At 45.9% G+C, this 124,549-nt stretch overlaps 3 protein-coding genes across 3 annotated transcripts; 1 reads left to right on the top strand and 2 right to left on the bottom strand.

The window, feature by feature from the left end:
• Nucleotides 1-33,036: 33,036 nt before the first annotated feature.
• Nucleotides 33,037-68,179, bottom strand: LOC144284121 (ubiquitin carboxyl-terminal hydrolase 17-like protein 17). The gene is made up of 5 exons (XM_077848471.1): nucleotides 66,656-68,179; nucleotides 51,508-51,678; nucleotides 35,828-36,133; nucleotides 33,650-33,750; nucleotides 33,037-33,112 (listed from the first exon to the last, which is right to left on the bottom strand). Exons 1-5 carry the CDS (start codon nucleotides 68,177-68,179, stop codon nucleotides 33,037-33,039), a joined length of 2,178 nt encoding a protein of 725 aa, XP_077704597.1.
• A 3,062-nt stretch (nucleotides 68,180-71,241) lies between these two features.
• LOC144284120 (uncharacterized) lies at nucleotides 71,242-81,397 on the top strand. Its single transcript, XM_077848470.1, has 5 exons — nucleotides 71,242-71,295; nucleotides 78,780-78,973; nucleotides 79,546-79,602; nucleotides 80,502-80,695; nucleotides 80,935-81,397. Exons 1-5 carry the CDS (start codon nucleotides 71,242-71,244, stop codon nucleotides 81,255-81,257), a joined length of 822 nt encoding a protein of 273 aa, XP_077704596.1. The 3' UTR covers nucleotides 81,258-81,397.
• A 5,775-nt stretch (nucleotides 81,398-87,172) lies between these two features.
• On the bottom strand, nucleotides 87,173-93,453 carry LOC144284249 (beta-defensin 107A-like). The gene is made up of 3 exons (XM_077848572.1): nucleotides 93,267-93,453; nucleotides 89,532-89,933; nucleotides 87,173-88,957 (listed from the first exon to the last, which is right to left on the bottom strand). The coding sequence occupies exons 1-2, from the start codon at nucleotides 93,334-93,336 to the stop codon at nucleotides 89,791-89,793; spliced, it is 213 nt and encodes a 70-aa protein (XP_077704698.1). The 5' UTR covers nucleotides 93,337-93,453; the 3' UTR covers nucleotides 87,173-88,957; nucleotides 89,532-89,790.
• Nucleotides 93,454-124,549: the final 31,096 nt, after the last annotated feature.

The following is a 124,549-nucleotide window of genomic DNA, read 5'->3' as shown; positions in this document are numbered from 1 at the left end:
ACTTCTTAAACTCAACAGCAAAGAAACAAACAATCCAATCATGAAATGGGCAACAGACTTAAACAGAAATCTAACAGCGGAAGACATAGACATGGCCAACACGCACATGAGAAAATGCTCTGCATCACTTGCCATCAGGGAAATACAAATCAAAACCACCATGAGATACCACCTCACACCAGTGAGAATGGGGGAAATTAACAAGACAGGAAACCACAAATTTGGAGAGGATGTGGAGAAAGGGGAACCCTCCTGCACTGTTGGTGGGAACGTGACCTGGTGCAGCCACTCTGGAAAACTGTGGAGGTTCCTCAAATAGTTAAAAATAGAACTGCCCTAAGACCCAGCAATTGCACTGCTGGGGATTTACCCCAAAGATACAGATGCAGGGAAACGCCGGGACACCTGCACCCCAATGTTTCTAGCAGCAATGTCCACAATAGCCAAACTGTGGAAGGAGGCTCAGTGTCCATTGAAAGATGATGGATAAAGAAGCTGTGGTCTCTGTATACAATGGAATATTCCTCAGCCATTAGAAATGACAAATACCCACCATTTGCTTCAACGTGGATGGAACTGGAGGGTATTATGCTGAGTGAAGTAAGTCAATCAGAGAAGGACAAACAGTGTATGTTCTCATTCATTTGGGGAAAATAAATAATAGTGAAAGGGAATATAAGGGAAGGGAGAAGAAATGTGTGGGAAATATCAGAAAGGGAGACAGAACATAAAGACTCCTAACTCTGGGAAACGAACTGGGGGTGGTGGAAGGGGAGGAGGGCGGGGGGTGAGGGTGAGTGGGTGACGGGCACTGAGGGGGACACTTGACGGGATGAGCACTGGGTGTTATTCTGTATGTTGGTAAATTGAACTCCAATAAAAATGATTTTATTAAAAAAAGAAAGAAAGAAATTAAGGGCTAATAATAAAAAGAAAAAAAAAAAGAACAGGTAAAAGTGCATAAGTAAGCCTAAAGAAAGAAAGCTATACTTATGATGACAGAGACAATAACTAAGTATATAGAAAGAAACATACAATAAGGAAATCTGCAAAGGAATAAATTATTCATTTAAAGGGTTAAATTGGAAACAAACAAAAATATCACACAATACCAGCAGAAACGCATATATTTTTCAGAGCACCATGATTTAGGAATGCCTTAGAATCTTAACCTCTTAGGCCAGACTTATTAGTATGGAGTATTTTCCAGGTATCATTGTTTTTAGGTTGAACTGAATAGATTCTTGTAAGTTTTTTGGCCCTCAATTTTTAAAACATAGTTACTTTGGACTAGGGGTACATTACAAAATAAATATTTTTAAAAATTGCTTAAACACACGCACACGCACACACACACACACAAAACATCAAAAACACAGCAGGATTAATTAAGAATAAATGAAAGGAAACATGCTAATATCAAGAATAAAAATTGGAAATTCACTTTAAGTTCTGTAGACATTTCAAAACTCAGAGTATTTTAGAGCAACTTTTATAATAATAAACTTATAATTAAATTATAGAAGTTGTTTGAAAACCAATCTTAAGTAAAAATAGTAAAAAAAATGAAAACTTTGCTGTATAGTTTTTAAAAATTGAATTTTAAACTAAAATTCTATTCACATATGGCTTGTCTTATTAATTATTCATATTTAAAGAGAATATTTCACCAATTGTATGTAAGCTTTCCTGGAGAAGAAAAAGACAAAAAAAAAAAAAGAGGCTCACTATATTGCTACAGTGAGCCAACATAATTTTAATATTAAAATCTGACAAAACATAATATGGACATAAAATTACAGACTAACGTATTTTATTAGCAAAGAGGGAAAAAATGTTAAAACATTAGCAAACTGAATCCAGCAATATATTTAAATAATGATATGACCACGGAATGAAAGGAACAAAGAATTACTATTATAAAATCAATGGATTTAATTTATTATACAAACAGAAAAAATAAAAAATATGAACATCCTAATAGATTCAGAAAAAGCAAATGATACAGTTGGGCTCCCACCTTAAAACTTTCCAAGCCAAATCGGGGCACCAGGGTGGCTCAGTCAGTTAAGCATCTGCCTTCAGCTCAGGTCATGATCTCAGGGTCATCCTGGGAGGGACCCCTGCATGGGGCACCCTGCTCAGTGAGGCGTCTGCTTCTCCCTCTCCTTCTGCCTTTCCCCCAGCTTGTGCTGGCTCTTGCTCACTCGCTCTCTCCCTCTCTAATACGTAAAATCTTTAAAAAAATCCCAAGCCAAAGGATAGAATGAAACCTTGAAAAATCTGATAAAAATTTTTTTGGCTGAGATACTCGCTAGTTATCAAATACCCATGTGCTCTTGCATATTCCCCATCTTCCAGTGTAGTTAAGTTGACTGAGCCACTTGTTGATACCCAGTCAAAAATCTGTGAGCAAAAGCATGGACTACCTGGAACATCAATCATCCTCCAGTTGTCTTTCTTTCAAAGAAGCAAACATTCCTTGTAAAATGAGAAAAATCACAGATGGAGAAGAACCTTTCAGAGCCATAGTCACAGAACACAAAATTCACTCTGCTTGATTTCTAGAAATGTTTATTGTAGGATACCATAGACTAGAATGAGTTGTATTTCCCACTCCCTCTGACTGTAATAAGGGTAACATTTTATAATGAAATAAAATAGCATTTCATTTTAAGAAATGGGTTAAGTCAGTTAAGTGTATGATTCCTGGTTTTGGCTCAGGTCATGATCTCATGGGTCTTGAGATGGAGCCTGGATTGAGCTCCCAGGTGAGCAGGGAATCTCCTTGAAGATTCTTTCCCTCTGTCCCACCCTCCTGACTCATACATGTATTCTCTCTCTCTCTCTCTCTCAAATAAATAAGTCTTTAAACAAATAAGTAAATTAAGATGTTATTTATTTCTACAAAATTCTAAGCATTACCTTTTTTTTTAATTTATTTTTTATTGGTGTTCAATTTACTAACATACAGAATAACACCCAGTGCCCGTCACCCATTCACTCCCACCCCCCGCCCTCCTCCCCTTCTACCACCCCTAGTTCGTTTCCCAGAGTTCGCAGTCTTTACGTTCTGTCTCCCTTTCTGATATTTCCCACACATTTCTTCTCCCTTCCCTTATATTCCCTTTCACTATTATTTATATTCCCCAAATGAATGAGATCATATAATGTTTGTCCTTACCTTTTTAGTCAGCATAAATGAAGTTTAATGGCATAGGTAGTAAAAACAGATGCTTGGAAAAAATAGCACTAACCAGGTGTAGTCTTCAAAATGATATTCCTCTATACTAAGTATAAAATCATTTGCCATGAATGGATCTCTGTGGGTGCCTGGAGAGTCCTCTGAGTAGTCTATGTGGTCCTTACCCCTGCTATGTACAATTTAATTAAAACACTATTAGCATGATACAATTGTAATTTGCCCTCCAGTCATAATAAAGTAGTAGACTTTTTCCCTACATGTAGTAAAACCTCAAAACTAATAAAGATAATATTTGAGAAAAAATATAATGGAATTTATGTGGAATTATGTAAAAAGGTGAGGGAAAACAAAACCCTGATGCTAAATAAGAAAAGCCAAGATTATGAGGAATATCAGTCATTAACAGAGAGGTAAAGTGGATGATAAATAAAACAACAGAGGATAAACTAAGAAATATCTAAAACAAACAAACCCCAAAACAAAAAAAAAAAATAGCAACTCCAAACAAGCTCTAATATATGGATGTTAAAAAGTAAACGAGGTGGGATCCCTGGGTGGCAGCGGTTTACCGCCTGCTTTGGCCTGGGGCGCGATCCTGGAGACCCGGGATCGAATCCCACGTCGGGCTCCCGGTGCATGGAGCCTGCTTCTCCCTCCGCCTGTGTCTCTGCCTCCCTCTCTCTCTCTCTCTCTGTGTGTGTGACTATCATAAATAAATAAAAATTAAAAAAAAAAGTAAACGAGGTTTCAAAATTCTGTATTGCTGTGAGATTTTTTAAAAATGCAGATTCCTGAACTGAAATAAAATGCAGAGGAAGAAATCATAGAATATGTATTTTTATTGTTTTATTTTTATTTTTTAAGATTTTTTTTATTCATGAGAGACACAGAGAGAGAGAGGCAGAGACACAGGCAGAGGGACAAGCAGGCTCCCTGAGGGGAGCCCATGAGGGACTTGATCCCAGGACCCCAGGATCACAACCTGAATCAAAGGCAGATGTTCAACCACTGAGATACCCAGGTGCTCATAGCACATCTATTTTTAAAGATACTTTCATAACAATAATGATAAAGATTAATTAAATACTTGTGAAATGCCAGATATATAGTTAATTGTTCCAAATCATTATATTATAAAATTGTCCCAGCAACTCAATAAGATATATACTGCTGTTCCAATTTTATCAACAAGTGAAGTTATTGGGGCTAAAAGAATCACTAAGTTCACATACAATAAACAGAAGCTTCAGAATTCAATTTCTATTGAAATTGCATATTCCTGTCTGACCTGTCTGACTCCAATGCATTCGCTCTTAAATACCACATAAAATGCTTTCTGTTATAAGGCACTATGTTGATGAACATATTTTTTAGGAAAGGAGATTTCAGATTTTAGGAGACAGATACAGAGAAGCACAGATGTATTGTCTGAATATTTTACAATAATTAAGTCTTATGCTGTATTTATCAATGATCCTGATGATAAAATAAGTTATCAAAAAAGGGAGGAATTAGAACAGCGATCCCTGACCAACAGGGTTCTACAATGGGAAAATAATTAATACTTTATTATTACAATGTGTTAACCCTACCAGAAATTGTGATGTTAAAACTAAGTAAGGACATCAATTTAATACATAAGACATAAATGAGACATCCTTCTTCCTCCAAATATACATGCTAGCATCTTATCACCTTCTGCTCTGTTCAGGAATCTGGTACAATAACCATTGTTTTCAAGCATGATTAAGAAGAGACAATGAGAGACACAGATTTGAGTATGTTCTAAGAATCACACACCAGGGGGCACTTGGGCGGCTCAGCTGATGAAGGGACTGCCTTTTGCTCAAGTCATGATCTGGGGTCTTGGGATGGAGCCCCATATGTGGCTCCCTGCTCAGCGGGGAGTCCGCTTCTTCCTCTCTCTCTGCCCCTTCTTCTGCTAGTGCTCTTCCTCTCTCTCTCTCTCTCAAATATATAAATAAATTAATTAATTAATCAATTGATTTAAAAAATGAAAAAAAAAATCAGACAATTTACTTGAAAATGTAACCAAAGAGGAGAGAGAGAAACTACATCATGAGTTTCTGTCATATTTATTTATTTATGACCGTCACACACACACACACACACACACACACACACAGACAGAGAGAGAGAGAGAGAGAGGCAGAGACACAGGCAGAGGGAGAAGCAGGCTCCATGCACCGGGAGCCCGACCTGGGACTGGATCCCGGGTCCCCAGGATCGCACCCTGGGCCAAAGGCAGTGCCAAACAGCTGCGCCACCCAGGGATCCCGAGTTTCTGTCTTTTTTTTTTTTAAATCTTTTATTTATTTTTTTTAATTTTTATTTATTTATGATAGTTACAGAGAGAGAGAGAGGCAGAGACACAGGCAGAGGGAGAAGCAGGCTCCATGCACCGGGAGCCCGATGTGGGATTCGATCCCGGGTCTCCAGGATCGCGCCCTGGGCGGAAGGCAGGCGCCAAACCGCTGCGCCACCCAGGGATCCCCGGAGTTTCTGTCTTTTTTTTTTTTTTAATTTATTTTTTATTGGTGTTCAATTTACTAACATACAGAATAACACCCAGTGCCCGTCACCCATTCACTCCCACCCCCCGCCCTCCTCCCCTTCTACCACCCCTAGTTCGTTTCCCAGAGTTAGCAGTCTTTACGTTCTGTCTCCCTTTCTGATATTTCCCACACATTTCTTCTCCCTTCCCTTATATTCCCTTTCACTATTATTTATATTCCCCAAATGAATGAGAACATATAATGTTTGTCCTTCTCCGACTGACTTACTTCACTCAGCATAATACCCTCCAGTTCCATCCACGTTGAAGCAAATGGGGGGTTTATGTATACAATGGAATATTACTCAGCAATTAGAGTTTCTGTCTTTTAACAATGATCCTTCCTGCCAGCAAAATCAAGATGTCTGATTATTTCAAATCCCGGTAGGTAGTTCTTTGTCTTGGGGACTGGGAGAGAGAGCTGGAAAATCCGAAGGGAGAAGACAGGCAAAAGAAATTTTCTGGAAATGAAAAAAAAAAAAAAAGTCTCCTTCTGTATATTGAAAAACACCCTTCACCATTTTGTCACCCTACTCTCTGTGTACACACCAAACCTGGGTGGATATAGCCAAGGACCTTCTCCAGTGTTCCACCAAGCTGCTGAGCTAGTTGGATCAAGACCGCATTGACTCGTATGAATAAACTCACTGCCTACCCCAAGCCATTGAGGCTAGTGTGTTTTAGTACTGAGAAGAGGATGGATTTTTATTTTTATTTAGGATGGATTTTTAAAAACACAACGTGATATATTACTATTAGTCTGTTTTTGCACGGCAAGACAAAGCATGGTCATGGCAAAGCAAAGAACAGCTTATCAACAATATTTATTTCTTATTCATTGTACATGAAAATTGTTGGTAGCTATGGGTTAACGGGGGGTTATTCTGCCTGTTTTTTCTTAATTCGAGGATCTAGGCCAAAAGAATGGGTTCTATCTAACCCATACTGTTCTCTTGCTTACAATGGAAGTGCAAGGGAAGGAGAAAAATGATCCATGCAAATTTGTGTTCAGATTGAAGTTTGTGGTTAGAGATGGGATGTATCTTACCTGCTCACGTCCGAATGGCTGAGCGAGTAACACGGTCAGGCCCTACATCAAGGGAGCAGGCAAGTATACTATCTTCAGAGAGGGGAGATAGAAGAACTACTTGCAAATGAAATGTAACTTCTCACAATGTCTATATTATGAAATGTTTCCTTTAGGGGGGGACACAGAACTTTGTAAACACATTCATTAATATGTCTTATACAATAGGAACCTTCATCGTAGGAAGCATAAGAAGGAATGTAAAGAAAGGTGACTTTAGGTCAGTTAAGGTCAGATTTTCTGCCAAAAGTGTGACAAATATTTGAGCTGAAACCATGATCTAAATTTTTGGTACACTAAGAATTTTGGATTTCAGAGTTTCAGATGCGCACTTGTGGAGTATTTTAACATGCTTAAGGCAAACAAAATTGTGGGGCAACTTGGTCCATTCTTTTACATTCAGCCATTCCATAGCTTTGTATCTAAAGTGCCTTTCTTAGAAAAGGCTAATGACTGTCACTTAATATTCAGAATGATTGAATTGTAATTGTCTTTGTCTTGTAATTGAGGATTTTGCTCCATTTTATGTGTATAATTACTGATATGTTGGTTCAATGTACTGTCTTACTATTTGCTTCCTCTAACAAGTCTCACTTGTTATATTGTCTTTCTCTTTGCCCTTGTTTTTCAACAGATGTAACTTTATGGGGAGTGGAGTATTTATTTTGCTTCTTATTTGCCTTCTTACTTTTTGAACTTGAGGAATACTGTATTTTGTAAGTCCTGGAAAACTCTCACCGTTAACTCTTTGAATATGGCTTCTGCCCTGTTCTTTTCTTTTTTTTGAACCTTAGACCATTTTACTATGCTTCATATAGTCTGTTTGTATATTCATGAGATCTTCTTTCCTGGAAGAAGGAATTTCCTCCTTTCTATGTTTCTGTAGTTCTATCTGGATATTTTCTTCAGGCCTTTCTTCCCTGTGGCTAATTCTCTCTCTCAGTAACATATACCAATAATCCTATTTCTTAGTGAATTTTTTTTCTCCAAGTGAAGTGAATGATTTAACATACACATGCGATTATATATAAATGTAATATGTGTGCTCATGCCACATGACTTTTTAAAAATTTTTATTTATAATAAGTATAATTTCTTTTACCAATGGACTGGACCCAGTAATATGTCTTCAGCCCAGTGTACTGGTCCCATCTTCACATATGGTCTGGTCCTTTGCTTTAAGGAGATTTCTTCCTCTACTTCCAATCCCTACTCACCTACTAACACAAAGGTTTGGGATACCAGCTACTACATGGCTGGAAAGGGGTGAACGAGGGCAGCTAGCTGCAGCAGCATCTCCTCCTACACAACCATCACATGCTGGGGGATGCCAGGGCTCTGGTATAGCAGGCCTCTGATGTAAGCCCTAGTAGGACAGAAATATCCAGGAATTCTGCTCTGAGAACAGCACACTGCCTAAGTTGCAGTGTAGCAGCAGTGATTTATTTCATAGGGAGTTTGTTCAGACTCAATAAGCCAATGTATATAAAACCATAAGAACACTGCCTGGACCACAGGAAGCACACCATAAATGTTACTTGTTAGAACTACTTTTTAATAATTACTAATTACTAGAGAGGAATTTTTGCAAGATCATTCATGAGTTCAGTGTTCAACGCCTAAAATTAAAAAAAATATTAACGGCTATGTTATTATGCTATGTGATTACTATATATCAAAAATGATCTGCAATAAATGAGGATATTTTAGAGTCAGATAGACATTGGTTTGCTGTAACTAACTATAAACACTTTCATGAGTTAACTGTGTAGTTGTTTTATTTTCTGAAACATTGTGTACAAATACCATCTTAATAAATGTCCTCTGAGGAAGATCGCCACAAATATCCCATGTAAAACCTATAATATAGTGCAGATCTGGAATAGGTACTCAATGGCTATTTCCTTTCCTGGGGTGACACTAATCCTTCACCTTTCTACTTCCAAAATATAAACTGGCACAATGTTTGTGTGCAAAGATGTTCATCAATATAAACATATGGTAGACAGTGATAGATGGACAAATAAATAGAGGAATTCAATATCTGATAGAGTAGAGCTTATTAAATACTTCTTTGTTGATATAAAACATATGTTTGGCCTTTTGCCTTCTGGTTTGCTTCTCTGCCTCTTTCAAATCTGTCTTTCAAGATCATTGAGCATCTGAGACGTACTTAATGGAGTAGTGTTTTCCTGTATGTACTCAGAATGAAGTGAGTTGACAAAGCATAATTCACGGAAAGTGTCTTTCTTTTTTTCTTTTTTTTTTTTTTTGTCCTAGAGCAAAAGGACATTTTCTACTCCTCTGTTTCTGAAATCATGGAAATCTCTGTCAGTTACTATATATAAGTATATTTATACTTATATTTATTTATATTTATATTTATATTTATATTTATATTTATATTTATATATATTACTTGTAGGGGCGCCTGGATGGCTCAGTCAGTTATGTGTCTGCATTTACCTCAGGTCATCATCCCAGGACCCTGGAATCCTCGTGGGATCTTCCCTGGGCAGAGACACCACCACCACCACCCCCCGCCCACCTCTGCAGTAGCAGGCTCCCTGCTCAGCGGGGAGTCTGCTTCTCCCCTCACTCCCACCTAGCCTGTACTCTCTGCCACTTTCTCTCTGTCTCTGTCTCTCTTCCTCATCTCTCTCTCTCAGATAAATTTTAAAAATCTTAAAAAAAAATCATTACCTATATGCTTTAGAATTGTAGGAAAAAATAGCCTTCTGCTTTCTTAAATGTTACAAAGTAAATATTATAAACAGTGTTTTATATGGTCCTAAAAAAATCTGAAGAAACATTCTGATTCTAAAAAACATAAGAACCAGAACATTTCTTTCTTTTTTTTTCAAGTTTTTATTTAAATTCCGGTTAGTTAAGATATAGTGTAATACTAGTTTCAGCTGTAGAATTTAGTGATTCAACAATCACATACACCTGGTGCTCATCACCAGTGCCTTCCTTAATAACCACCACCTATTCAAACCGTCTCCCCACCCACCTCCCCTCCACTAACCCTCAGCTCCTCTTTATATTTAGGAGTGGCAAAAAAAAGGAAGGAGGGAAGGTAGGAAGGAAGGAAGGAAGGAAGGAAGGGAAAAAAAGAAAAGAAAGAAAAGAAAAGAAAAGAAAAGAAAAGAAAAGAAAAGAAAAGAAAAGAGAAAAGAAGAAAAGAAAAGAAACGAAAAGAAAAGAAAAGAAAGAAAAGAAAAGAAGAAAAGAAAAGAAAAGAAAAGAGAAAGAAGAAAAGAAAGAGAAGAAAAGAAAAGAAAAGAAAGAAAAGAAAAGAAAGAAAAGAAAAGAAAAGAAAAGAAAAAAAGAAAAGAAAAGAAAGAAAAGAAAAAAAGAAAAGAAAAGAAAAGAAAAGAAAAGAAAAGAAAAGAAAAAGAAAGAAAAGTGGCAAACTAGGCCCAGAACATTTCTTTTGGAGGAAAGATATTCAAGATCCTGGTTGAGCTTCTTTATTTGTCAGGAAAAAAAGAAGAAGGAGAAGGGGAAGGAGTAGAAACAACTGAAAAAAAAAACTAATCTAAAATCGATTAACTTTTAATACACAATAAAATGATAGCAACTGGTTTGTGAAAGCAAACCTTTCCCTACTCATTATTCTGGTTCTTCCAGGATTTAAGAGAGCTTCCATATGTAAATAATTCACTTATGGTTACAGCATCCACTCTTCAGCAGTTATGGAGCTCTGTTCTAACCCGACCATACACTAACCAATTATTTTAAAATGTTAGCAGTTAGACTGTTGTTAGCACATCTTATTCTCGAGAAAAGAGGAGGAGAGTTAGTCTGTACCAATGAGAAATCATGACATCAGTTTATTTTTTTTTAATTTATTTTTTATTGGTGTTCAATTTACTAACATACAGAATAACCCCCAGTGCCTGTCACCCATTCACTCCCACCCCCCGCCCTCCTCCCCTTCTACCACCCCTAGTTCGTTTCCCAGAGTTAGCAGTCTTTACGTTTTGTCTCCCTTTCTGATATTTCCCACACATTTCTTCTCCCTTCCCTTATATTCCCTTTCACTATTATTTATATTCCCCAAATGAATGAGAACATATAATGTTTTTCTTCATAGGAAAGTTGGGCTTTTTTAACCAGAAAAAAAGAAAAAAAAAAGAGGAATGGATATGGGGCAAGAAAGACAGTTCAAGTCACGAATAAAATATTTCTATTATTGTAGTGCCTACATGCATTATATTGTCTTATTCATGAGAAATACTATTATTTAAATTTGTCAGCAGCTTCTCTGAGTAGGCAAAACAGAAAGTTACTTCAGAATCTCCTTCTGTATGTTCTAGTTAACTAATAACTAGCTACTTTGAGTAATTAGTAGGGAGTTATTGACTTAGGTAAATGTGAATGTGGTTCTTTACATTGCTTAGAATGCTAGTCTTTTCCTGGGGAATGGGTGGATAAACCCACATACAAAACAAAGAATCCTTTGGGTAGAAAATATGTTCTATTCTGACCCTTCCAGTTGAAACTTTAACTGCATTTGAGTTTCTAGATGGATTAAAATAGTGCAGCTTAAAAGGAGGAATGCCAATTTGCCTCAAAGTAAGGATGGAGGAAGGTAGGACTGGTGATGCATGCTTGAAACCTGCACCTCAGTGGTCAATTATAGAGAAAGGCCACTGGCTGGCAAGGAATGCCAGGTAGACTGCACATCTGGCAAGTTGACTTTTGACCATTTTAAATTTAAATACTAGAATAGATCTGTGTTTACTTGTTCTTCCATTGGAATTAAGGAGGTCATCAGGAGTCAGGATGCCCTCAAGCTACTGAAGATCCCAGTTATCTGTATTTGGAGAATGATTTCACCACTGAGACTAACAGTAATAACAGTGATATCAACATGTGTAATATAGTCCTTCTAACTTTTTTGTGACTCCTGGGTTTCATTCAATCCTAGGAAGGATGTAGGATGGTCCTCTTTTAACTCCATGTGAGAGATGAAGAAATGGAGGCAAGAGGTAATGACTCACTTGCCCGGGGCCATAGATAATTAGTGACAGAATTAGGCAGAGCCACCAGATTTCCTGATTAGCATCTCATTGATCTCTCTACTGGCCCATTTAGTTAAGAACTCAGAATATTTCATCTGACAGCTCTGACAATCCTTATTTTGCCACTTAGTCATTGCTTGACCTTGGGCAAAATGTTTAATTTCTCTGAACCTCAAAGTCTTCCAAGGCTGTATGAATGAATGAAGTTAATTGTCCATTTTTCCTTTAATAGAATCCATTAGCTTCTTGTCAAGACAGTCTCTTCATCATCTCAATACACATTCCAAGCATCCTACTTCTAAGCAAACCTTCCTGCTGCAAGTCTTGCTTCGAATATGCTCTCTTTTTATTACTTCCAGTAGTGCAACCTCTGTCCATTTGTCATCTCATTCAAAAAGTATTTATTAGGCACCAACTGTATGTCATGTGTATTACTAGAGACATTTGATGCATTAGGAGGCATAACCAGGTACCCATCCTGCTTTCACAGAATTGATAATCCAGACAGGGAAAAAGAGTTAGAGTATATGCTTGTATTATCCAAAGCACCGGTGGTAGCTGTTGGGAGACTACTTCAGAACACCAGTCTTTTTTCCCTTATTCAACAGTGTAATTGATATAAAGTAAAGCTATTTTTTCCTGTATAGAATTATTATACTATTCACATGTCCAGAATAAACAACTGGCACTAAAGGGGTAATTTTCAACCAGGTAATGATTACTTTGCAGAATAAGGGATTTGTATTATATCGTTTTTAGTTGATGATCAGAGTATTCCTTTTATTAGAGGCAATGGAACTATAAGTAACAAGGCTGGTTTTTTTTAATGGTAAAAAAAGAAAGTTAAAAGCAAGCAAGCAAAATATAATGTAATTCAAAACTTAAAAATGAACAAATTGGGTCTACATTTTCATGAGTATTTAAAATATTCATAATAATTCATCTCTTCCAATAATTATATGATTCCTAATGGTTTTTTGCAAATCATTGCTAAGCACATCACCAACAGATTTATATCTCGTGCCTTGCTGTCATTTCAAATTTAATTTTTATTGCACAGGATTGTTTGAAATTAATAAAAATAATTGCAACAGTGTTTTCATTTTAATTTCAGTTATATACTCAAAGGGCATATAAGTCTCAAACTTATGTCTAGTGATTGAAATTTATAAATGAATAAAATAGTCACCAGAGTTGTCTGTATTTAGTGATGTCAGCTACTTACTCTATTGACTTCTTAACCATAAATTTGATTTCATCTTCACTTAAGCACAATTCTATCCTAAAATGTTAAGTATATTTTGAAAAGGCAAATTTTTCAGGTTCTAAGAACTAATTAAGAAGTGTTTGAATTGACTGTTTCATCTCTCTCAGTAAATCTGAAAGTAGCCAAAAAGAAAAATAAAAAGTCATCCACTGATTTAACTCTGTACCGACTGCAATGTGGAGTGAGCCAGATAGTTTTTGTTCATTCTATACCCTATAATCAGCAGACTAGATTTTCCTCATAAGAGATGAACAGAAAAGTTTGACTTTGCCCAATATATGAGATAAATTAAAAGTAATCTATAATGCCACATATTGGATACACTCAGTAAGTGTCCATTGATTTTCCTTCGGTATTTATATTGCTGCATTCAGGGAGAAACCGTGATCAAGTTGTCAGCAGTACATGTGAATAAAGACAGGACGCCTGCCTCCCTTCAGTACTACCTCTTTACCTATTTTACCTCGAGTTTGGATAAACCAAAGTTACTTCTAGAATAATGAAGATTTTCATACCTTAGATGATCTGAGACTTTTCTTAAAAATCTATAAAGCAAATCTAACCATTTCAAATTTAAATAATTATTACAAATACTTACCATTAGGTAAATTAATTACTCTATTGGTAGGGTCCTCAGTTCCCCCATTTCAGTGGACTCTCATCCTCACCAGAATTCTCAAACCTTACCCCCAGATGTGAGCACTGTTGGAAATCATTACACAACTCAGAAATTGGTGCCACTGTGAATTTATGTTTGCCAGCTTCAACTGAGCCCTTGATGTTGTTTCTGTTACTTTTATTTCCCTAGCCTCCACAGTGTCTGTTCCAAAATATTCTTCACCCTTCTCAAAACCATGGATTTTCACTCTTTGATGACAATCCTGCCACCTCTTCTTGGAGGAAATGAATCATCATTTGGGAGTTCCCTGGATTTACAAAAGTATGATTGCTGTACACGTGGATCTCCTGTTACAAAGGACATACTGCCTTTTATACCATTTTTTCCCATTCTAAATATTCTTTTATGTCCCTTCAAGGATCTCTTCCTGAACTGTCTCTTCTGTTTCTCTGATTCCTCCCTCTACCATCTCTCTGGTCCTTAGATGTATAATTGTAATAGACATATTTGGTAGTTGGTGCAAACTCCGAAGGGGGGATTCTTGGCCTCCAGGGTAAGGTATATCATAGTGAGGATGGCCAAGTGGAAGCCTCTGAATCTATACTCCTCCTCCAGACAAGGTATTAAGTCAAGAAAAATATGCCATTCTGGGAAGAGGAACAGACTAATATTGTAATTGATGTTCCTAAAGGTTGTAAGGATGATGGTTCCCATCATATCTGTATTTAATTCACTGCATGGCACCTGGAGGAACTACATAGATCTTCGAAGATGATAGTAGACCACTGCAGCTGCTGCGTCAGATGTGGCATCTCTGCTCGAGCTGATTACCTCAAACTCAGGTACCTGGTGAATGATGATAGCTTTGGTGAATGTGTTCTTTTATATTCTGACCAGGAAGGAAAATCTGAAACAGTTCACATTCACCAAGCATGAATAAATGTGCACATTTATAGTTCTTGGCTGGGGCTATATGAATTCTCCCATTCTCTGTCATAATATAGTCCAAAGAGATATGGACCATCTGGACATCCTACACGGCATCATATTAATGCACCATAGCAAAGACATCATGCACATTGGACCAGATGATCAAGAAGAATCTATCACATTAGATGCATTGCTAAGAACACGCACTCCAGAGGGTGAAAGAGATATCTTAGGACATTTCAGAAGTGCAGTGGTTAGGAGAGTGAACATGCCATCTAGAGCAAAGGAAAAAGAATCTTACTACATCTTGCATTTCTGAATGTGAAGAAGGAAGTATAATGCCTCGTACACTTCAGCAGATGCTGGAAGCTGTATATCCTATGCCTAGAAATACTCTTCTGACCCAAGTACCAGAAACAAAAGCCTACTGACTTTTGCTGTGGAGCATAAGATCCTGCAGATCTAGGCTGATGTGCAAACACAATATGTGCACAGCCTGCACATATTGCTGATGTGCAATAGCACTTGCGCCATTTTACTCAGAAAACACTTTGGGCTTAGAGGAATCAGTGGTGGGGCAAGGAGTAGTATGGAATGTAAAACAAGCCTCAAGAGAGAACACAGGTTCCTAGTGGTCTGGAGCAAGATGATGACCTCTGCAAGGGCAGGTCACATAGCTTTTGCAAATAGCACCTGGTATTGTGCCAGGCCACTGTAGAGGCAGTGTCTGACCACAGGGCACCAGTTCATCGGGTCCCCAGAAGTACTTGTCACGAGTGAGAACTGCAAACTATCTTCGTACAGACATTCCATTCAAACCTATGTGCTGAGAGACCGACCAAACCATAGCAAGACTCTTTGCCCCCTGAGGATGCATCTCTGGGAAAACTCTGCTCCCTTCTGAATTCCTGTCTGGATAAGAAATTAAGGATGTCAAAAGAATTTAGTGTTTGTTCTAGCCAACACCTGACAACAGACCCCAGACCTTATTTTCTTAGAGCTTTTACTAAAAAGGGCTTACAATTGTGAACTCCTTCTCTGCTCGCTGAGATGTATATGTATGTCTTACGATGCAGCAGTATCTTTCTCTAGGACCTAAAATGTAATCAGGGAGGAGAGGGCCTCTGTATGCCAGTCTCTGTGGGAAGATAGAATCCTAACTTCCAGAGTGGCCATGAAATAGACACACCCCTAGCCTAATCCCATGTATACTGACCAACCCTTTGAAAGTTTTCCTTTGAATCTCTCGTCCCCCTCTATCCTTCATCCTCTCTTTATCCTGCCTGGTAATCTTAGCACAAATCAGAATAGAGCTCAGGGTTTTTTCTCTTACTGTCAGTAGTTACAGAATCAAATGTTTTCACCACTTAAGGTCTGACATATCTTTGACATGAATCTGTCAAACCTACCTTTCTATGAAGTAAGGTAGGCTGGCCAGTAGGGGCACCTGGGTGGCTCAGCGGTTGAGCATCTGCCTTTGGGTCAGGTCACGATCCTGGGGTCCTGGGATCGAGTCCCACATCGGGTTCCCTGCAGGGAGTCTGCTTCTCCCTCTGCCTGTGTCTCTGCCTCTCTCTGCATCTCTCATGAATAAATGGATAAAATCTTTAAAAAAAGAACTGGGCCATATCACATAAAAGGAAAGATTTACATTCAGGATCAAGCATAAGAATAATCAGAAGACCCTTGAAAACTGCATGACTATCTTTTAAACCCTCATGTTAGCCACCAGATTTTGGCCAGTGCCTCTTCCACAGCTTATACCTGAGACCATCGGAGGGAGAGGGGCTCTCTTATATCCCTTGTCATCTTAGCGTGTAGCTATAAGTAGAAAATGGATGTGTTTGCACCACAGCCAAGCAAGGATGATGAGGGAAAATCCTCCTATCAGAGCTTCATGCCAGGCACATGGTTATCCAATTTGTATAAATAGAAAAGCCTCATAGGATTAGGATATTCATGGACTCCTGGAGATTTGCAAACAAACAGGCTTTCTGGTCAGAGGTCTTCTAGAAGGAGTAACATTGGACGATCTGGGACAAAGTGATTTGGGTGTAAAGGCAGATTTTAAATGGAATGGAATGGGCAAGGATGACAATCTTTACATCACATGTTAATGTCCAGGAAAGAGCATCCATTATAGAAATGGTCCTAAGCAACAATTAGGTAAAATGACTCAGCCCGCTGTCAGTTGGCCTCCATTTCAGCAACCCCAACGCTGTACAGACGTCATAAGCACACGAACGAAAGGGCCGTGGTAGCAAAGATAGAGACTGAACATGTCTCCTACAGGGTGTGCTTTTCAGACTGGATATAAGGCTGAATGTCCAGCCTACCAGAAACAGAGACCAGGGCTGAGCCCCAAGCCCCGTGTTTGGCTGAATCCGTCTGTGAGACATTCAATCACACTGTGGGTGGCAAGTTGACTACCTTGATTCCTTCCACCGTAGAAGGGCCAGAAATTCATTTCCATAGGGGTAAATACACACTCTGGGTAGAGGTTTTTGTTTTTCCTGCCATGAGGCTGTAGCCACCACCACTATCTGAAAGTTGACCAAGCGTTTGATATACTCAACAGAGTCTCCATGTAACATTTTATCAGACCTAGAGAAATATCTTAAAACAACAAATGATATGTGGGTATGGGGCCATGGCCCTGAGGTTACAAGCCTAACAGAGTTTTGGAATGCCTGCTAAAAGAACAACTAAAGCATGGCCTTGAAGGAGATACTTTATGAGGTTGCACATCGTACAAAAGATTTGATAGGTACTTGAAATACTAGATTTCGGGTGGTGTTCCGTCCTCCATAGGAAAAATAGGTGGACTTAGGAAGCAAAGGGAAGCCAAGAGCGGCTCTGTTTACCGTCAGTCTCATCACATGCTAGGGGAGTTTATACTGAATCATCTCCACAATCCTGGCCTCTGCATAGTGAGATGAATCAGTTTCAGAAGAGACTCGCTGTCCTCCAGGGAACGTCGCATGAGCCCCCATTCAACTGTAAACCATAGCTGCTTCCTGGGTACTGGGTCCAGAACCAGAAGGCAAGACAGTGAGTCACCACCTTTGTAGGCACAGGACTGCTGTCACATAATTATAGCAGGAGAGAATATATGGGAGTCTATGTGAGCAACACTTGGTACTCCTTTATCTATTTTTTTTTTAATTAGGACATTTTTTTAGAGCAGTTTAAGGTTCGCATCAAAATTGAAGGGATGGTAGAGAGATTTCCCACTTATTCCCTGGCCCCACATAAGCCCAGCTTCTCCCATTATTAACATTTGGGACATTTGTGACAAGTCATGAACCGACATGAATACATTATAATCATCGGAAGTTTATAGTTTATATTACAGTTTGCTGTAAGCATTGGACATTCTGTGGGTTTGGAGAAATATGTAATGAAGTGAATCCATCATAATGGTATCATATAGAATATTTTCATGGCTCTAAAAATCCTTTTTAATCCATTGATATCCACTTAAACATCTCTCCGGGCCCCGCACCTCCTGGCAATACCTGATCTCTTTTTATCCCTCAATAACTTTGCCTTTTCCAGAGTTTCATAGAGGTGGAATCATACAGTATGTAGAGTTTTCATATTGATTTTTTTTCACTTACTGATAGGCATATAAGGTCCTCCATGTCTTCGCATCCCTTAAGCATATTTCTTTTTAGCCTTGAAAAAGTAGTCCATTCTCTGGATATACCACAGTTTTTGTTTTGTTTTGTTTTGTTTTTATACCACAGTTTTTTATCCACTTACCAATTGAAGGATGTCTTGGTTGCTTCCAAGTTTTGGGAGTTATGAATAAAGCTGCTATAAATATTGTGTGGACAAAAGTTTTCTATTTTGGGGAGTGAAACTACTTTTCACTCCCAAAGAGACTACATCATTCTTCACATCCAGCAGCAATGAGTAAGAGTTGCTGTTGCTTCACATCCTTGTCAGCATTTGGTGGTGAGGTTAGTTTTCCAGGTTTTGGCCATTCTAACGGGTGGATAGTGGTATCTTATTGTTGTTTTACTTTGTGTTTTATAATGACATTTTTCCTGCTTCAGCTCCCTGGGTGGGTGTTATGGTATCTGATTAATTAATTATGGATCTTATTAATATGGGGAAATCCTCAGTCATTATTTCAAACATATGCTCTTCCTTTCTCTCTTCTCCTGATATTCCTATTAAAAGTATGTTATAGGGCAACCCCCGTGGCGCAGTGGTTTAGCGCCGCCTGCAGCCCAGGGCGTGATCCTGGAGACCCTGGATCGAGTCCCACATCAGGCTCTCTGCATGAAGCCTGCTTCTCCCTCTGCCTGTGTCTCTGCCTCTCTCTCTGTGTCTCTATGAATAAATAAATAAAATCTTTAAAAAAATAAATAAAAGTATGTTATATATTTTCTAGTTTCCAGGGTCCTTCAATGCCCTATCCTGCTTTTTCCTCAGTCTTTGGTTACTTTATTTTTGGTTTTCAGGCATTCTAACAATATATCTTCTAGCTCAGAGATCCCATCATCAACCATCTCCAGTCAATTATTAACACCATCAGAGGCAGTCTTCATTTAAGTTACAATGTTTGTGAACTCTAGCATTTTCTACTGTTTTGCTCTTTCTTAGGATTTCTGTGTCTCTCCTTACATTGCTTAACTGTTCCTGATGCCATCTACTGTAGCCATTAGAGCCCTGAGCATGTTTATCACAGCTCTTTTAAATTCTCACTCTGATCATTTCAACATCCCTGCCATGTCTGCTTCTAACGCTTGTTTAGTCTCTTCAAACTGTGTTGTATGACTTCTACTAGGCTGTGACGTTTTTTTCTTGAGAGTCAGACATGTTGTATCGGGTAAAAGGAACTGCTGCACGTAGGTTTTCAGTACTGTGCTGGTGAGCTGTGGTGGAGGGGGAGGCATTCTACAGGCCTGTGACCAGCTCTCAGGCCTATAGTGAGCCTGCACCTCTGGACTGTGACTTTCACAAGAGCTTCTTAGAGCTTTTCTCCCTCCTGAGGTGGGTCAAGATGGCTCCAGAGTGGGCTAGACGTGTACATTTCCCTTCTTCTATGTGGAAGGCCAGAACTGACCAGAGTTGGTATCTCCCTCCCTCTGGGCCACTTAGGCTCTGACAACACCCCAGCAGGTCAGGCTCTGGTTAACAAGTTTCTCCTGAAGATTTGCCTTGTTCAGAAGAACAGAGTGCTCTGGCCTATTTCAAAATGGTTCCTTTTCCTCTCCCCCTGCCAGAAGTAGGAAGGGAGTTTTTCTCTGATATTTACTGTGGGGGACCTGTCAAGATCCTGGAAGTAACCCTTACCATATTGTGCCTTATCCCCCCACCTCCGTGAATGAATCCCCTAGAGTATATAACTCTTAGGCTTGTTCACACGGAGCCCTCAGTAATTTGTCAACTACAACTCAGGTTTTCCTACTGTGGGCCTGGTTGCTGTAGTGGTTTCCTCTCATAAGCCTCGACTCTCTATAGTTGCCTGTGTCTCCAGTCATTGGGGGCATCTGTTTGCCCTATGTCCTCGCCTCACGTCCAGATCCAAGAGGAGTATTTGTTTTTCAGTCTCTTTACCTTTTTATTTGTTGTGTGGAGTTGTGACTTCCAAGACCCTTACATGACTTAGAAACCAGATGTCTCTCCCACCCAGTTTTGATCATCAATGCATAAACAACACAATTCTGACCTGAGAAGGCCATGGAGGCCAAGGTATTAGACTGTAAGAAGCTGTGTCACATCTCCAGGTAAAATCCCTACTATTGTGGTGGTAATAGCTGATGGCTAGAAGAGTATGGGATGATAATAGAGATAGGAATTTTAGATGTAGTCTCAAAATAGGCTATTTTTGCTCCAGAGCTTCCTGGATTCAGCTGAAGAGGTGGTCAGTATTAAATCATAGGTCTACTTCCCAATTCTGTTCCCCTTACCCTTCTTTCCAAAGATGTTCATACCAAGGACATTCCCTAATAAAAACCCTGATAACCCCTCCTTAATGTTTGCTTCCTAGGAAATTCTACCTGTAACACATGTGTCATATTAAATTCTTATTATGTTTTTACCATTTCTACTTCTTCAGCTCAAACAGTCTGTAACTATCTGCAAGGTCTCCTTGACATTCACCACTCGCTTAAAAACTCTCCCAAGAAAATCATCCATGACTCTTTTATTATTAATATCCAGGAAATTTCAGACCTTATATAGATCTTTTAAGATACTCAAAAGTTATCTCCTTTCTTCTTAAAATACACTAATGGTAGTCATTACAACATACTACCTTGGCTCTCTTTCTGGCTTGGGATAAGTCCCTCAGATATTCTTTTTTTTATTTATTTTTATTTTTATTTTTTTATTGGTGTTCAATTTACCAACATACAGAATAACCCCCACTGCCCGTCACCTAATCACTCCCACCCCCCGCCCTCCTCCCCTTCTACCACCCCTAGTTCGTTTCCCAGAGTTAGCAGTCTTTACGTTATGTCTCCCTTTCTGATATTTCCCACACATTTCTTCTCCCTTCCCTTATATTCCCTTTCACTATTATTTATATTCCCCACATGAATGAGAACATATAATGTTTGTCCTTCTCCGACTGACTTACTTCACTCAGCATAATACCCTCCAGTACCATCCACATTGAAGCAAATGGTGGGTATTTGTCATTTCTAAAAGCTGAGTAATATTCCATTGTATACATAAACCACATCTTCTTTATCCACTCATCTTTTGATGGACACCGAGGGTCCTTCCACAGTTTGGCTATTGTGGCCATTGCTGTTATAAACATCGGGGTGCAGGTGTCCCGGCGTTTCATTGCATCTGTATCTTTGGGGTAAATCCCCAACAGTACAATTGCTGGGTCTTAGGGCAGGTCTATTTTTAACTCTTTGAGGAACCTCCATACAGTTTTCCAGAGTGGCTGCACCAGTTCACATTCCCACCAACAGAGGAAGAGGGTTCCCTTTTCACCGCATCCTCTCCAACGTTTGTTGTTTCCTGCCTTGTTAATTCGCCCCATTCTCACTGGTGTGAGGTGGTATCTCATTGTGGTTTTGATTTGTATTTCCCTGATGGCAAGTGATGCAGAGCATTTTCTCATATGCATGTTGGCCATGTCTATGTCTTCCTCTGTGAAATTTCTGTTCATGTCTTTTGCCCATTTCATGATTGGATTGTTGGTTTCTTTGGTGTTGAGTTTAATAAGTTCTTTATAGATTTTGGAAACTAGCCCTTTATCTGATAGGTCATTTGCAAATATCTTCTCCCATTCTGTAGGTTGTCTTTTAGTTTTGTTGACTGTATCCTTTGCTGTGCAAAAGCTTCTTATCTTGATGAAGTCCCAATAGTTCATTTTTGCTTTTGTTTCTTTTGCCTTCGTGGATGTATCATGCAAGAAGTTATTGTGGCCGAGTTCAAAAAGGGTGTTGCCTGTGTTCTTCTCTAGGATTTTGATGGAATCTTGTCTCACATTTAGATCTTTCATCCATTTTGAGTTTATCTTTGTGTATGGTGCAAGAGAGTGGTCTAGTTTCATTCTTCTGCATGTGGATGTCCAATTTTCCCAGCACCATTTATTGAAGAGACTGTCTTTCTTCCAATGGATAGTCTTTCCTCCTTTATCAAATATTAGTTGACCATAAAGTTCAGGGTCCACTTCTGGGTTCTCTATTCTGTTCCATTGATCTATGTGTCTGTTTTTGTGTCAGTACCACACTGTCTTGATGACCACAGCTTTGTAGTACAACCTGAAATCTGGCATTGTGATGCCCCCAGATACGGTTTTCTTTTTTAAAATTCCCCTGGCTATTCAGGGTCTTTTCTGATTCTACACAAATCTTAAAATAATTTGTTCTAACTCTCTGAAGAAAGTCCATGGTATTTTGATAGGGATTGAATTAAACGTGTATATTGCCCTGGGTAACATTGACATTTTCACAATATTAATTCTGCCAATCCATGAGCATGGAATATTTTTCCATCTCTTTGTGTCTTCCTCAATTTCTTTCAGAAGTGTTCTATAGTTTTGAGGGTATAGATCCTTTACCTCTTTGGTTAGGTTTATTCCTAGGTATCTTATGCTTATGGGTGCAATTGTAAATGGGACTGACTCCTTAATTTCTCTTTCTTCAGTCTCATTGTTAGTGTATAGAAATGCCACTGAATTCTGGGCATTGATTTTGTATCCTGCCACAATACCGAATTGCTGTATGAGTTCTAGCAATCTTGGGGTGGAGATTTTTGGGTTTTCTTTGTAGAGTATCATGTCATCGGCAAAGAGGGAGAGTTTGACGTCTTCTTTGCCAATTTGAGTGCCTTTAATGTCTTTTTGTTGTCTGATTGCTGAGGCTAGGACTTCCAGTACTATGTTGAATAGCAGTGGTGAGAGTGGACATCTCTGTCTTGTTCCTGATCTTAGGGGAAAGGCTCCCAGTGCTTCCCCATTGAGAATGATATTTGCTGTGGGCTTTTCGTAGATGGCTTTTAAGATGTTGAGGAATGTTCCCTCTATACCTACACTCTGAAGAGTTTTGATCAGGAATGGATGCTGTATTTTGTCAAATGCTTTCTCTGCATCTAATGAGAGGATCATATGGTTCTTGGTTTTTCTCTTGCTGATATGATGAATCACATTGATTGTTTTACGGGTGTTGAACCAGCCTTGTGTCCCGGGGATAAATCCTACTTGGTCATGGAGAATAATTTTCTTACTGTACTGTTGGATCCGATTGGCCAGTATCTTGTTGAAAATTTTTGCATCCATGTTCATCAGGGATATTAGTCTGTAATTCTCCTTTTTGGTGGGGTCTTTCTCTGGTTTTGGAATTAAGGTGATGCTGGTCTCATAGAACGAATTTGGAAGTACTCCATGTCTTTCTATCTTTCCAAACAGCTTTAGGAGAATAGGTATGGTTTCTTCTTTAGACGTTTGATAGAATTCCCCTGGGAAGCCATCTGGCCCTGGACTCTTGTGTCTTGGGAGGTTTTTGATGACTGCTTCAATTTCCTCCCTGGTTATTGGCCTGTTCAGGTTTTCTATTTCTTCCTGTTCCAGTTTTGGTAGTTTGTGGCTTTCCAGGAATGCGTCCATTTCTTCTAGATTGCCTAATTTATTCGCGTATAGCTCTTCATAATATGTTTTTAAAATCGTTTGTATTTCCTTGGTGTTGGTGCTGATCTCTCCTTTCTCATTCATGATTTTATTAATTTGAGTAATTTCTGTCTTCTTTTTAATAAGGCTGGCTAATGGTTTATCTAGCTTATTAATTCTTTCAAAGAACCAACTCCCGGTTCTGTTGATCTGTCCCACAGTTCTTCTGGTCTCGATTTCGTTGAGTTCTGCTCGAATCTTTATTAACTCTCTTCTTCTCCTGGGTGTAGGATCCATTTGCTGTTTTTTTCCCTAGCTCCTTTATGTGTAAGGATAGCTTTTGTATTTGAGTTCTTCCAGTTTTTGAATAGATGCTTGTATTGTGATGTATTTCCCCCTTAGGACTGCTTTTGCTGCATCCCAAAGATTTTGAACACTTGTATCTTCATTCTCATTAGTTTCCATGGATCTTTTCAATTCTTCCTTAATTTCCTGGCTGACCCTTTCATCTTTTAGCAGGATGGTCCTTAACCTCCACGTGTTTGAGGTCCTTCCAAACTTCTTGTTGTGATTTAGTTCTAATTTCAAGGCATTATGGTCTGAGAATATGCAGGGGACAATCCCAATCTTTTGGTATCGGTTCAGACCCTATTTGTGACCCAGTATGTGGTCTATTCTGGAGAAAGTTCCAAGTGCACCTGAGAAGAATGTGTATTCAGTTGAGTTTGGATGTAAAGTTCTATAGATATCTGTGAAATCCATCTGGTCCAGTGTATCATTTAAAGCTCTCGTTTCTTTGGAGATGTTGTGCTTAGAAGACCTATCGAGTATAGAAAGAGCTAGATTGAAGTCACCAAGTATAAGTGTATTATTATCTAAGTGTTTCTTCACTTTGGTTAATAATTGATTTATATATTTGGCAGCTCCCACATTTGGGGCATATATATTGAGGATTGTTAAGTCCTCTTGTTGGATAGGTCCTTTAAGTATGATATAGTGTCCCTCTTCATCTCTCACTACAGTCTTTGGGGTAAATTTTAGTTTATCTGATATAAGGATGGCTACCCCTGCTTTCTTTTGAGGACCATTCGAATGGTAAATGGTTCTCCAACCTTTTATTTTCAGGCTGTAGGTATCCTTCTGTCTAAAATGAGTCTCTTGTAGACAGCAAATAGATGGGTCCTGCTTTTTTATCCAGTCTGAAACCCTGCATCTTTTGATGGGGTCATTAAGCCCGTTCACGTTCAGAGTTACTATTGAGAGATAGGAGTTTAGTGTCATCATGATATCTATTCATTCCTTGTTTTTGTGGATTGTTCCACTGAACTTCTTCTTAAAGGGGAATTTTAAGAGTCCCCCTTAAAATTTCTTGCAGAGCTGGTTTGGAGGTCACATATTCTTTCTTTCAGTTCCTGCCTGTCTTGGAAGCTCTTTATGTCTCCTTCCATTTTGAATGAGAGCCTTGATGGATAAAGGATTCTTGTTTGCATGTTCTTCTCATTTAGGACCCTGAATATATCCTGCCAGCCCTTTCTGGCCTGCCAGGTCTCTGTGGAGAGGTCTGCTGTTACCCTAATACTCCTCCCCATAAAAGTCAGGGATTTCTTGTCTCTTGCTGCTTTAAGGATCTTCTCTTTATCTTTGGAATTTGCAAGCTTCACTCTTAAATGTCAAGGTGTGAACGGTTTTTATTGATTTTAGGGGGGGATCTCTCTATTTCCTGGATCTGAATGCCTGTTTCCCTTCCCAGATTAGGAAAGTTTTCAGCTATGATTTGTTCAAATACATATTCTGGCCCTCTGTCCCTTTCGGTGCCCTCGGGAACACCAATTAAACGTAAATTTTTCTTCCTCAGGCTGTCATTTATTTCCCTTAATCTATCTTCATGGTCTTTTAATTGTTTGTCTCTTTTTTCCTCAGTTTCCCTCTTTGCTATCAACTTGTCTTCTATGTCACTCATTCATTCTTCCACCTCGTTAACCCTTGTTGTTAGGACTTCTAGTTTGGATTGCATCTCATTCAATTGATTTTTAATTTCTGGCTGATTAGCTCTAAATTCTGCAGTCATGAAGTCTCTCGAGTCCTTTGTGCTTTTTTCTAGAGCCACCAGTAGCTGTATAATAGTGCTTCTGAATTGGCTTTCTGACATTGAATTGTAATCCAGATTTTGTAACTCTGTGGGAGAGAGGATTGTTTCTGATTCTTTCTTTTGAGGTGAGGTTTTCCTTCTAGTCATTTTGCTCAGTGCAGAGTGGCCAAAAGCAAGTTGTATTGGGAAAACGAGAAAAAGAGAGGAGAGAAAGAAGGAAAGAAAAGAGAAAGAGGAAAAAAAAAGGAAGAAAAAAACGAAAAAAAGAAGAAAAAAAGAAAAAGAAAGAAAGGAAAAAAGGGGGTGGGGGAAGGAAACAAATCAAAAAGCAAAACAAATCAACAAAAAAAAAAAAGAAAAAGAAAAAGAAAAAAGAACCACGGGGGAGTATCTTCTGATTCTGTGTACTTTAAGTCCCTTGGCTTCCTCTGGAAGTTGTCAGTCAGTCTAGCTGGTGTTCTGGGGGAGGGGCCTGCTGTGCTGATTCTCAGGTGTTAGCAGTTGGGGGAGCTGCTGTGCCCCTGCCTGGTGCAAGGCTCAGTGGGGGTTGTTTACCCCGTGAGGCCCCAGGAGCAACAGCCCCAGTGGCGTGGCCAGCTCTGGAAACCTGGATTCAGCTCCGGCAGGAACTAAGGAGCTCTCCGTCTGCAGGGCCTGGAGGCTCCGGGGCGGGGCCGCTGATCTGCACAGCTCGGGGCAGGAGCGTCCTCGCTGTCCTGGGCCCTCCCGGCCTCTGCCTGTCCCGGGGGGACGCTGGATCCTGGTCTGTGTCCCGGGGCCCTGTGCTCCGGAGCCTGCGCTGTTGGATTCGCGCTCCCGCCCTGCAGCCCCCTCCGCGGAGCCGCCCCCGAGCCCCCCGAGCTGCTCCGGGTCCCGCCGTGCGCGCTGCAGCCCTTAGGGAGCTCGGCGCACTCTCCTGGGGCGCAGGTGCCTGTTAGTGTCCCCGGGAGCCCGAGGCCATCCTCGCCCTCCTGGTTCCTGCTCCCACTCCCCACGAGCCCCTTTCCGCCCGGGAAGGTCGGTGCAGCTCCTGCTCCTCCGGGACGGGGCTCTCCTTTCCTGGGGACACTCGCCCCGGCCTCAGCCCGGCTCCTCGCGGGCCCCTCCCCCTTGGAGGCCTTTGTTCCTTTATTTCTTTTTCCCCGTCTTCCTACCTTGATAGAAGCGCAAACTCTTCTCACTGTAGCATTCCAGCTGGTCTCTCTTTAAATCTCAGGCTGAATTCATAGATTTTCAGGATAATTTGAAGGTTTTCTGGGTAATTTGGTGGAGACAGGTGATTTGGAGACCCTACTCTTCCGACATCTTGCCCCTCCTCCCCCTCAGTCTTTCTTTTAGGAGAACTTCTTATATTTTTCTCTTCCTGTAAGCCTTAGCCTTCTTTAATATTACTTCTAGATCCTATTCTATTCTCAATCATACATTTGCTCTGAAGGATTGTATTCATTCCCAGGCATTCAAATAGCAGTTGTATTTTGATGACTTCTGGGTCTTAACTCTTTTCTTAAATTGCTGTCTACCCTTAGGTGTCCTACAAGTAGTTCAACGTTTCGTGACCACAACTGAGTTCACCAGTCTCTAATACTAGCTGCTCCCCCTTTTTTCTTTGTCAGTTGTACAAAACATACTTCTTTGCTCTTAGCTATTCAGCCAGTGAAATGATCTCAGCATTGGTTTACCCTCTCTGTTTTTTTTTTTTTTAATTTAAAAAAAATTTTTTTTTAAATTTTTTAAAGTTTTAAATATTTTTTACCCTCTCTGTTTTTGTACTTATTCCATACATTTAGTCTCCAGTGCTGTCATTTCTCCCTCTTTAATATTACTTATTGAAAATGAAAAATTCTCTTCTTTCCCATTTCCTATTTCCAATCTAGTTAACAATAGTCTCTAAGCAACTGGTCTCTTCATTGATGAGGATGGACTCCCTCATTACATTCTGTAAACTATAACCAGTGTAATTCTTCTAAAACACAAATGAGGAGATGCTACACCATGCTTAAAGCTGGCTAGTGACCTCTTACTATATTGATGCATAAACATTCCTTGATGTGGTTTATGAGGTCCTTCAAAATTTAGCCCCACCCAGATTTCCAGGTCCAGCTTATTTCCTTACTCTCCACTTACAGTATCTGCTGTGGCCATGTTGAAAGTCTTTTGGATTTTGGTTCTTCTAGTACTATGTTTTTTGTCACTACTACTGGATCTTACCAAATGCAGTTTGCTCTTACTGGAAATTTACCTTAATCTGGAAATTCCCTTTTCTGGCTCCTATTCATTCAAACATGTAGTATTACTCTAGTTGTCCCTGCCTCTGAGAAGCCCATCCTTACCAAATGCAGATTTCCTTGACTAGTGCTCCCATGATGATTCATTAACATAACATTCAAACTTTCTTGAGATTTCTTGTTTGTCTTTCTTCTCTGTCAGATGAAGAGGGATGCATCTAACATGGTCTTCGCAGCATATTCTGTACCTAGCAAACTACATTTGTTGCGATAATGAATTAATGATGTATGCATTATTCTATTCTCCTTTCTCATTTTGGCACACCCACTTCTCAATTAAATTGCTTCTAACTTCTCTATATTATTTCTTTATCTTTTAATCAGACTTTTAAAGACCATAAGATGTTTAAAATATCAGCTGTTAATACCTGCGGCATTTTCTTTCCAGTAGTATTTAAGATTGTTTAAAGTGACAGCCAAAAACAACCAAATACTCTGAGGTTGTGATTTCTTAGGTTAGGACAACAGAAGTAAAAACTAGATATACACTTATTAAAGGTGGGCAGCAGAAGCATTTTAGAATCAACATTAATTTCTCCTGCACATATTTTATTTAGTAGATTCACACTGAATCTACTATTTTGCCAGTCACACATGTATATTGTCAGTTTCTCTAAGCAAATGTAGATGACTCAAACTTCAGATGTAATCAAAATGTTAGGTGAATTGGGGATTTTTATCCTTAAAAATAAAATGTGGTTATAGTTATCATGAATTCTCATTTTGCTGTTTTGTAAGAAAATTGTACTGCCTCTTCTAGTGCTTTCACAGAGAGCCACAGATGTCAGTGCCTGACAGCAAACCTGGCTCAGTGGTGGCCTAACTGTCTGTAAGTTACCCCTCCCAACTGACCTAGTTTATCACACCTTCAGAGAAGACAAGCTATTCTTAGGGCACCCAGGTGCACAGATTGAGCAGGTTTTGCAGAGGCATTTCTGTCACAAGTTAACCTGTGTTTAATATGAAATATTGAGTTATTTCATCAAATTTAATTCATGAGATTTAATGGTTTATTTTAGTTCTTTTTTTATGCACTTGTATCTGGGCCATGTTTCCTTATGAATACAAAAATTTTTAAAGTAAACTTAAGAGTGTTATTTACTGTTATATATTAAGCATTAAGCATTGACATGCTTAGTGTCAAGAAAATATATTATGACTTGACTGGGATAGTTAGAAGTAGGCTGGGACCAGCAGCACTCACGATATTAAAATACAGAGAATTTGATAGCCTCATCTTTGACACAGTACAAGAGAGAATCTAGCAAAGCTATTTAGAAGACACGATGTTATGGTGAATTATGAAACCTCCAGTTAACGGGTTGCCCGAGATACTGTGTGTATATATGTATGTGTTTGACTTGTATTTGACTTGAATGGGGTACTCTATTATGTGAGACATTATCCCATGGGCAATTGTGTATATGAACAGCCTATAACTCAAATCATTAGAAGACCTGAAACTATCTTTATATAATAATACAGCTTCTCTTTTCTCCCTGTACTTCATAATAGAGAAATTCTAGAAAAAGCCAGAAGGAAAAAAATTTTTTCCCCTGGCACATTCCTATCTTCTGATCCGAAGTCCTCAAATAAAACGGCCAATTCTTATTGTCACATTCTAGCCATCTTTCTCTTATGAAATAAATATTTTTAAAGGAATTAAAAGGAGAGTCAAAAATAATGTATAAGCGTATAATTAGAAAGAAAATATTTGGATACCTGGGTGGCTCAGTGGTTGAGCATCTGCCTGGTTGTACAATCCATCAGCATGGTGAGATCTATGAAGTATCCCAATAGGAGGTCATGGTCTCAGAAGATGAAATTGTTTCAAGATCTAGAGTGCTGAGATGGTCCAAAAATATGACACTGAAAAGTCATTGAACATGCCCTGTTCTCTCTGCCAAGAAAGGCTGTTTTTATTATTCTCTCTCTCTCTCTGATACAGGCAAAAATAAAAGTTTCTTCCTCCTCCAAAATAAATCAACTGCAAGAATCTATGCTAATTTGCTCCAGCATATGGAAATCCAATTGCATTTAGAGTTCCAGATTTTAAAGTATTTTATCAGGTTTGTCATGATGTACCATCATCTATTATGTCCTGAATTATTTGTGCACAGGCCAATCATGTCTGAAAATGAGAACAAGGTAGAAAAGACCACCCTGCATCATTTTTTAATTTAGAATTTCTTCTAAAATTCTTTTAGAAATACAGTGTTGATTTTGGTTTACTGTTTTGGTGAAAGTTCATTCACAGACATTTACACTTGATGCATGACACTATAATATACCTCATTCCAAAGGTCAGAGAGCAAATGTGCAATTCTTCCAGTTACCAGGAAGTTTTAATGTAGCTATACATTCAAGAATTAGAAAATTTCCCACAGAGTATATTCTTACTACAACCTCTGGTTTACAGAATTAGTTGAGAACACAATTTATCACCTATCATTTCACATTCTCACCATTGAACCACTGTCATGTTTTGGGTCATAGTTAATATTAGCCCATACACAATGTCATGTAATCCCTGAAAATCTTTGCTTATTTGTCCCCAGAAAATCATTTCCTTGCCATATTAGTATAGATCCATTTATTGAAAGTCAAGAGGAAAATTCATAGTAATTTTGCTTATGGCAGCATCTAAGCATCCCATTTGTTTGCAGACTCTTCCTTTTTTGCAGTGTCCTGATTCTGTATATTTTCAAAGTTGAGAATTCAGTAAAGAAGTGACTCTCAAAAAAAAAAAAAAAAAGAAGTGACTCTCTATCTCTCCATTATGGTAACTGAAGTCAGATTTCTCTTTTCAGACCTGGAAGTTTTTAAAATTTTTTCCTTATTTCTATCTTACAAATAGGCTACAAGAGCCGGACATGGGATTCGATCCCGGGTATCCAAGATCGCGCCCCAGGCCAAAGGCAGGCGCTAAACCACTGCGCCACCCAGGGATCCCTACAGCGAAGATTTGAGCAAGATCTTCTCACGACCTTGGCAAGTGAAAGGGGAGAGTAATCCTTGTGAATATGACCAGAGCTGTCTCCATCAACAAAGACCTCCCATCCAAGGAAAAAGACTTTCCCAGAGCATTATTCAAGCTGGGTAAAGGTTGTGCAAAAAAAACTGTTTTACACTGATTTATAGTAAATAAGGTGTTAGGAAATAATCACACTGGGCATATGTATAGGATTTAGAGCAAATGGTTCATTTGCTCGTTTCTAATGGCTGAGGAATATCCCACTGTACACAGAGACCACAGCTTCTCTATCCATCATCTGTCGATGGACACCGAGGCTCCTTCCACAGTTTGGCTATTGTGGACATTGCTGCTAGAATCATCGGGGTGCAGGGGTCCCAGCATTTCACTGCATCTGTATCTTTGGGGTAAATCCCCAGCAGTGCAATTGCTGGGTCATTGGGTAGATCTATTTTTAACTCTTTGAGGAACCTCCACACAGTTTTCCAGAGTGGCCGCACCAGGTCACATTCCCACCCACAGTGCAGGAGGGTTCCCCTTTCTCCACATCCTCGCCAACATTTGTGGTGTCCTGCCTTGTCAATTTTCCCCATTCTCACTGGGGTGAGGTGGGATCTCATTGTGGTTTTGATTTGTATTTCCCTGATGGCAAGTGATGTGGAGCATTTTCTCATGTGTGTGTTGGCCACGTCTATGTCTTCCTCTGTGAGATTTCTGTTCATGTCTTTTGTCCATTTCCTGAATGGGTTGTTTGTTTCTTTGCTTTTGAGTTTAATAAGTTCTTTCTAGATCTTGGGAAGGCAAAAAAACATTTTTTTTTTGACAGTAAGTTTATCACCCCGTGGACACAGGCAGCGTAGTGCATGGACAGATGCGCACGCCACTGGGGACGGCTCCCACCCGGCCAGGCTGCTCACAGCATCACCTCGGAGAAAACTCGTTTGTGCGTAAGGCACGTCACACACAGTTGGGGTCTTTGGAGACTTTGCTGTGCTTTGTCTATCGTAGTGAGACTGGATTCCGGCTCATGTTGAAGTGATTTTGGTATTCACAGAATAAAAAAAATTGATAGAAATGAAAAACTGTTAATAAAAATGGGAGACTATGAGATCTCCCCCTAACCCTGACAGATCTCCCCTACAGCCCCGTGGTGGCAGTCGGCGCCCGGTGCCTGGTGAGTCTCCGCAGGGACCAAGAACCGGAGGCGGTCCCCACCCGGGCCGTGCAGGGAGCGGGGGTGCGGATCACGTTCCTTTGGGCATCGTCGACCCAGAGGAGTTTGGTGGCACGACACACACAGAGGTTTAGCAAACAGATGATGGGGTCAAAGCCCCGGACAAGTGTCCTCGGAGGAGCTGGGGTCCCGGGTGGTGCGTGAGGCGGGGACAGGTGCTCCCGCGCCCTGAGGCGATGCTGAGCAAGCAGCGGGCAGCGCGGCCTCGTGTCCCAGGGAAGGAGGAGGGGTCGTGGGGGCCGCGGGCCTGGAGCCGGGCCCCTCTGGGCCTGTGGAGGGGATTGCTCCAGAGGACACACCTCCTGGCTCTAGGGTCTTTCTGCAACCAAGCGATGTTTCATTTTCTCCAGACAACACCACCTGCTGATTAGTCCGTTCACCCAGCGGGTAAAGGGCACGGTATCGCGGCCGTGACCGTGCTACATTCGCACACCCACATGCACGCGCGTGTGACTTGGACACACACACACTTAGAGACACGTACAAACCATAGAAAGTGTCACCATTATGCACCAAGAATTTATTCAGTTGAAAACGATATTGCTCCAGGTTCCTTTTCAGCTTTGCTAAACTTAGGTAAAGGGGGCCTGGTGGGCAGAAGCAGAAGTTTAAGAAACAATTCCAGAAATAAAAGAATCAGGAGCTGCTGCTTGCACCGGTCAGCAGCGCAGGGAGGAAGAGATCGGAGCTGAGTTCGTGTTCAAGGGCACGATGGTGCGGCCCCCTCCGGGCTGCCTGTCAGAGTGCGGGGCTGGCAGGGGACAGGCTGCCCAAGCTGCCGCAGCCAGGGGTTGGGGGCCCCGCAGGGACTAGGCTGAGGAACGGCCTCCGGGGACGTGGAGGCGGGTCCCCTGGGGCTCACAGGACACAGATGCTCCCGAGAGGACCCAGGAACCTCGTGCTGCCTCCATGCCAGGGCCGAGAAGCATCGTGCTGGGTGCGGGACACCTATCGCGGCCCTGAGAGCAGCAGCTGCCCCTTCCCCAGCCTCCCCTGAGCGCCCTCTTGCTTGGGGCGCCCACCTGCCATCTCAGTGTCCTTGTCCCACCAGGGGGCTGGGCCTGCACACGCAGGGGCCCCTCCTCGGGTGACCAGCAGGCCCGGGGCCACAAGCAGGTCTCGCGCGGGGGCAGATGCTGTCAGGAAAGCCATGGGTGGTGGGGTTCAGGCAGAGGGGTGTCCTCTGAGTGGGAGCAGCTGCACACAGGCCACCGGGTGTCCGGGGAGGACGGCAGCCCATGGGCACTGGATCCTCAGTCCCCCAGTGCTCACCCCGCAGTCACGGCATCTGGGTGATGCTCCGCCCTCCTGCACTGGGGCCCGTCCTCCTGCACCTGCTGCCTGTCCTTGGCTCCCGTCCCCACACGCAGGAGCTGGGGGATGGACACAGCCAGGCCGTAACTTGGGAATGGGGACAGCCCCAGGGGCCAAGGGACAACCTGCCCAAAGGGTTCAGCCTCACCCAAACCCAGACAGCCTGCTGGTCCCTGCGCCCCGTGCCCCCGAGAGAGGCCCAGGGACCTCGCAGGCCTTTCGGGCCAGCCGGGCCCTCTCCCTGGCAGGCGCGGAAGTGGCCCCACCACAGCCCGAGAAGGGATCTCTCAAAGGTCCAATGTCCATCAAATTATCTGTAGCGATTCGCTCTAGATTGAAATATTTTACATGAGTTCTTTGCATTTTTACTTCTTTGCCGATGTTCTGTCCTATGCTTCTTTCCTATAAGTTGCACCGTGTGATACACAGTTGAAAAAGAGCAAGAAACAAACCAGAAGGGGAGAGAGGACAGGCTCGGCATTTCTGCAAACACCTGTTTCGTTGGTATGAAAGAGAGCGTCTTGGACGGCGCCAAACAAAAGATGCGCGAGAGGAGGCACTGCCCTTCCGGCTGCCCGGACTCTGGCTGCAAGAGGCACAGAAGCAAGGTGGCCCCTGGTGGTTCCCACAGATCCTGCAGCACCTTCCATCTCTCCTGGTCCTCGGCGATGTGGCCTTGATGCTCCTCAACCAAGAAGTGAGGGCTGTGCCTCCGGCAGCGGAGCTGGGAGAGACGGTTCATGAATCTCTAAAAAAGAAATGTTATGAGATGCTGTCTGACTCCTGGGCCTACGACAGAGACGGCGATGTGGGGGGCACCTGGTCCCTGGGATCCTAGCACTTGGCCTGAAAGCCAGAGAAAAGATGTCCCAGTGTCCCGAGGCCCGCCCGTGTGACTATAGGCTTCTATAAAGGCAGGAAGGCCATTCTTGAGTCGCTCCAGCCCATGTGCCTCTGGAGGGGTCCGGGACCCCAACTTCTGGGCTTTCTTTGGGCCCGAGACCCTAGGCATTGTGGGTTTGAAGCAAGCCACCCTGCTGCAGCCCCCTGGCTTCCTGACTCGGAGTCTGTGAGCACGACTAGTGTTGCTGTTTCACTGTCCGGACTCTGGGGTGGTGCGTCACACAGAAATACAACCCGAGCACGTAAATCAAGCTGGATTAAGAAAAAAGGAATTCATTGATTGATATCAGTCACTTATCCTGAAGCTTCCTTCCAGTGCACCCTCTCCACAGCCAAATGCCTCATCTTCCCTCCCAACTCGGGTCCTCTTGAGGGCTTTCTGTTTTATTGAGTCACTTCTGTACCTCAGATGTGAAGAACCGTCCTCCCTCGTGCCCACTGCAGCATCCGGTTCATTACAAAGGACTTTCCATTTTGCATTCTGACTTTCCACCGGATTTTATTCTCTCCGTTTCGACACACCAGTCAACAGACTCTTAACGACGTTCATCTCTGGATGCGTCTACTGTGCGACCCCTGCCTTGGCTTCCTGGCCACGCTTGCCAGAGTCCACATCAGGATGAAGACCTCATCATCTTGCATTTCTGCGTACTCCTCAGTCGCCCTGCTCCATCCCTGAATGGGTACTGATGTCCTCCGCAGGACTCACATGCCCTAAATGGAATTGAGCCATCTGTTCAGCCTTGTCTCAGCCTCCTCTTGGTGCTGGCTTTGCTCTCATGGGACAGTCCCGTGGCCCTTCTATTTCTTGAATGAGTTACACCGTTTCCTACCATGGGGTCTGCGTGCATGCTGCTCCCTCGGGAGCGCACCCTCGCCCCTTCCCATAATGGGCTCTTTGACCTAGTTACCTAGAAGTAATCTTTCAAGTCTCAGCTTCTGCTGTTTGCTTGGAGAGTTCCCCACAACCATCTCACTGAGTTTAAAGGAGAACAAAGTAATATGTTATTCACCGAAGACAAAACTTACTGAATTTATGGTATATTGAATAGGGAGGACAATAGGAAAACTCTTCAACCGCAGAAAACCTTAACTGCAAACAATTCTGCACATGTGGAAAGAGTATTGGGGGGCACTAATTAGGGATGGGAAGATGGAATTCAACAAATACTTAGAAAGGAAGTCATGAATTCAGAGGGGGCCTGTGAGCCATCTGAGCCCCGTGACACTGACTTCCACGTAGATCCCAGAGAGCAGGGAGCGGGCTGCGCTGGGCGGGTGCAGCCGGGAAGCTGGTGGGGTCGCAGGCCGGAGCATCCCGTGCTGCAGCCGGGCCAGGTGCGGGCACCTGTGCAGCAGGCGGGGCAGGGACAGGTGCAGGTGGCGGCCGCCTGGGAAGGGCCGGCTGGCGGGTGTGGGCCGCCGGGCCCGGATGGTGTGGGCCGCCGGGCCCGGAGGAGGACATGGCCCGGGATGCGGGTGGTGGACACGCAGGTTCCCAGGAGGCCGAGGACGGGAGTTGAACCCGCAGTCAGCAGACTGGAGAGGGAATCGGGGAGACCCCGGGCGATGAGCCGAAGTCGACCTGGGACGGGCCGGCAGTCCGCGGGCATCAGCGTGGGCACCGTGTGCAGGCCAGGCTGCGTGGAGTCCTGACCTGAAGTCAGGACGGTCCTCGCTCGGCCCGGCAGGCCTTGGTGGCACAGCACATGCTTGCCGAGAGCTTTGCAAGCGAGAAGCAGGATCTGAAGCATTTTGGAAGGCTTTTCGCATTGATTCCTCCCACAGACGTAGGGAACAGGTGCTGTCCTTATTCTCAGTTTTCGTTTGTGGACATTAAGACTGAGAGCTTAAATAAAATGATTTTCCAAAAACATGCAGTGTATTGGGCAAGGGCTATGTCTGCTTTCCCGATGACAGACATTTTCGTTGGGAGGGACACCGGGGTGCCACTGTGATACAATTTAAAATGTGTCTAGATTGGGATTGTTAATGTTTCTAGGGCATTATTTCCCAACCATGACTAAGAGCCAGACACCATGTATCTAAGCGAGTATTTATCACATGTAATTTTGATCAAACATATTTTGATTGAAAAATCAAATCTTAAAAAAGAAATCAAATCTTACCACGAAAAGCATTTTATAAATCTATTACATAAAAAGAAAATCAGATGCATAAGTATGTTGGATATTAAGAACGTATTTGGGTGCCTGAGTGACTCAGTCGCCTAAGCGTCTGCCTTTGGCTCAGATCACAATCTCAGGGTCCTGGGATCGAGCCCGACACCTGCTCAGCGAGGAGCCTGCTTCTCCCTCTCCCTCTCTCCTTCCATCTACTTGTGCTCTGTCTCTCTCTCTGTCTCTCAAATAAATAAAACAAAAATCTCTCAATTTTTTTTAAATAAAAGGCAAAAGCAAGAACAAGCAAATGAAGGAGAAATATAAATATGTAATAATAGAGATTGATGGTTGGCAAAAAGTGAGGCGTGATTGGCAATACCCGCTGCTGATGACAGTGAGAGTAAAGGCGCTCATCATATTCCTAGTGGGAGTTTAAATTGCTCCTGGGAAGAGACAGCACTTTTTTTAAATTAAGCTCTCTATTTTGAGAGCATTACAGAAGCACATACGGTTGTAAGAAACACTACGTGGAGGCTCCGTGTGCTCACTCCCCATCTCCCCGCCCGTGACCTCCTGCGGCTCTCCTGCACAACACCTCCACGAGGCTGTAGGCACTGACGCAGTCCAGAAGCAGGACATTATCACCACGCACCTGTCTTCCTCCCCTCCCTGCTCCTTGACCCCCTGGGGCCGCGGAATCCTGGCTCCTTTCCCATGGTCTCCTCACTCAGGAGCCTTAATGGGATGGGAAGACCTGCGGCATTTGGGGGTTGGATTTTTCCCCTTTCCTTCCTTCCTTCCCTTCTTCCTTCCCTCCTTCCTTCCCTCCTTCCTTCCTTCTTCCCTCCCTTCCTCCCTCTTCCTTCCTTCCTTCCTTCCTTCCTTCCTTCCTTCCTTCCCTCAGAGCAAGTCTCTAAAGGTCCATCCACGTCATGGCGTGCATTACTGGCTTAGTCCTACGTGCTGCTAAGCCTTGCCCCTCGGAGCTGATGTACGACCTTCTGTTTACCTGCTCATCATTGAAAGGCAGCTGGGCTGTTCCCAGTTAGGGCTGCTGTGAACAAAGCTGTCGTAAATACTTGCATAGAGTTCTGCTGGTCTATGTCTTGGTTTCTTGAGGAACAAGAGCCCTGGTTGGATGGACTTGGTCCTAGGGTAGGGGCATGCCTTGTGCTTTAAATTGCCTGGCTGTTTTGCAGAGCGGCTGTACCACTTCTGATAAACAGCGTTTCTGGGATCCCGTTTCTCTGCATACCCACCGGCATTTGGAACCATCACTATTTGTCACGTTAGCCATTCTCATTGGTGCACTGGGGTGGCTCCTGATTATTTTAATCTGCATTTCCCTGAAGGCTGATGGTGTCGAACATTTTTTCTTTTTCTTTTTTATTTTAAAGATTTTATTTATTTATTCATAGAGATGCAGAGAGAGAGAGAGAGAGGCAGATACACAGGCAGAGGGAGAAGCAGGCCCCATGCAGAGAGCCCGACGCGGGACTCGATCCAGGGTCTCCAGATCACGCCCCAGGCTGCAGGCGGCGCTAAACCGCTGCGCCACCAGGGCTGCCCAACATTTTTTCGTGTCATTTGCCTTCCATGTACCCTTTGGGTGAAATACCTCTTACCCATTTTCTACTTGGAATTTGTTTTACTGTTGAGCTTTGAGATTCTTCACATGCTTTAGATACTAATCCTTTGCCAGGTATATGGTTCACAAGGATTTCCTTTACTCTGTAGCTGTTTTTCTATCCTATCAACAGTCACTTGAAGCATAAAAGTGTTTACTTTTGATGAAGTGTAGTGAATTGATGTTGTCTCTTTGTCTCTTACAGGTCAAGACCTGAGCTGAGATCAAGAACCAGATGCTTACCCGCCTGAGCCACCCAGGTGCCCCATAGTCAATGTATTTTTGAACTGACCGTGAGACTTCCTCTTTGACTCATGGAATATTTAGATTCTGATCAGGACTCTATGGTCATTTTTTTAAATAATTTTTATTTATTTATGATAGTCACACACAGAGAGAGAGAGAGAGGCAGAGACACAGACAGAGGGAGAAGCAGGCTCCATGCACTGGGAGCCTGATGTGGGATTCGATCCCGGGTCTCCAGGATCGCGCCCTGGGCCAAAGGCAGGCGCCAAACCGCTGCGCCACCCAGGGATCCCTATTCTGCGTTTTAGCATATAAGTAAGCAATTAATCTCGGTTTGAGTTTATATGACTGTTTAGTAGTAATGCCTTCCTTTCCATTTATGCATTTAACTCAACATGCATTCCGTAATTTTTATTTCCTTTTTTTGTTGTTGTTAGAAATTTAGCCCTTGGGCAAAATAAAGGAAGTAATTACTTTTTTGTCAAAAGGTTGCAAGACCGTAGCTCACGGATTATAAAGGAGACTTCATCAAGCCTGTATGTCTTCTATGCCTACTGTTATTTTACTTATCCTGACAGCCCTCAGAAGACAAAGCTCTTCATTAATGGACTCAACTATTACACTTCTAATTTTAACAGAAGGTTTTGGATATGTGGTGGTGTAAATGGGATATTATTCGAAAAAAAAAGTGTGAGTGAAATCCTTTATAATGTTCTCCTTTGATATATTTCCATTTAAATGGCCAATTTTATTAAAGTGCAAAGGGACCCTAGGCATGCACATTTGGTCATGAGTAGCCATGTCTCTTAACTCAACACAAGAGAAATCTTAGATCTAATGGGAAAACAGCCTTTTAAGGACAGCTCTTCAGAAAGCGGCTGAGAGTCTACTCATGCATTTAGATTTATTTGTGGGTATAAACATGCATATTATAGAGCATCTGGTTTTTACCTTTTCATAGTTTATCATCATTTAAAACTGCTGAATATGTTACTCCTTGGACAAGTGATTTTGTCATGATTTTTCATGGAATGACTTAGCATAGAAGAGCGAAAATTACCTCGTTCTCATACAAGTGATTCGGAACACGAATGAATGATGATGCTTTTATTTTAAGAAGGATGTGACCATTTAAAATAATAGATTATCACTTTTAATATCGATAAACTCAGGATCTACCTTGGTAAAGATCTTGCACGAACCTACTTGGAGCAAGAATGGATTGGAATAGGCCAAAATGTGGAATTAAGAAAAAGATATTAAACTATTTTTTTTCTTTTTCTACTAGACTCTTTCTACTTTATTTTGGTACTTATCATTTACTCTAGGTATTAAAGAGCAAACCAAACAACAAACAAACAAACAAAACCCATACATTAAAAAAAAGACAATTGGAGTTTGAAGTCGTAGCCTCTGATGTAGGGACTACTGTACAAACATTTCCTACTGTGCATTCAGGTCAGTACATGTGGAGGCAGAGACGGTGCAAGAGCTGGGCCAGCAGAGGTCGGGGCTGTGGAGGGCTGACAATGCCCTAGGGGTCTGGACAGCACCCCTTCAGTGGCGGCCCAGGCTGGGTCATCTCAGCCAGTTTCTTCAGATCCCTGCTGGTCATTCCTGGACGTAGCTGCTTCAGGTGGGGGCACGGTCTGGGACAGGTGGTGGTTTCGGGTGAGGTGATACCTGCAGGGCCATCTGCTAGAAAGCACTGCCAGTAATGGGAGATACATCTTTATCCTCAAGGGTATGAGTGGCACATATGACAAGGTTTGTTCCCCTGGAAGAAAGTCCTTCCTGTCCTGAGAGAAGCCCCACTAAGATCCCAGTGAAAGGCCCTGTCTAAGAGGAACATGGCGGGGGGCGTTCTAGGGTACAGGAGCAGCCCCCCAACTCCAGAGAGAGGCTGATTTGGCAGCCACTCTGGGTATCTCCCACTCCCACCGTCCACTGTAGGCTCCTCATCTTCAACTGGCACCTGTTGGCTCGTTAGCATGAGCCAGACTCTCATCCCTGAGTGTATGTGCTGCTGAGGCCGAGGCTGCTGTGCGTGTTCATTCACCATCCAGTGTTGGCAATGGGCACCTAGACACATCCAAGTGTGTCACCTGCATGCCACTTGGTGACAACATCCCCCTATCTTCCCCTTGGTCTCAGGCCATTATTATACCTGCTAGAAGAGAGATTCTTCTTGTCCGCAGCTCCATTGGCACAGAATCTAAGGTGAACTTTCTTCTCATGAGCCCCTGCGTGAAGTGTTCTCTCTTAATGAAGACCTCCAAACCTACAAAGCCCAGAGTTTCAGGGACAGGAGGTCAGACTCCCTAAGTGGGTCCCTGGGGGTGACAGCGAGGAACCCCTCCATTTGCACCTTGGCCAAGACTCTTATCATGTTCTTGTTGGAGACATGGCACCAAAATGTGCACTTCGTCCTGGAGCCTGGTGTCCCATCTTTGTACAGTGTAGGCTCCTGGTGGATGGTATCACCTGTCACATTACCAGCTCCTCCTGATGCTTCCACAGGCCAGCTGTTTCTGGGATGGTATGGCTTGTTATCAGAACAGTGGATGTACTGGGCAGGACCCATTCCCCTCTCTTGCTGTAAAATGGGTCCTCCCTGAGTTAATGTTACTGAGTTAATTGAATTAATGTTAGTCCATTCTTGTAATGGAGGAACAAATATTCCAAAGCCCCTCACAGAGTGGAGATGGCTAAGCCCCTGAAGGTGAGAAAGGTAAATTCACATGCACAATACATATCATTTCTAATCAGGATGGACTGCTTTTCCCTTCTGATGTAAAAGGGGATTGATTTAATCAGTTTACCACCAGCGGGTGGGTGGTCTCCTAAAGAAATGCTTCTTAGGATCGACTCTGTCACTGGCAAGCTGGGAATTCCATAGTTTCAGCAGCTACGTGCCCTTTGCTAGGTGAGTCTCACACACAGTGTCCTTTCTTGCCAGCAGGCTCACCTCATGTGACCCTCATGCCAGCACTTGTGTGGCCAGTGATAAAGGCCAGATGTTGTCATAAATAATTTTGTCCACCTTGTTGCCTAGTGCTTCTGCTGGGGTGGATGCTTTCTGGGGGGCATGCCGTGCAATGCAAAGATCTCTACCTTCTAGGTTTATCCCATATGACCGCCACCATGTCGACACCAAGATTTCCTGTTCCCACCCTCCTGACCGTTCTCCTTCTCATCCCAGGATATGTTAGCCAAGCCCTTCAACGCAGATCACATCTCTCTATACAGTCCAACCTGAGGCTACTTCTATTTCCACATGTGTGACCCACCAGGTGCCCTGCTTGAAGCAAGGTAGCCTTACCACTCTCTGGTAGTACCTTCTCTGGGCTGGGCTGTCATTCATTTGTGAACTGACATTCATTTCTAACTCACACCCAAATACTGAGCTGGCCCATCTCAAGCTTTTTCCTCCCATGTCAGCTCGTCACAAAGGATCACCCATATGTGTGTATGCTGACTGGCAGGCCGAGTGCAGTTAGTGATGGGTGACATGGGGCCACTCGTTACCTATGTGTGAGACTTAACCTATGATTTGCTTAATGCTCACCTTCCATCTTGCAATAGATTGTTTCTGGACCACCCACACTGATGGTTGAATGGGTACATGATAGCCTAGTTCACAGAGAGTAGCAGTGGCCATATGGTTACTTTTTGCCTGTGGGACAGGTGCTCTATCCCTATCAAGACTCAGTAGCACATCGGGAGTTGTTCTACAAAAGACGTACATGCTCATAGAGGACAGCATGCGCTTGATCCACAGCTCGAAGCATCCACGTTGTGGGCTCCTCAATGGGGCTCACACTAATTCATCACTGATATCTCCAGAACTAGAACGTGCCAGGTCCTATGGCCCACGTGTCACTGTAGCTCAAACCTTCACCTGGGACCACAGCAGGATCCTTCCTGTTTGGAGCTCCCTTAGAGCAACCACCTTGGGAGTCAACTGCTGTCTGAACTGAAGCGGTATTCTCAGGTGTAGAGCACACTGTGGCCACAGCCTGGCCTACGAGGCACCGTATGAGTCAGGATTCTTTAGAAGGATGGAAATTGGGACAGAATTCCTGCTACTTTGGGAAATCCAAAAAGATCTTACTCGTAAGACCTTAGACTGATTGGGCGGAGCTCACCCATAGTATGAAAGGTCCTCAAAGTTGACTGAACATTTGAGTTCAAATGTTTCTGAACATTAATCTTATCTGAAATATACCCTCGTCAGAGCATCTGGCCTGGGGTTTGACCGGTCAGCTGGTCACTCTAGCCTACCCAGGTTGGCACATGGGATTGACCGTCCCAGGCAGTGTTGAGCCTTCTTTGTGATGGGAGCTGTGTGATCAGTGATTTCTCCCTTAATTTTGATAATGTGTTTCAGCATCCCCCCCCCCCGAGCTACATCTAAATATTTCACATAACATGGTGGGACTCTGAACGTGCACGGAGGACATCCCCATCACACGGAACACATCTGTCTCTGCGCGGGTACATGATACATTAGCACGATGCCACCGATTTAGTGGATTAACGTGGTATCAGCAGGATGTTCAGATAATTCAGGCCTCTCTGGAGGATATTATGGCAGAGGGTAGGATATTTAACCCAGCCTTGGGGCCAAGCTCTAAATGTACCCTGTTTTTTCTGTGTGTGTGTGTGGGGGGGGGTTTAATCCATGTGGATATGAACTTGTTCTGATCCCTTTTCTGATTGTCACCAGCTAACCAGTGTTTACCCACTCTGCTAAGGCCACAGCCTCAGGCATGGACACTGATGTCTGATTAAGTGGTGAGAAGCCTCTTTTCACCCTCCATGGCCAACATGGGCTTCGCAGGACACTGACTGGCAACTGAAATGCTGAGATGACGGGCACCACCTCCAGACCCTTTATGTTTGTAAGGGTGGCTCCTAATCCCCAAGAGATGGGGTATTGCCACTGATGTGAGGTCTTGGCCACATGGGGACGGGGGCAGTTTCAGAGGCTTCCATGTGACCATGTGTATACGACAGCTTCTCAGCCACTAGGTGAGGCCCCGGTATGGGACCGGTGACACATTCAGACATGCCCACTCTACTTACTCATTTAAGAACTGAAGACAGGGGATCCCTGGGTGGCGCAGCGGTTTGGCGCCTGCCTTTGGCCCAGGGCGTGATCCTGGAGACCCGGGATCGACTCCCACATCGGGCTCCCGGTGCATGGAGCCTGCTTCTCCCTCTGCCTGTGTCTCTGCGCCTCTCTCTCTCTGTGACTATCATAAATAAATAAAAAATTAAAAAAAAAAGAATAAGACAAGGGTGTTTGTTTAAAAAAAAAAAGAACTGAAGACATAGCCATGGGGTGGGTCTGTGGACTGAGTGGGCCCGTTACAGACAGATTTAGTCAGGAATTCATTTGTCACCTGGTCCCCGTGTGCTCCCAAGTTAGTCAGGGAGCATGAAGATGCTTCGAGTCTCTGAACATGGATGCTGGCACAGACCAATGTACTGCCCTAACCAGACACCAAATATTGGACACCCCCTCCCTAGTGTCAGTAACTTTGTCTATACAAATTCTAGACTGTGTTTGTACTGTGAGCGAATTATGAAAATTTGCAGTATACCCAAGCCCCAGTCTCATCATTAAGTAAAAGAAAATATTAGAGCAAGAAAATGGGCAGATTTCTTATGAATCTAACCCTAAGCAATCCGATGATTATTGTCTCCTTTCTTGTAGCTAGATTAATATAAATCGCAGAGAATGCATGTGATAAAGTGTGATATCCCAAGAATTAAGTTGTTATGAGTTGCATTTAACTGGGTGATCCCCCAAAAGACACCGATATCCCTGAAAATATATAAAATGGATGCTTCACATCATCATGGAATGTTGAAGTATTTAAGATCACAGCATTCATGTAAGACAAGATCTGTTCTTGATAGAAAAAAAAGTGAAGCCTCAGTTCTCTGAATTTCCCAAAGATATGGGACGAATAATACCTCAGATATGCAATTCATTGGCATCAAGTTCTCCAGGTAATTTCTCTGGGATGAAGAGCAAGCATTGTGATAGATGACAGGGGGTCTGTTCACAAACATTTGTGTATCATTTTTTCCCCAGAAACTAGCAGTTATGTCCCCTAACAAAGAAAAGAACAGAGATGTAAAATATATTCCTATTGGATAGGCACTGTGTGTGTGTTGGGAAGATGGGAGCGTAGAATGCTGTTCCAGAAAAGATTCCTTCAAACTACATTACAAAAATCAAAATGAGCTTGTAAAGCTTGAAAACCTTTGTCTCCTACGTTTGTGGGTAGAGAATTTACGAGTTTTAACACAAAACCTCACAACCCGCCGTAAGTGTGCTGTCCTTCCAAAGTGCCTTATTTAACGGCAGATTCCAGGGAGCACTGGCATTTACTCTAGAAAGCACTTCCTGCTCTTTTTCTCCCTCGGATAGATCCAGAAACAAAACTACTTTAAGAAATGAAGTCACAATTCCGTGATATTTAGGAAAAATGGCTTACATAAAAGCATCCAAAATAATACTCCTTTTGTTCAAAATTTAGGAGGTAAATCATCAAGAATTAATATTAAAATAGTGTTATGTATGTTGTGAAATGTAAGGTTTTCTGGGAAATGACACCTGCCATTTTGCCAGGCACCCCCAAGTATTTCACTGGAAACAGATGAGGAATGGTTGGGTCATCCAGCTCCTTAGTGTGATGTGTGACTTACAAACAGAAAAACACAGCATAGAGTTTTAGATGTGTGCCTCGGGGCTTTCTTACAAGAACCCCTGAGCCAATGACAAGCATTAAGAACATTATAGATCTACCTTTGGATATAGAGTGAAAGGCAGGCAGCATTGTACAGGGGACTTGAGGCAATATTTTTAAACCTAGGATTTTCTAGTTTTTCTTGAATATGGCTCCCAAAGGAAAATGTACATGTCAAAACAAAGCAGGTGCAAGCAAAAGAATTCTCACAGAGAGAGATGCAATTGCAAGGGGATTCGACATCGCCTCCAGGCATGTTTGCAATAAGAGTATTAATGACCGGGTAAGAAACATGGCAAGAAATATTTGAAGCTGCTCAAGGGACAATAAAAGACCTGGAAACTTGCCTTCATTCAGTGGAGGGGAGTGAAAAGTGGGCACATGTCTACTTGCTTCTATAAATCTTCATACAGTGTTACGTAAATATTACACAATCCCAGAAAGAATACAGGTGGGCCATGTGGGAACATGCGTTCCCAGGGCCTGGGAAGGGGCCAAGGTCCAGAAGCCCGCCGGTGCTGATGGTCATGCGACGGGGACTGTCAAGCAGCCAAGTCTTTAGTACTGATACACACGCCCAATTGTTCGGAATTGTATTTTCCAGATTTAAACCTTGAGAAATACATTCACAGAAAAGTGCTATATATGAAGAAGTCAGGGAATATATATATATATATTTTATATATATATATATATATATATATATATATATATATATTTTTTTTTTTTTTTGTCAGTAGATCATGTAGTTCTGCACAACATTCCCTGGGTTCAACAAATACCAACTCATGAAACACACTACCATATTTTTAAAAGAACACACTAAAGTTGATAATTCGTGCTCACATGGGATACAGATACCAATCCCAGATGTGATATGCCCAAGAAAAAAAAAGGGATATAGAGAGGGAGCATGAATTTCTGCCTCAAGCGCCCCAAGCCACATCACTTACTAGCAACACAGTCTTGAGAAAGCCATGTAGACTCTTTCTCTTCAACTATTAAATTGAGATATTACCACTTGCTTTACAGCGTTGTTGCAAGATTTCATGCAATCATGCCTGTAAATTGCACAGTGCTGGGCGCATGTGGGGAGATGGGCACAAAAATACATTTGTATTCTTCCTGTGTCAGGTTCTGTGGCCAACGTCAGGGTACCCAACCCCTGGTTTGCTTAAAGTAAAATTCTTTGCAGTGCCTAAGTCTTTTAATTTCTTCAAAAAACCATGATCAAATTCAAATGTGGATTTTTAGGCTACGAGTAGATTATGAATCCAATGCCTGAGAGAATGTAATTATTTCAGAAGAATAAGACACTGCTTTATGAAAGCATTCTAAAAAGTGCTCCAGACATGGAAGAAATTGCACTTAAAATGGATTCTTGTCCTTGTTATTTAATGCACTGGTGATGACAGGTGTGCTTTGGGAGTTAGATGTTTAATTGGGTCACTAATTCACACCATGGTAATAAAAAAAAAAGTAGTTCTTTTTAGTTTCATACTGAGAATAATGATTTCCTTATCTTACCCAGTTAGATTAAACATATTGTGCAGTCAGCTTGTCAATTATAATGATTGTGTGTATTGGAAAATGAGAGACCCTTCAGGGCATTTTTTTATGGTGTAAAAATTGAACTTTATTTTATTTGCTTATTATCTGACTCTCTGACTAGTATGTGAGATCCATGAGGCTGTGACCCTTATCTGTTTTCTTTGCTTAAACGGTGCCTGGTACATAATAAATATGCAATCAATTTATTTTGAAAGATTTGAATGAATGAAGGCTTTCACCTGGAAAGTGAATGGAATATTTGATCTTCGAGAGTGACTATCCTTGAGGCATGCATTAGACAAAGGTTATAAAAAAGAGGGGAGAAAAGACCCATCCATGAGTGTTCCCCCAAACGTTCCTGACTTACCATTTGAGAATTTATTTTCCTCTGTGCATAGATTTGTTCTAGGCCATTCTGGGGCTACTATTTTGCTTATGTGATAAAGATCCTCTTCTTTGGTGACGGGTTAACAGTAGCATTTCCCTCGAGGCTGCTACACTTCCCTTTCTTTTTATAATAGGAGAAGCAACTGTTTGCAGAAGGAACCCATCTCTAGTGAATTTAGGTAAAGATACAAATATGAAAGCTGTGAATGCAGATTCTAGTTTTACCAAAAAGTCTGAACAGAATAGAGAATCCAGAAGTGGACCCTCAACTTTATGGTAAACTAATATTCGACAAAGCAGGGAAGACTATCCACTGGAAAAAAGACAGTCTCTTCAATAAATGGTGCTGGGAAAATTGGACATCCACATGCAGAAGAATGAAACTAGACCACTCTCTTGCACCATACACAAGGATAAACTCAAAATGGATGAAAGATCTAAATGTGAGACAAGATTCCATCAAAAATCCTAGAGGAGAACACAGGCAACACCCTTTTTGAACTTGGCCAAAGCAAGTTCTTGCAAGATACATCCATGAAGGCAAGAGAAACAAAAGCAAAAATGAACTATTGGGACTTCATGGAGATAAGAAGCTTCTGCACAGCAAAGGAAACAGTCGACAAAACTAAAAGACAACCTACAGAATGGGAGAAGATATTTGCAAATGACGTATCAGACAAAGGGCTAGTTTCCAAGATCTATAAAGAACTTATTAAACTCAACAGCAAAGAAACAAACAATCCAATCATGAAATGGGCAAAAGACATGAACAGAAATCTCACAGAGGAAGACATAGACATGGCCAACACGCACATGAGACAATGCTCCGCATCACTTGCCATCAGGGAAATACAAATCAAAACCACCATGAGATCCCACCTCACACCAGTGAGAATGGGGAAAATTAACAAGGCAGGAAACCACAAATCTTGATTCTATATACTGTAAATCCCTCCACTTCCCCTGGAACTTTCCAGTGCTGCTTGGTCAATAACTGGCTTTTCCCCTTACCTTCTAGCAATTCTTCTGGGGGAGGGTCCTGCTGTGCTGATTCTCAGGTGTGTGTACCTGGGGAGCTGCCCCGCCTTCTGCCAGGTGTACGGATCAGTGGGAGTTTATCCTGTGAGCCCCCTGCTCAGTCCCAGGTACAGGGTGACACCAGGAGGGACAACAACAGTGCAGGCAGCCAGCTGTGCAGCCCTGGAGTCAGCTCCCGCAGTAACTACAACAGCCCCCAGTGTGCAGGGCCTGGGTGCTCCAGGGCGGGGCTGCTGACCTGCACAGCTCTGGGCCTGGCAGCAGGAGTGACCTGGCTGTCCTGGGTCCTCCCGGCCTCTGCCTGTCCCGGGGGAGCAACGGATCCTCGGCTGTGTCCCTCGGCGCCCTGGGCCAGGGGGCTTGCGACACTGTGAATGGACCTAAAGTACCACGATGTGAAATTCAGAAGCATCAGAGTAAATTTTGTACCAGGTTAACTTATCCCTTATTACAAATAAAATATATAAGCCCTTACAAAAGGTTTACGAAAATCATAAAATAGAGTAACAATGCAATGACAGGGAGGGGAAGGCTCCATTGGGCTATAGCCACCACGAGCCCCGTGGCAGGAGCTGGGGCGGGCTCCCGAGGTGACCAGGGGGCTGCTCAGGGGTCGAAGCAGGTTGTTCCGGAGGCAGGTGGTGGCTCTGACACTCTGGGGACCCCAATTGCAGGCTCCTGGGCCTACTCCTCTGGGGTGGCCGCGGGTGCAGGTGGCTCTTCCTCATCGGGGCAGGGAATCATAGGTTCGACCAGCATCTGCACTACCTTAAACTCAGGAGCCAGCGTCTCGGCTTTGACCAAGTCCTCAGCTCCAGCAGCCAGGACCAGCTCCATCACCCTGAAGCTTCAGCAGGCCCCACAGTCGGAGCTGGGGCGGGCTCCCGAGGTGGTTCACAGGGTTGCTTCGGTCCTATGGCTGGTTGCTCCATCGAGTTAGGAGTCTGCTCGGGCACATCCATGACCTCGAGAGCAGGGGTGGCACCTGCTCCTCCTCCAGGCTCGCAGGGGTGCAGGGGGCTCCTGCAGGGCGGAGCAGTGAACTAGACCAGTGACGACTTTGCCTCCCCAGTGGGTGCCTCAGCGCAGGCCAAGCCCTCAGCCCCAGCAGCCAGGATGGCCTCGATCCCTTCAGGCCCCGACGGGGCAGTAGGCCCCACGGTCAGAGCTGGGGCACACTCCAGAGCGGGTTCAGGGTGTTTTGCTCGGTCCAAAGCTGTAGCTCCAAGAAGACAAAGTATCACCATCAGGGCAGACTGTCCACGTTGCTCCCAAATCAAGGCCACTCTTCCCACTGCTCCACATGTGTGGGGGCAAGAGCCCTGGGAGGTGTCCCCAGCCCACAGCCCGTGGGGTGGGGTGTGAGCCCACCCCCTGCTCCCGGCCCAGCTGCATAGAGGCTGGATCTGCCGGGCACGCCCTGTCCCTGCTCAGCCACCCCCTCTGGCTCCGCTGCTGGAGGCGTCTGAATTGCTGGAGGTAACGCAGGGCATGGAGTTCCACGTCCGAGCCTGGCATGCGCTGCCTCATGAATTCCAGAATCATCCTCAGGGAGGGAAATTCTGGGAGCTGACAAAATTCATCCCGAAAATAATCCAGCCATATTTCCAGCATGCAGGAGATGGCCCTGGGGAGGGACAGGAGGGCACAGGTGTCAGAAGACAGGGCACCATCACTCACAGGTGTCCTGAGGAAGCCCTGCAGGACCCAGGGACCTGGCATCCCTTGCAGGATGTTGGAGGCAAGTCCTGATCCTCGTCCCCTTGCCACCTGGCGGACCTGCCTGCCACAGGCCTGCTCCCCGAGGAGGGGCTGGCACGCAGCCTCTGTGCTGGGGAGCCCACGGCCAGTGGAGTGACCATCACCATCTCTCCTGGGGAAGCGGGGGTCCCTCCTCAGCCTGGTCCCTGCCCAACTGCCCCTTGAGTCCACCGGCAGGCGTACGGGGACAGGGGGCATCTGGCCTGTCATTGCCCTCACTGCACACACTGTCTTCTGGGTAGGTCCAAGCCAGGAGGGCTCGGGCTCTGTGTCCTGCCAGGGCTTGCCAGGAACTGCCCAGGACCGCCAACTTCCCTCCTGTGGCTCTGGGCTGCCTCACTCCCGAGGGGGCCCTGGGGGTGTCCTTCCACTGACTCTAATCTCCCATCTCCCACGGGGCGGGGGCCGCCTGGTCCGGGAGCCCCCACCAGCCCTCCTGAGCACCTGCTGTGCCCCCGGGTCCAGGTGCTACCAGATTGGGGAGTGCAATGCTTCCCACCCCCTCTGCTCTGGCCCCAGGTGTGGGGCAGAGAGAGGGTTGCGGGGCATGGAGAAGGACTCCTTAGGGGTCCCAATGCCTCCCACCAAGCCCGCATCCCATCCACTGCTCTCCTGTGCTCTTTTCCAGAAGGGGCCTTAGACCTTTACCCTGTCACAGGAATTGCAGATGTGTGGGGTGAGGGTGCAGCCTCCCCACCCCACAGGCCCCTCACTGCCCTCCTGGAGAGGGAAGGCCCTCCTGCAGGAGCCGGAGTCACTCACATTTTCCAGCGCTGCAGGACCATGTCATTGTTACCCCACGCATCTACGATGCACCCATATCTAGAGGAGGGCGGGGGCATCCCATGAATTGTGCTGGGGACGTGACTTCTCATCATGGGGGCTGTCACCCTCTGACCCCGACTAGGCTGGAGCCCCGGGAGCCGTCACCTCTGTTCGTGGGGCCACGGGCAGCTCCCAGAGAATCGCCCGCACCTGCTGGGGACTCCTGAAGGCTTGAGCATGAAAGGGCTCCAGCCAGGCCCATGGCCCATATCCTAGTGGGCCTGAGGCACCCCGGGGTCCCCCGGTCTGGTTGCCCCAGGACACAGACCCCCGATGGACTCTCAAACCTCCCTTTCAATGGGGAAACAGGCCAGCTCAGACCCCTGGTGATGGGTGGAGGAGGCACAAGTCTCCTCACAAGTGAGGAGGATGGCTGCTGAGCACAGGCACAGCCCCTCTGGCCGACCCGCCACAGGCCAGGCCCCGGGGCTGCCCTCCAGGACCTGCTAGGCCCTGGGTTACCCTGCTCCAGGTGGGGGAGCAGCCCGAGGCCGGGAAGCTCACACCATCCCCAGCCTCCCCACCAGCAGGTGGCCCAGCCCTGGGCTGCGGAGGGGCAGGTGCTCACTCGGTGGACAGCAGGTCCAGCACCTCGTCCGTGGTGGCGAATCCACGATAGTCGTCTAAGAAGCTGCAAATGGAGATGACATCTCTGCGCTGCAAGGCGAGCAGCAGTTGTCGGACTTTGTGCTCCAGCAACTCCGTCCGGCTGGACTTCATCAGGGCGATCAGATGCCCATTCCCGGCCAAGGCCCCTGCACCCTGAGGTGGGAAGAGGGGACATGCATCCTGCAGGGAGCCGCCGTGAGGCCTGAGAATCTATTTGCAGAAGATAAAATTGACATTCTACATGGAAGAGTAGCCTTTGTCATAGTGCATGGATTTCCCTAAGGAAAGTACAAGGTGTGTTTTGGGGGTGGGTGCATGGCTCCAGGAGCATGAGAGGCAGCACACTGTAGACCCGGGAATTTCCACACAATGCAGCTGAGCAATGGCTGATTCCCCACATGAGTCCAGGAGGGGCCACGTCCTGAGGTCTTCAGTCACCCCGTCAGGTGGCAGTGGGGTGGAGGACAATGTCTGAGGCCAGGAGCTGCCTCATTCACTATCAGTGTCTTCTGAGGATGAGGACACCTGTAGGTCACTGTGGAGGACACTCCAGGGGCCACAGACACAGGCTCCGTCCAACAGGTGGGTGGCAGGAGGGCCCTGAGCAGGTCCTGGCTTCTCAGGAGGAAGGATGAGGGAGCTGCGAGGAACCGGGAGCTCCAGCAGCTTCTGTCCAATCTGGTGAAGACCATTCTCAGGGGCTGAGTGGGGGCCCGCGCAGAGGGCGGCCGAGGGGGCTCGGTGCATGGCTGCAGCATCTCCAGGTGACGTGTGGCAGGTGTGGGCTGGGGGCTCTTGCTTGGCCAGAGGGCAGGTGTCTTCCTGGGCTGCGGGGGCCCAGCTGTGCATCCACAGGCATGACTGCTTCCTGGAGGACACAGATTCCCTGAATTCCCCACAGGGGCTCCCTGGATGCTCCTGCGGGTGTGCTAGCTGGGGCTCCACCGCGCTTTCTTTTGGGGGTTCTGGGTCCTGTCTAGGGGCATCTGGACACATTTCTTGCCTGGAGTATGGAGGGGCATTTGGGAATTGTCTGCCAATTCGTTCCTGACAGCGGGACGGGTGTTCTCCTCAGGATACTTGGGTGGTGCCTGGGTGTGTCCTAACCCATGGCCCTGGGAGCCAGCCTGGAGCCCCTCGAGGGAGACTCTGCTGCACACCCAGGCTGTCAGCCCTGACACAGGGTTGGCGCGCTGGCTGTGGGGTGTCAGCGATCAGCACTTCCTGGGCACCGGGAGGTCCACCAGGTGGGCTGAGGCTAACTTTAGGGCTACTCAGAGGAGATGTGGAATGGGACTGGACAGTCTCATCAGGGGACTCAGTATGTGTCTTCATTGGCAGGTTAGGCTCAGGGATTAAAACTTTCAGGTAAAAATGGAGATATCATATAGAACATCCTACACAAGCTTTTATTGAACTCCATGGGTACAGAATCAATATCCTAAAACATGGTGGCTTCAGAGATGACACTTTTATTCTCTTAGTGTCCAGGGATGACAAGTGAACATCAAGAATTCACCAGGGCCCCAGGGCTTGTGAAGCCCAGTCACTGACCAAGGCCTGTCAAAATGTTCCTGTTTCTCTTGGCCTCTGGTCAGTAAAGAAGACAAATAGACTTAGGTTTCAACCTTTCCTAGACTTATACAATTTCCTATACTTCATTATTCTTCACTATTCTATCCTGCACAAAGATGCCTCCTTTCCCAATGCAAAGGATCATGGTCACAAGTAGGAATGAATTGTCGTGACGACTCAAAAATGTTTCAGCAGAGACTACCAATTCTGTGGGCGGAAGAAGCCATAATGACACTTTCAAACCACAAGCTAACCAGGTGCCCTCCTACCTGCATCTACACCTGCCAAGCCCACAATGTGGAAAAAGGCACAAGCCTACAACATATTCCAACTGAATCAAGAGAATATAAAGGATATTGGGGTGGAATTCCCTGAGGAACAGTTAAAATGAGGCATATAAACACTGGATTGAGGATAGAGACTCTTGTAGGAAAGGGAGTTTCAAAGGAATGTTTCCCAAAAGCATAAAACCAGCCAGAGAATTTTTCTTGTGGTGGACCCGGGCCACACCTAGACAGAAACTGGTATTCATCAAAACCTTCACAATCTTTGTAGATTGGGATAATAGTCCAGAGAGATGGAAGTGTAGAAGCCAAGCAATGGATGCCATATTCCCAAATGATTGGTTACAGCTACAAACATTCTGGCTGGTGAGGAGAACGAGTTCCTATGTGATACCTGCGCTCCTTTGGGAGAGTGATCTTCCGTGTCCTAGAGCACTGACGTCTAACACTCCTTGGCTCACTTGAGGTTACTGAGGAAGAAAAAGGACACTCATAGAGATATCCATTGAACATAGAAACTGATCAAATTCGGTTCAGAAATGAGCAGGGGCAGTTAGGGAGGTTGTGAAAGACCTGAAGGTGCTGTCTGATGAGAGAGTCAAGATTAGGACCTGGGCTGGCCTGAAAGGTCTCTATGAGAAAGGGACCACACCCAAATCCCTTAATCCAATCAAGCAATTATAGCCGATTGGAAGATCTTGCTCTTTATGATATTTCAGTTTTTAACTGAAAGTTAGTTGACAAAATGGATATAACATCTTGAATAACCTCAAACCCTGACCCCATTTTTAATACCATTAGGTCTAAATTCAGCAGAAGTGTTGGTAAAATACCAATAGTTCAGGAAACATGAGTCCTGAGGCTAATTCCCATGCTAAAATGTACCAATATAATTTCACTTGCAGAAATTCCAATCTCCACCAAATCCACATGGACTCACACCTCCATTCACAGAGACACACACACAGGCACACACACGGAGTCATAGAAATCGCTCTCATGAGGACATCATTAGCCTGTTGAAGCTGCTGATTGGCTCAATCCCTGCAGCAGCTAAGAGGATTAGGTGGATGTCTTTCAAGTGGCTGAAATGTCACGTGACCTTGGGGCAGTATAAAAGTCCGGGAGCAACGGAAGTGGCCATTCCTGACCATCCCTCTCTCCCACGGGACACCCAGTCTCCTGCAGCGGAGTCTGTCCAGGACCTTTCTCAGCCTCTCCTGATGGGCGTGAGGACCACAAGTGCACTTCAGGTGAGTTTTCGGGCCACTGGTCCGACCTTCCCTGACAGAGCAATGGGACAGTGAGGAAATGATGGAGGGATTGGCCCTTCCTCCACGGGTTAAGGACTCTTTCTGGTCTAACATGTTCAGAGGACAGAGACTGAACCAAGGCATGGCTGTGAATGCCCTGGACACCCGGAGGTTCCAATGCCAGTGGAATGGGGCCTCAGGTGTCACATTGGTGTGGGGTGGTGGACAAGCAGGGACAGAAGGCCTGTAAATGTCTCACTGGGCCCTGAAGACCTAGAGAAGACACAGGATCAGGGCGCCTGGGCAGCTCCGTTTTTTCAGGGACTGACTTGGGTCGGGTTGTGATCTCAGGCTCTGGAGATGGATCCAGGCCCTCACTGGGTTTCTGATAACTGAGTGTCTGCTTCTCCCTCTGTCCTTCCTACAGCTCAGGTGATCACTCTCCCTCATACACACACACACACACACTCACTGTCCCATAAATAATTGACCTTTTTTTCAATAGAAGAATTACCTGGTTCCCAAGGTGAAAAGAAATTCACCTCCCAAACCTTCAATGGCAGTTAATTGGGGGCACTGCCACGAACACATGGAATGGAAGTGTTCAGATGGGCAGCTTCCCATCGAGTAGAGAAGAATGTGTTTTCCCAATGAATTTGGACTTAACTATGGCTTCCTCTGGAGTCACAAGGGGCATTCAGATATGAGAGAGGGAAGCCCACTTTCCTGACGCTTTTGCCCTTTGCGTGTTCCATGGTGCATCCCACTGGACCTCAATCGGGAGAGGTCCCGTCCCTGGTTTTGTTCCCACAGGGGATTTGGAGAGACTTAATGATAGTGTCAACAAGAGTCCTTCCTTAAGGGCGGCCTTCCTCAGAGCGGGGATGTGGCTTGGCCAGGAGAGCGTAGGCAGGAAGGAGGAAAGAGAAGTGACAGGGGGAAATGTGTTTGGCACCACTGTCCTGAAGCTCACTAAGGCCTCTTGGGAAGATGGTACAGTGAGGACGCCTAGGTCAGGTGAATAGGACTCTCTTGTTTCTTTTCCCTCAGGCTACCCGAAACCCATCCCTGAAGCAGACTGACTTGTCCCTCCAGAAGGTGGGACTGATGGCGGCTGGTCATGCCCACCTTGGGCCCGACAGTCCCTTGAGACCCCAGAAAGGCAAGAGGCCACAGATAGCAGGACTGGCCCTCAGAGTTCCCAGTCCAGAGGAGGAGGATCGCAGGGTGAGTGGGGAGGCTGGCATGGGTTTTGAAGCAGGAGCTCTGCCAGGAGTCTTGAGACAGGCTAGGCTCCCAGAAGATCGTGGCCCGGACTCAGTTGTCCATCGTGACATGGGCAGGAAATCCCCCAGGCTACACACTGGGACACTCAGAGGCTCTGAGCATCAGCCCCAGGGCACCATAAGATCAGATCGAGCCTTGTGTTATGATGTTTCCACCTGTCCTCAACCTGACACCTCCAATCCCTCTTCCCCTTTCCTTCCTTCCACGGGATGGGGAGTAAGCATCCAGAGGTCTTCACTATACTGACACCTCACTAGCAGATACGATGTCCCCTGTCCTCATCCCATGTGCCACTCCATGAGGATGGCCTCCCATTCGTGTGCTGGACAGATTCACTGGCATTTGAGTGGATGCACTGACCGTTGCCCCTTCCTCCCACAGGTGAAGTGCAGGGACTGTGGCGCCATTGGACACAAGGCATCAAGCACCAGATGCCCCATAAAACACTGAGCACGACCCTCGTTCCCGTGGCCTTGGGCTCCAGGAGGCTGAAGGAGAATGTGGAGCCGGGGAGTCATCGGGACCCAAGACACCAGGCTGGGCTGTTGAACCAGGCTGAGAGGGAGAAGGCAGGGAGACGAAGGTGAGGAATGGGGCTTGTGACCCGATGCCAGGGCTGATACGACAGACCCCGAGTCCGTGTGCATGCACAGTGTGCAGGGCGGCTGCGGGCAGAGCCAGCCTGGGCGAGGCAGGCAGAGGAGCTCCCAGACTAACAGGGTCCACATTTGGGTGATGGAGCTGTCCCTGCTGATTTGGTGTGGGGTTTGCGGCTGGACAAATGTCCCTGCACCAGTGAATGTATGGAGCTTGGCACATGCCAAGGCAGACCCTTTCAGACTCTGAATGTAAGAAACTGCCTGGACGACCTGTTCAGCTCCCGATAGTTAGGATGAGGGGCAGAGGTGGGCGTAGAGTGGCTGCGGAGGGAAAGGACCAGGTTGGCCCAAGCCCCGAGCAGGTGTCCGGCTGGAATCCAGGGAAGGGAGTTCCTTCTCCTTTCTATGCCTTCATTTCTGGTGCAGGCAGGAAGCCGAGCAGAGGAAGGCCCTGCTCCACAGGTTCCCCAGGAGACCCCAGGAGGGGCAGAAGCGCACCTGGAAGGAAGACACGGAATCTTGTGACTATGTGAGGGTGAGTGTGCACTGCGTCCCGGGCTGTGCCCTTCTGGACTCGCTGGGCTCCATGGGCCTCCTGGGGGAGGCGGGGCTCCACTTCCTCTCTGACCAATGGCAGTTGAGCAGCGTGGATTTGCACACTTTTTTCCCTTGGTGCCCATGATGTTGCCTTATGCCTGGTATTTGGGTGAACACTGGCTGTTTGACGTGTGAAGGTCATTGGCGGGCACTCCTGGAGCACATACCAACCTCAGAGAAGAACAGGCCGCTGTCCTTTGTGACACATCATCCCACACTGCCCATCCCCACTCAGGAGCTCCCACCATGACTCTCCAGCAGCAGGACTCCTATCTCCTCATGAGCAGAGAGGATGGAAGCGCTGGTCCAATGGAGGAAGCATCGCTGTGAGGCAGGACTTTGCGTGTCCCCCCCATGTCTCAAGGGCATCAACAGCATCCTGTCAGGCCTTTGTTTGGACGAGCCCTGCAGCCAGATTCCCTACTCCTAGGTCAACAGATCCCAACTCTTTCTTTCCCTGTTCCGGGGGAGGGGGTGGTTACTAAGGTCGTGGGCGTTTGTTGGTTTCTTTCCTGAATGTTCATTTTGCCTTGGTGTCGGGGCCAAACTCATGGAGTCCCGTGTGTTTTCTTTTCCCACAGTGTCCACACATGCCGATGCTCGTCTACACCAAGAGGAGGCCTTCTATCCCTGAGCCTGCCCTGCCGATGGAACCACGTACTCAGCCCCCTGACATAAGACTCCGGTCCCATTCCACCTCTCGTCTCAGAAGCCCTCAAGTTAGCCTCAGCCCACCTGGTGGACGTCCTAGTGCCCAGGAAGTGCCGATCGCTGACACCCCTCTGCCGGGTCGCCAACCCTGTGTCAGGGCTGACAGCCTGGTTGTGTAGCAGAGAACCAAGAGGCCCTGCAGAGTCTCCCTTGAGGGTCCCCAGGCTGGCTCCCAGGGCCATGGGCTGGGACACACCCAGGCACCACCCAAGTATCCTGAGGAGAACACCCGTCCCGCTGTCAGCAACGCATTGGCAGACAATTCCCAAATGCCCCTCCAGACTCCAGGCAAGAAATGTGCCCAGATGCCCCTAGACAGGTCCCAGAACCCCTGAAAGAAACCGTGATGGAGCCCCAGCCAGCACACCTCCGGGATCATAAAGGAAGTCCCTTTGGGGATTTCCGGGAGTCTGTGTCCTCCAGGAAGCAGACGTGCCCGTGGATGCACAGCCGGGCCCCGGCAGCCCAGGAAGACACCTGCCCTCCATCCAAGCAAGGTCCCCCAGCCCACACCTGCCACACCTCACCTGGAGATGCTGCAGCCGTGCACCGAGCCCCCACGGCCGCCCTCTGCGTGGGCCCCCACTCAGCCCCTGAGAATGGTCTTCACCAGATGGACAGAAGTTGCTGGAGCTCCCGGTTCCTCGCAGCTCCCTCATTCCTTCCTCCCGAGAAGCCAGGCCCTGCTCAGGGCCCCCCTGCCCCCCACATGTCGGACGGAGCCTGTGTCTGTGGCCCCTGGAGTGTCCTCCACGGTGACCTACAGGTGTCCTCATCCTCAGAAGACACTGAGAGCGAATGAGCCAGCTCCTAGCCTCGGACATTGTCCTCCACCCCACTGCACCCTGACGGGGTGACTGCAGACCTGAGGACGTGGCCCCTCCTGGACTCATGTGGGGAATCAACACTTGCTCAGCTGCTTTGCATGGGAATTTCCGGGTCCACAGCCTGCTTCCTCTCATGCTCCTGGGGCCGTGCACAGACACTGAACCCCAAAGGCACACAATGCCCTTTTTTTAGGGAAATCCGTGTGCTGTGGAGAAGGCTACTCTTCCCTCTGGAATGTCAATTTTCTCTTCAGCAAATAGATTCTCCAAGAAGTGGAGGGAATTTCGAATGAGCACTTGTCACTCCAATGGAAATAGAAACTCAGACTTTAAGCTCTCATTGGCATACACATGTCTGCATTTGGGTTTTCAGCTGCGAACAGCCCCTGTGGGCTCTGCAAATGGACACTGTGTTTTCTCCTGAGATGAGTTTTCTAGACTGTGGTGGTAGCTTTGTGGGCACTGTGATGGGCAATATTTCATCTGCGCATTTCGATTATTCTCAGCCATAATTTAGAATCGTGTGTAGTGTTTTATTTCCCTTAATAAAATGTTACCACTGATGAATAGCGTGCATGTGTTTCATTTGATTTGGTTTCTGGGTTTTTTTAATCTCAGCAATTCTGAAACTCTCTATAGTTAATTTAATTCCTCCAGCCTTAATTAACTGAGAGGAGACAACAGCGTGATAGTTTTGGGGGATCTGTAGACTTTGAGGGTCTCCTGCACACCCAGTCTCCTTGGTGAAGTACTGCATAGGGAACATTGACCCTGTGCACCCTGTGAGGGAGCCCTGTGTACTGTATGGGCCCTGGGTCACAGGTTGGTCTTTAATGGGATGAGTGGGTGGTTTCCCTCTATACATATTCTGGATCCATCTTTAATGTTGGATCATGATGCCTCCTTTCTGAGACCTGGGCAAGGAGATTTTTTACCCTCCTGATGATTTCCTAAGGAGGCAATGGTTGACAAGTCGTCCAAATAGCACGAGACCAAGGCCACATTCTCTATCTATCTATCTATCTATCTATCTATCTATCTATCATCTATCTATCTATCTATCTATCTCATTCTCTCTCTGTCTCTCTTTCTCAGGGTTATCTCTGATATGGGCCCATGGGAAAAAACAATACAACACCATGCCAAATGAAACCAAACCACACCAAGCACCTCCATACTTGTATTTAGAGAATTTCTTTTTTTTGGAAAAACAACTGACTGCTCTTTTCTCACTCCAAAGCATCTGTTTAAGGGTGTTCCCTCTGTCTGTGCAGATGCCTGTAGGTGGAGGTAGAAGAGCTCCTCTATGAGCACACTAGGGTTTAAAAAGTCAGAATGCAGTAGAAAAGCCACAGTGTGCGATCCTTCTCCCACCCCCAACCCCTAAGTAACTCCCATTCAGGCAATCATTATGTGACCCAGGTCAGAGTCTGGCCCCTTGAGCCTCAAGCCCATGTCTCATCCCATGGATGCCGCCCTATTGCTATCTCATGGCTTCTGAGGAAAATGCAGCTTCCTGGGCACTCATGGGATGTGTGCAGTAATAGAAATGTTCCCTACTTTCTGGAAGCCTCAGAAGATCCCAGAGGTCCAAGGGTGCGAAGGCCTATCATCATGAGGGGATGCTGGGATTGGAACTAGCAAAGTAGCCTAAGAATTCTTGGACGTGCAGGAATATAGGGCGCAAGGGTGAGGATGCAGGCAGGCTTGAGCATAGGGCTTTAATGCTGGGCTCTCCAGCAGAATTGGGACTTCATGTGCAATTGAGAGGATTCCTTCCATGTGCACAGGGAGTCCAGAGAGAAAGGCTAGCGGAAGAAGGTCTGAGCAGGCCTGTTCTCCCCCTCTAGTCACCTTACATGTCTTTTGCTTCCCTGCCATCAAAACACCAAACCAAACCAAAACAAACCCAACCAAACAGAGCCAAACCTATCTTCCCAAAGCAAAATCCACTCTCATCCAGATATGGAAGACGACAGAGTTATCTGAGCAAGCTGGTATAGGTTATGGATATTAGTAATAGATGGATTTAGCACAGTTGGAAGCACATTGGGTGAATCCTCCCTTCCTTCAGCCTTGGGGAAAAATGGGGCCACTTGAAGGTGGCAGGATTAGAAGCAGTGAGCAGCCAGCTTTGAGTGTGGAAATGATGCTGAGGACCTGGGGTCAGTGTGAGCATGTCTGACAGTGTCCTCATGCATCCCTCATCCCATTGCTTATCTTCTCTTTATATTGAAAGACCATTTGTCCAAACCAGCGTGGGTGGAGTGTTGGCAGCAATGTTTTTGGTCATATACAACCAGCACCGATTTGAAAACCCAGAGCACCTACACAAAGAAATGACAAACTACCGTGTAAGTCAATGACCTACAGCCTTGTATGGCGACAGACTTCTTTTCAGGAAATTATGGGCACAAAATATATATTGAGAAGTTAACCTATAAACCCGGCGTTTGATAATATTTGGAAATGCAAAGAGGCAATGAAATGCTTATATTTCAGGAGTTAAATGCATCCTGCCTGATTAGATCATGTTGATTGAATCACAGCCCCTTCACAATCCACCCCCACCTTTGACTGAAGAGAAGGTGCCTGGCAAGGACCCATCTCCCGCAGGGAATTGCTCCATATCCCAGCAACTCTAACCTGTCCAGAACACTTGACAGTCATCCGTCTGTGTAACAATCTCCTGACAAGGAAGAGGTGGGCACAGGATTTCAGATCACTTCCACTCCAATTTTGGTCCTTGGGTGACACCTCAGAAAGACATTCTCCACTGAATGAATGTGGGTTTTGAGGTTAACTAATGGGTGCTATGTAACAATTATATTTCTTAGGGGCAAGATTGACTAATGCATTGTTGAAAGGTAATTAATGCGTGATTATACAGATTCTTATGATTTGGGAGGCCATTCTCATGCTGTTTTAAACTTTGGTGACATATACATGCATTTAATGTTTCCATTATTTCCTTTAAGAATGAATTATAACATTCACGAATCACAGTTATTAGAAAAATAATGTGACAGTTTGAATTTTGTAGAGAAAATATCAGGGTTTTTAAAATTTTTATTTATTCATCAGACAGATTGAGATAGAGAGCTAAGCGGATAGATCTGTGCCAGTTGGAGAGTGAGATGGAGCCTCTCACTGAGCAGGGATCCAGACTGTGCACGGCAGACCCCAAAACCAAACCACATTGTTGGAAAAATCTTGAAAATGTCTCTGAGTTGGGAGGTGGATCGGACACGAGAGAGGAGGTCAGTGTAGCAAAGTGCAAAGGACTCAGTGCTTCCCACACCCTGAAATACTGAGTAACACCGGGCTCCCTGGATCTAATCGACTTGGATGTGGGGACATAGATGCCAAGACATGAACACGTTTCATTGTTTGTTTCTGTTTAAGATTTATTTGTTTATTTGTTTGAGACAGGGAGAGACCACAGAGTAGCGGGAGAGAGGGGGCCCGACAAAGAGAGGGAGAGAGATTCTCAAGGAGACTCCCCAGTGGCCGTGCTGCTGGATTCGGGGCTCCCTCCCACATTCCTGAGACCCACATGTCTGGCGTTATTTTTCATTTCCAGGTAAGAAGCATGAGACAGCAAGGCCCTCAACCAGACATTATCTAGGACACTCCAAGGGCAAAAGCAGCCACATTGGAAGGAATTGGCAGCATCGGATTCCCTCCTGACGGCGGGGCTCTTCCTTATCCACCACCGTCTCCCGTCTGTGCACCCAGAGTGTCTTCACTCCATGCTCTTCCTCCGTGAGGGATTTCTTAAAATTCCATTCTCTCCCCGAGTTCCCTCCCTTGCTTATGGAGTCTTCAGGTTCCATGTGTCCTTCAATTCTTTGCTTCTGTGTGATCGCTGACATGTGAGCCCCAACATGCTAGAGCCACCACGTGGAACTGATTTACTGAGATGTCTCCAAATGGAAAAATCCCTAATGCAACAAAATGTATTGATTCCATATATATTCCAAATCGTGTATCACACACAGTATCACTAAAAATTTTAAAGACAGCTATGGTTTTCTTTTTAATATTCCCCTGGCTATTCAGGGTCTTTTCTATTTCCACACAAATCTTAAGATCATTTGTTCCAAATCTCTAAAGAAAGTCCTCAGTGTTTTGATAGGGATTGCATTAAATGTGTGAATCGCCCTGGGTACCCTTGACATTTTCATAATATTACTTCTTCCAATCCTTGAGCTTGGAATATTTTTCCATCTCTTTGTGTCTCCCTCCATTTCCTTAAAAGTGTTCTGTAGTTTTTAGGGTATAGATCCTTTACCTCTTTGGGTAGGTTGATTCCTAGGTATCTTATGTTGAATAGCAGGGGTGAGAGTGGCCATCCCTGCCTTGTTCCTGATCTTAGGGGAAAGGCTCCCAGTGTTTCCCCATTGAGAATGATGTTTGCTGAGCTGTTTCCGTAGATAGCTTTTAAGATGCTGAGGAATGTTCCTCTATCCCTACACTCTGAAGACAGGATTAGCTCGGTCCACTGCCAGAAGAGTGAATGCAATGGCTTCTTCTAAGGAAACTAAAACACTGTATTGAAACCTTCTCATCTGACCCTCTGGTAACAGGAGGCTAATGTATTTTATGTCCCCTTATCACCACAGGGGTGGGGTTCTTTTCCCATTAAAATGAGCACTTTTAATAATATCACCGTGGAATGGATTGTTCTCATCTCCATGCCTTTACTGTGCTTGATTTCTATGAAGTGGAGAGGCAGAGCTAAGATGTGGTCCATCTGTGGTGTCTTCTATTGGAGCAGCTGGTAATGGGATGATGCACACCTCACAGGAGGAGACAATCTCCCTAGAAGCTGTTTCCTGTCTCCTGCCTGAGCTCAAACCTGCCACGAGACACATGCCCTAGGATATCTCCTGTGAAAAGTCCTGACTTTGTTTTCTCCTGCTGGACAACAGAAAAGCTCAGGAAGGGGAGTCAGGTAATCCTTCTGCTTACATTCACCCACCATGGCCAGGAACCTACCCTCCTTGTCAAGCTCACAGATCATTAATTGGATGTGGCCTCCCAGATTAAACCTCCATATACTGCCATGGAATCTAGCCTTGGGGCTGTCCCCAAAACCCAGTTTCAGCCCAGATTTCTATTGTGAAAACAATTCCAGCCTGAAATCTTGCCGCAGGTTGATGGAGCCAGGACTCAACACATTGTAGCCTGGAAACAGGTATGAGGTCCACCTAGAACTCCATCCAGGATTGGCAATTCCAGTTTCCCAGGTAAGAACTCATGAATCTGGGGATCTCTGGGTGGCTCAGCGGTTTGGCGCCTGCCTTTGGCCCAGGGCATGATCCTGGAAACCCGGGATCGAGTCCCACGTCAGGCTCCGGGCACGGAGCCTGCTTCTCCCTCCTCCAGTGTCTCTGCCCCCCTCTCTGTCTATCATAAATAAATGAATGAATGAATGAATGAATAAATAAATCTTTAAAAAAAAAAGAACTCGTGAATCTGTTCTGTGGGTCGCTCTGCAGATTCTTTGGTCTGTCCTCATGACTAATAGATCTTGATATAGAGAGACACCCCTCGATTGACTAATGGATACCTGGACAGGATGAGCATTGACGTCCAGACACCTAACCAGAGAATCCATCTGCTGACTGCCCAGCCTCCACCGTCCCCACAGTGTGCTATCCAACCATCTCCCGTCATCCCTCCTAGGGGTCTCAGCTAGCCTTGGACAGAGATGGTGTACTTCTGGTTCAATCTACTCCCTCCCCCTTAATTTATCATACAAGCATCTTCCTGGTCAGAGCTCTCATAATTGAAGAGACCCTGAAGAATAATGTCCCTATGTCCCATTGCATTTCTTCTTAAATGGCTGCTGGCGCTTCCCCTATATTGAGCCAGTGAGTAGGAGTGAGAAATTCCCATGGGGGGAGGATATGAATTTGAGCTGCAGGTGACCTAGAGGTGGCTGTGGAATTCCACTCAGGGGAAGCAGGCAAAGAAGCCTCTGTGAGGAGCCAGCCTGGAAATAAAACAACTGTTTCAAGGTTCTGAAATACTGGGGAGAAAAAGCCTGCACACCAAATCATATGTGGGAATTTTTTATTAAGAATAAAAAACCACACAACTTCGTAATAACATTTTAGAGCAAAAACAAACAAAGCAGATGCAATATTCTGAATAACAATTTCAGAGAAATAATATCAACAAGTACAGAAAATGTCTTCTAGGAGAAAACATGGTGTAATTTGCAGAACTCTGGATGGGATCTTTTTCTAAATCAGAAATTCAGACATTTATAAAACAATTTCAGATTAACTTGTTAATTTCTGTTTACAACCAAGTTACAAATTGCCAGGATGATTTCCCTACATTTGTTAGAAAATGGATTTCACTAAGACAAACTTGACATTCCGGATTGGGAAGCACGCTTTGACAGTCCTATAGATTTACCTAACGAAAAACTGTAGCATCTGTGTAGTGGGGGGAGTGTATGTGTAGGCGCACAAAAGCAGGACACCCAGCACGTTGTGGACTTGACCGTTTCCATCCAGTTCAGCGGAGGAATTGCTGGTTCACCACAACAGTCCAGGTGGAGACATATCCTCATTCCCACAGACACCTCCTCAGGGTCCTCTGCTGTGGAGGACAAGTCCCCGAGTCCATGAGCTGTCTCATTCCCTATGACAGTCTTCAGAGGACGGGGTACCTGCAGGTCCTCTTACGGAACTCTTGGCAAGACATGCACACAGGTTCCCTCACTTTTTATGACACAGTAAACTGTAATGGTCAAAAGAAACACAATTTCCAGACATGAAAGAAACCCTGACACTTTATATCTCTAATCTGTTTTTGTTACATGAAAATCTAAAAAAAAGCGTGATTTCTTGTGCACAGATCCTATTGTCCCTTACTCTCCAGTAAGGGTGCATGTCCAAGTTTGGATACAGAGTGAAAATAACATTATGATGTGATGTTACAACTGCACATCGACGGTCACACTCAGAGGCGTTTGCTGGTCATGCAATAATTTCCATTCTACAAAGAACTTGTCAAACTCCTCTGTAAGAAATGAAATGATAACACAGAACACCTATAACCTGACCTCAAAAAGCTTTTGCTAGATTCATGAACTTGGCACTGTTTTCCAGAGGTATCAACCCAGGTCCAAATTTGAATTTGAACTGGTCTGAAATCCAGAGTCCACTGCTTCTGGGTCAGGAGGTGCCACAGAGCAGATGGTAGCAAAATAGTCATAAAAAGTTATGTTCAGTGGGAGGCTGGGCATTTCCCTTTGGAATAAGAGTCCTTGTTAGTTTGCTTCTCTTCAGTCTTAATGTGGGAGAGAGTGAAGGGAACATAATAAAATCACTGTGGTTCAATCAGGTCTGGATGCAGTTATTGCCCCAAAAGTAAGTACTTAATTTCCTTCCTACAATTTCCAAGCATTGACCAAGACACATCGCTAGCAAGACCCAATACATACTTATGTGTTCAGACAAAATTCTTTCAATATAAATAGAAGAAAAGCATTGGGAAGTGGGGAGCATGATGAGAGGGTCAAACATACTGACTTCAACCCCAGGTCCTCAGCATCATATCCACTCTCAACCCTGACTGCTCACTGCCTCTCACCTGCAAGTGGCCCCCACTCTCCACAAGGCTGAAGGAGAGGCAGGTTCCTGGATTGACCCCATATGAAATCCACACTATCCCAATATAAGATCATGACAAAGACCCAGGTTTAAATATCAGTGTCTCCTAGTTTCAGTTGAAGGCCATATCCCATGAACACACCAGATAGATGGTTCTTCCATACATACAGAACACACACTTCACACAACACAAAATATTTCCAGTATGGGTCTGTGTTCGGGTTTGGAGTGTGTGAGTGACGCTGTGTGTGTGGGTGTGTGTGCCCATGTGCACCAAAGTTAGGAGACACATCCCTGGACTGCTTCCCCAGAACTCTGTCCCTTCTTGCTCGTCCTCTTGGTAGGTCGGGCTCTCCCTGGCACACGCGGGACTTTGGCCACGTCCCCGACCACCTGAGGTGGGAGCATCCCAGCCGCAGTGGTGAGCAGGTCGACGGTCGGCTGAGGATGATTCTTCGGCATCTCAGGTCTGTATTTGGAGTGGTGAAGGATGACTGCGTTCGCAGGAAGAGCAATTTCTCTTCTCCTGACATTAAGTTCAGGCTTAGGGCGGTTGCATTCTTGGAGGCATCTCCACTGGTCTAATGTCATTTGTTGCCTTGAGGTCTCTTCCCCACGCTCCTCCAACTCAGGAAGGTTCACGGAGGGATCCGTTGCCGGCTCTCCTGAGGCCTCACCCACCACCATGGGGTCTGCCTCGGGAGATGCGAGTCCTCCCTCTTTGACTGACTCCCTCCCAAGGTCTCTCTCCAGATCAGTCTTCTGCATATAAAAGAGGACATAGGCAGGTTGGCGCAGCGCGCAAGTCACATCACAGGCGCTGACCTTAGCATCATCCATTTTATACCACTGGCCATTTCCTGCCTTTACGAAACAGAAGTAATGTCCGCTGTGGCAACTCCTCCCAGCGTGCACCAGCACGGCATAGAGCACATAAACCAAGGGTCCTGCCCTCTGCTCAGACAGGCAGTGTTGCATGTCAAGGCGCTCAGGATATTGCACCTCCTTAGTCATTTTGTTGCCTGTCAAGTCTGAGAATCGTCTCAAGACCAGGATGAGGACCTTCGGGGAAGTGTGCAAAGTCAACACCTTGGACGCAGGCACCTTCTCCAGACACTTACTACAATGGTAGGCATTTTCAGCTTCCAGCAGTTCGGGCTTCACCAACTGCTCCAAAGCTTGGCTGACGCTGTGAGCATCCCCGATGTCCAGGCTGATGTCCAGGTAAGGTTCCAGAGTGCTCGAAATGCCTTGGCAGTGGAGACACTGGATTTGAGACCTCCAGTACCCCCCAAAGAGTTGCTGGATGAGGGTGCTGTCCTGAGGACACTCAGGGTCTGAGAGCTTGTCCTCAGGCAAGCATGCTTGCTGCATTGCATCCAGAATGAACATGAGATACTCATGGGCATCTTCCTGCTTGTGTCTGTGGAAGGCGGCGAGCAGGAGTGGCAGGGGCCGGAGCACACGTCCAGGATGGCAGAGAACCCGCGTCAGGTGAGCCTGCAGGGTACACAGCATGCAGGATGTCTGCTTCCTACAGGTGGTCCCGTGCTGCTGGGACAGCATGTAGCTGGCGAGGGGCTCTGTGTAGGTCAGACACTGTAGGGTCGCATTCACATAGCAAGTGTTGCCCATGTTCTGAAGCCCGGCTCCCACCTGGGAAAGGCTCTTCCAACTCAGAGGCGTCTTGGTGGGAGGCAGCCCTGCTGATGCGGGAGCCAACGGGTCAGTCGGGGAGGAGAGAGTCTTTGATGCAGGAGATGTCCTCTCGGGCACAGAGGGTCCTCCGTGGACTTCAGCACCGCCTCTCCTTGACCAGTATGACTGGGGTTTGGGAGAGGCGCTGAACTGAGGCTCCTCTGAGGGGTGGAGGTGGGCAGCCTCCATGTCTGCAGAAACAGTGTCCACAAGATACATTCAACCAGGAGCTTCAGGTCGCAAAGGGATGCTCCTCTCACTGAGCCGTTTTCAAATGGCAGATAGTGAACCTCACCTCCACCTTTATGGCTTTTGGGCCCTGGGATAAGGCACAAAGTCCTCTAATCCACTCTAATTGCTTGATTGGATTATGGGATTTGGGTGTGGTCCCTCCCTGACGGAGACCATTCAGGTCAGCCCAGCTCCTATTCTTGCCTCCCACAACAGGCAACTTTCAGATTATTCTCAACCACATCAACTGTCCCTGCACCTTTCTCAACAGAATTTGTTCAGAGTTTCTATGTTCAGAGGAAACCTTTTTGAATGTCCTTTCCTTTGAGTAACCCCAAGGGAGCCAAGGAGTGTTAGACGTTAGTGCTCTAGGACAGGGAAGATCACTCTCCCAAAGGAGCTCAGGTATCACATAGGAAATCGTTCTCCTCACCAGCAGAATGTTTGTAGCTGAAACCAATTATTTGGGAATATGGCATCCATTGCTTGGCTTCTCCACTTCTATCTCTCTGGACTATGATTCCAATCTACAAAGATTGTGAATGTTTTGATGAATACCAGTTTCTGCCTTGGTGTGGCCCGGGTCCACCACAACAGGAATTCTCTCACTGGTTTAATGTTTTTGGGAAACATTCCTTTGAAACTCCCTTTCCTACAAGAGTCTATATCCTAAATCCAGTGTTTATATGCCTCATTTTACCTGTACAAGACCGCGGGACCTTGAACACAAGGCACCAAGCACCAGATGCCCCATAAAACACTGGGGCACAACCCTCATTCCCATGGCCTTGGGCTCCAGGAGGCTGAAGGAGAATGTGGAGCCGGGGAGTCAGCGGGACCAGCGGCACCAGGCTGGGCTGTTGAACCAGGCTGAGAGGGAGAAGGCAGGGAGACGAAGGTGAGGAATGGGGCTTGTGACCCAAACGCCAGGGCTGATACGACTGACCCCGAGTCCGTGTGCATGCACAGTGTGCAGGGCGGCTGCGGGCAGAGCCAGGCAGGGCGAGGCAGCCAGAGGAGCTCCCAGGCTAAGAGGGGCCACATTTGGGTGATGGAGCTGTCCCTGCTGATTTGGTGTGGGGTTTGTGGCTGGAGCAGTGTCCCTGCACCAGTGAATGTATGGAGCTTGGCACATGCCAAGGCAGACCCTTTCAGACTCTGTATGTAAGAAACTGCCTGGACGACCTGTTCAGCTCCCTGTAGTTAGGACGAGGGGCAGAGGTGGGCGTAGATTGGCTGAGGACGGAAAGGACCAGGTTGGCCCAAGCCCCAAGCAGGTGTCCGGCTGGAAGCCAGGGAAGGGAGTTCCTACTCCTTTCCCTGCTTTGATTTCTCGTGCAGGCAAGAAGCCGAACAGAGGAAGGCCCTGCTAAACAGGTTCCCCAGGAGACCCCAGGAGGGGCAGAAGCGCACCTGGAAGGAAGACACGGAATCTGGTGACTATGTGAGGGTGAGTGTGCGCTGCTTCCCGGGCTGTGCCCTTGGGGACTCCCTGGGCTCCATGGGCCTCCTGGTGGAAGCGGGGCTCCACTTCCTCTCTGACCAGTGGCAGTTGAGTAGGGTGGATTTTCACCCAGTTTTCCCTTGGTACCCATGATGTTGCCTCCCACCTTCTATGTGTGTGAACACTGGCTGTTTGACGTGTGAAGGTCATTGGCGGGCACTCCTGGAGCACATACCAACCTCAGAGAAGAACAGGTCGCTGTCCTTTGTGACACATCATCCCACACTGCCCATCCCCACTCAGGAGCTCCCACCATGACTCTCCAGCAGCAGGACTCCTATCTCCTCATGAGCAGAGAGGATGGAAGCGCTGGTCCAATGGAGGAAGCATCGCTGTGAGGCAGGACTTTGCGTGTCCCCCCCATGTCTCAAGGGCATCAACAGCATCCTGTCAGGCCTTTGTTTGGACGAGCCCTGCAGCCAGATTCCCTACTCCTAGGTCAACAGATCCCAACTCTTTCTTTCCCTGTTCCGGGGGAGGGGGTGGTTACTAAGGTCGTGGGCGTTTGTTGGTTTCTTTCCTGAATGTTCATTTTGCCTTGGTGCCGGGGCCAAACTCATGGAGTCCTGTGTGTTCTCTTTTCCCACAGTGTCCACACATGCCGATGCCCATCTACACCACCAGGAGGCCTTCTATCCCTGAGCCTGCCCTGCTGATGGAACCACGTACTCAGCCCCCTGACATAAGACTCCCGTCCCATTCCACCTCTCATCTCAGAAGCCCTAAAGTTAGCCTCAGCCCACAAGGTGGACCTCGAGGTGCCCAGCAAGTGCCGATCACTGACACCCCTCTGCCGGCTCGCCAACCCTGTGTCAGGGCTGACAGCCTGGTTGTGCAGCAGAGAGCCAAGAGGCCCTGCAGAGTCTCCCTTGAGGGTCCCCAGGCTGGCTCCAAGGCCATGGGCTGGGACACACCCAGGCACCACCCAAGTATCCTGAGGAGAAAACCCGTCCCGCTGTCAGCAACGCATTGGCAGACAATTCCCAAATGCCCCTCCAGACTCCAGGCAAGAAATGTGCCCAGATGCCCCTAGACAGGTCCTAGAACTCCCGAAAAAAACCGGGATGGAGGCCCTCCCAGCACACCTGCAGGATCATTGAGGAAGCCCCTCTAGGGATATTGGGGAGTCTGTGTCCTCCAGGAAGCAGACGTGCCCATGGATGCACAGCCCGGCCCCTGCAGACCAGGAAGACACCTGCCCTCCATCCAAGCAAGGGCCCCCAGCCCACACCTGCCACACCTCACCTGGGAACGCTGCAGCCGTGCACCGAGCCCCCACGGCCGCCCTCTGCGCCGGCCCCCACTCAGCCCCTGAGAATGGTCTTCACCTGATTGAACAGAAGCTGCTGGAGCTCCCGGTTCCTCGCAGCTCCCTCATTCCTTCCTCCCGAGAAGCCAGGCCCTGCTCAGGGCCCTCCTGCCCCCACCTGTCGGACGGAGCCTGTGTCTGTGGCCCCTGGAGTGTCCTCCACGGTGACCTACAGGTGTCCTCATCCTCAGAAGACACTGAGAGCGAATGAGCCAGCTCCTGGCCTCGGACATTATCCTCCACCCCAAGCACCCTGAGGGGGTGACTGCGGACCTGAGGACGTGGCCCCTCCTGGACTGATATGGGGAATCAGCACTTGCTCAGCTCCTTTGCATGGGAATCCTGGGTCCACAGCCTGCTGCCTCTCATGCTCCTTGATAGGTTCAGGGGATACGTAGACATTGAGGGTCTCCTGCACACCCAGTGTTCTGCGTGAAGTACTAGCCAGGCAATGTGGATCCCTGAGCATCCAGTATGGGTGCCATGTGCTCCACATGGGGCCGCGGTCGCACATGGTCTGTAATGGGATGAGTTGACAGTTTCATTCTTTATATATCCTGAAACCCACTTCAATGTTGGGTAATGATGCTTCCTTTCAGAGGCCTGAGCATGGAGATTTATCTCTCTCCAGATGATTTCCTAAGAAGGCAAAGTTTGACTAGTGGGCATGTAATGGTCCAAATAGCACAGGACCCAGGACTGGGTAGTTCCCTCTGACTGTCTGTCTTTCTCTCTCTGTCCCTCGTTCTCAGGCATATCTCTGAAGTGGGCCAATGGAAACAATACAACACCATGTGATACCAAACCAAATGAAACTCAGCAAAACCAAACCAACCCAAACGAAACCAAACCAAAGCACATCCATAGTTGTGTCGTGAGGATTTCTTTTTTAGGAAAAACATTGACTGCTCTTTCCTCACTCCAGAGCTCCTGTTCAAGGGTGTTCTCTCTCTCTGTGCATATGGAGGGTAGAGGAGCTCCTCGATGTGCACACTAGGCTTTTAAAAGTCAGAGGGCAGTAGAGAAGCCACGGTGTGGGATCCTTCTCCCACCCTCAAGCCCTAAGTAACTCCCATTCATGCAATCATTATGTGACCCGGGTCAGATTCTGGTCCCTGGAGCCTCAGGCCCCTGTCTCATTCCATGAAAGCTGCCCTATTGCTGCCTCATGGCTTCAGAGGAAAATGCAGCTTCCTGGGCACTCAAGGGATGCATGCCACAACAGAAATATTCCCTACTTTCTGGAAGCCTATGAGGATCCCAGGGGTCCAAGGGTAGGAAGGCCTATCCTCACAGGGGATGTCGGGATTGGAGCTAGTGAAGTAGCCTAAGGATCCTTGGACCTGCAGGTGTATAGGGCACAGGGGTGAGGATGCAGGCAGGCTTGAGCAAAGGGCCTTCAGGCTGGGCTCTCCAGCAGAACTGGCACTTCATGTGCTTGAAGGGGATTTGGTCCATGTGCCCAGGGAGACCAGGGAGAAAGGCTAGCGGAAGAAGGTCTGAGCAGGCCTGTGCTCTCCCCTCTAGTCACCTCACGTGTCTTTTCTTCCCTGCCATCAAAACACCAAACCAAAGCAAACCAGACCAAATCTATCTTCCCAATGGAAAATCCACTCTCATCCAGATATGGAGGAAGACAGAGTTATCTGGACAAGGTGGCATAGGTTATGGATATACCATGAGCCTGAGACACTAAATCTCAAATTGTCAAGAAGCAAAACTTATATATGGAGAACAATAAAATTCATTCCAGTGACAAGAACCAAACATAAAGAATGTATCTATAAAATATGAGTGTAAAAAATTGAAGTTACCAAATGTCTTAAAATCAAAGAGTTGAGAAAACACGAAACCAGTGGAAAAGGGGAAAAAGACAAAAAAGCATCACGGAATTTTAAACTGCAGATATAGGAATCATTAGATGAACAGTCACATTCTCTATACTGTGTTGTCCCACACCTGGAATACGCAGCCCTTTGATGTCCATACACATGGTGTTCATGGCATCTTGGGAGCTGATCTCCCGGGGGAGGGGCCTGCTGCACTGATGCTCAGGGTCTGTTCCTGGTCCGGCTTACACGTCCCCTTGCCTCGGGGCTGGGCTCACTGTGAGCTCTTTCTGGTTTTCCTGCGTGGCTTTGTTCCCTGAAAGCCCCCTGTGCCTCTTTAGGAGACCAACACGAAATGGCTGGAATCTGATCTCCAGCCTGAGAGCAGAAAGATCAGGGTCCCGCTCTTCAGTAAGCACTCAGGGCCAAGCAGGAGTCACTGGGGTGTGCCAGATGCTGCAGATGCCTGTGGTGGGCGCCCAGACCAGTCTGCCAGGAGAAGAGAGAGGGTTGCCCTGTTACTGTTCCTTCCAGGGTCTCTGCACTGAGACCTGTCCCCCGGGGGTGCACCTACACTCTCTGCCTATCCCAGGGGAAGGGGCAGGGTCCCCACTTCCCTGTCCTTTGCAGGATTCCCATGTGGAGAGTGGTCAGCCGATTAGGCAAAGTGGTTCCAGTTTTAGGGCCAACTGAGCTGTGAGGCACCTTGCACTCTTGTTGGCCATGACCAGTGTCCACACCCCAAGGCTTGGGAACCCCACCCCCGTGGGCACCCCCATTCTTTCTGGGACTCTGAGAATTCTGAGACACTGTGTCCAGAGTAGTGTCTGCCCATTTCACCACCTGAGCTCATTTCAGGCAAGGTTGTGTCTCACCGGATCAGATTGCTAAGGCAGATTGAAATGTGGGCTCTGTGGCCCTTCCCTTTCCCGATTCTGGGGTGCGTAAACTGCCCGCCCTGCCATTCACCTTCTGATATATCACTTTGGATTCACGTCTCGCATCTCCCACCTTGCAGAGGGTGGTCGCTTTTCTACTGAAGAGTTCCAGCAATTCTTTTATTAAACGTCAGGTGGGATTCCTACCTTTTCACAACGATCGGATAGCATCTACCTACCATCAAGGATCCAGCTGAGCGGAGGTCTCCAGTTTTCGACAATCTTGCCCCTTCACTATCTTATTTCTTTGCAATTGTAATTTTGCCAGTGTTTTACACAGTTGAGCTCACTGAATTTTTAAATATATTTATTCTTGCGATAACAATAATCAATTATCTCAGGTTCCTCGGGGAGTTGGTACATACACAAAGCCTAATATATTCAGTAAGTAATTATGAAAATACAAGTATTGTGATGAATCAATTTTGAGTTTATGATGTGCAGAGGAACAGGGTTAGAGGATGACAATACCTTAGTTCAAATCCAACAGTAGATACGGATGCATTTATCGGAAGCCGGAACGCCCACTGTCCTCCTAATTTCTGTTAAATGCACCGAATCCTATTTGGGAATTTTCAAATCGGATATAGAATACGCTTCTTGCTCAACTGTTGTTTAACTGATGTAGCAGGATCTGATGACTCTACCTTTGCTTATTTAATAGAGGATGCTCAGGCATAGCTGGTGGTTTCCCTATCCTGAGGAATCCACACACATGTAGAGAAAGTATCCTCTTCTCTTTTATAACGTAAAATAAATATGTGTCACTTGCTTCAAAAAGTTAAAATACATTGACACCAGACCTAATGAGGTATGAATACATGTGGAAAACCATTTGACTTTCTAATACAGCATTTATAATCATTCCTTTATGTAAGAATGTGTGTATTCTTTGAGTATCTGTGTGTGTTGGGGGTTTGTTTCAGGAAAGAGGGTCTACCTGGAGGAAGAGCAGACCTTGCCCATCCCACACCCCTGTCCTCCAAAGCCCCAACTACCCTGAAAATTCTAGTGATGAGTGACCTGTCACTCTTCCTGAAATTTTCTCTCTCCGACAACAATCATGTCTAAGTCGAGTTGTGACTCTGAGCCTGGGCTGTGGATCTCCTCCTAAATAGTTCCCTCTGTGCCCTGAAATCCTGTGTCAGTCATTCTGGCCGGAGCCGCTTTGGAAAACCAACCATCCTCTAAAGCCCTGGATCCAGGAATTCTAGATGAATGAAGACTGACAAGTATTTTTGGAATTAAAGGGTTTAAATTCACAAAGTGGAGTTAGATTTTGAATGACTACATCCAATGAAGTGTCTTTTATTGTTGATTTGATCTGAACTGACAGGAATCTTAAGTGAAATGGCAATAGGGCAGGACACATGAATGATGAAGGAAAAAGCCACAGAAAAATCCACATATGCAAGTCAATGTGTATAAATTTCTGTATCCAAACCTCTGCTGGATTAACATCTGCATTCAGACACACACACACACACACACACGCTCACACACCCACACTATGAAAACCCACAGAATCATCCATTCAGCTCCCTGCACGCTGTGGCCAGCACCTCCCGGATGACCTTCTCCCACCTGTGCTATCCACACCTGAGCAAGTCCACCCACCTATTCCCATTGCATAGGGGAGGTCACAGGAAGGAGCCTTGCACCGTGAGCTCAGACCAGCAGAGGGCGACGCTGGCCAGCCCAAGTTGTTCCTAGGCTTCCAAAGGACCCCACTTTGTGCAGCTGCTCAGGCTGGCAGGTGTGCAGCTCCACACTTTGGGCTGCAGCGTGTGCATTTGCTAGAGCTGCAGAGGCACGATGAGTATTGACAGAAGGTCTGGGGACGTGGTTCCCACCTTGCAACTCTAATGTTGCCACAGCTGGACACTGCCTGCTGAGGAAAGGAGAAAAATCTTTCCTGTGCTGTGCTTCCAATGCTCCGCAGTCCTTGCTCATCCCCTGTGCAGCCTCTGCACCTGGGGAAACCATGGCTTTCATTGGAAGCCTGGAGGCCCTACTGGGAGGTCAATATTGGTTTGGAAAAGAGTATATCAGGTTGTGACCCTGTAAGTGCCAGGAAGTTTCTGATAATATTGCCCTGCGAGTAATGGGTCCTCCTGCTTCACCGCCGGCCAGGACCTTCCAAGCAGGGAAGGAGGGCTGAGGAATAGCTCTCAAGAGCAATGTTACTCCCTATCCATTTCTCCATCGACTGTGTGTCCATCTATCGCTGACGAGCCTCCCTGTCATCCATCTCTCCTCCATCATCTCTCCATCATACACCTAGAAATTTCTCATTCCTCACAATGCACATATTGACTTTCACATAATAGGAGATGAGATGACTTTCCTGCCGCTCTGCACCTGATTTCACAGAAACTACTAAGGCAGGACTGTCTTGGCCCAGTACATGGTAGTTTTTAAACGTAACTGTCTCATGTTTTCAAATGACTTAGCCTGTGAATAAATCCATTGAAAATGACATTGGCACAGGCATGTTGACTCCTCTCTTTCCTAGAAAGTCCTGCCTGCAAGGCTGCTGCTTCCTGGTGAATAGCTCCATGTCCAAGAGAAGAGAAAAAGGAAACACAGGAGCCCCCGTTTGGACAAACACCACAATGTCCTCCATTAACCTGGTCATGAACATGTCTGCACGTGGCCTGGCCCAGAGCCTGATCCTTTGTCCTCCTGAGCGCTTGCCCCATGGCCCATAGCCTTCCCCATCGCTGTGACACAGTCAGCACACGAGCTGCACTGGAGCTTCAGTTCTGTGAAAGCAAGCGTTCCAGAAGACATAGGACAACCACCCCCTTCTGGACTCTTCTAAATAGCACATGAGATAGTGAACATGCGTGTCAGCATAGATATCATTAAATTCGGAATAATTTGTGTGGAGTCAGTCTTCTTGGATGTGTAACTCATGAATCGAAAGTTGAGGAATAGATCGGTTTTCTGAAATAGCTGCAGTTTTGAACACCTGACCCAGGGTCACAGGGCACAGAGGGTCCCATTCGGGAGCAAATCCACAACCCGAGACTCAGAATCACAACAGGAGACCAGACGACACCTTCTGCAGGGTTTGCCTTGGATTCAGGAGCCTAGGATCCTGGGAAGCTGTTGCCCATCCCTGCCCAAGGGGACTGTCACCTTCTGGGCCTCCAGAATGAGGGTACCGGTGCCCACGTGTGTGCACAGAGGACCTCGTGGACCTGGACGCATGTACACACCAAGGAAGAACGTGTGGGTGGAGGTATGTCCTGCAGGTGACACCCGCCTCCAAGGTCATAGACATGAGGCCACAGTGGCCTGGGGACATCTGGGGGAAGCACCCGCTAGGATACTCCCTGTCCCACAGTCAAGACGCCGACCATCCCCATGGGCACAACGGCTTGTTGGTGTCAAACCGGGGAAGACTGGACAGTCATGTCTGAACCCAGGCGTGTGTCCAGGCTGGGGTCCTGGGTGCACACAGTCCTTCCCTGGGGCCTGTGGACAGGGCTGCGGTCGTGTCCCTGTGTGCACAGGCCATCGCCTGCAGGGAGGGGGGAAGCATTGGCAGCACGAGCACTGCCCCTGCAGCTTCCTCCAGGAGTGGGTCAGGAAGGGGGTCCCAGGGAGTGAGGTCACTTCCGTGTCACAGAGCCCAACAGAACTTGGAACCCCCGTAACCAGGCACCTGCATCCAGTGCAGCCCCAGCTCAGGCTCACTTGGCTGGAGACATCTGCTACTGGAGGATGTTCTCTTGCTGCCGGCCCACCTCTCGGGGCTCTGGCTCCCAGGAACCCCGGGGGAGCCGCTTGTTCCAATGCTGTAGGCATTGGCTCCAGGATAGATACCAAGGCGTCAGGGCGGTGATCCGGAGGCGCCGTCAGGTAACACAGCGCAGGCCAGCGCAGGCCAGGCCAGGCCCTGTGCCACCATCCTGGGAGCCTCATCCCCTCCTCCTCAGTTTCAGGGTACCAGGAATGTGTGGGCAGGTCCCATGCAGGCTGGGGGACGCTGCAGGGCGGCACATTCCCCGGGGATCCCTTCAGGGTCACCCTGATGTCACAGTGGGCAGGGGGGAAACAGGGTTCCTGAGGTCCTCTACCCCCCCCGGAGTCACCCCGAGGCCCTGCAGCCACATCCCTTTCCTCTCTCCAGGGGCGGTGGGTGCCGCCTGCACTGTGGGGTGTCTCGGTGGAGGCAGCTGGGGGTGCGGCCCAGGCGAGGGGGCCAGACCAGGCGCTGAGGCCTCCTGCCTGACTGCCGGGCACTGTCTCCACAGAGCACCACCCGGGACGTGGGGCGCGAGCGGGAGGAAGGGGTCGTCTGCCCCACCGCCTCCAGGAGCAGGGAGGTGCCCTGCGCAGCTAACAGAGGCCAGCGCGGGCTCAGGGTGAGTGCAGGGGCTGGGACCCCCGACACCCGGGCCCTGATGCGGCAGGAAGGGCACCGGGTCCCAGAAGCCAGCCTGCTACCCCCTGGGCCCCCCGACACTCCTGCTCCCACATGAGTCTGGATCCCCTCCTCCCCACACCTGCCCCCATGGCCCTGCCCCTGCCTGGGCCAGATGCAGAGTCCCTGCACACAGATGTGTGGGAACATCAGAATAGAGCCCTCAGGGGAGGCCTGGTCCCCCGGGGGTTAGCGCCTGCCTTCCGCCAGGCCTGATCTCCGAGGCCCGGGATCGAGCCCCGCCTGGGCTCCCTGCACGGGCTGCTTCTCCCTCCGTCTGTGTGGCTGCCTCTCTTGGTCTCTCTCTCTGTGTCTCTTGAGGTCCTCGTATTGATCCAAATATTTTGAACATTTATCCTCTGAGATTGTTTCTTTATTGCATAGTTGGTCCTGTTTGTGTAAGAGACAGGCAGGGAGCTTGAGCGGGAGAGGGAGCCCCAGCTCCTCAAGCCCACAGGGCCCCAGCGCAGGGCCTGCCGGGGCGGGATCCCAGGTCTCCTGGCGGCTCCCTGCAGGCTGCACGTCCCCTCTGTCCCACCTCAGGGTGCTGGGGCCGCGGCCGGGAAGGGGCACCAGATTGTCCCGAAGAAGCTCAGCCGGACGGAGCTGCTGGGGCACGAAGACCGACAACTGCTGCTCGCCTTGCAGCGCAGGGACGTCATCTCCATTTGCAGCTTCTTAGACGACTATCGTGGATTCGCCACCACGGAGGAGGTGCTGGACCTGCTGTTCACCGAGTGAGCACCTGCCCCTCCGCAGTCCAGGGCTGGGCCACCTGCTGCTGGGGAGGCTGGGGATGGTGTGAGCTTCCCGGCCTCGGGCTGCTCCCCCGCCTGGAGCAGGGTCCCCCAGGGCCTAGCGGGGTCCTGGAGGGCAGCCCCGGGGCCTGGCCTGTGGCGGGTCAGCCAGAGGGTCTGTGCCTGTGCTCAGCAGCTGTCTTCCTCCCCCATCATGAGGCCTGGGCCTCCTCCACCCCGTCACCAGGGTCCTGAGCGGCCTGTTTCCCATTTGAAAGGGAGGTTTGAGAGTCTATCGGGGGTCTGTGTCCTCGGGCAACCAGACCGGGGGACCCCGGGGCACCCCGGGCCCACTCGGTTATGGGCCATGGGCCTCGCCGAGCCCTTTCATGCTCAAGCCTTCAGGAGGCCCCAGCAGGTGCGGGCGCTTCTCCGGGAGCTGCCCGTGGCCCCACGCACAGAGCTGACGGCCCCCGGGGCTCCGGCCTAGTCAGGGGTCAGAGGGTGACAGCCCCCATTATGAGAGGTCACGTCCACAGGACGATTCATGGGATGCCCCCGCCCTCCTCTAGATATGGGTACATCGTAGCTGCATGTGGTGACGACGACACGGTCCAGCGTTGGAAACTGTGAGTGACTCCGGCTCCTGCAGGAGGGCCTTCCCTCTCCAGGAGGGCAGCGAAGGGGCTGTGGGGCGGGGGGGCGGCTGCACCCTCACCTCACACATCTGCAATTCCTGTGACAGAGTAAAGGTCTAAGGCCCCTTCTGGAAAAGAGGGCAGGAGAGCCAGGATGGGGTGCGGTCTTGGTGGGAGACACTGGGATCCCTAAGGAGAACTTCTCCATGCCCCCCAACCCTCTCTCTGCCCCACACCTGGGGCCCAGAGCAGAGGGGGTGGGGAGCATCGCACTCCCCAATCTGGTGGCACCTGGACCAGGGGGCACAGCAGGTGCTCAGGAGGGCTGGTGAGGCCTCCAGACCAGGCGGCCCCCACCCTGTGGGAGATGAGAGATTAGAGTCAGTGGAAGGACACCCCCGGGGGCCCCTCTGGAGGGAGGCAGGCCAGAGCCACAGGAGGGAAGGTGGCGGTCCTGGGCGGCTCCTGGCAAGGCCTGGCAGGACACAGAGCCCGAGCCCTCCTGCCTTGGAGCTTCCCAGAGCGACAGTGTGTGCAGTGAGGGCAATGACAGGCCAGACGCCCCCAGTCCCCGGACGCCTGCCGGTGGACTCAAGGGGCAGGTGGGCAGGGACCAGGCTGAGGAGGGAGTCCCGCTTCCCCAGGAGAGACGGTGATGGTCACCCCGCTGGGCGTGGGCTCCCCAGAACAGAGGCTGCATATCAGCCCCTCCTCAGGGAGCAGGCCTGTGGCAGGCAGGACCGCCAGGTGGCAGGGGCACAAGGAGCAGGACTGGCCTCTGACACCCCGCACGGGAGGCCGGGTCCCCGGGTCCTGCACGGCTTCCCCGGGACACCTGCATGTGACAGAGCCCTGTCTTCTGACACCTGTGCCCGCCTGTCCCTCCACAGGGCCATCTCCTGCATGCTGGAAATATGGCTGGATTATTATGGGGACGACTTTTGTCAGCTCCCCGAATTTCCCTCCCTTATGAAAATTCTGCAATTCGTAAGACAGCACATGCCAGGTTCAGACGTGGAACTCCGTGCCCGGCGTAACCTCCAGCAATTCAGACGCCTCCATACAGTGGAGCCAGAGGCTGGGGGTGAGGAGGCCTGGGGGTGACTGAGCTGGGGACAGGGTGGGCCCCGCCGATCCAGCCTCCATGCAGCTGGGCTGGGAGCAGGGGGTGGGCTCACACTTCACCCCACGGGCTGCAGCCTGGGGACACCTCCCAGGGCTCATGCCCTCACGCACGTGGAGCAGTGGGAAGAGTGGTCTTGACTTGGGAGGCACGTGGAACGTCCGTCCTAATGGGGATACTTTGCCTTCCTGGAGCTACAGCTTCAGCCCAAGGAAAACACCCTGAAGCAGCTCAGGAGCAAGTCCCAGCTCTGACCGTGGGGACTGCTGCCCCTTCGGGGCCTGCGGGGATCCAGGCCATCCCGGCCGCTGGGGCTGAGGGCTCGGCCCGCGCTGAAGCGCCCGCTGGGGAGGTGAAGCCCCTGCAGATAGTGGTCACTGCTCTAGTTCACTGCTCAGCCCTGGAGGAGCCCCCAGCACCCGCGGCCACCCCAGAGGAGGAGCAAGCCCCGGCACCTGCAATCGGGGTCCCCAGAGTGCCAGAGCCGCCACCTGCATCTGGAACAACTGGCTTCGACCCCTGAGCTCGCCCCAGCTCCCAACGCAGGGCTCGTGGTGGCTGCAGCCCAACGGAGGCTTGCCCTCCCCTGGCATTTCACTGTTTCTATATTTTCCATTTTTCTTTAACCTTTAACCTGTATAATGACTTATGAGTTTTATTGTAATAAAGGATAAGTTAACTTCACACAAAATTGACTCTGATGGTTTTAAATGCTACATTGTACTTAGGTCAATCACAGTGTGGCAGGCTCGGAGCCCAGGGCACCGGGGGACACAGCCCAGGATCCGGTGCTCCCCTGGGAAAGGCAGAGGACGGGAGGACACAGGACTTCAGGTCACTCCTGCTGCCGGGCCGCGGCAAAATTTTGAGGGTACTCAGGCCCCTGCTAATTTGTTTTCCAGTATTTTTGGATTGCAAGAGCAGTTGCAGGGCACCCAAATGACATTAGAAATTTTATGCGGGCTCTAGTGAGGCAAGGAGGGTTGTGTGACTCTCCCAGGTCTACAGGGAATGGTGCTGATCTCTGGACGGAACGTGTACATTTTTCTAGGATCTGCCAACCTGGGGACATTATCCACTTGGCTTCCCTGCCCTCATGGAGGGTATATGCCTCAGGAGAGGAATGTGGAACATGCTGAGAGGGTTTCCGCATGAAAGGAAACCAAGCAGTGGAGTGGGAGAACTGTAGCCTCGTTGTGTAAAAGTCTTCTGGGGAACAATCAGAAATGGTCTCCAAATATCAGACCCTCCTCTTGAATAGAAAATGTAGTCAGTGTTTTATAACAACCACCCATGAACAATCCATAATAAGAGACATAATAGTAAAAGTAATAATCAAGAGCAATGTAATGATTGGAGGACGATCACAGTGACTTTAACGCTATTAAAGCAATTAATACTGCCAAGTCTCCTACAACAAACCTAAGAAGTTGGGAGATTCCGGTACATATTTCTCAAATTCCTTGTCAAATCACAAGATATCAGGACCTTCTTCCTGGGGTATCTCAGGCTCTGAGCCCCATGTTCTGATCAAGAAAATTATTTCATAAGGCCAAAACAGGTAGCCTGTGGCATAGAAAGTCAAACCAACTAGGTCCAGGTAATGGGGGATCTTGGGAACTTGTGTGCACATACCAGTGGGGGAACTTTAAAGAATGGAGGTGGAAGGGGGTCTGTCTGGGTCTGACCAGCCACATGATACCCATCAGATTTCAAGTATTTGGCCAGCCCAGGGTGCATGCAGAGAAGGCAGGAGCCAGACTCACAGCCAGGGTCCATGAACCATGCTATGACTCCCACTAAACCCCAGCATTTTCTTAGCCTTAGCATCCCATTGCCCTTCTTCCACCTCTTCCATCCAACCACTGGAGGTCCAGGTAACCATATTTGCATATAGAGGCTCTGGGCTGTTGGAGTGTGAGCCTCTGTCAACCAGACCAGCAGGGGTGACAAAGGCAAGCATCTGAGTTTCATATTGCCTTTGGGTGAACCCAGGAAGTGCTGAAGTTGCTGGAGTAGGTGGGCAGTCACCACCCGGTGCCTTCAAAAGGCAAGTTCCCCTTTTTTGGAACAACGAGAGGACTTTAAACATATCCAGGGACTCAGGCTGGCTGAGATTGTCCAATGGTGGTTCCCTGACGCTGAGCTGAAGTACAAAATTCTAAGGATATTTGGGCAGGTGTCAGCTGAAACCTCTCCAGGAAGACAAGAGCTGCTCCTTGGTTCCCAAGTAGACTCGAAAACATTTGACGACTCTGGCCATCCAAGAACAAAATCCCTATGTCTTCCCGCTCATCACAGGAGGTATCTGGACCTACAGGAGCTCTCATAAAGTTTTATTAGAGATTCAGTTAGGTCATGGGAAGCCTGGTTGGATTTCAAGTTTTGACACTATCAGTTCTCAGGGTCTGAGCTGAAGCAGATAATTCTGAGGATGCTTCAGTTCAGGATAACTTTCTCCATCATCTTCACAGAGGCGAGTGATCCCTGGGCCCCCAAGTGTTCTTTAAAAACTTTGTGGAGGTTCTGGTGGACCAAGGATGCCCGGAAATGGCTGCAGCTTGCTATGTGGAGAGGGTTTCTAGGAGGCGTTCAGAGGGAAAACCAGGCATAGCTCAGTTAACTCCCTGAAATGAGGATGGAGTAGAGATGGAGCAGATAAAAGGAGAAGGGAGAGCTACTTGGGGAGGGAACCTGAGCTCCATGAATAGGGACCACCAACCCCAACTGTCAGAGTAGACAAGCACATCTCCCCACCCCTCACCCCTGCCCCCAGCCTTATCCCCTGGGTGTTCAGGCACAGCCGTGGTCAGTGCTTGCTTTGGAAGTGGTGCTGTTTAGAGAGCGCTACAGAGTTCCTGTCCTGCTCGACGTGACATTCTCCCCAGGGCTCATTCTTTTCTCTTTTTTAATATATCTGATTTTGTTTCCCCCTTTTCTGTGTTTCAATCCTAAGCTCTCTGCCTTTTGTTCGACGCTCTTAAAAAGTTCAGTCTGATCAGGTATGTCCATCAATCTCATCATCTTGTAGAACTCTGTCTCAGAGATTTCTGAGGTGTCACAACCAATATTGTTGCCAGCTGTGCATGTTGCTCCCTGTCGCATGGAGATGTCTCTTGGCTCTCATCCTGGGATTCCCACCAGAGTGTTCTCTTGAGTTTTCCACTAGTTTCCTATTGTCACTGTAATGAATTACCATACACTTAGTAACTAAAAACAACAGAAAATATTTCTTTCTTTCTTTTTTTTTTTTTACAGGTTTGGAGGCCTAAAACCTACAATGAGTCATTTTAATAGTCGTATGGCGGTATCTCACTGGAGAAACCCCTATGGATTCTCTATGTTTCTTACATACTTCATTGTCTCATTTGATGAAAATACTTTGCTGCAGTTTTCACAATTGGCCTTGGTTCTTTAAAAGCAAATAACTTTGCTTAGTAAAATTATATATGGAGAAAATATAGAAGTGAAGTATACATAATTGTTTCATTGAAGATCTAGTAGGTTCCTTGAGACTGGAGAGTGTGCCCCATTTGTCCATAAGTCTGCAATGTGTGTTAATAAAAAACTCCAGGACCACCGTCATCATTACTCTTCCCCCATTTTGAGTTACTACCATTGGAAATTAAGCACTGTTGTCACCTCTGTGTCTACTTCATACATTTCAGCAAACCCTAGGTTTCTGTTCATCAAAACAAATGAATAAATATCCTACCTCAAGTGTAATAATATCGCCTATTCCTCCTTGAATATACTTGGCCAGGACTTTTAGATACTGGCTGTTCTCTTTTATACTTCCAGTTCTTTCCTTGGTCAAAAGCAGGGAGTCTGATGCAGGCTATGGTAAGGCATGGTTGGACAGGATGGTTAAGACCTCTAGTTCCTGTTTCTACCCTAAATGTAGAAGGGCACATTCGGTTTGGGAGTCAGCTGGAATCTCAGGAGGAATCCATTTGAGAAGACCAGAGTTGAAAGGTAACAGGGGGAGCCAAGGGTGGAATAAAAACATAAAAAATGACTTAAGCCCCAAAGATCAGTTGTATGGAGCTAATGTTCTTAGACTCAGTTTTCCTATAAGTAGATCCTTATCATTTCCCATTGCCTGGGCCCCCGAGCTGTATCATGGCTCTGTCATGCTATTATCTGAAAGTCACTAACTCTTGGAGAATATAAGCAGAGGAGGTTTGGAGACAAAAAACACTGTTAGGAAAATGCCCCATTTTCTGTTACCCATCTCCTGTTCTGTTTCACTGATGGAGTACAGATGGTTCTAAACACCTGGAAAGCCCCTGACTGCAGTTCATCCAAGTCCATCTTACCAGACCTAGGATGTGATGCACACAATCAGGAGGGAGCATTCAGGTACCAGGGAACTATGGTCTCTCAAACACTGACTATCCCATAGGACGTAGTGGGAAGTAGGTAGTGTAGGTCGTGGAGTCTTTGGCCTATGTGTAGGATTCTCTCAAGTGCTCAGTTTCTCAAACTGAATAAGTCTTTTATAAACTTGTTTTGTTACCTGAGGAGACTTGGTTCAAAAAAGAATAGATTTGCACGAAGATAGTAATGGTTCTTATGGGTGATGGTGTCCATACAGACAGGTGGAAAATGACTTCATTTCAGTCCGCACTCACCAGGACTAGTAGAATATCCCTGCATCATGAGGACATTTCAATACCTCCCTACAGGTATCTGAGGACAGGGGTGTCCTATGATAGCAGAACGGCCTTCAAGGGAGGACAGAGAGTCCTTGTTATTTTGGATGCTCATGGAAGTGGGCAGTTTTGAATGGAAGTAATTGTCAAATGGGAACATAAGCTACGGACACTTTGGCAATAAAATGGAACAGCAATCTTTCAGGTCAGTTAAAGTGATTTTGACTAGATTGACAAGAAGTTGGTTTGAACGAGGACAGGGTATTTTGTCTGAGAACTTGTTTCAGACTCTGCTAACTAAAGTGAAACTCAGTCATTCTGTTCTGAGCTCCCACAGGCTTCCCATCAGGCTGTGGAAACTGCCATGTTCTATGTTACTTTGCTGGACATGTATTTTCCAATGAAAGTCTGAGGTTCTAGGGCACCTGGGTGGCTCAAACGGTTAAGCATCTGCGTTTGGCTCAGGTCATGATCCTGGAGTCCAGGGATCCAGCCCCGTTTTGCTCAGCAGGGAGTCTGCTTCTCCCTCTGCCCCTGCCTTCCCACTTGTGTATACCAGCTCTCTCTCAATTGAAAAACAAACAAACAAACAAACAAACAAATAAGTAAATCTATCTATAAAGTCTGAACTTCTCTTTCCCGAGCAAGGAGGTGAGCCATTTGTTATGTTCCTCTCAATATCTCCTTTTCAAAAAGTGCAGGACAGTGAAATACCACTGGGCTGAAAGACAGAACTTCTAGATTTGAGTTCTGAAGCTCCACTCTGGCTTCTAACTGGAAGTGTGGGACACAGAACCAGGGCACTTTCAAATCTCAGATGCTCCTCTGGTCGGTGATCTATAGTTGCCAAACATCACTATGCAGGAGATTTGATCGGACATGTGGTTTTAAAAATTCAGATTCTTAACTTAAGAATTCCGAATATGAAAGTGTGAGAGTCAGGAACAGACCTCTGATTTTCAAAATTATTCTAGGTGACTAGAATCAACTTTCTAAAAAATATTTTTTTTATTTATTCATGATAGACACCGAGAGAGATGCAGAGACACAGGCAGAGGGGGAAGCAGGCTTCCTCTGGGGAGCCCGATGTGGAACTCGATCCCAGGACCCCGGGATCATGATCTGAGTCAAAGGCAGATGCTCAACCATTGAACCACCGAAGCATCCCTAGGTGACTGGATTCAATTTGGCTCTAGAAACACTGATTTATATTACCTCCAAGGCCACTTCTAGCTCTAACATTTTAATATTCTAAGAATTCTTGTAAATCTGAGTGTGACACTTATCCTTAGTTTTTATGATTGAACAAGAAACCCGGTCTGTGGGTGTGTATGCGTGTGTGCATATATGCATAATATGTAGCATGAAATGTAGAACCATATCCAATCCCTAATTCTTGGTAAATGAGAACAATGTTAGTGAGGAGAGAGAAGGGAGGAAAAGGTATGGCACAATTTGCACATACTGGGGAATAATCTATGTACATTTATGCTGTGAGGGAATTGTGTGATTTGTAAGGGACAAGAAGCCTGAGGAAGTCATTTTTAACTTGAGTGCCTGAGTAAGTGGTAACAATATTTACTAAGATCTAGAACAGTAAATGAAGATCAGTTTTGGAAAGGAAGGGATAAAGTGCAATAAAAACTAGTTATTTGTGGGTGCCCATCAGAGATCCAGTTAGGGAAGACCAATGCCCTGTAAAACTTTAGCATGAAGTTGAAGTTGGAAATACAGTGTAGGATTTTTATCAGACAAAGCTCATTTAGGTCAACAAAAATCATGCTGGGTATTCAGAACACGAAATTTAATGCAAAGGATTGCTTACACAGGTAGCAGATGGTCAAATGTCCACAGAGATTAATAACTACGGGCCCAGAGGAGGAAATGGGAAAGGCGCTATCAGCGGCAGGGGTCCGAAATCCTGGTGTTAGCTACCTACAGCTGGAGGCTGGATGTGTGAGTATGGGACACAGCACAGCTGGTGCTCAGACCTCTAAGTCAAGAACAGCTCATGAATGATGCTTAAGACTTTAAGGAAGGAGTGCTCCATGGCTGGGGCCCAGACAAGTGGGGTGGAGACATCCTGCAGCCAATGTTCAGACTTTTGAGGAGAAGATACGGCCAAACAGGGGCCATGGAGAACCAGGGTACACAGCAAAACAGGTTGTGGCCCAGCCATGCCTTTATGGGTGCTGGGTGCTGTTAGTTCCTTCAAGGGTTATTGCAAGGCTGCTGAGAAAGCCAAAAGGAGTTGGAGCCTGGAGCCAACCATCTGTTGCTGTTGGGGTGCTGCTGGCCAGAGCTGGAAATGAAAGGGACTGTCTTCACCCTTCATCTTATTTTCCTGTCTACTGCCAATGTCTTGCATTAAAGGGGCTAATGGGAAGCAACTGGCCTCAAGGTCTGGAAGATGCAGTGTGCAGGGCATCCATGCACTGCCGTGGAGTGGAGTAGAGAATGGAGGCTTGGAGCCTGGAAAGGCTGGTGAGGAGATAATGCCACATCAACAGGAGAGGCTGAAACCACAGGAGCTCCTGGAATTGCTTAGAGACATGTGTAATATGAAGATGGATGAATCCAGGGTGTGTGCAATCGCAGGAAAGGGAGAACATAGGACAACAGGGAAGAAGAGAAAGAAAGTAGCTGGAAGACTTCTATCTTCAAGGGCAGAGGAGACAGGAATGAAGGAGGAGACAGACCACATTGTGAAATGCTTGCGATGTATCGAGGTAACAAGAGATACCAACCATAGATTGCTGAGGGTGCCCCTGGAGTCTTTACAAAGAGCATGGTGACCAACACATGTCTAAGAGGTCATGGTCTCCTCATTAAGAGAAATCCCAGCAGGCTGAAGGTGGTAGAGGATGTTTCTGTAAGTCGAGAAGCAGAGGAAGACACTATACACACCACTGTTAATTTTGCAAGGAAACAGGAGAAAAAAAAAAAAACAGAAAGAACAGGGTATGAGGCCTAAATACATTTAGATTCTCAAAGGCAGTTAGTTTTATCTGAGGCCTGGGTAAGCAACTTCTGGGAAGACCCCAGGACCTGTGATACTTGCAAAAAGAGAGCTTCTTCCACCCACTCGTCTCTTGTGTAGTTTTCAGAATAAAAAAATCAGCCCATTAGCCATGAAGATATGTAGCAGCACCAGAACATTTTTTAGAAAAAATGTTTTGATTTCTTATTTTACAGCCTTTATAAATTGGCTCATCCTTGGAAGTAAGTTGTGTTTTATTCTGCTCTCCTTTATTTACATCTCTACAGAAAGCAGGCTTAGTCAAATAGGTAAGGACATTCTCCAGACTGAGCCAAGGGGCTGTCTTTCTTCTGTTCTGGAGCAGTGTGCTGTCAGTCTAGGATGACAGTGGCCTATGACATATATATTGCTAGCCCTGAAAGCTGGGAGTCTGAATTTTGGCAAATAAGGGCAAAAGCAAACCTGTGTGCTGTTACCATCAGCCCAGACAAGCAAGGATCACAAGGTCACAGGAGGGATCTTGGAAAGTGTCCAACTCTTCTGCAGCTGTTTCCACTTCTTCTTCCACCCAGCTGCTCACCGGAGCTGCTATAAATAATCCCTGTTCAGGCTTCTGCTCTCAGCCAGGACCCCATTTTGTGGACAGGCTAAGAACATAAGACCAAAAGCCAAAGTGTTGCTGTGACTAAGCCGGCAACAGTGGCATCTTCTGGGGTCTCTATCTCCTCCGCTGTAATGAAGGTGTTGAATTAGACTATCTCTAGGAACCCTGCTCTTGAAGAGGCCATGACTGCTACATTCTCACTACTAGAGACCAGCATGAAGACGCTACCCAATCTTTGGCCAGCTTAAACTTTGACACAGGCCCTTTTCATTATGGCACTTGATGTTCCAGATTGAAGAGGGAGGGGAAGCCATGCTAACAGCTATCTGTGAAGGAGCCGGAGAAGCATGAGCCAGCAGGACTGCTAAGGCGGCCACAATTTGTGTCCATCACATGGGCATGTACTATGTGGTTGAGTCGTCTCATATTACAGAGACCGGAGTCTGAACGACAAAGACCCAGGGTCACAGCTCTGTCTGAAGCCAGGGTTTTAGAACATTTCAACCATGGTCCCACCTTTCCATTCTACCTGTTTAATCTGTTAATCTGCTCACTCACTTTATCAATCCATAAAATAATTAAGGGGGCCTCTGCCAGCAAGTGAGGATTCCGAAGGTCAACATAACACAGTGCCTTCCCCCAGGCCCCTCACGGCCTACAGATCGTATTTCTCTGCAGTGTCAGAAGCTGGATTGACAGCTTCATTCAAAGAATGCCCATGTTGGAGGTCAAGAGAATAAATCCAGAGATGTTTGCCGCATGGAGCTCACAGCCAGAGGATCTTTGCTTCTCACTTCCTGTAGCTCCTGCTTGGCTTTTAATTATTCTTCCTTTTTTTGCAGCAAAGTGGTGTCAGTTCAGCTCTACAGCCCCCAATCTTATCTTCAAAGGAAAGGCACTCAACCTCACAGCGACCATCCATCTTCTGACACTGCATCCTTCTGTGTATAGCTCCATGGGCTGTGTGGAGAAAGCAAGGCCTCAGTTATCCAGTACTTGGTGACCAGAAAGCAACATAACATCACCCAGGCCAAAATCACAATTCCCTATTACCGAGTCTCCTGCGGACACCGAGTACACGCCTAGCGATCAAAAAAGCACATGTCACCTGAGCAGCTGTATGGGAGCTCAGATTCCCTGCACAACTTACACAGTGTCCCTACTGGGTATTCAATTCCTTTTGCCATATTCATTTCTAGGATATCTAGAAGCAGAGTATGTCTTCCTGGGATGGAGGCAGTCTACTTTCTATTTTCAATAACATTCCTTCCCAATGTGTGATTGTTTTCATGTCTCCAAATTAATAGTCTCAGATATATGACAAAAGGTAAAGATGGTGCTGTTTATACTGTAGGCAGGTCAACGATAGCCCACATGCAACGATAGACCACAGCCATGTGGCTGTGGAGTTTCAAAAGTTTAGGTGCAAAGATAAAAGAAACCTGAGGCTGATCTGTTCTGTAAGAAATATCAATGAATAATGGGTTTAATTCTGGAATTCAGGGTGATGTGGACAACAAGTTTTTCTTCAGAATAAAGATTAAGCTGAAAAGAGTAAAGGTATTTTGAGATAAATGATTGAAAAAAGTTTTTGGTGATAGATGTTCTCAGGAGAAATAATACAAAGAACTGGCAGTCACTCCCAAAGGGAGTTCTTGGAAAATACAGGTTTGAGGAGGAGAAAGAACACATATTGCTGTCATATACCTGAGATAATGCCATGCTGAAGAAACACTGAGCCTGTTCGTACCCCAGTTAGGACTCAGACCAACAGAAAGGAATTGCACAGCCTTAGATTTCTGCTCAAAGTAAGAGGAAATTTTTAATAGAGTCCAAAGTTGAACTGGGGATATTGTAATAGACTACTGAAGTTCATCAGGCATCTAGCTAATCAACTGACATGGAATACTCATAAGGTGTTTAAATACTTAATTGAGGCAGATAATAAGAATGAGAATGATGATTTAAAAACAATGATAAGCAGACAATAATAATATTGTACTTTCTCAGGGCACAGAGGATGTGCCTGCCTTTGTTTAAGCAGAGTATAAAAACAGAGGGATTGTTAAACCTTCCCAAACAGTTATTTCTCACTTCAAACAATGAGTAATGGAATCTCTGGATAACACAAGGAGACTCAGCAAAACACATCAGTCCCAGGTCCCATGTCTCTGTATGGTTGCATTGATAAGTTTGGACCAATGAAACAGGAATCAAATGATGCAGATGCTTCTGTGCAATATTTTTGATCAAGCGCTTTACTTACTTTTCAGCCCTTCCTGTCAGAGCATCTTTAGAACCAGATGGAAGACACATGTTTAGGACACAAAGTTGACCTTCCTCCCTAGACTCAAAGTAACTTGGTGGAGAAGAGTCTTCTTTCTAACCATAATAGTCAACTTACTTGTTTTTTGGATTTTTCCCTAAAAGAAAAATAAACTATTTTTTCATTTACTCTCTTTTTAAATGTCTTTGTTAAAAAAAGTTTGCCTCTAATTAACATAACAAGTATCTTAATCTTTCAAACAATCCTATTATTATTATTACCACTTCTAGAAAGGAAACTGAAGCACAATGGTTTACACAACTTAGAAGGATTAGACCTGAGATCCAACTTCAGGTGTTTTGGTGTAAAAAAATCTGTATTCATTTCCTCTTCTCAGTTCCAGCTCTGAGATTCTGTGTGGTTGTTGTGATTGTGGCGCTCCTACTTTGAGCCCACACTAGGCTTGTTGTTAGGATTCAAATGTACCTGAGCTGAGTTTGGGAACAAAGGACCCTTAATGAATCAGAGACTTGTTGAATGGGAATGGAGAAGATGGCTTAAAATGTGCTTCTCTACCTGGATCCATTGTCTGACCTCCAGGAAAAGACAGGAGCAGAAACCAAGTAAGTGACCTGATAAATGAGACTTTGAAATGTAAGGGCATGTTTTTATACCTGTTTTCAAAAGTGCAAGGTGAAGAACACTTCCCAAGAAGGCCCTTTGGATCCCACAGTTAGAACCACGGTTCTACTCCCATGGCTTTCCTTTATAGTCTGCATCATTTATGGCACTTCTGAGAACTGTTTTTGTGTTATAGTTTTTATGAATCTTCTCATATCACCCATTCACTTATTTGTACATTTGAATTTTATCAAATACTTATTTAGTATTCCAGGGAACCTATTTTTTACCAACACACAAATAATAAAATAGTAAACTTCAAGTAAATTAAGCATGAAGATCATACTCTAATTACATTTTTTATCTCCATTTTACCTGCTTTTTCTATAGTGCCCAAACAATTGCTTATTAAGTGCTATATGTATTGGTCTGGTAGGCCTATTAAGGCCCGATTGTGTAATAAGTAAGTGCAGAAATCCGGAAATCATGAAGTAGTAAAGTGCTTCATAATACATGAGGAACCCCCATTAGTCATGACTTAATAACAGAAGTATAGTTGAGAAGGGATGGATATAAAAGTTTCTTGGTGGGGGGGCGATGGCACCTGACTGTCTCAGTTGGGCATCAGACTCTTAATTTTGGCCCAGGCCATGATCTCAGGTCATGGGATTAAGCACCACATCAGGCTCTGCGTTCACTGGAGAGTCTGCTTGAGATTCTCTCTTTCCCTCTGCCCCTCTTCCAGCTCTCCCTCTCTCTCTAAAATAAATAAATAAATCTTTCTAAAATGTCTTAGGGATAGAGTCTTGGCAGTACTGAGCAAAAAGAGATCATTTCAAAGCTCTCAAACATGTAAAAGCAAACCAATCAAGATGTTAGTTGTTTAAATGACATAATTTTCTATTCGTATGTGAGAACTAGAAAGAAATTCTAAGTAATCTAAGATTAGGAGATTTAGACCAACTAATAAAACATAAAAATAGGAAAAAAACACAAAAAAAGAGACTAAGAATCTCTTATCATAAGTTTTTTTTTTTTTTTCATTTAGGCTACAAAAGCTACGTGTGCTTGAAATTTGCCTCTGAAATTTTCTCTCATTTTAGAGCTATCACTTTGGCACACACTGAAGCTGTGTGGATGATTACAGAAGATGGAAAGAGAGCTAACTGTGAAGAGAAGTCTGAATCCCTTGGTGGAGCTTTGAGGGAAATTAACCAGATACCCTTCTGGGTGGAGATAGTTCAGCTCAGTAATTTTGTATTTAAGCTCAAGAAAAGATTTCTAGTAACTGCTTTGTGCTGGGACATTTTTAGAATACAGGGATTAGTCATGCACTTTTCTAAAGCCTGAACTTTCTCTCAAAAGACAGATTGCCACCCTTACATCTATTAGGATTTCCCTCTTACCTGAGAAAATGTGAGCAAGGAGAATGAGAGCAGCAGAAACTAAGAAAAAAATTCTCATGGCTCCAGACATCAGTAGAGAGAGGATAAAGGAGGTATAGTTGCTAGAATCCAGCTCTTTTATCAAGGGAAGTTGATTAAAACAAGTTCTACAGCTCTGAAAGGGCTGGAAGTCAACTTCAGTTTGAAATGTCCATTAAAAGGAAGCTATTCTTCATGCTCCACTGAGTAACGTGTGGGCTGCTGGATCAGGTGTTACCTCAATGATGTCTCTCGGAGAGTAAGGCACACAGCTAGTCCCCCTGCCTGCATTCCTACATTCTATGTCTCTGCCTAGGCATCTATTCTCTGAAGCCCCATCTCAGGTGCCTACACTTCCAGAAGATCTATAACCCCCACTCCTTTTCTTCTTCAAGATGTTACTTGCAACTTGGTCTCTTATAAGATTATCTTGGCAGTTACTAATGGGTACCTGTAATAATTGCTTTTCAAAAATTATAGTATGTGAAGAATTTTTATCCATCCAGTTTGACTATCAACTCAACGGAAGAAACCAATTCTCCTTCCATCCTTCTCTTTCCATTGATTCCTCATAAAGTGCTTTGCAGCAATAGCCGTTCAAAATATACAGGTTCTTTGACTTAATTGATAGCTGTCTAACTAGGGAAACTCCTGAATAGTCAAACAGTTAATTCACAAATCTTACTGAACTTTTAAAGATTTTACATTTGTAAATATTATTATTAAGGATAATGGTATTATGACAAAATATGACCATACCTCATATGTTATGGGAATAGCTTTCATTCAACAAATATGGGTTGGAGAACTATGTATATGTTTATTTCATTTTACTAAGAAATTTGAATTTTATCCTAAAATCAAGGGGAAACTATTGAAGGATTTTTAAGCAGGGGGGTTATTTGAAATATTAAAACTCAAATGAGGAGTTCCATTTCAAATAAAGCAAAGTGAGCTCCTGACAAGAAGACCCTCCCACTAATAACAAGTGAAACTGTGGGAAAAAAAATTACCTGAAGAATATGAAAGTTAAAATAAATACAGGCGTATTTAACTTTTTGGAAAAAAAGTTAGAACTTGGAAAAATTAAACAGCAAAGAGTACATTCTTTCTGATTGCAATGTGGCATGGAGAGGCTAACTCAAAACAAACAAAATTATCTATCCTCTTTCTGAACTTATAAAGGCAGAGTCAAGGAAGACCATGGCTGCTGGAAATGAAGACTCAGAGAAGGGAGCTTAGGTTCTTTGTATGAACTCTCCCCATGACTTTTGTTGACTCCCAAACCATGCATGCATCTAATTAAGGTAAAACAAAACAAGATAAACACACAAATACCTCTGAGATTTGAGCTGCTGCTCATTACACACTAGGCAATACCTGTCAATTGAGTTTATTTATTTATTTTTTTTTTTATTTTTTTTTATTTTTTATTTTTTTATTGGTGTTCAATTTACTAACATACAGAATAACACCCAGTGCCCGTCACCCATTCACTCCCACCCCCCGCCCTCCTCCCCTTCTACCACCCCTAGTTCGTTTCCCAGAGTTAGCAGTCTTTACGTTCTGTCTCCCTTTCTGATATTTCCCACACATTTCTTCCCCCTTCCCTTCTTTTCCCTTTCACTATTATTTATATTCCCCAAATGAATGAGAACATATAATGTTTGTCCTTCTCCGACTGACTTACTTCACTCAGCATAATACCCTCCAGTTCCATCCACGTTGAAGCAAATGGTGGGTATTTGTCATTTCTAATAGCTGAGTAATATTCCATTGTATACATAAACCACATCTTCTTTATCCATTCATCTTTCGTTGGACACCGAGGCTCCTTCCACAGTTTGGCTATCGTGGCCATTGCTGCTAGAAACATCGGGGTGCAGGTGTCCCGGCGTTTCATTGCATTTGTATCTTTGGGGTATATCCCCAACAGTGCAATTGCTGGGTCGTAGGGCAGGTATATTTTTAACTGTTTGAGGAACCTCCACACAGTTTTCCAGAGTGGCTGCACCAGTTCACATTCCCACCAACAGTGTAAGAGGGTTCCCTTTTCTCCGCATCCTCTCCAACATTTGTTGTTTCCTGCCTTGTTAATTTTCCCCATTCTCACTGGTGTGAGGTGGTATCTCATTGTAGTTTTGATTTGTATTTCCCTGATGGCAAGTGATGCAGAGCATTTTCTCATATGCATGTTGGCCATGTCTATGTCTTCCTCTGTCAATTGAGTTTAATAGAGATACTTTCCTGTTAAAACAAAATGTCAGCCTTCTTCAGAGGGTATAGGAGTATTCATATCCTCTTTCACACAACATTCTCTGTGTCCAGGACTTCAATGATGTTGAAATAATCAGACAAATGACTTTAATATATTCACTTTAATCTGCTCCAATAGTAAAGAAAATACACTTGCAATGAGTATTAAACATGGGAAATGTCATTAGAGAACAGAAAATATAAAGAAATGTTGATACTGAAAGATATAATACCTGAAAAAGATTAACTGAATAAATTTGATAGCATAGCAAATATGACAGGATCAAGAGTCACTGAATCAATAAAAATTATGCAACCTATAGATCAGAGAGAAAAAAGATTGAGAAAAATAGACCTTTGAGGGTCTGAGGGATAATATCAAAAGCTAGAGCAGACAGGTCATTGGAGTCTGAGAATGAGGAGAGAAACCGAATGCATTAAAAAGTAGTTCGAGGAAATAATGGCTGAAAACTCTCAAATTTGGTGAGAAGCACAAACTGACAAAACCAGGAAGCTCCTTGAATCACAAAGAATATAAATACTATGCTCAGGCACATCACAGTCAAACTTCTAAAGTCTAGAAAAGGGAGAAAATTGTGAAAGTACACAAAGAAAAAAAAAAACACGTCCAGTTCAGGGAAATAGCAATTGGCTTCTCCTCAGAATTGAAAGAGGTCAGGTGACTGTGCACACATCTTGCAGCAGCTGAAGGAAGACAAGCACAACACTGCCACAGCCCCAAACTCCATCTGCAGGAAAGATTCCTTTAAAAAGGGAAGATAGAATAAACATATATTCAGGGCAAAGAAAATTGAAAGTATTTTTCTCTAGGAGAGATTCCCTACAGTAACTATAAAAGGAAATTCTTCAGGCTGAAGGGAAATACCAGAAGGAAATGTGGTTTTCAAGGAAAATGAAAAACATCAGAAAAGATAAATATCAGTGTAAGTACTTAAAAAATACATTGTCTTTTAATTTATTTGAAATTTATGTGACTTCTTAAAGCAAAATCTGTAACATTGCCTTGTGGGTTTATACTGTATGTGGATGTGATACATACAAAAAATATAGCAAAAGACTATGAGAATAGGAAGAAATAGGTCTACCTATATGATTACAAGCCTTCCAAATTTTAAGAACAATGGATTAACATCAACCCTAAGTTGGATGTGTATTGATAATACCAGTGAAGCCATTAATTATAATACATATATTTAATGCAAATTTTGACACAAATATCACAGTAATCTGAAGAAGATAAGAGAGAGAACAGAGGAACAAAATCAAGTAGAACAAAGATGTCAAAAATAGTCAATTGATAGACCAACATCCTACTAATCTATCATTAATTACGTAAAAATGTTAAGGGACTGAATATTCTCCTTAAACAGCAGAGATAATCATATGGATTAAATAGGAAGACAAAACTACATGTTATCCATAAAGGAATCTTCTCTCCAAACATTTTTTTCCTTTGAGATAATTATAGACTCACAATAAGTTCCAAAAATGGTACAGAGAGGTCTTAGGCACCCATCACCCAGCCTACTGCAATGGGGACATTGTCCATAATTGTGAATTGTCAAAGCTAGGAAATAAAGTGGCAGAGTAACCTCAGATCACAAATTATACGGAAAGCATTAAATATAAAAAGACAAAGAAAGGCTGAAAACACATGAATGGAAAAACATAAACTATGAAAATATCTAGAATAAGGAGGCTGGAGTGCCAATATTCATTTCAGATAAAAAAGAATATTATCAAATGGAGAGTGGGATGCTGTGTAACACTTTTACACAATAACTGGATGGATTAAAATGGGGAAACACAGTTCTACAATGAGAGCAGAAGATTTTGATGTCATTCTTTCCAGCAAAGGCTAGAACCAAAATTAACAAACACGGGTTTGATGTAAACAACACTACCACCACGTTGAGTGAATTGGTATTTATGGAATACAACCCAAAATGACTGCAAAACACACATACACACCTTTTTCAAGTACATATGACACATTCATCAACACAGATCGCATGCTGGGCTATAAAACACATATACTTTTGTTGAACTATTGATTTCTCTCTTTGGTGTGTCAGTTCCCACTTCATGTGTTTCGTGGCTCTTGTTAGGTTTGTACATGCTTATAATGGTCATGTGTTCTTAAGGGGTTGACGTGTCTACCACTATATGGGGTTCTCTTGTCTCTCGCTCCATCTTTTTCCATCCTTCTACTTTTGACCTCTTCATTTCATTGAATCCAGCGTGTCCCTTTCACACAGGCACACAGCATATAGTTGGATCTTTAAAAACTTTTTTTAAAAACCATTCTGCTAGACTCTACCTGGAGTATTTAATTCATTTGCATTTAATAACATAATTGATGAGGTAGGATTTACATCTGCCATTTGCTATTATAGTTTTCTTTTTTATTATTATGCATTTATTTATCTATGGGGGGGCGGGAGAGAGAGAGAGAGCTTAAGTGGAGGGTGGGGAGGGACAGTGGGAGAGAGAGAATTCCAATAAGGCTCTGTGTTGGGCTCAGATTCACAATCCTGAGATCATGACCTGAGCCAAAATCAAGAGTCAGAAGCTTAACCAGCTAAGCCACCAGGTGCCCCTGCTATTTGTTTCCTAAATTTCTCCTCCACCCACCTTTCCTGCATTACTGACTTCTTTTGTGTTAAACAGATATTTCCTGAGGTACCATTTGAATTTCCTTGTCAAATATCAGTGACTCTTGATCCTGTCATATTTTCTATACTCTCACATCTATTCAGTGAATCTTTTTCAGGTATAACTTTCAATATCAATATTTCTTTCTATTTTCTGTTATCTACTGATATTTCCCTTGTTTAATTAATTATGGCACTATGTATGTTTATGTTGTAAAAGAATTTGCAATTAATTTTAAACAACTAGATTCCAATGGTGAACAAAAGCATTATTCTGTATAGCTTGGTTTTCTCCTCTTTCTTTTGTGCTGTTAGACAGAAGTAGGAGTTTTGAAGTACAAGAGACACTCTGGGTGACCTTGAAGGAGAAATCTGCCATTTTATGGAAAGAGCCACAGGTCAGGGAATGCCAGGCAGCTTCTGTGTGCTCAGCATAATACCTGGCCGACATCTTGCAAGAAGACAGCAACCCAGTGCAGGCCAACAACCACAAGGGACACAATTTTTCCCCGACAGCCCCAGGGGGATGCAAGGGGATCTCTTGCCTCAGATTAGATCAAAGTCCCAGCTGACCCCATGCTGTCAGTCTCCTGACACCCTGAGCAGGGAGGCCAGATACACCATGCCTGGACTTTGGACCCACAGAATTGTGAGAGAGGGTGTGCTGCTTTAAGCAGGTAACTTTTGTGGTACCTTGTGACACAGTGAAATAAATGAGTCCAGCAGTCTTCCAAGGTAGATCTCTTTGGGGGAGCACATTTATGTGTTCTTGCAAGGTTTCTGTTGGTTCGTGGCATTGCACAGTTTCGTGAATGGTTGATGTTCTTTCTAGTTGATCTTATGAATTTCCCTCCACCCAAGCAATGTATCCAAAAATGACTTACTTCTGAGTCTCTTTGATTGAGCAGGTCACATTATTTGGGAATACTCCCTTTAGGATGGTTTCAGCCCTGCGGTCTTTTTTTTTTTTTTAATTTTTTGTTTTCAATCATGAGAGACAGAGAGAGAGAGAGGCAGAGAAATAGGCAGAGGCTGAAGCAGGCTCCATGCAGGGAGCCCGATGTGGGACTCGATTCCAAATCTCTAGGATCATGCCCTGGGCCGAAGGCTGCACCAAACCGCTAAGCCACCTGGGCCACCCAGCCCAGTGATCTTGTGTGGTATTCACCTGGTCCATGGGAGCCATGCCCCTTTTGCCCTACCTCATATCATAAGTTATAAGTGACCCCATGGCTGATCTTTCTGTCCTGCCACCGTGGACAACTCCAGCCAGAGTTCTTCACCTGTCAACACGTTCAGGTATAGAACCACAGGGTGGCAAGTTGAATTTCCCACGTAGCCTCTTGAAGCTCCCCTCAATACAGTGTGGATTGTGTGGATTGTGTATAAAAGTGCTGTCTTCCTCACCCGTCCCCCTTGAGAGCCACAGTGAGGTCCCAATCCCAGCCCACTAACACATTTTTCCAGAGGAATTTTGTCCTCTGCCTTCTCTAGCTTTCTTTTATACTCTCAAGGCATAGACACAAGGCTAAGTGTTTCAGAGCACATTTTGTGGTCAACTTCTTTGCTATTCCTATCCCTGGGGTTCAGTACTTCAGTTGGGAATATGAGAGAAGATGATTCTTAATGTTTTGTCCTCTGACATTTGGGAATTCAGAACAAACTGATCAATCTTGTTCTACAGACTCTGCCATTCCCTTTCCATTATTGTGAGGGGGTTTTGAAATGGACCCCGCATCAAGAAGGGACAATACATGGTGAGCATAGTAAGACCAGAGCCACAATTTCAAACTTAATGGAGGTAAAGTCATGCTAAGCAGGAGCATTATGTAGACTAGAGTGGAGATACTTCAGGGGAAAACCAGTGTCTCTTCCTGACCATTTCCCTCTGACCCATCCACCATATAGAAGACTTTCTTCTTCAGAAAATGCAGAAGACTGACATCCAGAGATCTCCACGAATTACTATGGAAATTAACAGAAATTTATCTGAGGAAGCCACGGGCAGCCACTTGACCCCAGAAAGTGCTGATTTTAATAAGAAATTGCTATGGGTTGAGATTTTATTATTTTATAAGGAGGATTGCTTGTCTCAGGAAGAAGGGGGATGGATAAAAAAAAAGTCCTAGAAAGAAGCCAAGTGAAGAAAAGAGGGGAGAGCAAGAGAAATAGAGAGGGGTGATTGATGAGTAGGCGAGCATCGATGGGATGCTATACATAGATGCTGTACATCTATGGGATGTTATTAGTAAGGAAATATCAGGGCCCAGCCCCTGGTCCACCTCTCTGTATGACTGAGACATACGCATGAATCCTTCCATAAAAGAGACACCAGTTAGAGTCCAAAGTGTTTTCAATTTGGGTGATCAAGGAGTGTAGTGTTTGGAATGAGTAGGGAATATCTGGTCTCATGGTCCTCTCTAAACCATCCACAGTGCTCTTGCTGTGAAGAGCTGGGGAGGAGTACCCACCGACAGAGGATCATTCAACTGTAGATTCTTATGTTGCCCCATTGCCCACTTCCCTGAGTTAATTCCTGCAAAAATGAGGGAAGCAGTCGGGGTTGGCAGAGGTGATCACTCAGATCCTTTTGGAGAACAATTGAGCAAATGTAAATAGATCTGACAGTAAGACCAAGGGAAAAGCCCTATCAGTCAGACTCCAAGCATGAAAACGGCTCCCACACCAGGTAGTTTGATGGAGAAGATTTAAATGCAGAGGAAGTGATAAAGTGTTGGCAAAGCTGAACATGCAAAAAGGGAGCAGTGAGGCGGCCCCCATGTTAGTCCTAGCTGGAGGTCCCCACTGCCCGATGGCAGGGGGAAAAGCAGGAGTCTGTAGTGTGAGCCCAGAGACTAGGACTGGCTGGCAGGAGCTGTGCCTGCAGCATCAAGGCTGAGGGAGAAGCAAGGACATAGAAGCAGGGGCTTTGCTATGGGAGATAAGCCACTGCTGGAGCAGAGAGCGTGGGAGAGAAATCTGCGGCTCTCCCTTCTTCCCATCTACCCTTTTGCCACCACACACTTGCATCAACTGAAATCAACCATAAGCCAAGAGGCTTGAAGAACATAGTTTGCAAAAAAAGAAAAAAAAGGAACATAATTTGCCGATAATTGTGCCAGTTACACAGAGCAAAGCAGAGAAAGGACAGGGAATGTATCTGTGCAAAATGGTACAATGGTAGCTCAAATGTAAAGCAAAATCATTATGTGAAATTAAAATCATATGTGAAAACTGAGTGATCAAATTTCAGTAGCTGCTGTAAGATGAATAATTTTCACTCTTGTTATATGAAGCTACAAATTTTATTTCATAAACAAAAGCTATGGATAGTCAATCATACATGCACAATCCATGCTGAGCATTTTAATTCGACCTCTAACATCTTAATTTATTGGCAAGAAGAGAAGTACAAAGTTGGGGTCATGGGCATTAACTGAGTAGGTATGAGTTGCTTAAAAACACAGTGTAAATATTAGAATCAATGACTGATCGCTTATTGATATACCCAGAAATAACATGAATAATTTATTGTATGCTATAGAATTGTAATTCCATTAACAGAGATGCAGATGTCATTTCCTTTTATCTATTTGGTTTAAATTATTATACAAAGATAGATACACAGAACAGGACAGGGGTGTGCACATCCATTTCCAGCTTCCAGGCTATGACCTTGAAGAAATGAAAGCTTCTCTGGGTCTCAGTTTCTTCAAATATAAATGGAGATAATGAAATCATAAGTCGATCTTGAGTCATATGAGGAAAATATGGAGGAAAGATTTATAAATTACAAGAGACTCTACAAATACATAGTAGTAGTATCCGATTAGGCTACTCGATGCCCACTTGGACCTAGATTTTTTTAAGGATTATCTTAAAAAATAAGCAAAGAAACAAAACCAAGGGAGAAAGACAGGAGAATGATTCTGAGACTCACTCACAGTGTGACCTGGGTAAGGCACACGACTTCTCTTGTCCTCCCTTGAATACCAAGTCCCACTTTGAAGGCCAGGGGAGGGCTGGTCTGGTTCACCTGATCCTCCGTCGGCAACAGAAAAAGTTCATCTTGCAATTTCCAACAACCTTCTCATCCTCGGTGCATATCCTCCTGCATTTGCCCCGGCCAAGCCAGCACGGCTCACAAACAGCAAACTCACCTAGTTCAAGAAATAGTAGCTTATACACCTTTCCAGGGACTCCCTGAAAATGAGGAGAAGTTTAACAGCCACAAAAGAATGAGGGTGGGGGTGGTTTGTACAATTGTAAAGAGTGTTTTTAAGAACCAGCCCCAGATTTTCAAAGAGCTTTGCTTTTTTCAGGATGGAGTTGGGGAAGAGGTATCGTTGAAGGAGGGATAAGCCCCATCTCTGTTCTCCACGTGGTTAAGGCCCTTGCATGAGTCAAAGTAAGCACAGGGGGATGAGGTGTCATGTATACGACAGAACCATAAAAATACACACCTGATAGTTCTGCAAATGTTACATGATGAAGGTGGAAGGGCTACCTTTTGGTTTTAAAAGATCCTTGAAAGTAGAGGTGAAGTTAGGTTTAGTTCTGGTTTGGGCCTGGCAGTGGTGGTGTGTCCTCAGTAAACTGCTTGTTTTCCGCTTTCTCATTTCTCATATAGACATTCTAGAAATGCTTGTCTACACTGTAAGCTATTCTAGTGGTCACATGGAGTAATTTAGGTGAGTCTATTTCACCAAACAGTATGTAGCCCATTAGTTATTTTTGTAGTTGTTAATGTTCTTCCTGTAGAAGATGAGAGCACAGAGAGAGATTGGGGGGCTCTTCATCGTGGACAGATCTTCCATAATGGTAATGAGATCTCCCTTTATTTGATCCTTCTTAGACCAATAGCAGAGATTGGGATGCATTTTATTGGGTTTGGGAGCAGAGCCGGTAGGAGATGGATGAGCATGTTCCCCAAACATTGCTCATTAGCTGGTATAAGCTTGATCCTCTAAACCTGCTTTAGTTAGCACCCTGAGCTAATGAGACCAGCTCCAAATCTCTATGGACAAAATTCTATTCCAGTAACAAAGAGATTTCTCTATAAAATGGCAAAGCAGGTATGATGCTGGCTACAAGAGGAAGAGAAGGCAGAGGCAGAAATCTGGGATTTCAGGCAACTCTATTCTCACTGTCATTTCCATCCCTCCTTGTCTCTGGAGGTCAGAGGAAGCTGACCAGCTAGGGGTCCTAAAGGTAGAAAGTATAGGTGAGGGATTCAAGTTACCTCCTGGAAGTGGCTGGGAATATTCAAGTTCTGCTTGGCACCCAAAATTTAAATCTTCACATTTTGGATATTAAAATTAGTGCAGGAAATAACACTGTGTAAAACAGTATTCCCAGCTCCCCCCATCTGCTGTCGAGGGACAGCAGAGCACAGAGGCTGCTTCTTTATCCTATTTCTGAAGGCCAGCACTCCCAGGAACCAGGAGGGAGGTTTACAAAAGAGGGAAGGGGGAGGGAATAGCAGTTTGCTTAGAAAATGCCACCGCAGATTCAAGAAAATCCCATGAGAAGCTCAATGGGGAGCCGACCATTCCTGTCAGTCTTAGGATGGTCCACAGAAGAGCCGGCGGCTTGACCATCTGCCTCTTCACCATTCCATCCATTTGCAATTACCTGATAGAAATTGAGCCAAAACGAAGAGAAAGGCAAAGATGAAACAAGACATCTTTCTGCTCAGGATCATCTCTGAGAGAAGCCTCTTCAGAGCAGAGGTTTGGGGTCTCTGAGAGGACAGAAGGCTCACTTATATTTGCGAGAAATGGGGAATGTTCTTGGTCAGTGAAGTGAATCAGTAAAGAAAGCACATTTATATGCTCCATTTCCCAGGATCAAGGCCCCATGTGATGGTATCCATAAAGCCTTATCTTCGGAGAGTTCTGGCTGGGGGAGTGCAAGGAACACGAGGCAGGAGCTAGAAAAGCAGGCGCCTCCCACTGATCCTCCTGGCCCAGCAAGTAGGAGCCTGCTACTCCCCTTCTCTCTCACAATTCAGTTTTCTCTCCCAAAGAATAAGGAGCAACTATGGTTACTGAGAGACAACACAGTTCCTTCTGTCAGCCTAAGGTTTGTGTCCAGTTCGAGTGATGATGATTGGGACATGCTTGGAACACAGGGATTGCCCTGTAAGAAGAGCCCAGAAGCAGGCACTTTCCTTCTCTGGCTTTCCTTTGTGCTCCCTGTGAATGTCCCCAGGAGCAAAGGGAAAGGGGTGGCAGTCATTTCACCAAAGGAGCTCTGCATCCCTGAGCCTGTACCACTGTCACCTGGCAGCACGAAGGCATTATTACCACATCCTTTTCATTCATCAAGAACCTGGGTATCAAAATTAACATTCATATCCCGGTACCCTCAAATGAATCCCATCCTATTGCCTCTGCTTATTCAAGCATCTGCTCTTCATTTTGGGAAGGCAAGATGGGGGCACTGAGCCACATAGACTAAAGTCAGATTGGTTTAGCAAGTATGTGACCTCGGTTGTTTAGTTTGTTGAACTTGTTTCTAAATCTTTAAATGGGGATGTAATAAAGGTATGTACTTTATAGGATATCTAAAAGGTCTCACTGAAATGAATATAAAGTGGCTACCAGACTGCTCGCTTGGACTCAGTGCAGATGTACCTAGAGATGGGGTTGGGGTGTCTCAGGGCCTAGCATACCATTAACCCCTCCCTGGGATAAGCGTGCCATGGTGTAGGTGGGCAACTTGGTAGGAACAGGCTCCGAGTCGTGGGGTCCCTGGTGCGATGCTGGCAGATGTCCTCACAGGGGAACTGGGAGGCTAGAGCCCAGGGAGGAGAGGCAACAAGGGGCCGTGGATAGCGCATCACAGATGGAGGCCTCGTAGGATCTCCTGCACTAACAGGAATGAGGACGATTCCCTACCGACATGCAGGCCTGTGCCCCGTAGTGTTGAGCGGGTGGCGGGACACTCCCCTGTGTGCCCGCTCAGGTGAGGGCCCAAGCGCTCCTGCACCTATCAGCCCGGAGGCCGAGCAGCCTCCTCTGCTGCAGTGAGTGTGCTCAGAGGTTTGGTTTATCATGTTCCCCAATAAAAAATGTAACTGTCACCCCCTCCTGCCCCCAGACACATGCAACCCCCTGGTTCATCACTGATCCACTCCCACCCTGGACGGTCCAATCAGCACTAGGGCTGTACAGGGTCAGGAACCTGACTCCAGGGGACCGCTGTCAACTTCGCCATCCTCTTAGAGGACTAGGAGCCACGGGGATCCCTTCTCCCAAAGAAACCCAAACCGAAGTCCTACATCTGGCATCCCAAACCTCCCTTCTCCCTCCAGCCTCCATGCAAGTTTAATGGAAGTGCTTGCCTCATTTTGGGGGGTGGCTCACCCTTGACTATGTATGGAGCGTCTTCCTTTTTTTTGTTTTGTTTTGTTTTGTTTTTTTTAAGAATGTACTCCTTCACATGTGTGCCCCTTATTAAAGGAATCATAAGGAAAGAGGGACTGGTCATCGGGGTGTTCGGATGGAGGGGCCAAGGGGACCTGGGATCTCCAAGTTCAACTTGAAAAGTCTTTTGGATGACCCAGGGTGAGAATGGGGGTGGCAGGATACACCAGGCCTCAGTGGTTTCTCAGACAACAGGGGTTGCTCCTACCTGGTCTAGGGCTGATGACCCACCTCCTTCCTGACGCCCCATCAGAGACCCACTGGGATTGAGGCAGGGGTGTTTCCCGTTGTGGTGATTATGAGACTTGGGTATTGTTCAGGTGAGTCATGTGCAGGCATGTTTGGATGCCTCAGTTCAGGATTTAAGAGATTGTACTTTGGAGCCTGGGGCTGTTATTTGGCACCTGAATTGGTTCCTCCTTGCCGTGGATGGTGCTTCCAGTCTGGTATGGGGCTACACGAGAAGGCGGGAGCAGAAGTTTTCTGATTCTGGAGCATATCCAGAAATACCGCAAAGGCTCCAGAAGGTGAGAACCTCCTCTCTGGCGTCCTGTGCTTGCTCCATCTACTCCTGGGTCCTTAGGGTCTTAGAACAATTTTTATTGAGCCTGGTGGGCCATGGATGCCTTCCCTGGGTCTTGCAGGCAGTAACAAAGGGTTGCTGGAACCAGAGGTGACTCATAATATTTCCCAGAAGCTCAGGCATGCCAGCGTTAACCAGAGTAAAACTCCTACTTAATCGAAGGGGACAAAAAAGAGACAGTGTCTTGCACTGCAGGTAGGAGCATGAGGGTGCTATGTTGGGTTTTGCAACCAGCGAAACCTATTCACGTTGAAAATACAAGCAAGCCCACCGTTTAGAAACACCGTCTGTAGACTCTCCCTCAAAGTAACAAACCTCTTATTAAGTAAAGGAACATATTCATGTTGACATCACTGCAGGAGGCAGAGAAAGGGTACAAGCATGTTAGCCAAGCAGAGCAGGTGGTGTAACAATTTGAGGGTCATTTTGCATGGCGACAATCAATTCAGTGAGTTAGGTCTCAGCTCCTAACTCTGGGAAATGAACAAGGGGTAGTGGAAGGACAGGTGGGCGGGCGTGGGGATGACTGGGTGACGGGCACTGAGGGGGGCACTTGACGGGATGAGCACTGAGTGTTATACATTGGCAAATCATAGTCCAATAAAAAATATACAAAAATTTTTAAAAACAACAACATAAAAGAAAACCCTATCACTGATGCTAAAAAAAAAAAAAATTATGTCACAGGCAGAGGACCCAAAGAGCATTTCAGCCTATGATTCTTTTCATTATTTTCATAAGATTATGTATCATGAAATTAGGAATCTTAACGATTTGGGGGTGTAGAGTTCAGTGGTATTAAGTACATTCATCCTGTTGTGCAAGCATCACCACCATCCAACTCCTGAACTCTTTTCATTTGCTAAACTAGAACTCTCCCCATTGAACACACCCCATTTCCTCTCTCCACCCCATCCCCTGATGACCACCGTACATCATTCTGTCACTGTGAATCTGACTTGTATAAGAATAATCACACAGTATTTTTCTTTTTCTGAACAGCTTATTACACTTATCATAATGTCCTTCAGGTTCATCGATGTTCTAGAATCTGTACATCATAATCTCCTTCCTTTGTAAGCCTGAGTAATACTCTATTATATGGATATATCTCATTTTGCTTATCAATTTATCTGTAGCCTATGGTTTTAACTTAAAAACATAATATGAAAAAAAAAACATAATATGAATGGATGCTTCTAAAAGTGTGGAGGTTTCCTGAATGAGTTGGTTCTACCCCTGTGAGTGATGACAAATTGTTAACCTTGGTGAGATGGAGAGGGGTCAGGAGAGGCGAGGAGGATATAAGTCTACCATCTCTATGGAAATATATCACTTTGTAAAACCAAAACCAAAACAAAGCAAAAAAACATAATCAGATATTTTTTTAGAGGATCAGGCTGGCAAAGGAAATCTTCCTCAGGGTTCCCCTATCATCACAGACCCCGTCACTGTCTCTAGAGGGGGACATGCAATATTTAAGGGGTTCATCAGAGTAATACACTCAAACTCATACACTGGGGACTTGAAGCAGCATGTAAATTATGAATTGTAGGTCTGTTGGAGAACCCTCCATAATCATTTTCCAAAAAATCTGACCTGTTTCATGAAAAGAGAGGCTACACAATGTTATATGGCATCAACAACAAAAATAATCCATGATAAAAATTTATTGATAAAAATAATGAATTACAATTGTCATCATGAATAATATTAATTCCACTACTATTAATATGGGACATAATGATAAATCAGGAGGTTGGGTATAGAATCCTCTAAGTGAATGATAAAGGGACTGTGCTGGGCCTTACAGGGTGGAGAGTTTAAAGCTCTGCGTGTGCACATGACATCTGTAACAGGAGGCAGAGATGAATAACAGGATGGAAAAAGCCAGCCAGAAGGAGGGTCTAGGCCAACTTGGGAAATTGCATGCAGACCCCTTGAGGGAGAGCCCGTGGGGCAGAGGGGGTGCAGCAGGACAGCCACCCGATTTCAGGAGCTTGGTCCGTCTGCAGGCCAGGCAGGACTCCACGTCCACACCTGCACAGAAGAGCCCAGCGTCAAGTGGACATTCAAGCTGCCATTTCTATTCCCACCCTCTCTGCCCAACATCCCTTCTGTTTCTTTTCCACTTAGACCCTGGAGCTCCAGACTTCTCAGTTCACATCTCCAAGGTCACTTAAAATATTTGCAGAGGGTCAGATGGGCCTGGGCTGTAGGAGGGTGTCACCCACGATACTCCCATACTAGCAGGGAGGACATTGCCTTCCGAGTGGTTGCCAGGCTCCCTTGGAAGACGGAGAAAAGTCGTGGGATGTGCAGGATGGGCGTTCACAATCTCTGTGCCTTCTGGTACTGCACCAGCAGCCTCTCCTGTGTACCTGAGGGGACTTAGATCTCCAGAGTTTCAGGCTGGCCTAGGGAGCCTTTTCTGTACCTCCATTGTTAGCTACAGTGGCTCTAGGATTCCAGATCAGATCAACTCATGTGGATGTTCATATGGACAGAGACACCAGCTCCCACCTTTCCAAGAAGGCAAGAGTGACTATGGGGGCCCCTGATGTGACTTATGTTGTGGCAGTTCTGTTCATCCAAGGACAACTTTCCGGGACTTCCAGGCTGGCACAAGCAGCCAGTGGGCCTAGAGGGAATTTTGAATTTTAACAGAGGCATATGTGTAAAGGATGTCCTTCAGGAGGCTCCTGTGGTATCGAGGGCTGGTCCTGCTTCTGGAGGCTGACTTGGAATATTTCAAGGTGCTCCTGAGCAAAATAAATATCATGTAGTACAGAAGGGATTGCTTTCCTGTGGACAAACTCTACTGAAGGTTGTATATCAAACAACTGCAGAAACAATTCATGGCAAGAAAATAATGAAAATAATGATGAATAACAAGAACAATCACAAAAATGATCATAGTTAGGGAACTGTAATTGCTAATGATAATCATAACCTAAGGAGATGGGAGATCAGAAGACAGGTTTCCCTAAGTGAGGGGCACAAGAATATCATTTTTCTTTTATTATTATTATTTTTTATTTTTTTAACATTTTTTTTTATTTATTATTTATGATAGTCACAGAGAGAGAGAGGCAGAGACATAGGCAGAGGGAGAAGCAGGCTCCATGCACCGGGAGCCTGACGTGGGATTCGATCCTGGGTCTCCAGGATCGCGCCCTGGGCCAAAGGCAGGCGCCAAACTGCTGCGCCACCCAGGGATCCCTATTTTTTATTTTTTAAAGGAATTTATTTATTCACAGAGACCCAGAGAGAGAGAGAGAGAGAGAGAGAGAGAGAGGCAGAGACACAGGCAGAGGGAGAAACAGGCTCCATGCAGGGAGCCCGACGTGGGACTCAATCCCGGGACTCCAGGATCAGGCCCTGGGCTGCAGGCGGCGCTAAACAGCTGCACCACCGGGGCTACCCAGGTATATCATTTTTCATGGGGTAGTTGGGGTCACTGTTCTAGATTCAACAGTGAAATATGTTCCATGAGGGCAAAGCCTGTTAGCAAGAAAAAAAAGAAGCCCAACCCAGTGGTGGGCATTAGTTCTAGTGTGCCAACTATGGAAGAAGGGCCTTGTGGGCAAAGGTAGAAGGACCTTGGTCCGGGGCCCTGAAAGAGCCCTCCCACCTTCTAGGAGCAAGGACAGCTGGTTGACAGGGTGTGGCTCCATGTAAGGAAAGACAGGGCACTGAGGGGGACACTTGACGGGATGAGCACTGGGTGTTATTCTGTATGTTGGTAAATTGAACACCAATAAAAAATTAACTTATTAAAAAAAAAGGAAAGACAGGGGACCCAATCCACACCCAGTATACAGAAGCCCCACTAGAACCAACATTGAGCGCCTAGTGTTCTGTTATCCTTTGTATGCTAGCTGCCTCTCTGCCACCTGTTTTTTCTTTGCCAGGCCCATCAGCTTCAGACATCTCGATGTCCCTGTATGGGCCAATTATTACCGAACTTATTCCTCTCTGACCTGCAGGGTGGGACATGAAATGGTAGGATCCATGCATAAGCTTCCTGGAGGACTTTGTCAACAGAGGCAGAGTTTGACTCAGCTGCAAAGAGCCACCTGCCTCAAGGCAACTGCTCCCCAGAGTGACCGACAGGCAATGATTATTCACAGAGGCCACTCGGCTTCAATTTAGGACAAGGGTATGGGTCCTGCGAGTTCTCCAGCACCCTGTGTGGTGGGCTGATGCCGTGAGGGTGCACAGTGGTCAGACATCTCCCTCTGCCTGTGTTTCTTCCTCCCCACCCTTTCCAACCATGTTCGCCTTGAGATCACTGCCTAGGAAACACCCAGCACCCTGAACTCCATCTCCTCTGCAGTCGGGGACAACAGAGGAAAGATGCCAGGGAAGAGAGGGCTTGCACACAAGAGGAATCAAAGTCTACTGAGGCTGAAACTAACATAAAGACTGATGACGCTCCGTGTGACAGTGTTTTGTTGATTCGAGCATTTGAATTGTGAGCAAGAAAGAGGTCCATGAATTAATGGGGACCAAAAAATCAGATGGGTGTGGGCTGAGGAGAAAAGTTGATTAGGGGACCTTACCTCTTCTTGGATTGCAAAGAAAATAAGAGAGAAGTAGGCGGAAATATATGGAGATTGAAGCCTTTTTGTTTTTCAATGAAAATTTCAGTCTGGGTGATGCCATCACGTGTTGTAATATTAGGAGGCAGAATCAGATTAGGGAGGAGTTCTTTCAAATAAAGTGTATATGTTTTAAATTATACAGATATATATATAATTATACAGAAAATATATCTAAAATTCATGATACAGAAAGAAGAGGAACCCAACACAAATGTAGAAATAAATTGCCTGAGATGAAAGGTCATTCCTTTCCTGTTCTGAGGGAGATGATTGAAAGTGTGAAAAATGTCAAATCTAGTGGTTGAAACCATCTACATCCCAAATTATCTACTTCATTTATGAAATAATTTATACACCATCTGATGAAGGTGAAAGTAGCGTCCACGGGGACTGCATGACAATGGCAAAGGTCTGAAGTACTCCTTGAGGAGCATAGAAGGAACTGCAATGCGTGCCTTACTAGGGCTGCCAAGCATTTTTGGAGAAAGACATAAAATGACATCACATACAATGGAATACTTACTACATCCTCTGGTGTAATTATTTCCTCTTGGAAATTTTAAGGAATTTTAAGCCAGAGGAGCTTATCTCTACAGGTGTTAAGAATTCCACTCAAATGTGTATATTGACTGTGAATGGCCTGGAAACAAAGTTATTGACCATATTTTATCATCTGATCCTGTTTTCATTTCTCCACTAACCAAGAAATAAAATATAAGATTGTTTTCTCCATTTTCTTTGGATTATTAATAAATTCTTTTTTTAATTCATTTTTATTGGTGTTGAATTTACTAACATATAGAATAACACCCAGTGCTCATCCCATCAAGTGCCCCCCTCAGTACCCGTCACCCATTCACCCCCACCCCCACCCTACTCCCCTTCCAACACCCTTAGTTTGTTTCCCAGAGTTAAGGGTCTCTCATGTTCTGTCTCCCTTTCTGATATTTCTCACTCATTTTTTCTCATTTCCCCTTTATTGCCTTTCACTATTTTTTTATTCCCCAAATGAATGAGACCATATAATGTTTGTCCTTCCCCGATTGACTTATTTCACTCAGCATAATACCCTCCAGTTTCATCCATGTCAAAGTAAATGGTGGGTGTTTGTCGTTTCTAATGGCTGAGGAATATCCCACTGTACACAGAGACCACAGCTTCTTTATCCATCATCTGTCAATGGACACCGAGGCTCCTTCCACAGTGTGGCTACTGTGGACATTGCTGCTAGAAACATCGGGGTGCAGGTGTCTCACCGTTTCCCTGCACCTGTATCTTTGGGGTAAATCCCCAGCAGTGCAATTGCTGGGTCGTAGGGAAGGCCTATTTTTAACTATTTGAGGAACCTCCACACAGTTTTCCAGAGTGGCTGCACCAGGTCACATTCCCACCCACAGTGCAGGAGGGTTCCCCTTTCTCCACATCTTTGCTTACATTTGTGGTTTCCTGCCTTGTCAATTTTCCCCATTCTCACTGGTGTGAGGTGGCATCTCATCATGGTTTTGATTTGTATTTCCCTGATGGCAAGTGATGCAGAGCATGATTTCATGTGCATGTTGGCCATGTCTATGTCTTCCTCTGTGAGATTTCTGTTCATGTCTTTTGCCCATTTCATGATTGGATGGTTTGTTTCTTTGCTTTTGAGTTTAATAAGTTCTTTCTAGATCTTGGGAAGGCTAAAAAAAAACATTTTTTTTGGACAGTAAGTTTATCAGCCCGTGGACACAGGCAGCGCAGTGCATGGACAGATGCGCACACCGCTGGGGACGGCTCCCACCCGGCCAGGCTGCTCACAGCATCACCTCGGAAAAAACTCAGAAACCGTGTAATGCAGTGCGTGATTCAGGGAGTCTTCTATGAACCAAAAGAAATGTGCACTTCAATAGGCAAATGTAAAACACAAAAAAGGCGAGTAGACCTGGAACCTGTGTCGGGTAGAATCTAAAACAATCCAGAAGTTGAACTTGTTTCCTCACTTTAATATTTCATCACAGGCTCAGACCTTGACACGAAGTCCCTCCGGTCCCGGTCGCAGGCCTGCATCTGGGGGGCCAGGCCGTCCCGAGGTGCTGGTCCCCTGAGCTCCTGCCGATGGCATCGATGATGTCCTCCTCCACTTTGTGCAGCTCTCGGACTTCCTCCTCGAGTATCTCCTGTTCCATCTGATCCAAGCCCAAGGCACCCCAGGCCCCGTCACCCCCGCTCCCCCGGCCTCCTCCCAGGATGAGGCTGCTGCTGCAGGGCTCCTGGCTGTGGGCTCCTGGCCACAGATGGAGCCTGGACAGCAGCGAGGACATGGTCTGCTCCACGAGGGGCTCTGCTCCGGGGCTCCCGCCTCCCTGAGCAGGTAGGTGGGTGCTGGTTGCTCGGCCCTCCGCAGGGCTGTCGTCCTCCTTGCCACCAGCCAGCTCGTCTGCATGGGAGGCTGCTTTTCCCTTCTCGGCCAGCAGCTTGTTCATTTCTTCCATGAGGCCCCTCCTGTACCCCACAACTCCTCAGTCGGCGTCAGACTTGGAGGTCTCGCCAGGGCTGGAGATTCCAGAGGCATCTTCTGACACAATCAATCAGACCACCAGAAATCAGTGGGTTCAGAGAACACTCCTCGGGCGGGACGGGAATTAAAACGGGGTCTTGTAGAAACATCACCTCTCTTTCCTGAAGACTTCCCAGCCGAGCCCTTGCTGCCCTCCTGTTCACTGTTCTCCCATCACCGAGGCTCCCGTGGGAGGGGGCTTCCTCTTGCCCTGCAGTCCTCTTGGGAACAGATGTACCGAACGCCAAGATGCCTACAGCTAAAGACACGACTGTCCATTTGTCATCCCCGTCCGTCCACCGCCGGAAATGGAACCCCTCATCAAGCTCCATGAATGCTCAGAGGGCAAAACTCACGACCCGGCTGTGGTCCCACAGTCGTGGAAAATGTACACTGAGCTGTGAGAATTGCCAGAAGTCTTGTGTTTCTGTTTTCTTTCATTGTGTTTTTTGTTTTGCTCTTCTCTGAACCCAGCCATTGGGGACATTGTGGCATTTTATCAAACGTGCTATCACTAAATCTAACATTTCAACATTCTTATATTCTCTAACCTTCCAACAAGATGGGGAAAGAGCTCTCAAAGTATGGATTTTCAGGTGGTAAATACACGGAATCTCTGAGACCCAAAGAAATGCATGTTTACAATTTGCGGTTTTGACAGGAAGTGGTGTTTTCTCACCTGGTTCTCATCATGTCGTCGCATTGCAAATGACATAATGATACTGAATCACAGCACCGGCGCTTGTAATGATAGGATGCGATGGAATCATAGAAAGACGGTCCCCTGTTGCAAGGAAGTGTCTCGGCTCCGCTGCAGCTGGAGAGGGCAGTTGGCAATTTGCAACCTCTTCGGGGCTGAAGATGTTTAACAGATAAGATGGGATCGCTTCCTGAGGTGAGCTCCAGGTGGAGACAATACTTGGCTTCCCATTCCTTCAAGAGGGAGGAAATGGCAAGAAAAGAAAACTCCGAGAGAGAGAGACAGAGAATAAATCAAAAGCTAAATGACACCCGAGAATGGATGTTGAGTCCTTAGGAGCCCAAACATCAGCACTGCCTCATTAGGCACATGCAAGGGGACATGCAGCGGAATTATCGCAGCCTCACAGGCTCTTCCAGGCAGCAGCCTGGGCTGGTGGTGCCTTCATTCAGCCGAGGAGGGAGCCACCGGCCTGGGCAGGAGCTGTGCCCGCCACTGGGAGGACGGGGATGTGGGGACAAGGTGTCACCCTCAAGGGCTCGCCCGGGAGAAGAGCGAGAGCACAGAGCATCCCGTCCGCCGGGGGAAGAGCACTGACGAGGTGCTGCAGGAGCTCCTTAGGTTAGGAGGCTCCTGGGGCCCCCGGGTCTGAGCACCAAGGGTCCCCACAAGTGACACGGAGAGAAGCAGAAGGGGTGAGGCGCACAGAGCGGTTGCAACAGGCTGGGGGGTGGGGGACCGCAGGCCAGGCCCGAGGCGGGGACGCCGTCGTGGGGAGGTAGCTTGCGGGGGCCGCGTGGACCCACAGGGCGCCGCTGGGGCTTGAACCCGCTTCTGAGAACCAGGGGGGCCAGAGGGGCAGCAGAACCAGCACATCCTGGTCCTCGGGGGCAATCCCGGCGAGTGGCCTTCGAGACGGCCTTCCTTTAAAATCCCTCGGTTAAGGACATCGCAGCAAAGAACCATGGATAATCCGCAGAGGAGAAATGAGCGTGACGTGGGTCCAGCCTTCGATCTCCAGGGTCGGTCGGAGGACCCGGGGCAGCGGCCCAGGGAGGTGCAGGCGTGGGAGCTCCCCGGGGCGAGGAGGGGCCCACACCCCCGAGCTCGGGCACCGGCGGGGCTCAGCCCGGGGACGTTCCGGGCCACTCAGGAGAGGAGCACGTGGGCCCGGGGCTCCTGGAGGCATCAGGCTGCTCTCGGCAGGTGTGTCCACTAGGGTCTGCTCCACCTGCAGGGGCCCACGATGCCGGGTGACCCTGTGGCCAGCACGGCCGCCCGCCGCCCCGAAATGGAGCCGCAGCTCAAGGCCGCTGTGGGACGAGGACATGGAGGCGGAGACCGTGCAGTTTCCATGATGAGCCGCGGGCACCTGCCGGCGCGGCTGCATCGGGGCCTTTCCCGGGACGTGGGGCCCCCTCAGCACCAGGAGCTGGGGCGCCCAGGGGCTCAGTGCGGGAAGCGTCTGCCTTGGGCTCAGGCCGTGACCTCAGAGTCCTGGAATCGAGCCCCGCGTCCCACGCAGCGGAAGGTCTGCTTCTCCCTCTGCCCTCCCTGCCCCCTGCTCATGCTTGGTCTCTGCCAAATAAATATATAAAATCTTAAAAAAAAAAAAAAAAAAGAAGCCAGAAGCTTTTTATTCCTTTCAAGCAAGTTTTAACTGCGCGGATAGCACCAAAGCCTTGCCTCAGGGTTGTGTCCTCAGCGCACATCAGCCTGTCCTGCCACCGCGTGGGATGTCCCGTCTGCAGCACCGTCCTGCTCCTCCCGCCCCAACTTTCTGCCCCGCAGACAGTGCTAGAGAGGAGCAAGGGCACAGGCCTCTAAGCGGGGCACAGCGGGGGGGCCCCTTCCTGCTCCTTCTTCAGCTCCCGGGGGTGGGGAGGGGACATTTGTATGTCACACCCCACATTATTGCCTGATTGTTTCCTAATTAAAAAAAAAAAATTTCTTGGATGCCAGCGACCGACGGCCAAATTCTCTGACCTGCTGCCGCCCGCGACTCCAAATACAGCTCGTGTCCAGCGTTGGTCCAGCGTGCACCACGCAATTGAAAGAGAATTTATTCATTTTTTTATCAAGTCTCAGACGCTTTATCTAAATTATGGCACTATAGAACGTTAGAAGACCGCATAATAAACGCACATTATTTTTCCAGGTTTACCGCAACACGATTGACATAGAATGTGCACGTTTCGGTCGGTGGGTGGTGCAAAGGTCCGAGATATGTGTACAAGGGGGTGTTTGCCCTGAGAGACTGCGTAGCACAGCCTCCACCTCCCGTAGATAGCGGTTCGCTGTCGTTGTCGTGGTTGTGGTGGTGACAACGTCCAGGTGCCACTCGCAGCCCCACCCGGGGCCTGACCACCAGGCGTCCCTGCCCAGATCCTTCGTGCATTCGCCCGTCGGGGGCACCAGGGCGGCTTCCGCGCGCTGACGGCCGTGACCAGCTTGGCGGGGACCACGGGCCGACGTCCCGGGAGCTGCTTTGCACAGAGCGTGGCAGGCGCCCCTCCGGGCCTCCCCTGGGGTGAGCTGAACACAAGAGCCTGTGAGAGGAGGAGAAACAGGGAGTCTCTTCAAGACGACGATACTTTCGGAAACCTCCAAACCAAGTCACCGTACATTGAGAAAACGGGACATTTCAAAAATCATATGCTACGTCAAATGGAGGCTGAGATCCTAGAAAAGACAACGTAAATCTAAGCTTAGAAGGAGGAGTGAATGCTTTGATTTTGAAATATGAAAACAACTCAAAGGATGGAGATTACTTTGTGGGTGCTCGGGGTCTGAAACAGCTTGAAACGACAGGAAGTGCCTACTTCCCCGGGGGGCAAGGGGCTCGGGGTGGAGCGTCTGCCTTTGGCTCAGGTCGTGACCCCGGGTCCTGGGATTGAGTCTAGAGTGACGGGCAGCATGTGTCTTAAGCATCCTCAAAGGCCTGCCATATCCGTTCCCCGCAACCGCTCTGTGGGTGCCATGCCTCTACTGTCTTCACTGGCTCATGCTACCACTGCTGAAGGCCTTTGGCCCTTGCATTTGCCAAGACATTTCTCCTCCCATTCCTTGAACACAGTGTTTCCTTCATCTACTCCCTCCTGGGGGCTCAGCTTAAATGCTTTGTCCACAGAAAGATCTTTCCTGGGAGCACCTGAGTGTCTCAGTCAGTTAAGATCTAGGTAACTGTCTAGATCTAGTTAACTGACTCTAGATCTCAGCTCAAGTCTAGATCTCAGGGTAGTGAGTTCAAGTCCCACTTTGGGCTCCATGCTGTACATGGGGCCTACTTAAAAAATTTTTTTTCCTGATTGGCACACAAGTCCCTTTGCCTTCATTTACCCCCACTGTGATGACCTCTTACAGCTGTATTCTATGTGTCCGTAGAATTTATTAGACTTGAAGAAGGCAGCCCCGGTGGCACAGCGGTTTAGCACCGCCAGCCCGGGGCATGATCCTGGAGACCCCGGATCAAGTCCCACATCGGGCTCCCTGCATGGAGCCTGCTTCTCCCTCTGCCTGTGTCTCTGCCTCTCTCTCTCTCTCTCTCTCTCTCTCTCTCTGTCTCTATGAATAAATTTTAAAAAATCTTAAAAAATAAAATAAAATTAAAAAATAAAAGACTTGAAGATAATATATCATGAACACATTTACTTGGTTCTTGTCTACCTCCCTCACTATACTAGAAGCTCTTGTCTACCTCCCTCACTATACTAGGAGCTCCGTAAGTGCACATATCTTGTGGGTTTTTTTCCTACTGTAGCCTAACTTATTCCTTCATATAGTTGTTTCTAACAAGTATTTGTTTATGTATGAATCTTATTCTCTCACCATGAGTTCCAGAACTCTGTGAACCCTTAAGCCATTCACCCGTGTGTCCTCCTAGTCACACATATGTGCAGGTGCATATGCACATACAACATCTCATCCTAACGTCACACAGTAAGCTCTGTCTTGTTTTTTTTTTATTAATTTAAAGGAATGGCATACTATGAGTAATAGAAAACAAAACGTTATTACCTCTAGGTTTAGTTGTATTTACTTTTTTAAGACCTATAACTAAATGTGGAATCAATTGACTAAATGAGCTGTCATATTGTTCATAATCTGAGCTTGGAGCCCTTTTATCATCTTTCTCTATAACATGAATTTTGTAAATGTTCAATCAAAAATGCAAAGCAAATTAAATTCACAAACATAAAAAGAAACCACATCATGCCCAGGTGGATTACATTTAAGTTAAAGTAAGCTGAGAAGCAGGTCTATGTTATATGTGTATGTAACGTGTCGTATGTGCTGTGTAGGGCAGCTCTGCTCTCCATGTGGGCGGTAACTCATCTCCTGCCATCTTCTACAATCAGTGACACAGCAACAAATAAAGCCTGGTCATCTTGATAGTATTAAAATCATCTCAACAGTCTGCATTTTAATTGACCTCTGGATTTCAAGGGGTTGAAATCTTTCCCCAAATAAGCAGCATGGTGTTCTTGGCCAGCCTGCGATGTCCCCAGGGGTGGTACATCTAATTCTCAAACTGACGTATCTCTGGAAGACCCCTTCCACCATCACTCATCTAAAGGAACTTAGAACATGAGTAGCTGTGTTCTTCATATCCTGTAGTGGATTTAATTTTTTAAATATTTTATTTATTTATTTCAGAGACAGAGAAAGCATGAGGAGCAGCAGAGGGAGAGGGAGAAGCAGAGTCCTTGCTGAGCAGGGAGGCCAATGTGGGGGCCGATCCCAGGACCCTGAGATCATGACCTGAACCAAAGGCAGATGCTTCGCTTACTGAAGGCGCCTCCTGCAGTGGATTTTAGAAGGGAAATGGAAGTTAATAACGCCTTATCTGTCTGATTCGTGCGGTTAGAGGAGACAAAGGGGCTGCAGATGCTGATGGCTCCTTTAACACCCACACTCACACTTTCTTTGAAATAAGGCACCTACATCTCACAGCTGTTGGCTTTCCTCCTTCCCTCACTGTTCTGTCTGAGCAATAGCAACAGAAGTGCTATGCGCTGCTCCTCTCAGCATAAACGAACGTGTGCCCCATATCATGTTACATGCAAGCTAGTATTTTACTACACACCTCAAGCTCACAATCTAAAAGTGCTGCATCAAAAAATAGTAATGGGAACTGGCAGAAAGTTGGCTTACCAATTATTTTAACAATATTCAAGTAAAATTTCTTATTTTTGTCAAATCTCTGGTCTCAGTACATGGCCGCAACACTATCCGACCTGAGAACTTAAGTACATAAGTACCGATAATCGTTGAGCATTGAAAATTATTAAAAACGAAAACATGTTACTTTGGATGTCTCTTTTGATTTATCTGCACTTTTGGTTGGATTAAGAGGCAAAAGCTGCATTACTTTCCCACAGAGCAAGGCTACTTATTAAAAAATTGTCATGATGTCTGGTTAATAAGAGCGACAACAGTTGGTTTATAGAGATACAGCATGAGGGAAAGCAAAGATTTGTTAAGATAATTCTTCCCACTTAGTAGCTGCATCATACTCATTTAAACTCAAGCAATTCTGAGATACAGTTGAAGAAAAGGGAAAAAAATATGACTGTGATGTCATGAGACCTCAGATCCTCCCCACCGTCCCGCCTGTGGAGCTGGCCAGGTATTCCCAGCCCTGCACTGGCGCAGCCACAGAGGTAGTGTAATCAGGATGGATGCTGACAAACCCAGCCTGAGTGGTCCGTTGCGGTGCATGAGGGCAGCACCTCGTCTGTGGGACCCCATCTACTCTTTGCTTTGAGACTTGTGTTACCATGATCCCCATTTTACAGATGAAGAAGCTAATTGCCAATGGCAAGTAATTGGCATGAAATCATAGAGATACAAGGTGGCTGAGATACACTAAAAACCTAGGGCATTTGACTCAAAGTCTGTGTTCTGTTTCTCAGCAGCCTGGCTGCCTGCAGATCTGTGCAAGACCCGTGCTGGTGATGCAACTCACTGTGCATCGAGAACACAGCCCAGACAGATGATCAACTGTATGCGACACCCAATCAAGAGGCAAAACGTTGGGTTATTCCTGGAAGGCGGGGTGTACTGTTTCTTCAGGCCACATTTGCAATAGTTCATAAAAGGGGTTAGGACTTGGAAGGGGTGTCTGCCTCTGAGAATTTTCCCTAAATGCTGGAAACTCTGGCACTCTGACCCCAGGGGCATGGCAGCAATGCAGACGACCCTCCCTGGCCTTCCAACCCCTTTCCACAAGCCATATTTATTGAACTGAATTGTGAGTAAATATGATCCCTGAAACCTCAAAAAACCCCAGAAAATCATATCATGGTTCCACAAGAACTTTAAAAAAAAGGATTTTATGAAGCTTGAGGAGAAAACTAAACATCCTTTTACAATATGATCCAACAATCATGCTCATTAGTATTTACCGAAATGAATGAAAAGCTGTCAATGCAAAAACCTGCATGAAGATGTTTCTAGCAGCTTTATTCACAATCGCCAAAATCTGCAAATAACCAAGATGCCAATCAGGAGATAAATGGATAAATAAGCCGTGGTCCATCTGCACAAGGGGATATGACCCATCACTGAAGAGAAATGGGCTCTGAAGCCATGAGGAGATACGAAGAATGTTAAATGCACATCACTAAGTGAAAGAAGCCCATCTGAAAAGCCTACATGCTTTATGATTCCACTTCTATGGCATTCTGGAAAAAGCAAAAATATGGAGACAGGAAAAGGATCCGTGGTTGTGGGGAGCCGGGGAAAGGGAAGGATGAATAGAGAGCACAGATGATGTGGATCGAATCACCCCACCTCACACCTTAAACTTACACAGTGTCCTATGTCAATACCATCCCAATGAATTAAAAACAAAAAGAAAAGAAAAAATATCCCAATGAATTTTGGGGAAAAAAAGACTCAAAGATCCATTGATTAAAGGAAAAAAAAATCAAATATCCTTAAACCTTGATATTTAGATGATTCTCACCTTAAGAAATATACTAGAGCAGAAGACTTCCGATTACAGCTAATCGGGGTAAAGGGACCACCATAAACGACTGGAAAGGTGAGCGGTACACGTGGGGGTGGCCTTTCCCAGCCATGGACCACAGACAACTCGGCTCGGCGGTCCCTGGAAGAGGAGACGAGAAGGATAGGAGCCCCCAGGCCCCCGGCTCTCCGGGGGCACGTTCCGGGCTACCATCGGAGGAAAGCGGGCTAACTGATGTTAGGGTGCAGCGTGGAGTTCCGGAGTGAGGGGGCGGGAAGGTCCAGCAATCTGCATCTGGGGCTCCCGGGGTGTTTGCTGAGTGTGAAGATGCTCCCTCGGAGACTGACCTCCACGTGGGAGCCAGAGGCGAGCGGGGAGCCACGCCGAGCACGGTTCGGGGAGCCTGCGCAGGCCTGGAATCCTCTGCGTTGTTCGGTCAGAACGCTGCATTGCACTTGCATGTTCCAGGGGTGGACGGCCTTGCAGCTTCTGTCCCACAGAAGCAGACCCTGGCTGTGCCGGTCTTTCCAGAATTCAGGGTGCCACTGTCCTTTGTCATCCCGGTTCTCGGATGGGTAAGGAAAGATACTGAGTCTTCGTTTGACCCTTTTTTTTCCTGTTACAAGGATGTGGGTGACAAACCTCCAAGCTCTTAACACGCATGAGCTGAATCTGCAAGTCCTTTACTGCTTTTGATAAAAAAAAAAAAATGCTTTCTGCAAAATACTGTTCCCTGAGCATTTGTCTTGACTCCGTCTTGTTGCCTACTGTGAGACCAGTGGTACATATCTCCTTAAAAAAAGTCTTCTTCAATTATTTTTCTCTGATTGCTTCTAGGAGATTCTTGTCTGTGTTTTGCAATTTAATATGATTTATCATCTGAATGCAGATTTCCAGAGCGACCAAATGAGGCCAAGAATTAGCAAAGTAATGGCTGTTGCTTTTTTGTTTTGTTTTTGATGGGGACTTTGATACTTTCCAAATTTTAGAGAAAGACTGTGCCAGTCATTAGGAATAATAATATTTTAATGGTTGTCATTTCATTTTTATTTCCTGGCATATACAGGTCTCATTCCTTCTATTCTGGTGATTTAGTTTGCCTTGAGGGAGTCACCCCTACCCCATGCCACACAATCCTGATGGAGTAGCCACTGCAGATACCCCTCCTTTACCTGGAAAGGGATTGGCCCCCAGCTCAAATGCTCAGCCCATCTCCCCCTGACATTGAACTCCAGAATGGAGTCATTCTCGACTAAAACTGCGTGTGCCCGATTTATTCCACTGTTCTGTCTGACGAGGACGTTCATTACATACTCCTCTCTGGATTCTCAGGGCTGCTTTGTTTCGAGACCTGTCCAGGGTTTATATGCTCAGCGTTTTTGTGGTCGTGGTCGGTACTTGGAGCTATCGTTCCAGTAAATTACATTATCCTCTTTTTAGCTCATAACCTATTCTGGTGTTCAGGGCATCAGAACAATATCTCCTGTTGAGAGCCTGGTCCCTGCTGTTTAATAGTTATGGGTGTTCATCCATGACTATTATGTGACATGGGTCTCAGGATCCTCGTGAGGGCTTCATGGCCTTCACCCCTTCAGTGATGATCTCTCTCACGCAATGTTCTTTTATCATATAGAACAATAAAATAAAATGCTGTCCCCAGTTGTCGAGTTCATTTTTCAGTGGATTTCATAAACATGTAATTGGTTTGTTCTCCAAACTATCCAAGTGAAACTTGAAAAACGACTGACTATGCACTTAGCCCTTTCAATCGCTGGCTTCTCCTGAACCTTTGTCTCCTGGGATTTTAGATACGCCACTGGATTTCCATCATGTCAGTCTGAAAACATTTTGTCCATTTCATTCCCAACTCCACGGTGGATGCTTGTCCCTACCACATGATCCCCCCCCCACACACACACGCAGTATTGGAGGCTGAGAAGACTTGGGCACAAGTTCCATCTGCTACTGCGCTCTGGCTCAGGAATTCCCCGAGACCTGTTCTTGCCACCGTTTAGAATTTTAGAATTTTACAAATCCAATCATCCATTTACTCTGATCGCTAGCACAGCAGGCTTCACATCTTGGCTCACCTTCCTGTTTCATAACATGGATGAGGAACCTCAGATAGAGTTACTTTGAGACTGATGCGGGACATTGATTTGGTAACTGCCCACAAACACTCCTGGTCTCCACCACAGGCTAGTTTCCCAGGTCCCCATGTGACCCGGGTCCATCAGAAGCTTGAATGCATGACCTACACCCTTCTTTACCTGAATTAGAATTATAGTTCTCTCATCTGTTAAAATATAAACACTGTGTCTGACTTTTCTTGATTTAGGGAAGAATAACAGTAGTCATCGTAACATTAAAAACACTTTGAAAGATAAGATTGGATTATACTTAAAGAATGTAATTGTCATGCCACTAATGAAAAAGAACCAAAATTAAGATAAAAAATAACACGGAAGTGTGAGTCAATGCCTTAGTTAATAGGTAAGTGAATTGCTGCTATAAACCAGCCATGGTGACAGGCTCAGGGTATATAGAGAGGAAGGAAGTAAATGTTTTCTCTTAAGATACCCACAGTCTCCCGGTGGATGAGAATAAGAATCTCTAAAGACAGAACACTCACATGGTAGATAATATCCAGAGTAAAAAAGGAAAAAAACACAATGGAATTCTATATCATCAGCTTTAAAACTACCAAAGATATGAACTGTGAACACAAAGGCATTTCCAGAAACAATAATTATTCCTTAAAATAATTTATTAGCATCATGAGACTACATACTTATTATACATAGCATTGAAAGAAAACATCTATTTCTATACACAACACACACACACACACACACAAACACACACTCCATAGTGTAATTGTCCTACTTGATATTCAATTGCATTAGGTCATTCCAGTGTCCCTTATCAGAGCAAGCATCTAGTGATAAGTAGAGTTGGGTTTTTTCATTTAAGTTAAGCTGAATTTCTTTTATAAGTTTCTAAGAATCTAAGTTGCTGTAGGTATTGAAGTTGGGACACTAGGCTTTCAATAAATCATAATAGTAAAAAAATTTATTGCACTAGAGATTGATTTTGTGGGAAACCATCTTTTTTCTCCCAGACAAGTTATTTTGAATGCCAATACATTTTATCGTACACAAATATATGGTAGTTTTAAACTCTCTGAGTCAAAATGGATCTTTATCAACCTTTTCAATATCATTTCTGTCACAACTAAATTTTTTGAACAACCACAAAGTACAAACCCCTCCGAATAGATTTGGTTGAAGCAAAAATAACTTATCCTAAATGTAGGAATATAAAAGTCTACCCTATTTATTTTAACCAATGACTGTAGATAGTGGCATATTTTCTTATGTTTATAAAATGACTATATTTAGGGAAAAATTAATTTTCTGGAAATGGATGAGCTGAAAATATACTTTGAAGAAGCTCTTAAATGATCTATTTATCTCACATATTTCTTTTAACATTGCTTTTCTTTATA

The sequence above is a fragment of the Canis aureus genome, chromosome 15 (genome assembly GCF_053574225.1).
Source record: "Canis aureus isolate CA01 chromosome 15, VMU_Caureus_v.1.0, whole genome shotgun sequence".
Lineage (NCBI taxonomy): Eukaryota > Metazoa > Chordata > Mammalia > Carnivora > Canidae > Canis > Canis aureus.
This window is presented reverse-complemented; position numbering and strand designations above follow the sequence as displayed.

Excerpts from the sequence above, each read along its gene's own strand:
- LOC144284249 (XM_077848572.1), bottom strand. The coding sequence starts at position 93,336 with ATGTCTGGAGCCATGAGAATTTTTTTCTTAGTTTCTGCTGCTCTCATT. Across the intron at positions 89,934-93,266 it reads CCTTGCTCACATTTTCTCAG|CCCATGGAGCTATACACAGA; the intron begins GTAAGAGGGAAA and ends TTCTCCACACAG.
- LOC144284120 (XM_077848470.1), top strand. The coding sequence starts at position 71,242 with ATGAGCCAGCTCCTGGCCTCGGACATTATCCTCCACCCCAAGCACCCT. Across the intron at positions 71,296-78,779 it reads ACCCCAAGCACCCTGAGGGG|GGTGCTGGGGCCGCGGCCGG; the intron begins GTGACTGCGGAC and ends GTCCCACCTCAG. Across the intron at positions 78,974-79,545 it reads CTGGACCTGCTGTTCACCGA|ATATGGGTACATCGTAGCTG; the intron begins GTGAGCACCTGC and ends GCCCTCCTCTAG.
- LOC144284121 (XM_077848471.1), bottom strand. The coding sequence starts at position 68,179 with ATGGAGGCTGCCCACCTCCACCCCTCAGAGGAGCCTCAGTTCAGCGCC. Across the intron at positions 36,134-51,507 it reads GATTCGCCACCACGGACGAG|TCTGCTGACTGCGGGTTCAA; the intron begins GTGCTGGACCTG and ends TTCCCTCTCCAG. Across the intron at positions 33,113-33,649 it reads CCAGATGCCGTGACTGCGGG|GCAGCCCGGAGGGGGCCGCA; the intron begins GTGAGCACTGGG and ends GCACTCTGACAG.